The sequence below is a fragment of the Rattus norvegicus genome, chromosome 16, assembly GCF_036323735.1.
Source record: "Rattus norvegicus strain BN/NHsdMcwi chromosome 16, GRCr8, whole genome shotgun sequence".
NCBI lineage: Eukaryota > Metazoa > Chordata > Mammalia > Rodentia > Muridae > Rattus > Rattus norvegicus.
In genome coordinates, this window is record NC_086034.1 from 7858208 (window position 1) to 8001354 (window position 143147).

Genomic DNA, 143147 nt, shown 5'->3' on the forward strand with positions numbered 1-143147 from the left:
AAAAGCAGTCACCTTGGTCTTTAGATAAAGAAAGTACACTTTTAGGTTGTAAATTATCAGAGTGTCCAAGCGGGACAGATCGGCAAATTTGGTTAATTGGGAAATACATTTTACTGCACGAGAATTAAGGAAAAATGAGAGTTTCCTTGCTAACTCCCCCCTCCCCTTTTGGTGAGGGGAGACCATAACGAATATCTATTAGTCACCTTCTTCTCCAGGGCCCCGAGTATCGGAGACAATTGGGGAAAAGGGGGCTTCACGTCATCAAAGTTTTCTGTAGCTTTTCGTTTCTGCGGTTGATTGCTTGGTTGTTTATTCGCTGTTTTGCCATAGGAACGAGCCCAGCCTAGTAGTTATGGGAAAAGGACTTCGGGAGAATTGAGGCTCAGGGTCCCGAGCTGGCTTGGAACCCCTCGGAAGGGCAAGGTGGGTGTTCTCTTATAGCTGAGGTGGTTGTCCAGCCAAGGACCGAGAACGTAGCCAGGTTCGCGTCGAGGGGCGCTGGGAGAGCCGAGGGCCGAAGGCATGGGGACCTTGGGGGTATTTCTCTGCAATAGCCGCCGAGCAGAAGCCATGCATTTGAGACTACAGAGTGGGGAGTTCGCTTCCTGCTCCCAGCGCTAACTGCGCATCCCAAATGACTTTCTCGAAGATTTGGGCCAGGAAAGGATTAGGATCGTCTGAAATCGGTTGTGCCGGCCTGGATGCGGTGCATTGCAGGACCACACAGGGGCCCAAGGGACTGGTGATTTTTTTTGGCCAGCAAAAAGTCTGGTAGGGTGGGGACGCTTGCCGCTGTCCAAGGTTCTGATCAGTCGGCTGATTCGGAGAGGCGTTCAAACACCCGGGACCAGTCTGCTGAAACCTTGGGACAGATCAGGGTTTCACATAAACCCTTACGGCTCGATGTCAGCCACAGGGAGCTGATCGAAGCTTGGATGTTACTGTTTTCTGGGGCCAACCCGGCAGTCGATGGGGCCGAGGCTCCCGCGGATAACGCTAGTGCGCGCTGAGCGGAGCTGGCGGGGAACCCTTCCTCACTTTGCTTCTCCAGCGCTCGACTCCCAGAGAGCACAGGGAGCCCGCGGGAAGCTGCGGCTCAGGGCAGGAGGGCATCGGAGGGGGCTTACGGCAGACTCCGGCGCTCAGGGGGCCCTCGGCTCCTGGAACCGGTTGCAGAGAGCGGGGATACTCCCTGAGCCGGACCTGGAGGGAAGCCGGGACCCGCGAGCTCGCTGTAGCCTGGGACCAGGAAAGAGTCTGCTCCCGGTATCGAAGCTGTGCACTGGCCCGGTGGTCGGGCCATCCACCGGGCGGGCCCGCTCGACTCGCCGACGCTCTCCACCTGGCCCGCCGCCTGGTCTCGCGGAGTCTGTGGCCCTGGAGGAGAGCGGGCGCGGCCGGGTCCGTTCGCTCCGAGTCCAGCAAGCATTTCCAGCCTCTCCTTGCTCCCAGCAGGGCCGATTCCGGCCGGGAGCCGCTGAGCCCAGAAAGGGCGGCTTGAGTGAAAGAGGCCCAGCCCAGCCTTGCGTCGGCCGGAGCGGTGCCGCGTTTCTTCCTGGCTGTTTTCCCAGGGGTGTCCACCGGCTGGCCAAAGCCTCAGCACTCAGTTCTCCAGTTCCACGCTACTTGCCCCGGCCGCTCGTCCACGAGTGGGCCCGCCAGGCCTTTTGTTTCCAAAGCTCTGTGTCTTTAAGATCAAGGCTGGATCCCAGGCCGGTCAGGGACCCGACCCACCGCTTCGCCAAGGCTCTCAAACGCAGCATTAGAATGTTTATAAAATATTCAATTTATGTAGTCTGTCCAAGAAGCCATCGTCCCAAAATAAAATCGGCAGTCTAGACGGAACACAGACACCAGAACTTATCAACAGTTGTCTGATTCGCATCTTCTGATGCATCTTGAGTGGGTCATAATACCAACTTTATTTTCAGTGGTGCATAAATTAATTACACGCATTTAATAACCAAAATATCATTATATTCCCCCTTTAATATCATAAAGGCTTTCCGCCAGGGAAGCACTTAATAGTGCAGGGGGCCGTAACGGGCTATTATCCTGGTGTAATGCTATTACAGAACCAATTATGCGCCATTAGACTTGCTTTTTTTGCAGTTTATGTGATTTGATCCAATCCCGCGCCCCTGACTTGAAAATTTCAACCCGGTACTTTAGAGTTTAATTTTCACCCAGGCAGAGAGAAGGGCGGTCTCTCTCCGCTGAGTGTCTGCCTCGGATGCATTTTAAAAATAATTGCGAAGGGTCCCACTGCATATCATTTGCAGGGAGAAGCGAACATAAATTCAGGGACCCCTTGCTGAGAACAAAATCAAACTTTCCTTTTGTACGATCGCTTGGAAAGGGAAGCCGTGTGCAAAGAGTACCCCCAAAACCCATCCGGCGGCGACAATTAGCAGCGCCTTGGTAATTTTGCAGTCCTGGAGTCGCCAGGCCTCTGACGAGGGCGAGTCCAAACCCAATCTCACTCAGAAAAAGAAGGGTTGAGTCTGAGGGGACCCAGAGGGGTGGGGTTGGGGTGAGTGTTTAGAACATAATCTCTTTTGGGTGGAGGATGATATTGGTAGCTGTTGTTTTTATCTTCTTTTAAAAGAAAAAAAAGGGAAAAAACATTCCTGATGTTTGCTGAGAAGTGACGGATTTTTTTTTTTTACACCACGTGGGCCATTTGTAAGGCCCAATAGACCTATCCAAGTTACTCGCTGTAGACAGCGCTGGAAATAATCAGATTAAGGCCAATTATGCGTGAGATTATAAAGGCGAGTGCTGAGCGGCGGCGCGCGCTGTAGACAGACAGCAAGACATCTGGCCACTTCCCCAGTCACTTCTCTGGTCCTGCGGGCGCCAGCAGCGCCAAGCCCCGCCCGCCGCCAGCCGAGCCCCGCGTGCGGACTAGAGGCGAGCGCACTCCGGCCTTCTCGTCCGCCTCCCGCAGAGGTAGGCAGGGTTCCCGAGCCGCTCTCCCGGCTCCCTGCTCTGGGCCTTGGGGCTCCACCGGCTTCTTGGCCCGAGCTGCTGCGCGTGCAGATGGCCTTGCGCGATCGCCGGACCCCGCTGCGGTGGCCAAGTGCAGGGCTTGTGGCTGGGACCCCTGAGAACCAGGAGCCAGACTGTGCTCAGCTTGGTGAGGGCGCGGTTGTCCAGCAGCAGGACCTACGCGAAAGGCTGACCGTAGGGTCACCACGGCTTGGGACGGGAGGCTCAACCACTTCTCCCACCAACCCCCTCCACCCCCCCCGGGTGGCCCCGGGGGGCCAAAGGCTTCGGGAAGGGCTTTGTAGGAGGGGCACTCCTTGTGATCCTCGGGGTGTGCAGGCAGGAGACTCAGGCTCTATTGCTGTTTGCTTTGCAGCCAGGCCGGAGCCACGCACGGGCACAAGTCTGTCAGGCCGCCATCAGTCCTGGTCCAGCCGTCAGGGCCCATCCGACCGTCGGCGATGTTTTATTTCCACTGCCCGCCACAGCTAGAGGGTGAGTAAGCGCTGCTTTCCGGAGCTGTTTGGCTAGGCCAAGCTATCCAAAAGAGCCGGGGCCGCAACAGGGCTGATGGGTGTTTGGGGTCTTCGCCCCACGAGGTGGCAGCCTCATGGCAGTGCTTAGGTAGCCCCCTCCCTACATCCAGCTCCATCCCTCCGCCCGGGTGCCACCTGCCTCCCACCTCCCTCTCCGCCTGGGTCGCGCTGCCCCGGGCTATGGGTGCCTCAGGGACTCCTGGTCCTCCCAGCACAGATGCTGGTGTCACGCCTCTAATCGGGGCTCCTCCGCCCAGGGGGCCTGCATCAATCTTCCACGGTGTTTTGCTAACATCCCAGAAAACCAAAGCAAGTTGAACTGCCCGCTGAGTCCTGGGCTCCACTACGCCCGGCAGGAAGGGCCTGGTTGCTGGCCGGTTCTCACCCTGGGCGTTGGCAAGAGTGCTCCGGGATCGCACGCGTAATTCTGGACAACTTAAAGTCAGTTTCTAGCGGCAAAACTGTACCCGGAGGCAAACTCCCTGATAGTTACCCGCCCGGAGTGTCTAGGAGTAGTTTCCTCTCAGCGACTTACTGAATTTCTGACCACAAACGCCCAGATCCTCAGCCCCCAGGACCGGGGTCTGGTTGTTTTGGTCTCTAGACCTTAGGGGGAAAATGCCTTTCCCTATTCCTGGTGTGTTCTCTCCTCCCAGTTGTTAAGTGGGGCAGGGGTAGTGAGAAGTGAAAAGCTTGCATCCCTGGGTGTCTCTAACCAAGGCCCGGGGAACCAAAGGGTAAGTTCTTCCCAGCAGTGATTTGGAGCAGTAAGGTGAACATGCTGCCAGTGCACCCCCACCCCCACCCCGAACATGCTGCCCGTGCACACCGCCCCCCCCCCCCCCCCCCCCGCCTCTAACTCTGGCTTGTGCTGCGGTCCAAAGACACTGAAGCTATTCCAATCCTGGGACACTTATCCACCTTGCCGTAGATTGCCTTGAGCAGTCTTCAGGCTTTCTATATACAAGCCCTTAACAGTTCAGCAGAGTTTGCTTAACGAAGCTAGTGGGGAAGCATTTAAGTTCGACATGCTTGCTTTTCAATACCAGGGAAGACCCAGGCAAGGAGGCTTTGGGGCAGTCAGAAAGGAGCAATCTCTTACAACTCTACCCCAGGCCTGGAGGAGACCCCGTTGGTTTGTGGTGGGTAGTTATATGCTGTTCATTCCAAGCTGTTTGCCGGTCCTTAGCCCAGGCTTTTGTCAAGCTGGATACATTCTGGGTGACCTAAGGGGAAGGATGGGTTTATAAGGATGGGTTACAGAAGTGGCTGAAAGACTGCCCTATCCCAGGCTCTTTCTGACTTGCTTACTGCTCTTAGCGGGTAGTGTGTGTGTGTGTGTGTGTGTGTGTGTGTGTGTGTGTGTGTGTGTGGGCTCACATTTGCTACTCATGCTCTGTGTTGTGACCAGGAGAGGCAGGCTTCAAGTACCTTTTGTGCTTTTGTGTGTATATATATATATATATATATATATATATATATATATATATACAGGAGGGGGGTTTCTCAGGAGGGGGTTTAAGTCTAGATCAGTGCTGCTGGAGCAGGATGATGCTCTCTGTAGCTGGGAGCAGCCGGGGATGGCTGAGGACAGACCTTGGTCTCCAGGGCAGTAGAGAGTGGAAAGCAAAGTGTGACTATAATCTTACTTCTCAGATACCTTGCTGTGTGGGTCACAAAGTTTGTTAGAGCAAGGACCCACCCTCAGGCTAGCAGAGCACTCCTCTCCTCCCCAAGCCACCCACTGTGTTTGTTTCTTGTGATCCTGGCATCTGACTGGGGCTTTTGTTCTGTGTCCGTTGTGTCTTATTTGACTGAGATTACACTGTCACATCATCTTGGACTTCGTGTGTGTGTGTGTGTGTGTGTGTGTGTGTGTGTGTGTGTGTGCTCACTTCATAATACATCTTTGAGATTTTCCCGTGCCTGTGCAGATGGATCCACTTATTTCCTTTTAGACTGCTGTGTAGTATTCCAGTATTTGTTTTGCAGAATAATATATCCACCGAGGGTGATTTGTCATATCCTCTTTTATGTAGTTGCATCGTCTTTGAGAATGTCTCTCTTTCAGCAGCATCCTTTATAACTACAGTCATAGGTCAAAAACCCGTGCATTTATACTTTCGATGGCTCCTATTCAACTCTTCTTCAGTTGATACTCACATGAAGCGTGCACAACTTATTACAATTTATCAGTTCTGGGTATCATTGTGCACTTCTTTTGGGGCGAAACAATGAGCATATTATTTCATTTTCCCATTATGTTCTGTTTGAGGAGCTGTGCATAACTTTATCAAGAATCTTTTTTAGCCTACTCTTCTCTCTCTCTCTCTCTCTCTCTCTCCCCCTCTCTCTCTCTCTCCTCTCTCTCTCTCTCTGTCTCTCTCTGTCTCCCCCACCTCGCTTTGGTAGATTGTCAGTTTCTTTTTTTACTAGCGAGGTAAAGCCAGCTTTTGTGGGGTTCATCTGGGAAGCACTGTGAACAGTACACAAGCAAGGTGTAAGTGAGAAAGACGACATGGGGAGGCCGTGAGCAGAAAAGCCGAGAACTTGCTCCACGCTGACCAGCCAAATACTCTACTGCGAGGGGAGATAGCACAGCCTTTTGCAGTGATGGAAACAAGGCTGCTTCGAATCCCTCCCACTTAGTTTGTACTGAGAGGAAGAGACATGTTTGTTGCTAGGGTTTTGAGGAAGCATGCAATTTGGACAGGAAGATGGTGGATGAACGCTCCAGTAGAGACAAGGCATGTGGTCCGTGGGGTTCCCGTCTGTAGCAGGCATGACGTGGAAGGGGCTGAGGTGCCTGCAGAAGGGCACGGTCTGGAGGCTGTGCCTGCGAGCCGCTGCACACTCGATTCTGACAGCAGCGCCCATGGCAGGTGAAGCGCTCACTGGTTAATGGAAACGTACTCATTTGTTTTCCTAAGAAGCCATCGTGGACTATCAAGTAAATAGTGCACATTTGGAAAATGATCCAAATGCACATTTGGGGCCAGACTCTGTTCTGGCTTTACCCTGTGCACTGGAGGCTGCTGGAGAAAACAGCATCTTTCGCTTTCTGGGGAAGTGGGGACAACAGGGTGCTGTGTAAGGCCTGGCTACCTAATGGAATGCCCTTGGAGCACCGCCCAAGGAAGTCGACATGGCTTTCTACTGGTGCAGGCCTTTTGTTAATTGGTGCCTTTATAATAGATCCACTATGGTGCTGATGAGCTGTGACCAGTGGTAATTAATAATCATTTATAAACTTCGTACCTCCTTGAATTCTGCACTTCTAGGAGGAAAGGGGCGTGAGAGGCCCTCTCTCGGTGTTTTCTTTCCTCCTCAGCCTTTAGTCCTTGATGGCTTTCGTAACAAGGGGAAGGGACTGACAGGTGAGCAGAGAGGGTATGCAGTCTTCTGCTGGGGGGTCCACAGTAGAGGGTGAACAGACGAGGGGCGGGGGTCAGGGGTCAGGGGACAGGGGACAGAGGGACAGTCAGGAAGGAAAGTAGACTGGGATCAGAGTTTTCTCAAGCCACTGACCCCTCCTGACTCAGAGGCCACAATTTTGCAGGGGGTAGACTTGGCCATCTTGGGTATTAAGGTCACCATTGTCCTATGAAATAGGGAAACCAAAAGTTTTATGGTGACACAGAGCAAGAGGTAGGAAAAGAAGGGTCTTACTGGGGGAACACAGAGAAGCACTTTGGAAGGCCAGGCTCTCTTGGGAGGGCATGCTTGTGTCCTGCAATGGAGCATGGGAGGGGCTAGTGTGTGTGAGAGGGTCTGAATGAAGACCAGGGTCTCTCCACTCAGTCTGACTCCTCTTATACCCTGCAGGCACAGCGCCTTTTGGTAACCACTCTACGGGGGATTTTGATGATGGGTTTCTTAGAAGAAAACAGCGCAGAAATCGGACAACCTTCACTCTTCAGCAGGTAAGGGCAGATCCCTGTATGTGAGAACCAGTTTCTTCCAAAGTCACAGATGAGTCACTCTCTCCTTGCCTTCTGAAAGGAGACCAACTGTTAGGTTGGTCAGGTCTTTGTTTTCCTGCATAACTTATGCATCTGCCCGGGGAAAGGACAGTTGAGTTTTGTAACTCCAGGTAATCAGTAAAGAAGCAGCTATGAATTTTCCCATGTGTCTTAGACTGATGTTCTAAGTGACATTTTCCCTACCAGAAGGATGCAGGTTGAGCATTATTACTCCAGGAAGACAGGGAAAGCTGGCCAATAAGCCTACCTCATGAGAAGACAGTGTGGCTAGCCACCGATGTGACTTTTCTACTGGGCTTCCCCAAGCTGAGTGTCCCTTTCCTGAGCATCTGTGGGTGACCCCCACACTCTTATAAGGCTTCTGTGGGGCTGACTGATTGAGGGTTTTATAGGTGGCAGCCCTCTCTACTCCCATGGTGGCACTGTGGAAAATACTCATGAGACTACCCTTAGATTTTTTTAGGTCCATTACAGAATTGAAATGTAAACACACGGAAACATCTGTGACTTGTCTATGTCCATGTCTCAGGGAAGGCACACTGTGGCTGTTAGTAGCCTTGGCTACAGAGTCAACCAGGATTTAAAGTGTCATTCTGTTGAAATTTTCTTATCTTTAAAAAATATACATATATATATCTTGGGCTGGAGAGATGGTTCAGTGGTTAAGAACACTGAATGTTCTTCCAGAGGACCAGGGTTCAATTCCCAGCAACCACAGAGTAAAAAAATATATCTTATTTATTTGCTGTGTACTTGTGTGTGGATGCACTTGTGTGTTTATGAAGAGGTCAGAGAGCAACCTGCAGGAGTGAGCTCTCTCCTTCCACCGTGTGTCTCTGGGGTCAGACTGGGTTTTTCATCATCAGGCTTGGGGGCAACTGCTGTTACTAGCTGAGACTTCTCCCAGGCCTCTGTGGAATCTTTTTCAGACAGCTATTTTCTTTATTTCCTTCTGGGATTTGATCTTTGAAACTGCTTCCTTGCCACTCCTCAACTCTGAAATATGCATCCCTCCCCTCTCTTAGTCGCAGCCTCTCACCGTTTTTTTTTTCCCCCTTCTTTCTTTTTACCAGTTGGAAGCTCTGGAGGCAGTCTTTGCCCAAACACACTACCCAGATGTCTTCACCAGAGAAGAGCTAGCCATGAAAATAAACCTCACAGAAGCCAGAGTGCAGGTAAACCTTCTTTTAAATTATTTAACTCTCTGATATTAAAACTGGCAAACTTTTTTTTTTTTGACATCATGACTGCAGAGTGCACATTTGGCCAAAGAAAGCAAATGAAGACTATCTGTCATTTTCATGATGCACTTTAATAACATCAACATAATGTGGAATATTAGATTAGGTTGATTAATCGGTCATTCATAATTAACTAGTGATAATGTTCTACACTAATCTGTCCGCGTCTCTAAGGTACTAAATTACATCAATGCACATCCATTTCCTTGCTTTGGAAAAAAAAAAAAAAAGCTGAGATGCTCCTCGCAAAGCAGCTCTGACCGCTCTGGGGTGAGGCTGGTCAATTGCAGGGAACCGCGTTTTCAGAGGAGAAGCAGGGCGGGATCTGCTTTCCAGAAATTGCATCATGCCCAACCCCCCCCCCCCAACCCCCGCCCCGCGCTCGGACTCTTCGAGCAAAGTGGACCTGAAAAACACGTGCAATTTAAAAATCTTTAAACGGCAGCAGCAAAAGGGCTGAGCAGATAAGGGCCGGCCGGCCAGAGCGGCTGCCACTAAGCTGCATCGCTTTTCTGGAAGCTGCTTTTAAATGCCTAGCCCCGGCAGCCGTGCCCAAGTGAGCACGGGAGGCAGAGGCTCGCAGGGCTGCTTCTCCAGACCAGTTATTCTTTGAGCGCAATTATATATTCATCTTATTTATGGGGTTTCCTCATGCTGTTTCTGCTCTCTTTTTTTATGTAGGAGCTTGGGGTTAAGACTATGCAAAGATCTAATTGTTGGAAATATAATAGTTTGCTTTCTGTTCCCCTGGGTCATGTTAGTATCTCTTAAAAACCAATGGCTGAAGAGAGATAATGGAATTCTGAGCAGTAAATTGGGGGTTGTAAACAAATTATTTCCCCTATAATCAGATTATGTGATCCTGATTATTAAATCTGAACATGAATCATTGGTCATATGCGGGCAAATTAAACTGATTATTATTTGGGAATGAAAATGTTCTTTGGCCCAGACCCTGTCTATAGTCCCTTTTTGTAAGGCCGGCTTGCCAATGGCTGCCTAAAGACTGAACTGCAAATTGAGATAAATGGCACAATTATTGAGCATTCAGAAGTAGGAGATCATAACTTCTCCCTGAAAGGTGCAAGGGTGAGATAGGGGTGGTGACAATTAAAGCGAGAATTGTTGTGGAGGCTGTTGTTGGCTATTATGCAGGCAGACAATGGCGGGCCCGCTAGCGCTCAGCCGGCTTCCGTGTGGGGACAGGAGCCCCAGTGGCGGGAAGGGAGATGTGTTTACATTTATACCCCTTGCTCATTCAAATATGATTAATGTTCTATAAAGCAGGGTCTTAATCGAAGCTGATGTTGTCAAACAATAACTAAATAGGGAAATAAACGACTCCATCACACTCTTTCCTCGGAAGCAGGCGAACTGTCAGTGCAAAGTCATTAAAATATGATAATGAAAAATAGCTCAATTAAATGTTGTTATAGCTGTGACCTTCATTCAATTAAGACACCAGAAAGTGTCTGCATTTTGCTTTGCATTTAACTGCCCTAAATTTAGAATATAGATAAAAATCATCATTCAACGCTTGCTGATATGCGCAATTAAAAGCCAACACAATTAAAAGAAAGAGAAAGAAAGAAACCCAGTTACAGGAGAGAGAAAATGAAGAGATAAGGTGGGCTGGCAGAGGGCTCAGCCTCAGAGACCCAGGCTCTTTTCCTATCAGTGTGCCATGACCGGAGGAGGTGGAAGGTTGCCTCTAGGCGTTGGAGAGAAGCCTGGTCTAGCCTGACTTTTAGACAGAAATTAGAGAAGAAAGAAGAGATGGGGCGAGGAGAGGGGAGGCTTCTCTGGGTGACGTAGAAATCTGCGGACTTTAGTTGTCTTCTGTGAACATCTTGAGCTCCCAGGGTTCTATTGGGCAAATGCAATTATTTTTTTCCTCCCAAGATGTATGCTTTACCCAACACTAGCTTCTAAGGAGGAACCAAGGTCAAGGTCAGACACAGACTTTATTCTGGGAAATAGACGGGACAGTAACCACTCTTCACTGAGTGACCAGTTGCTGTATGCTATCTGGGCACTGTGTCCAATATTTTGCATGTATGTCTTTCTAACAATGCTTATGGGTGGTAGGGTAGCATTGCCCTCTTTCCCTGAAAGTGTGGATCCCGGTCCTGAGAGAAGCCGCTGGGCTTCTGCAGATTAGCGAACCTCCCTGTCTGTGAACTGGGGTTAGCAGGACTGCTTATCCCGTAGGGATACCGTGGCCCCTAAAGCCACATTTGTTGATCAAGATTCAGAATTTCTAAGCCCCAGAGAGAGGGTTTCTCCTGGGTGCTCTAGGCAGCTGACCAGGGATTTGTTCATATATAACAGTTCTTCAGGGCAGAGCACAGGTGTGAGCTCGCTGGAAGGTGGAGCGTGTCTTTTTTGATGAGAACCCCCAGGACAACATTTTGCAAATTGCTTTCACCATGATCCCTGCTGGGAGAGCTTCACTTCAAACTCACATTCTCACAGGCAGCTCAGCACTGCAAACTCCTACAGGATGATACTTTCCCTTCTTGTGGGCAAAGCACTAGACGCTTTCTGCTCTTCACTGGTCCTTGGAGTGCCTGTCAGAAGCAGCTTAGCTTCCTGTGGGCCTGAGCTTGGGTCATGGCTGGTTCCTCTTGTCTGACCCTCTACCTCCCTTGGGTGTGTTTCCTGTGGGATTCAGGTTTGGTTCCAGAACCGAAGAGCCAAGTGGAGGAAGACAGAGAGAGGGGCCTCTGACCAGGAACCAGGGGCTAAGGAACCCATGGCAGAGGTGACACCACCCCCAGTGAGGAACATCAACTCTCCACCCCCAGGGGACCAGGCCCGGGGCAAGAAGGAGGCCCTGGAGGCCCAGCAGAGGTAAGATTAGCTGACTCTGGGATTAGGAGTCTGGGGTAGCTCTGTAGACAGGCTGGACCTCAATGGAACATTCTGTTTTTGACAGCCTGGGACGCACAGTGGGCCCCGCCGGGCCTTTCTTCCCCTCCTGCTTGCCAGGGACCCTCCTGAACACAGCCACTTATGCCCAGGCCCTGTCCCATGTGGCATCTCTGAAAGGTAAGATGGACCAGTGCAGAGGCGGGGTTGGGAGAGAGGGTGGAGACTGTCTGGTCTCTCTGCTGTCTCTGCTGGGCAACCTTCTGCTCTTACCAGTCACAGCAGGATCATAGGCACTGTGCATTTCCACACTTGCTGTCCTGTTTGATTTCAAACGGCCTGAGAGTGTAGGTGGGCGTGACTAAGTTTCATCTCACCTAACCTGGAGCTTCTCTTAGAGGCGGCCCTTTCAGAGGCAACCACTCCACAGCCTCTGTCATCACCCTTGTCACAGTTTGAGGTGCTCATGGGGGAGCTATGGGAGTTGGCTGTCCCTGCTTTAAACCTGTTCCTATGTGCATCTTGCTTATTTATTTATTTATTTATTTATTTATTTATTTATTTATCTATCCATCAATCTACATAATGCTGTCAGCCACAGTGAGCTCTGTCAGCCCCAGTGAGCTCTGTCAGCCCCAGTGAGCTCTGTCAGCCACAGTGAGCTCTGTCAGCCCCAGTGAGCTCTGTCAGCCCCAGTGAGCTCTGTCAGCCACAGTGAGCTCTGTCAGCCCCAGTGAGCTCTGTCAGCCACAGTGAGCTCTGTCAGCCCCAGTGAGCTCTGTCAGCCACAGTGAGCTCTGTCAGCCCCAGTGAGCTCTGTCAGCCCCAGTGAGCTCTGTCAGCCCCAGTGAGCTCTGTCAGCCGCAGTGAGCTCTGTCAGCCCCAGTGAGCTCTGTCAGCCCCAGTGAGCTCTGTCAGCCCCAGTGAGCTCTGTCAGCTTCAGTGAGCTCTGTCAGCCCCAGTGAGCTCTGTCAGCCACAGTGAGCTCTATCAGCTTCAGTGAGCTCTGTCAGTCCCAGTGAGCTCTGTCAGCCACAGTGAGCTCTGTCAGCCACAGTGAGCTCTGTCAGCCCCAGTGAGCTCTGTCAGCCCCAGTGAGCTCTGTCAGCCCCAGTGAGTTCTGTCAGCCCCAGTGAGCTCTGTCAGCTATGCTGCATGTTAGTTCAGCAGCGAACAGCCACTTCTTTTTTTTTTTTTTTTGGTTCTTTTTTTTCGGAGCTGGGGACTGAACCTAGGGCCTTGCGTTTCCTAGGTAAGCGCTCTACCACTGAGCTAAATCCCCAGCCCCGCAAACAGCCACTTCTAATAAACATGTTGCCCACACTGCACTCCAGCCCTGTAAGTGGGAGTGATTTGCACATTTCTCCTTTCTTGTAATTTTCTTTGGTAAATAGAGTTAAACCCTGCAGTGGACCTTTGCTGGTAGTGGGGAGGGTGTGGCAGGCAAAAGCTAAGCTTCAGGAAAGGAAGGGTAGAAGTGTCCAAAAGCAGTGGATGAGCAGAGGGTCAGAGCTGTGCTGTCCATGTCTTAGGGAGCATGTACCTTGGTGATGTCCTAAGGTAATGGGCAGGTCTGGTAGTGGGGCTGCTTCTCAGTTGGACCAGCTGTAAATACACATCTATCCCCTCCCTATTTTCCCCTCCCTGTCTGCCTTCTGCCCCTTCATTAATTCCCTGCAGCTGGGCTGTGCACCCCCCAGAGATTGTCAAGTGCACTTTAGGAACTGAATTCCTTTTATATCCCATTGCTTCAGGGGATCTGGGATGGTCAGAACCCTGCAGAGGTGGCAAGAATCAGTGTGTGCTCACTAGACACAGGCCCATCTCTGTGCTTTGCAGGGGCCTGCCTGGCAGCCTCCCGTGTCCTTGGGTACATAACTCTTCCTGGCAGGGTATGGTTTGGTGGGGAGAGAAGGTGGGAAACAAGACCTGTTGGGCCCACTGCATGCTGGGATACTCCTAGAGCAATGGTTCTCTACCTTAATATAGTTCCTCATGTTGTGACTACAAACCACAAAATTATTTTCGCTGCTACTTCATAAGTATAATTTTGCTATTGTTATGAATCATAATGTAAACAGTCCTGGAGACGTGGGTTTGTCAAAAGGGAGCATGACACACAGGTTGAGAGCCGGTGTTCTAGACAGGCAAACGTGAGAAAACTGAACTATGTAGTCAACGTCTGCCTCGCTATGTACGAGGGAGCTCTTGTCTACTTTTCTGGAAGCATGGGGCCTTTTTTTTCTTGCTGTTTTCTGCTTTGAGGCAGGCATGGGTAAAAGGCAGACTTCTCCATTACCAGAGACAGGAATGATCCCTCAGATTTGGGATGAGCAGAGGTCGGAGTGGGGTGAGAAAGATGAGAAGGCTTCGCCCACAAAGGGCCAGTGGCCTATCAAGCCAGTTGATGGTGGTAAGTGGGAGAGAGGAAAGTTTTGCTAGAATTTCTGAATTTTCTATAGAAGTTGGAAATGTGTTTTTATTTGGAATATTCCTGTCTTACCTGTTTGGGCAACTAGAAAGAAGCACTCGGAAACTGTGATTTATAAACCAGAGGCGTTTGCTTTTTATAGTTCTAGGAGCTTAAGAGTCAGGATGCCAGCAGCCTGGACCTCTACTGAGGGCCCAGCTCTAGACTGCGTACACAGCAGAAAAGGCAAGGGCTAGTTCTCAGGCCTCCATCCAAAGGACCCCTGCTCAGTCCTGCCGGGTTCTTGTGGTGACACAGTGGGTATTGTGCAAGGAGGGGATTCAGATAGATTACTCGTTGGCTGGTGCTGGCATTGCGATGGCTGGAATAATGTAGATTTGGCACTCTCTATGGTGATGGCTCTTCTGGGAAGGAGCTAGAAATCCCTGGGGCTGCATCGTAATCTGCTGTAAATTCAGGTAGGCTCTGAAGCCCCTGGAGGTGTGTTTGGGGTAACTCTGAACCAGGATACAGGGTGAGATGTTTCCTTCTATTGTAAGTTCCGATCACACTTGAGGTTGACAGCTGTTTTGTGAGGCATGTGTTGAATGCTTTGAAGATGGGTCAGATTCCTGACTCCTGAAGACTGACTCCCTTTCTTCCTAGCCTTGCCCCTAGCTATAGAGTGGAGTGAACAGCCACATCCGGACTCAGGGGAGGAGGTGACTTTCTAGGGCTCGGTTGCATTCCAGGAGCCCTGGTCTATGACCCAGTTTCCACCACTTTTCCTGCATCCCCAGATCCTGGGCAGACCTTGCCAGCTCCACTAATCTCCATCTCTTGGGCTTGAACCTGGTAAGGTAGCTATGTCAGCAGCTAGGAAGACCATCGTATATGCATGTACTCAAAATGCATGTGCTCGAAGAATCTGTCTGGCTTTCTATAAATGAGAAAATGAGATTCAGGGTAAGGAAGCCATTCGTTCACATCTGGCAGTGTTGGGGCAGATGTTTGGCTCATAGAGGTGGATGAAGGACATTGTTAGGGCAAAGCCATTACTGAGCACTCCTCCATTGTGAGTAGGAAGCCAGACTGCCCCAGCAGCTTGGTGTCTGTAGTCCTGAGCTGTCCCTTTGGCCCTGTGCAAAATTCCATGGGGCTATCCTCACCTGCTTTTTGAATTAAGGTAGTTGAGGGGAGGTATGATCCAGAAAGTGTGCAGGAGAGGGAATCTTGGCCCTCCTCTGGCCTATGTACAGTCCAAGCAGTCAGTCAGTAGCAGGTAACTCAAGATGGCGACTTCCTTAGGAAATCAGAGGGACCAATTTTCACTTATTAGAATTTCATGTTGAGGGAAGGGCCTGGAACTTGGCTAGACTTAGGCTTAATGTAGGCTGTCACCTTATTTGGTGTGCACAGGTTAGCATGAATTCCAAGCAAGGGCCCTAGCATGGCTTTGCTGGTGTGGCCTGAGTTTTCCCTTTCTCTAGCCTTTTAAGTCTTAAAAGTTAAAAAAGTTTTTGTGCGTGCGTGCGTGCGTGCGTTAGCAGCGTAAGGGGAGTGTGTGCGTTCATGGGATGGAGTGAGGAAGCTGATAGCTCGTGGAGGTGCTCTTTGAACACTGCCTGCCAGCAGTCCTGCAGAGTCCTTTGCTTTAATCAGGTGGCAGTGTTGGTTTCCTCTCATGGCCCAACCGGGAAGATCTACTTCCTGGAGCTTTGTTGCTCCTGGGATGCTCCGCCCACTGACCTTTCCTCTATCTCCTATTTGGCAATGCCGAGAGGCCTTACCAACCCTGTCAGATGTCATGGAGCTTTCTAGATGATGTGCTTTGCTTGTGGAATGCTTAGAGAGAACTCACAGGCTGGCCCGGCTTACACTAGCATGGTTCATGACTGACCGATTCATGCCAGTTATCAACTTAGAAAGTCACAGGACCCTGCTTGGACAGGGAAAGATTACAGAACAGTAACGGGTGTCCGGAGGACAACACTGAGAATCTTTTTGTCTTGTCTTAATGGACAGTTTCCGATCACGTTTCATTAGTATAGAAGATATTATTAATGGCCACAATGGGTGTGTTCTGGAGGCAGAGCGGGCAGTAGGTGAGCAGGCACTGCTTGGGGCAGGAGAGCCTCGGGCAGCAGAGGAAGGAGAATCCTGGAGGACCCAGTTGCTTAGCTCCCTGCCTCCAACTGCAACTCACAGAACCGAATGTGCCAGGAGACAGCGTCCATAGCTCATAGCCTGCTCTGCGCATGCGGAGAGAGCCACAGCAAGCTTGCTCTGGCCTGGGCAGTGGCATCAGCAGACCGTCCACAGGGCATACTTCCTTTGCCTGGCAGGGCTCACGATGGAGGTTCTCTGGGCCGGATGCAGACAGGCTTGAGGTAGCAGCAGAGTAGCACAGTGAGGTCTGACCCCTTCTTTCCTCTTGTTTGCTCTTCCTGGGGAGATGACCTGGGCCTAGCAGCCACAGGTGAGGTCTGGCCATGAAGAAGCAGGGGCGGGTAGGACAGGAGTCATTGTGATCCTGGCTACACATGCCTTGGGTGTGGAGTCTGAAGAGGATGCAGGATCATTACTCTCAAACACACTGGCTCTCAGCAGTCCCGAGCCTGCATGAGGCAAGCATGAGTCGCGCATGAGGATAACAGGAAAGCAGTGCTGTGTGAGGGTCCTGCTATGTCCTTTCTGAAGCCGTCTCCTCAGTGAGCCACCAAGTGCCCTCTTACCTCTCACTTCTAGGCAAAGCCACAACAACCAGTTTCTGAGATGAGTAAGTCTGCGTTAGCCAGTCAGAAATTGCTTGGAGTCTAACCTCAGAGCTGGAAGGGAACTATTTCCTCTCCAGAGCTCTCTCTCTCTCTAAAAAAAACAAAACAAAACAAAACAAAACAAAAAACTCCAGTCCAGTCCATTACTACATTTTTCGTTTTTAAAATGACAGTTCTTAGAGATGAACTTTGAGTCACTAGTGGCAGGCCACGCCTACAGTCCTAGCACCTGAGACATAGAGGCAGGGGGATCTCTAGCTTGATGGCAGTCTGCATTCCACTGTAAGACCGTCTCAGAAACAAACAAATAAAAACACCTACAGACTGTTTACTAGAAATATCCATAAGGCATGTACCGGGGGCTCCTGGAGGGGTTTGAACACAGTGCTGCCACCTTGGTTGTCCCCCAGAAGCCCTGACCACATGAGCCCCATTCTGGTCATGTCGCCTTGCTTCATGCTAAATGAAGTCAGCCTGCTGAGTTCTAGGAACCCTTGAAGTAGGTGTTCTGGAACACTGTAGTCTTGACCGTTTGAACTTTCTCTCTCTCTCTCTCTCTCTCTCTCTCTCTCTCTCTCTCTCTCTCTCTCTCTCTCACACACACACACACACACACACACACACACACACACACATACACACCCCGAATCCCACACGTGCATCCCATGACGTTTTGGCCGAAGCCCACGAATGTCTCATAAGCCTGGTCATGCTGCACCAACATTTTGAGATCTCAGTGCGTTCTGATGCCCCTTCACACCGTGGCAAGACCGTCTCTGTGTTTCTCAGAGGACATTCCCGTCTTCGAGTAACCCATGACTGAAGATTACTGCAGTCCCACTCTCAGGGAATCTGGTGTCTCAGACATAGCATCGTGCTGGCAAGATTTAGCCATGTAGTTAGGTTAAGCTATGGCTGCTCTGTGACGGCTCATGTACTTGAGAAGGTCATCTCCAAGTATAGTTCGTCTCCTTTTTCACAACTGTATACTCTTCCTTGTCTGGTCTGGCTTTGATGGTACAGTGATTTCTTTATTGTTTTATTGTTAGACAGACTCTGGCTGTATCGCCCTCATTACCCTTGAGCTCCTGGGCTCATGCGATCCTTAACACTTAACTATTGGTCATGCTTGAGACTGAGCCCAGCGTCTCACACATTAGTCACAGGATGGACCACAAGGCTGTAGTCTCAGCCTCTCATGTTTCAAGGAAAGAGGTTCGTGTAAGTTCTGGCTCAGGTTGGCCTCAAACTCAAAATCCACCTGCCTCAGCTTTGAAATGCCAGCCATCATGCCTGTCTTGTTTTTCTTTTTCAAGGTGCCCTTTGTCAAGGGGGACGACTCCCTTGCCGTCCTAGCTTTTTATTTAAAAATCAGCACTGTGATTTTTAAACCACACAGAACGCCATCAGATGTTTCTTTTGCAGCTGCAGAAATGGCCCCACGGTCTTTATTTCCCTTTATGTTAATGTGATGACTTATGTTGATTGGATTTTAAAACGTTAAATCAACTGCACATTCCTGAAGGAAACCCAAATTAGATGTGACATGTTTTCCTTCTTAAGGATTGCCAGATTTGATTTTCTAATATTTTCTTCAGGCTTTTTGCATCTATTATCATGAAGAGATTGATCTGTGACTTTCTTTATTTACAATTAGCTTACAAAGTAGCAGGTTTCCCATAGACCAGTGGTTCTCAACCTTCCTAATGGTACGATCAGCCCCTTAATACGTTTAGTACCTCATGTTGTGGTGACCCCCAACCATAAAATTACATTCACTGCTGATTCACAGATGCAATATAGCTACAGTTATGAGTCATAATGTAAATATATGATGTGGAGGATATGTGATATGTGACCCCTGTGAAAAGATTGTTTAACTTCCAAGGGCTTGAGACCCACAGGTTGAGAACCCCTGCCTTAACAGTTTCCTAGACTCTTTTGGTTGACCTTCTCGTATGGTGGTCTACCTTGCAGCTTCCCTTAGAGGTGTCTGTACCCACTTCCACAGTGGCCTCACCAGTCTTCATTCTCACCAGCTGTGAGCATGCGTTCCTCTTTCCCCATCTCTTCACCAGCATTTGTTGATTTTAATTTCAGAGAATCTCTAATCCAGGTTCTGTGGTTACCCTGAATCTTAGCACACTTGTTCATTGGTTTCTGGTGTTTACTGGATTCAGTATCCTTTATGGACACCAAAGTCTGTAGATACTAAATAAAAGGGAGCAGTGTCTGGTATATAGTCTGCACGCCTTCCCGTTCACTTTAAATCTCTGCTAGGTTGCTTATCCTCCTTTATGCGATTGAAATGTCTGGCAAGTTGTTGTTTGGGGAGTGATTACAAGACGCTTGTCTGTATACACCCAACAGAAAGTACGTTCCTTCTGATGTTTGCTGAATCCAGGGGTGAATACCATGGGCCTGTTACATAAGAAACCAGCAACTGTTTTATCCTCTTGTAGTTCTAAGGGCTGGCTGGGCTTTGCTGGGCAGCTCTGCTACTTTTGCTTAGGATCTCCCAGGAGATTGTAAGCCAGATGTGAGCTGGGCCAGATACACATAAGATGGTCTCTCTTATGTAGAGACAGGTTTTGAACAGGAATCCTGGGGAGCAGGGGCACCCCCTCTTTCTCTCTGTTGCTTCTCTAGTTCTAGGCTGGGCTTGAGTTGGTGTTAAGGTTCCAAGAGTGTAAAATCAGGAGATCAGGCCTTCCCGACCATGCCCAGGATGGGTTCCATTTTTGCTACATTGTAGTGATTAAAGCTAATCCCAGACCCAGCCCAGATTTAAGTGAGGCGATTTCTCAGGAGTTCTGGGAGGTATGTTTCATGGAAAGCTTTCTTTGGGACCAGCAACCACAGTCGTAAGGAATCGGATCGGATCTTGTGATCTGAACCGGGATGTTTGTTTTTAAACTCAACCTGCTTTCCAGTTCTTGCTATCCACACTTTCAGGGTGTTAGCCATAGCTGACTAACCTCTAGATCCTAGCAAGACACTCACCTCTGCTGTAGCTTTGTAGAGTGGAAGATAACAAAGCTTGGATGAAGAAGGGGAGAAGGCCATGGCGCTCAGGGGGTGGGGAAAGGGTTCTTCAGGAAGGGTTAGGGATATCAACCCCAGTCCTCACTGTCTGCTGTCTGCATTCCTCGGAAACCTTGAGTTTTCTTGTTCATCATCCAGTATTAGCAGAGCATTGCAGATTACTCTAGGGCAAGGCATCCAGCAGTGGCTTACCCATATCCCCGTGATACGGGGCTGGAAGGTTGGGCGCTAGGATAAGGGATGGAGAGGGAGTCAGTCGTGTTGGCTCTGAATCCTTGAGCCAGGTGACAGAATTAAGCAAGGGCTTGCAGAGAGCAGTGGACTCGTTTGGAAGAGCAGTAAGGGAGCTTTGAAAGAGTAAGGGAGATTCCCAGGGCTGAGGGCTTCTTGGGCAGGAAGTAGGCATGCACAAGACATTTGGACTAGCAGCACAGTTCTTGTTCCCCGGTCATCTGTGGAGGCTCATTGTGGCCACACATAGTGGTGCACATGGTAGGTAGGTATGTCTCCAAGCTGGCACGGTAATTCTAGTAAGTAGTAGGAATTGCCTTTAGGGTCAAAATGACAAGGAAGAGAAGTCGAATTGGGTTTGATAAGGGATTGGGTGTAGACGTCTGGGGCAGGGGGCTTCATACTCCACAGGTATTTGCTCACCCGGGAAGTGGCCTCCAGGGCCAGTGATAGAAGTCCATGGTGCATAGGCAGTGCACAGCGCCCCAGGAAACCAGTGCAGTCCTGTGGATTCCAGAACACAGGTGTTTAGGGGAGCAGGGAATCTGAGGGACAGAACGTGGTCATTCCTCAGGAGGAAAGTAATCGGGTCAGTCCCCGATTCTTCTCCAGGCGGTTGTTTATGATTTAATATCAGTGCAAACCTCGTGGGATCGTGACCAGATATATGAGATATTAAACCTAAAAGGAAGAGAAGTTTATTTCAGCTCACGGTTTCTGAAGTTTCAGTCTTTCTGTTCTATTGACTTTTTGTTCCAGGCCTTTGATTGCGTAGAACTTTCCAGCAGGAGCATGTGGTAAAGAAGTGCTGATAGCAGCTTAGAAGCAAAAGGAAGGTAGAACAGGGGTCAGGTTCCAATGTCCCCTTCCAAGTTATGCCCCCAATGGCCTAAGACTCCACCATCTCAACAGCACCACAGGCTGGGAACTTGCCTCCAATAACTTATGGGCCTTTGAGGTGATGTTCAAACTCCAAATTCTAGAGGGGTGGAGAACCTGGCACTCATGATGTGTAAGGAATATCCTTAAATTTCTCCCTGTAGCAGTGGGAGAAACTGAGGCCAGCAGAGAAAATACTACTTACTGCTCAAGGTCATAGAGTACGTCCGACAGTGGCAAGCCAAGTTAGCTACCCAAGTAAGTGTCCCTCTCTGAGACCCCATGCCAGGCTCCCGGATTGATTCTGTTTCTTTGACAGGCACCTGCTGTCATCTTCTAGCTTAAAACCTACAGTTCATTTTCTGGAAGTCATTTCCTATGGGTGCTGATGGGTTTGCCCTTCCTACTAATCAATGGGGCCCTGGAGTGCAGGGAGCTGAGAGGAAGTGTTCAGCTGGTGCCAGAGGCTGAGAGAGGCAGCCAGAAAAATAGCCTTTATACATGCCTCTGTACTTGCTTTGGCTATGCTGGGGGTTCTCAGATCTGGAAGTTGCTCGCAGATATATTTTTTAAAGCTCTAGGAAAGCATTCAGTCAGAAACAGGACCCCCCCCCCCCACTATCCCTGAGATTGCATCAAAGTCCTGGCGGCAATTGTGAGCAGAATTGGTCCCTGTCTATGAGTCTTTCCTGAGTGCATGAGTGGATGTTGAGACATTGGGTTCATATGTATTAGAGGATGTCAGCACAGGGTATGTGATTCTGGGTTAAGCGTGCTAAAAGATCTTGCTAAAATGGCTTGATGATCTTGGTTTTAATCACAGTGTGTAACTGCCCTGACCATAGTGTTTCCTTCCATGAGGAGGCTTGAAACAGAAATCTTGAGACACTGACATACGCCCAATCTCCAGGAAGGACAGTCTTTCTCTTTCCCCATCCCCCAGATGTTTGCATGGCATTGCATGAAACCAGGAGTGTTTGGTTCTGGGATCAGGAGTTAGAGAAGGGTGCTTACAACAAGCTTGGAGGAACGGTGCACATGGAGCAACTGTCTCATGGTTCAGCACAGAGGAGGAACAGACATCAGTACCTTGTGATAGAAGACAGTGTCTGGGTATGAATTTGGCTTTGCAGTGTACCTGGTTATGATGAGCACACCTAGCCATAACTGCTAACACCAGGAAGGAAATACCATGGGCATCTGCTCAGAGTCTCACATAGATTCTCTTTAAGAATTTAAGGAATAGGCAAGGGCTCTTAGAAATATGGTTCTTCACTTATTCACCTGATTAAGAAGCGAAAGGACTATGGCATTGGTAAGGAATGTCTTGCCATTCTGGATCTCTGTTTTTGTCCAGTTTCTTCACTTAGCTGGAATGTTCAACAAGGAAACAGTGGACCAGAATGCTACCTGCCACCCACCTCGGATCACATGGACCTTTAGGAGGAAATTGTGCTATTGGAGGAGACGAGACAGAGCTAACTTAATTTTTCCTGTCAGTCTCTGCAGTAGATCAATTAAACTGCCAAGGAGATCAAATATTTCAGACTGTATTTATTACATTAAGTATTTATGTCCAGACCAAGGCTTTAAAGCATGATGTCATATAGGGATAGAGGCCGATTAGATCAGTTCAGCAGAATTTGCTGTAACTTAGTGGAAATCTGATTGTAGGTTTTAATTTAGTGTCCGGGAGGTAGTATGTTTCCCAAACGAAACAATCCTCACGCTGAGTTTGAAGATCCCATGGTTTTCAAATGATGGCAGAAGTTGGTGGGCTTGAGGGAGGTAGGCTTTGGAGTATGTTGTAGGCTCGGGTCCCTTGTGACAAGATGTCAACTCTCACTGAGTGGGAGATGAATGGAGTGTTCCTGGGTAAATCTCACTGTGCATCCTCAGCTCCATGTCTGTACTAATGGTCCGGTGCAGCTGAGGGCCGTTAGCCATTCAGAGTCTTCGCTGAGAGCTGAGGATACGGTCTTTGCAGCTTCAGGGGATTTGAGCAACATCTGTCCCATCATCTGCATGGGAGCAGGCAGGAAGGCATAGGACATAAGAAGTACCAGACATGCTGCTGGTGCAAACAATGCCCAGTTAGCTTAGGAAATGGAATACAATGCCCACAGAAGATGATTCATAACCAGCAACCCGAACCACTCTGTGTTGGCGCTGGCACAACCTTTCCCCTTATCTATACATTTAAATTTATTATTAAAATTAAAATTTATTACTTATAATTTCTAAACACTTTTCAGTTACGAATTCATATGTATCTATGGTACAAATCAACATACCATATGTGTGTGCAAATTCTCTATGTGCATGCCACTGGCTTTCTTTAACGGAGGGAGGGTTCTTTTTTTTTTTTTTTGGTTCTTTTTTTCAGAGCTGGGGACCGAACCCAGGGCCTTGCGCCTTGCGCTTCCTAGGCAAGCGCTCTACCACTGAGCTAAATCCCCAACCCCAGAAGGGAGGGTTCTATATCTAAAGAGTCAACCAACCACAGAGGAAAGCATAGAGACATTTTTCCTGTGACTAATTTGGTAAAAATACAGCACAACTGTCCTCAGAGCACTGATATTTTCTTAGGTCTTTATTACAGGCCATTTGGTAATGATTGAAAGGTTAGGGGAGGAGTAAGAAAAACAATGCCATTTTATTTAAAGGACATGAGCATCCATGGGGTTTGGAATCCACAGAAGCCCTGGTACCAATTCCCCACAGATACAGTGGACAGCCGTATATGTTCTTTCCCTTACTTTTTCTTTCTTTCTTCTTTTCTTTCTTTGTCCTATGTTTTATTTTCTATCTATCTATCTATCTATCTATCTATCTATCTATCTATCTATCCATCCATCTATCTTCATCTATCTATCTTCATCTATCTATCTTCATCTATCTATCTATCTATCTATCTATCTATCTATCTATCTATCTATCTATCTATCTATCTATCTATCTTCATCTATCTATCATCTATCTATCTATCTATCTATCTATCTATCTATCTATCTATCTATCTATCATCTATCTATCTATCTATCATCTATCTATCTATCATCTATCTATCTATCTATCTATCATCTATCATCTATCTATCTATCGTCTATCATCTGTCTGTCTGTCATTGTCTATCACACTCCCCTCCCCCATTCATCCCTATCATTTGTCCTTTCAGCCCTTCTGGGCTCCTGTAGAGCACTGTGAAATCTTCCCTTTTGACCTTATCACTTTTTCTTTTTTTTTTTTTTCTCTTTTTTGGAACTGGGAACTGAACCCAGGGCCTTGCACTTGCTAGGCAAGCGCTCTACCACTGAGCTAAATCCCCAACCCCGACCCTATCACTTTTAAAGACTCTGATTCTCCAGACCATCACTGTGGGGATTAAAGTTTCAACATATGAATTTTGGGGGCTCACACATATGTTGAAATTGCATCACACTGACTTCCTGTCCCCAAACCTACTTTTAGTGTACTATTTAGTTCGTGTCTTTTTCATGGCACTATTTGCTCTCCTACAGTGCGATTTCAACACAGTAGTAATGTATTCTGTACATGAGATTGACCAACAGGCCTATTGCCACGTGCCACAGTAGAACATACTTTTGTAGAGAATTTGATTTTTGTCCCAATCATGGTGATAGATTTTCCTAAGTTAAAACAAAGCGAGATGTTAAGAAATGAGTAGATGAAGGCTGGCCCCTCTCCAGTTAACCCCCAACCTCTCAGGTCTAGAAATCGGGAGCCTTGAATGTTTGCTTTATCCTACTTCTTAAACATTCTCCCAACAGAATAAAGACTCTGTTTCTGGGCGAGGTGGGAAATTTGCTGGGGGGATAAACATGGCTGTGAAACAGGGCAGGAATTGTCCCTGTGATAGGGTAGGGAACACACAGTTGTAAGTGTATTGATGCCTGTCTCCTGTTCTCTGGGCCATCCCCCGGGGCACTTGGAACAAATCAGGCTGATTAGAAGAGGACATTAGAGAAGCTCTGAGCTGGGACTTTGACTTGCTCTCTACTTTCCGCATGCAGGATTATGAACGTTACAATTGTTTGAGGGCTTAGAACCAGTGGTTTCTAGACTAGATCTCAGCTGTAGCTTAGGGGGTTGAATTCAGCAGCTTGGGATGACGGAAGGTCTTGGCATCATGATGGCTTTGGGGCTTCGATTTGGACATTACAACAGTTGATTGGAAGGCACACTGCCCTCTCATCTTCCTTCTCACTGCTGTGTTGTACTCACAGAGCTGTCTGAGGGATCAAACACTGCCCTATAGAGTAGGCTGGATGCTGAAGGGTTTTGTCCAGCTATGGACTTAAGTAAGTGTTCTGGATGTGTACAGGTGGTCAGGCTGAGCTTGGATGTTGGGCGTGCTGGCTCTATTTGGTGCATTTCCAATTCGTAATGTTTTCATCTGGCGTTGGGTTCGTCTGGAGTGTGATCCATCACAAACAGAAAACAAAACAAAACAAAACAAAACAAAACAAAACAAAACCATTTGTGGTCCTGCCTGGATCATTGTGCCAGGGTTACACTTCAAAACTTACCTCCTTCCAACTCGCTGGACCGAGAGACAACCTTTCATCCTATGAACCTCTGAACTCAACAACGACTTGATTTTGCTGTCTGCATTTTCCAGACATCGCCATCACCTCCCGAAGTACTACAGAAGAGTGCTGAGCCTCTCTTCTGACCAACTCGATGTCACTGTCACTAATAGTCACAAATGTGTGGTTTCAGGGACTCATACAACCTCGTTTTGCGTGGCTTGCCAGTCTCTGTTGTGATGGCTTCAAGTTATCTTTTACTAAACATTTAAAAATTATATTTGTTTGCACATACACACACATACTAACATATATAATGTTTGTCCATATGTATGTGTACATATGTACTTGTTAAAGCATGTGTGGAAGCCAACAATTGTCTTCCTCCATAACTTTATCTTGTTTTCTGAGACAGGGTCTCCAAGGGGACCCAGAGCTCACCATTTCGGCTAGCGACTAGACACCCAGAATGTGCCTTCTTTGCCCCCCAACACTGACGTTACAGGCATGTACCATCCAACCAAGCTGTTTTGTTGGTTCCTAGCCCTAGCCTCAGATCACCTTTTGCACAGCTTTTCCTAGTATTGAATGGCCTTGGTTACTGTGTGCTTTGAGCTTATTTTTTAAAGGCTGTTTCTGTGCCTTTTGTCTCCTCTATATTACCTACCAACATGTTTGCTGTCAACGGTCACATTTTTTTTTTCTTGTTTGTGACAGCCTTTTAAACCGGACTTTCCAAAGCCAGAAATGCACGTATAAGGACGCCAAAGATGGGTCCTGGGCCTGACTTTTCTTCGCTTTGTTCATCAACCACTCTGGAAGCAGGGAGGAGAGAGGTCACTATTGTTGTCTCAAACTCTCAGAAGTGTTTTGTTCCAGGAAGCTGTTTGGGATGATGGCCTGTGGAGACATCTGGTGGCCTCTCAGTATCGCAAAATTGCCGAGAAATCAAGAGTTAGTTTTACAGGAATTCCACATATGGAAGTCATTGTTTTCCTTATTTAAAAATGGCTGCGAGATTTCAGGGAGATGTTGGCAGGTGGTGATATAAATGAATATATGTGGGCACACAGCAATTAGGAGTGTCAGCCCCTTTCCCTGCAGTAGTGACAGGACTCTTCTGATGGAAACCGTAAGGCACGGTATAGTCACCAGAGAGGAAGATGATTTGTACCCTGTCCCTTCCTCCGTGGTTTGCCTCTATCAAGGCAGTTTATGGCATTATGGTGTCACAACCAATTTCCCATGGAGTCACGCTTGGCAAGATGCTCACTGACAAACCGGGTCTCACTTTGGACAGTTGGATCACAGATTCTACATGTCTCCCTGCTAGATATAGTCCTGTTACCATTGTTTCCTGCTTGCTGTTGATGCTATCACAGAAGTCTCTCTCCTGTGTGTCTCATCTGTCTTTCCATCACGGCTGGTCACATCTACCATGCATTATTCAGGGCAGGGCAGGGCAGGGCAGGGCAGGGCAGGGCAGGGCAGGGCAGGGCAGGAAGGGCAAGGGGAGGCTCTTTTGATGTTCCATCAGACATCCTTCACTCTGTCAAGGCTTCACTCCTCAGCTTTCCTGGATGGGCTGTTCAGGCGTACATGAGTTCACTTAGATGCCTTGACCATTGATGGATGCTTCAGGAGCTCTGTGGTCTGTGTTCAGCTCAGAGTCAATGCCCTGCTTCATGGTCTCTTCTATAGGCCTGCACCAGTATATGTAATGTGGCCTTAGTCAAAGAACCAGCAAGCCAGCAGGGATGAGGGCATCAGCCGCTGGGTATGAGGCTGCATGGATAGGCCAGTGTAGGGTGGCCCCAGTGACTTTGGGGCTTCTCAGTTGCTGTAGGAATTTGAAGACCTCCTTGGGTTCTCATCTCCCTGGACCAGGTGGACCTATCCTTTGACCCTGACTGAAATTTATTTTCAATTATGGTAAAGTGCACTTGAAAAATTTTGTCATCTTAACCATGTTGAAATTTTTATTTTAATGAATTTAGCCGTGTGTGTGTGTGTGTGTGTGTGTGTGTGTGTCGACGTGGAGGGCATATGCATTTGGATGCTCTTGTAGTCCAGAGGGTGTCAGAGCCTCTGGAGTTGGTGGTCCAGGTGATTTTCAGCCTCTTGATGTCGGTTCTGGGAACTGAACTTGGGTCCTTCTGCAAGATTAGTTTGTGCTTTTAGCTGCAGAACCAGCTTTCTAACCCCTTAATTACCTTTAACTGTGTATTTCAACATTGCTAATCCTGAATGTGCATGAGATCCAGCTTCCTCAATTCAACCAGCTACAGACAGGGATTGTTTAGAAAAACATGGATCTATGCTGACCTGGGCAGACAAATTTTTCCTGTGATTATTGCCTAAACAATACAGCAGGGCAGTTACTTGCTCAGAACTTGTATCACTCAGAGACGAGGGAAAGTGGGTGAGAGATGCTCACAGGTTTTGGGCCAACATTTGTTACAAGGGACTTGGGCATCCTTGGGTTTGGTGTTGCGGTAGTCCTACATCAGGGCTGGGGGCAACTGTCCACTTAGCTAGATCATTGAAATCCTTTCCATCTCACAAAATTAAAGCTGTATCAATTAAACATCAACCCCTTGTTCCTGTTGGCCCCAGCCCCCAAGAACTGGCATTCTGCTCTCCCTCCCTATAGACTTGTCTATTGTCTTGAATGTCTCCTTGTGACTTGAACCCTGTAGTCCTGTCTTCCTAATGATTAACTTTACTTATCAAATCCTCGGGGGTCCCCTCTTGTTGTGACGTGAGTCAGTGTTCCCTTTCAAAGAAGAATGCCGCTCCATGGTGTGTTTTTAATCGTAGGATTCCCTAGAGCCTTTGACTTCATTTGGTCCTCAGTTTCCCCTTTGTCTAGAGTGGGGGTGGGGTAAGAACCAGGCCACAAACTGGGTACTGGGGTTCAAGGACCAGGGCTGAAGTTATTGGTGACTTTCTTGGAACCATTGTTGGTGATATCTAGGGAGTGTGGATTGTGGCCTCAGGAGAAGCTTTGTCCCTTTTGTACTCTACAGAAGATGTCACCGGAGTCACGGAGCACCTACCTCACAAAACACATTGGAGCAAGTCCAATGTGGCAAAACTAGCCTCTCTAGGATAGCCCAGCACAGTGACTGCTAAGGCTGAGGCCCTTCCAGGTCCCTAAGCCTCTGAGGGGCTTTCAGCCTGTGTGGGACCCTGGGCTCCTGACACTTGGCCTCCCTCTGGGTTGTGCTTGGCCATCTCCTGTCTTCTTTCTTTTAACCATTCATTAGTAAAGAAGGTTTCTAGGTCTAAATGATGTTTATGGTCATCATAGAAAAGTGTGGACTTTCCAGACTGAGAGAACTCACAGATTCTTTGCCAGCCTTCTCCCCAAAGGGATCACCATTCTTAATGTTCTGTTCTCCTCACATCCTTGGTTTTCTTAAACAAGTGCCTTGCTGGGAAGGGGACTTGGAGAGGATAAGGCTGCCTACGGAAGCTTTAGGTGTCAGTGTGCAGAGTGCACGCACGCACATACACACACACACACACATACACACATACACTCAAGTGCCCACACACCACACATACACACAATGCACATGCATACTCAAGTGCACACATACATGCATGTGTGCATACACACACACTCATATACACAGATACCCACACGTACACATTTCTGTGCACACACATATACACAAGCACACACACACTCACACACACACCCTTTCCAGCAGAACCTGTGGTGTCTCATTATGACTAGTGTCAGCACACCACTTTGTCTCTGTGAAGTCACTGGGAACAGGGAGCACCCAGGACTCGGGGCTTGATCAAATGCACCTCAGGTTCAATGCCAGCCAGGCAGTCAGAGTTGGGAAAACGGTTCTTCGAATTCCCTTGTGCGCTTGACCCTGGTGATATCTCTCTCCCCCTCATCCTGGTGGCTGCTACCAAGGTAGCTGTATCAGGTCCTCATTGGAAAACCACGGCAGGAAACCACGGCTGTGTTTCAGCCATTGTGTTAAGGTGTCAGAGGGGCTGCTCCCACCTCTACAAGGCATGGAACCTCTGACTCCTTAGCTGGAGAGGGAAAGGAAGAATACTAACCCCGCTCAGGGCCATATTGGAGATGAGAGGGGATGGCAAGTTTGGCCGAGGGGAGCTTCCTGTTGCTTTTGAGCAGGAAGGGCAACGAGGGGCAAAATGCTTGAATTTGCTGAAGAGGAGAAGGGGCAGTTGCCTGGCCCTGGCCATGAGAGGCAAAGCTTGTTCCTGGGAAGGGAGGGTAGAGGTCTCCCACTGCATGTAGACACTGATTAGCTCCCCTCAAGACGCTGATCCTGTGTCACACGGGTCTGCAGGGCTTTGAAGGCAAAGTGGGCATGAGTATCCTGTCTGGATTATTGCTCTGAGGTGGTCTGAAGTGGGAGACAGGAGAAAACCATCTTATGGGCATTTATGGGCATGACGAAGACGGCAGGTGAATCAGGGACAGGGGACTCTATACTTTTCATGGTTCTCGGCTCTGGCTTGGGCCCCTTCAGGATGCTCCTGCACTGTGACTCATCTTTGTTCATTGAGAGACAACACTTGAGTAAGAATAAGGATTCAGGTCACAGGTCTGTGCTCGGTGTATTTTTCAACAACCACTTCAGAGCCCGAGGCCTCAGGCCTTTCAGCCCTTGAGCCATAAGCAGCAGCCAACAGTTCTTTCCATAGAATGGCCAGATCCCAATGATCTTCGTGAGCCTTGTATTTTCTCAGCAACGTCGCAGGCATTTGGAAAAGGATTCTTACAGCCGGAGAGATAATCGGTTTAAACGGCCAGCCCTCCTTTGTGACCAGCTGGTGTACATGTTGAGCCTTGCCCAGCTTCTCCCACACGGCAGGCAAAGCACGCCGCCACTCTCATTTTATATTCTATGTGGCCTCCAGCCCGACCCGACCCGCCAGTGTGGTCCCTGCAAGGTCATGAGTCGCAAAGATTTGATAATTTTGAACGGAATGTTTTCTGGTCTCACGGTGAAGTGAGGAGTGGTTTTGAGCTAGCAGATGGTTCGGCGCCTGGCAGAGAGGCTGGGCACCCAGCAGCACCTCACGGTGAGTTTAAGGATGCCTTGGCACACAGTTTGGGGCTGTGGAAGAACGTCATCAGACCCTCATAACAATCTTGTGGTGTATACGTTGGCCGTGACTGACCAGGTCTCCCTGATGCTCTGACTGTCCTTTGGATGACCAACTGGATGCCCTAAGCCATGCATCTTTGGGGACCTGTGACTTTGTCTTCCGTCTAGTATCTGAAACCAAAGGGGATCAATGTCCCTCTTCTGGGGCCCAGCCCCCTCCCCAGCCCTAAGAACCAGGGTATGAACGTTGACAGAGCTTATTGTTTTCCTTCCTCTAGGGGGCCCACTGTGCTCTTGCTGCGTCCCAGACCCTATGGGGCTCTCCTTCCTCCCCACTTACGGTTGCCAGAGTAACCGCACAGCCAGCGTGGCTGCCCTGCGCATGAAGGCCCGCGAGCATTCAGAAGCGGTCCTGCAGTCTGCCAACCTTCTGCCGTCCACCAGCAGCAGCCCCGGCCCTGCCTCCAAGCAGGTGCCTCCAGAAGGCAGCCAGGACAAGCCCTCCCCAACGAAGGAACAGAGCGAGGGAGAGAAGAGCGTATGAGGGTCCGGAGAACCCAGCTGGGAGCCCTGCCCACCCCTGCTTCTCTCAGCCTCAGCCCTGCCAGCCTCTGAACCACAAGGAGTAGCCACCTCCTCATGGATCTGACAGGGCAAACGGGACCTGCAAGCTGGTTGAGACCTGAAGAGTCCCTCTAGAATTCTGCTGGTAGGCTGTGTTGTTCTCGCTTTTCCTTTGGTGACATTTTCCGATGGCTCTTAGTGACTCTGGACACTGCTCTGTGATGAGGTCCCTGTTTTTTGCTTTTTGTTTTGTCTCTTTTTTTTTTTTGTTTTGTTTTGTTTTATTTTCCAGGCCAAGCAGCCTTGGAGCAAAGCAGATTAGTTTATTCCACCATCCTTCTTGAGATATCTGGGAAGGTCTTGTCAATTCCAAGGACTGTGGCAAGGATCATCCGTGAAAGATGCCAAGAAGTGACATCTCATGACAGGAAATGAGACGGGCACTCCCATATTGCTTAAGAACCACAGAACTGGTGGACTATCAGCCAGTTCTCACTCCCTTCAGCCAGGACTGGCATCGGCCTCCTTTGTCTTGTTTAAAGGAATTAGCTGAGGTTTTGGCTAGGAAGTGACAAGATATGGGCTGAAGACATTGTGGTCCTGACCCTAGCAGATCTCCCTGGGCACATCTGACCTGGTCCAGTCAGGCAGGTTGTCAGTTCGGGGATGGGGGCTGCTCTGCTGATTCTGTGTGTGGGTTCCCTGCAATTAGAGTGTTCACTTGCAGGCCCCGCCTCTCTTCAGAAGAGTGATGGGAAGTTCACCAATCAGAATGTAGCTTTGTGGCCCAGGAAAGGACCAGAGTCCTTGAAGCGGTAGGAAATCCCTAGGAAGGTCCCTTAAATACTTATGCCCAGATGAGCTGCCCTTCTTCCTATCCCCGTATGTCGAGAGGTTGACGAGACAGGAAAGCCAGGAAGATGACTCCGTGTGGCAGAAGAGAATGGAGTCCAAAGGGCCAACTTTCACAGAGATTTCTGCCGCAGTCTAGCGTGGCTGTGTTCTTTCACGCGATGGTGACTTCGGAGAGATCAGAGGGAGATGTGCAATAGCATGAGCCCCGCTCCTGGCCCGGGTCCTGGAAAGGTTGTGGTTGTTTGGTGGCTTTGGCTGATAATGTTTCCACGCAAACAGATATTGCTTTCATGATGGCTGTTCTCATTTCAGTTCTGATAATCGAGACGCTGTGCTCCCAGGCGCTCTGCCTCCCCTTAACTCTTCAGGAGCACCCCCTCCCCTGTAATACTCCTAAGTGTATCGTGCCTCACTTACGGTTACTGCAACACATTTGATGGAACACACTGTCTCCTTTAAAAAAGAAAAAAAGAAAAAAAAAAAAGCCAGACCCCCGTTCTTGCTGTATTTTGCTTGTTGAGTACAAAGATGAAGCGATTTGCCAAAAAGCGGCCAAGTTGCTCCCATTTCCCTGTAATTACGAAGGTTTGGTTGGGCGATGTACGCTCCAGCCCTCATGCACACTAACTCTTCAATCTAATTGTTTGATTAAACTCGTATTTCCTCCAGAAAGGTACATAAATAAGTGAACTGTTGGGCAAATTAAGAATACTTAACAGCATTGCATCCGAAAAGTAGTTATGCTGATTAAATTTTGTGTCCTTGAGGACTTTCAGGAAATTACTTTTGATCGTCAATAACACAATTAAGTAAACTACACAGACATTAGCATGAATAATTGATAAGAAATTATGTATTACCACGAAGCACTGATTTAATAATTCATGACGCAACACTCCAGTGACTGTGCAAAACTGGATAACATTGAAAAGTCTGCCTGACGTTCTGGAAAGAAAGGAAAAAAAAAAAAAAAAAAAAGCAAGAGCCAAACCTTTGCAGAGATATCTGAGCACTTAAGTTCTGTTGTACAAAAGGGCAAAAGGTAACCGATGCATGATGTCGTTTCTGTTCGTATAAACACCTGAATAAATTTAGACTTTAAAGACCTCCCTTGACTTCTCTTTCTCCTTCCTGGTCCCTGATCCCTAAGCTTCTGGGCTGGGTGGAGTCTGTGCTCTCTAATACTCCAGTTTGGCCGGCTGGCAAATGGAAATGCTCTTGAAACTTGCAGGCAGACTCGGAAGCCTCTGGCACAAAAACCTTTTAGCAGATGCTGGGGCAAGCTGGAGGTCCCCGTGCAAGCCAGAGCTCACCCTTAGGTCTTCAGGGCCCAGGCCGCCTGCCCCACCTTGTCCTCGTCGGGGCCATCATTGGTGAAGTGCTCTTTGGGGCAGTTATAGTTGGAGCTCCTGTGGGATGTCCAGTCTGCAGAAATTCATAACATGACTATAAAAAGACAGTCAGCTTTGGTCTGGGAAGGAGGTTCAGGCCCGAGGGATTGATTGATGATTGATTAATAACTATTACTAATTTATTAGTTGAAACATTCCAAAGAGTGTGTCTTAATGCACTGCAGGTTATGATAATAGGGCTTAAAAGCCACCACAGCCATCATAGGGACAGTGGCCAGCCAGGTCAGGTGATGGTCCTGGGAAGGGGCGCAACAGTGGGCCATGTGGGATCATGGTGGGTGATCTGGGCAAGGACGCCGGGCCATTCCCAGGAGGCTCCTTCCTCCTTCAGTCTGCATTTTGTTTAGGAATATCCAGTGTAGGAGACGACTCCCGACTCCCTTACACACCATCGTCCCGTTGTCTGTGAATTCCTCAGGGTTAGAGCATCACCACAACAAACACCCCACCCACGAGGTAAGTTCACCTCGAGGACATCCCTATCTGAAAATCCACAGTCCGAAATGTTCCAGAACCCTAAAGCTCTGGAGCGCTGACATTACAGAAGTGGAAAGTTCCATCCCATACGTCACACACAGAATCACATAAACAACTGTGTAAAAGGCTTATGAAACACGAGATCTGTGATTTTTCTTTGGGTCCTTTCCCCAGAGCGTGTCATTATGCTTATAGGAAAAAAAAAATTTCAATGTTCGAAAATGTTGCAAATCTCAAATACTTCTGGCCACAAGCATCTGAGAGAGTCTGTGTGGATTCCCATATGGTGGATATAAAAACTGTGGGCATCAAGGTTAGACAGACTCTCTAACGTGACATTGCCTGGTGACATTCAGTAGGAGGAGCAGGGGCTCACTGCTGGGCAAACGGCAGTGTTTAATGGCCCTCCTCCTAGCACAGGGCACCGGTGGCTTGAGAGAGCAGGTGAGTAGTTTGACAGATAGTAGTCCGACTTTGCCGCTTTGCTTGCTGTCTATGGACTCTGGCCTGAAGGCTTGTGGGAAGGGAGGAGACCTCCTTGGGTTCAGCCTAGCAGAGCAGAGGCCAGCCTTCCCCTCTTGGTCTACCTCTGGGCCAGTATGGTGTGCTCATGTCTGTCTTGGGATAGACACAGCAGGATTTCCAGCCCTGGTGGTGTGAAAGCTCCTAGGCTCCTGGGATGGTTTTTCTAGGGAGTTTACTGCAAAACAGGTTGGAACACCACTGATATACATGGTGAAACCTTTGGGCTCCCCTAGAAAGTGTAAAAGTTTTACTGGTTCAGAGCCTTACTAAGGTACACATTTTAACATGTTTGAAATCCCAGCTCTTTTGGCTGTGTGGTTCTGGCTGTCATCTAACCTCTCTGTGCTTTAGTTCACATGTAACCATGACAGCAGGCTCATGGGGTTCTTTGAAGGCGATGGTTGAATCCATTTCTAAATGGTGCCTGGTATAGAGGAAGTGCAGTGTGATGGCTGGAGCCTTCCAGGGATTGGGGCTGGAAGATGTTTCTTGGTTGGAAACCTCGGTTCCCAAGAAGGACGAGGGCAAAGGGGATCCAAGAGCTCACCAGACTCCTTTTCCGGCAGAACTCATGGGAGGACAGGACTTCCAGAAGGAAGCATGTGACAAAGCTTGTACCTGCCCCTCAGCACAGAGAGGGTGGGAACGGTGTCCAGGAATAATGGGGACACATGAATACAGCCTCTTAGCTTTGAGTTAAGTTGAAACCAGTAAGTCAAAAGGATACCAGATGACTTCAGACTCAGCCTGGACTTCAGGGGGCAGTATCAAGAACTAGGCAGTTGTGTGTGTGTGTGTGTGTGTGTGTGTGTGTGTGTGTGTGTGTGTGTGTGTGTGTGGTCTCTCCTTTCCTCCTTCTGCTCTCTGCTGCTCCCCCACCCACCCCCCGCACAGCAGCACAGCCTTTTGGCCGCCCCTCATCAGACTCATTCACCTGGGCATTGATTGGTTCCTGGTGGTTTTGGAAGTTTACCCAAAACTGGGCAGCAGAACTGATCAGCCCAGCTAGGGGCCCAGCAGATGGGTTGACTCAATGGAATGTGGCCTACCCATCAGGGCTGCCCAGGCTCCACTCTATCTGAAGGGAAGGCAGTTCCTAGGGATGTAGATAGAGAAAACGAGTGTGCCCTTTTAGGGCAGGCGGCGTTAGAGGTCGGGGATGGCACAGATCTGGTGGAACTAACAACCACAAGGATGATACTCACATTCCTTAAAGAGAGACTTCAGAGAACCATGTATAAAATGGCAGTTGGGGGCTCCGGAGGAAGAGCAGAGTGTTTTCTGCGCATGCAGGAGTCTCTGGGTTTGATTCCCAGTACCACATAAATGTAGGCAGCTGTGGTGCTTGTCTGACCAGCTCTCAAGAGTTACCAGCAAAGGATCAGGACTTCGAGGTTGTCTTCTACTGCACAGCCAGTTTAAGGCCAGCCTGGGCTATTTGACCCCTCCCCCATACCCACTTAAAAAAACGAAAGAGCACAGCCTCAGACCAAGCTCTACTCTGTGGGGACACAGGAAATCCATTTCCACAGACTTTAGCTTGGCTACTGCTACAGACCCATGCAGAAGCACGAAATGTGTAAGGTGCCTGCCCAGATCCAGGCGGCTCATGGCCCCCGTGGCAGTGAAACACTCAGCTGCTCCTATGAGCTGTTCTCAGCTGCCCACCCGTGTCCAGATGGCCCTCCCAGTGACAACAAAGCTCTTGCAGGGGAGGGCGGACCTATGGAGCAGCAGCACCACCAACGGCTGTTCAGTAGAAATAGTGGGACATTCTGGACCCGCCTTTTCTCCATCCTGAGCAGTGACCCCTTCCCCCTGCAGAACCAGGCGGTGCAGCTCATTTCGTCTTCCTGACTCAGAGACATGGCCCGAGCTAGCCCTGGACTCTGAAGTCCCCATAGCATTAGCATCCCTGTGGGACTGTGGCAACTTGGAGCTGGGGAAGGACAGGTCTGGGGAGCGGAAGGTTGACATTATTACCTGTGCGACTTTGAGCAACTCAACGTCTCTGCTCCTTTCCTACCCTTGTGGGGTGACCGTTTGAATTCTCGTTTCCAGCATATATGGTTGTTGTGAGGAGTCAAGGAGATGAGGAGGGTACGGGCAGCTTCGGAACAGGTCTCAGGAGGACAAGGTCATTGGCAGCTTACTACACTGTTAGAAGCCGTCTCTGTTGCTTCGGTGTGGCAAGCGCAGTCTAGGACTGGAGTGGAGGCAGAGCCAGGAAGTGAATGGCCCGGACTGTCCCTCGGGTTTTGCCTGGCCTGCCCCCTCCCCCAGGTCGGGAGGGATAGAAAGGGGGGGCTAAGTGGTCTCAGTAATGGCTGCATCTGTCAGCAAGGGCCAAATGGTTCTTTTTTTTTTTTTTTTTCCAGGAGTCAGTGAGCTAATGGCTGCAGTAGGAGAGTGGGTGATCGCTTCTCCTAAGTGGGGCACTTTATCTACAAGAACTCTGTAGCAGCGTGGCCCCAGGCTGCTGTGAACAGCTGCCCTGCCCACAGCCTTGAATTAGTTCCCTGTTCCTATCAGTTTGTCCCACACCTGCTGCCAGGGGCCAGCCTGCAGGTGCAGGCAAGGTGGTTAATGGGGTGGGGGCAGGGCGGAGGGCTAGAGGCAAAGCAGAAGGGCCGGAGCTCTCTCCCCTGGAATGGAGAATTCCACACCATCCCTCCGCCCCATGTCTTTGGCAAGTCCTTTGACCTTTCCAAGCCTCAGTGTTCCCATCTGTGAGATGGACGCACTGAGTGTTCTCCTGGACTGCATCTGGAGCTGTGTGAACCCTGTGCATGGAAACAGCGCGCCTACACACTGTGCAGTGGGCTCTGTCTCCAAGGGTTACGAAAACACTGCCACCTCTCTCTGAAACAAAATAGCTCTGTATTTCATAGTTTTTTTTTTTTTTTTTTTTTTTTTTTTGAACCTCAAGGGTGAGGGCAAAGACAAAGTGCAGGAATTCTGGGGCCTGAACTCAGGTCGACAGGCGTGGCAGCCTTTACCTGCTGAGCTATCTCGGTGGTCCAGCATTTAATAGCTCTTTGGGTGAGCATGTGAAGAAACTGGACTCATTAAGGCATTTTCGTATGTACGCATTGTTATGCTTCCCCTTAGTCATCCCCTCTGTTGGCTCATGCCCCTCCCCCAACTGCTGGTTCCCAGCCCTTTCCTGCCGGTGCCCTTTCCTGCCGGTGCCTCCTTCTGCATTTTTCTTATATGTATTCCACCACCCGCTCAATTTCCCACTCCCCTAAGCACACGGCCTCTCTTCTCATGATCTCTCATTTCTAGCTTTAGGACCTACACACACACACACACACACACACACACACACACACACACACACACACTCGCACACACCACATAATTTTAAATCTAAGTTCTGCATTGAGGAACAATATGCCATCCAGCCTCCTGAGCATGACTTGTCTAACACAATGATTCCCAGCCGCATCCATTTCCCTGCCAATGTCGTGATTTCATTTTTCTTTTTAAAGTCATTTTTTTAGGCTAGCATACAAACAGTTGGGCGCCATCATGGCCCCTCCACGCACAGGTTAGTATACTTTGTTTTCCTCCCTTAGCCTCCTCACTGTCCTCCTCCATGCACCCTCTCTCCGGCTGGCTCCCCTCAGCGCTGTTCCCCCTTTGCTTTTCCCCTTACACATGCGTTCTTGATGCCTTTAAACTCTTCTTCCCCGTCTCATAACACACTTTCTAGTTTCATGGTTTGCACACCTATACACACTCAATTACTCACATTCACACACTCACATAAACTCACGTACTCCCTCAACCACACACACACTAACTCACATACTCGCCCATACACACACACAATCACACACACTCATACACACCCAATCACACACACTCTCTCTCTCTCTCACACACACACACACACACGCACACTCATACACCCACAATTCCTCAGTCACACACGCACACTCAACCACACACATACTACCTTACACAATCAAATACACACTCATGCACACTCACACATTCACATACACCCATACACACTCACACACATTCAATCCCCCAACAAATCCACACACACTCTTTTATTTTATTTTTGATTATGTATATATGTGTGTAGGTATGTGCACGTGCCTGCAGGTACTCCTGGAGGTCAGAAGATTAGATCCCTTGGCACTGGAATTATAATTGGTCATGGGCGCCCAGTGTGGGTGGTGGGAACTGAACTTGGGTCCTCCGTGAGAGCATGCTGTACACACTCTTAACCTCTGTGACATCTTTCCTGTCCAACAATTTAAAATCAAGTTTCTTTCACCAACCAACCAATAAAATGTGATCTCCATCCTTCCATGTCTGGCTTATTTTGTTTGACATAATGCTTTTCAATTGTACCTCTCTTCCTGAGAATATCACAGTTTCCTCCTTCCCTGTGGCCACACTGGGTGCACATGCTACACTTCCCCCATCCGTTCATGTGCTGATGGACATGCAGGCTACCTCCAGTTCTGACTATTCTAAACACGAATGTGCATGGTATCCTGATTTAGAGTCACTTCAGCTACCTACCCAAGAATGGCTGGGTCACCTCTTAGTTTTATTTATTTTCTCTCCTCTTGAGGAATCCCCACGCTGACTTCTGTAGTGGTTACACAAGTTGACACTCACACCAGCAGGGAGTAAGGCGTCCTCTTTCTCACAACCTCATTAGCATTTGTTGTCCTTTTGGTTGTGAACCAAAATTTAACGGCCAAGCCGTCTCTCCAGTCTCATCACTTGTTTCTTGATGGGAGCTATTGGATGGAGGTAAGCAAGAATCTGAGAGCCATTTTCCGTTGCCTTTCCCTGGGAACGAAGGTTGGTGAACACCTTTCCGAATATTTACAGGCCATTTTCATTTCTTATTTCGGAGCCATCTTTTCAGTTCATTAACCCGAATATGAGCGGACGGGCTGCTTTTCCCCTTCTTCTGTGTACGTGTTTAGTTTTTGCAAAACAGCTCATCCTGTCTGCTCTGTATTTGGCAAAGTTATTTTCTCTGTTCTTTAGGCTGTCTCTGCAATGTGGCGAGAGTTCAACTCTCTGTGCAGAAGATTTTAATTTAATAAAATCTTGGGATTATCCACTGTGCTTGGTCTGACTTCATCTAGGCAGAAAGCAGCACATGGTGTGTGTGAGACGGGCTGGTGGCTCTGCATGTGAGTGAGTCAGGGTTGTTTCTTAACAAGCCCACTCTTGTGATAAAGACATCATTCCAACCCATGGGGTTCCCCTCAGCAACTCTTTTTTTTTCTTTTTTTTCGGAGCTGGGGACTGAACCCAGGGCCTTGTGCTTGCTAGGCAAGTGCTCTGCCACTGAGCTAAATCCCCAACCCCCCCTCAGCAACTCTTAAGGCCCCCAACCCCCTTCTCATTTAAAGGGAATCGTGACAGACACCCAGTCCAGAGGGGCATATTTTATTTTATTCTCTTTTCAGTGGAGAGGATGGGCTCACAGGTTTGAGTGACTTACCCAGAGAGTTCAACAGCCAGAATGACCACTTGGGGCATGTAGTATACAAACTCCAAATCCTTACCTTTCTGGCTACTGGCCCCCAGGGAAGACAGGGTCTTGCTAGGAGCCCTCTTTCCCTGGGGATGGAGAGTTTCTGCCATCTGTAGTGTAGATTGGAGTAGAGTTTACTGCCTTTCCCTGCCATGGAGTGCAGGGACCCTCATTCCTGCCCATTCCAAAGGAGGTGGCTGTCACCCTGTGTATCCTGCTTCCCACTTCCCTAGGGTGACTCCTGGACTCACCAACAGCAGGCTGACTGTCCTCTGCATGGAGCTGGGGCAAAACTTCCTGGATTAGAGGCCACAGTGCACTAGTGGTCCATAAATACCTGGCAATCGGTGTGGTAATATGGTCGCCATGGAGATGCAGATGCATATCGGTCAAACATGTAAGAAAACCGTGACTGGCCAGCAGCTCTTTGAGGTAGTTTCCCTATAGAATATTTGATCTTTTGCATGTACAAGCAAGTTGGTTTAAAGAGCAGTTCTGAGGGCACTGTGGCGCCAAGAGTACCCAGCCCAGGCCTGCTGTGGACAGTGAGTGGTTAGGTGGAGCTAGAAGTGAGGTGCGCATCTGTACCGATGCTGCACATCTCACGGGCTGCAGAGTAGTGCTGGGCCTAGAAGGCCAGGTGGGTGCCAGGATGCCATGGTTCATTTGCTAAAGTCTTGGTGCCCATGACAGCGAGATTAGGCCCTTTGAAGTGGGTTGTGGCAAGATGCCGTTAGGTCACTGAAGGCGTTTCTTTAGAGGGGATTATGGTACCCCAGACTCCAGAATTTCTGCCACCCGGCTCCTGATGAACCTGTCATCTGCATCATATTCATGCATCTGCAAAGGTATGTGGCCTTTGCCAGACCAATGAGGATTCTGCATTTCAGACTTGATTCTCCAGGACCATGAGTCAAAAATAAACCTCCTTACTTTATAAGCAGCTGTGCCAGGTAATTTTGCTGTAGTCATGTGAAGTTGGCTAATAACAGGCAGTAAGAGACTCTGGCTTCCTTTTAAGGTGTGGTACCACTTACCCTATCTTATCACCCTGCCTCTCCAGCACGAGCAGCGATGTGTCATCTAAAGCAGCCCCAGCGATCCTGGCCTCTTACACAGTCCCTTCCTTTTAGGTGTACACTGGACTGAGGAGTTCAAAATTCTGGGGTACTGCTTCCAATGTGGGCTGTAAGATGATAGCAACTCCCTATTGGGTGCAGGCTCTTGCTCTCTCTTGGATAGCTCTGTAGGGACAGAGGAAATGCCCCAGGCAGGAACTGAGGGGCCTCAGACCCACAGCCCTAAGAGAATGGAAACCCATTTGGGTGAGGGTACTGGCCCGGCTGGCATGAAGTCGAACGGTCCTCTGAGTGGGGAGTGAGGATGACCATAGGGAAGGTAGAAAGAAGACAAGGTATGGGAGGGCTGCAGTCCTATACCACACCAGCAGCAAGTGTGTTTCTCATAGCCTCCAGCACTGTGGGAAGCAAAGCCACAAGCTAACAGAAACAACTTTGCTAAAATGTACACAAGACACTTGCTCCCTTCCCCCAAAACCTCTCTGTTCCTTCCACCAAAGTGAATAGAATCTTTTGCCCTTTGCCTTGAGCCTCAGGTGCACCTCCTCTTGTCGTCCATGCCCCAGCAGTGGAGAAATCTGCCATCAGGCCCTGACCTGCCTTGACTTTGCCTGGCAGGAGGCTCTCTCTCTCTCTCTCTCTCTCTCTCTCTCTCTCTCTCTCTCTCTCTCTCTCTCTCTCTCTCCACCTGCCTATCTATCTATCTGTCTGCCTCTCTCAAATGTCCCCTTTCTTAGTAGTCTTCAGGTCACACAGCAGCCTAAGTTCTTGAGCTTCAGGTGGGGGGCACTTCCACCATCTCTTAACCCTGGTACAGAGCTAACTGAAAATGGCCACTGGTGATACCCTGCCACGGAGAGGTGCTAGCTCCCATCCAGTGTCTAGAGTCATAGTAGCAGGTCCCCTCCCAGGTCTCTCCAGCATCATCTCCTAACATCAAATTCAAGGGTAGAAGAGCTGACCCTGAGAAGGAGCAAGTGGGATCATCAGGGTCCAGGCACGACGCAGGGGTCTAGGGCCTTTCAGGTACAGCCGTGTGCCAAGGTTAAGAGAGTTCGATGGCTTCCTTGGGGTGGAGAGGCTGGGGCCCTCTTTCCTTTGGTATGGACTTGGGCTCACCGTCTGTTTTATTATTAATACATGCCTGGCTGTGCAGCCTGTGAGCACAGGTTCATCTCTCAAGTCTAATTGTTCTGTCGGCGTGCCTCCTGTAAATGCATCATTTCGTCTCTGTTCTTTATTTAGCGGTTTTATTGCAAGCAATTAGTAATGGCATCAGTCGGAGTCCCTCTTTATGGGAAGATTCATCTCTGTTTGCTCAGTGGGATGCTTTTGGAGTGAGGGAGCTTGCTGGGGTAGACTTGGACCCTCACTAGCTTCCCTCACCCACCAATGCCATGCACCCTCAGTGCTTCCCAAACTAAGGGCTGCCCTTGTCAAGCCTCGGCCCCTCCCTTCTGGCTGGGCACAGATATCCCTTCGGCAGGACTGTGTCTCACGCCCATCAGGAAGTCTCAGTAGCTAGTGGTTATGAGACAGCTTCACTTTTTCTTTCTCTGGTAGCCCCTTAGGAACCGAACATTTGACACCCCGAGTTCCCTTCCTTGCTCTCCCCAGCACTATCTCTTAATGTCAAGCTCCTAGGAGCGTTGATGTGTGGAGATGCTCCTGAAAACAGATCTGGGGCGAGAAGTTTGTCACTGTCACCAAAGCATCTGAGAATACCGACTGCTTGACCCTCCATTGCCGTGGTCATACTTAAGGAACGTTCTCATTGCCAGGGACTACGGTCTTCACATGAATGGTCCTCAGTGATAGTGGTGACTCCAGAAGTCAAACAAAGCCTGCAGGAGCTGAGTCCAGGTGCAAGGTTTACGTCTGCATCCCAACTGACCTACACATGGGACATCTGACCCACTGCTGAGGCGTTCACATTAGGCTAAAGTGTGGAGAGATCCAGAGTGAGGCAGGCTGAGTGTGGGTTTGTGAGGTACGCGGGTGGACTTACTTTGCTTGAGAAGGAAGTTAGCTGACAGCAGTTGGGGGTTTAGCCCACCATGCAGGATGGCAGCCCAGCCAAGTCTGCTCTGAGGCAGTTCTAAATTTCCTTCTTTCAGAACTCTTCCCCCGGTCTTCTCACACTGGCGGAGTCTGCACAGATGGCCTCAAGGATCCTGAGTTTAAGATGCACCTTGGCATTTGTCATTGGATCTGCCTGCGTTTGAGGTTCCCGGTTCCTCTCTGGCTAAATACAATAATTTTGGTGTGTCAGGGATTTTTCTGAACCGTAGATTGCTCTTCGGAACAATGGACACCGTGATTATCCACTGATAAGGGGTTTAATGTACTTCTAGAGCACTGGTTCTCAACCTGTGGGTTGCCATCCCTTGGGGCTTGAATGACCCTTTCACAGGGGTTGCATATCAGATATTCTGAGTGTTAGATATTTACATTAGCATTCATAAAAGTGGCCAGATTACAGTTATAAAGTAGTAAAGAAAATAGTTTTATGCTCAGGGCTTCACCAGACATCAGGAACTATGTTAAAGGCTCGTGGCATTTGGAAGGTTGAGAACCATGGCTCTGGAAAGCGAAGTCAGGCTTGAATGGAAGTCAGTCTGGTTGATTAGAGCTTTTGTAGTAGCATCCACTCCAGTCACCGAGTGCTTTCGAGCTGCTCTCTTACTAACAGGCTGCCTCGTCCAGAACGGCGACCCAGGCGATGAAGGGTGCTTCTCCTTTTAACCCCAGCATAGAGACCCTACCTTTTCCTGACTCCCAGTAGCATGGTATGGAACAGTGGAAATTAATTGGAATGATCTGGTTATCTATTGCTGAGTGACAAGTTACACTATGAATTGGTAGCTTAAGGCAATAGTGTCCAAAGCCAGTCAGGGACAGGGATGGACTCTTGCTTGATCTCATGGGCCTGTGAGCTAGGAATGGTTTGCTTGGTGCTTCTAGCTCTAGGTATTTTTTAATAGAGAATTTCATATTTTCATATATTCATATTGTTGTGATCAAATAATCCATTCTCTCCCCTCCAGCCCTCCTCTACTCTCCATCTCTCCTGCCAAACTTTATGTGCCTTATTTTTTAAAGAAGTGCACTGAATCCATGTCCAACAGTATGTGAACAGGTGTGGGCCATCTACTGGAACAGGGGTTGCCTCTCAGGGACTACATTCTTGAGGAAAACTGACTTTCCCTTTTCCCATCATCCCTCAGTTACCAGTAGCACCTCAGACTGAGGTGAGACGGACTCCAAGCCCCTCCTCCACTCATGCTGGGATTTTGCTGGCTTGATCTTCCGCAAGTGGTCCCAACCTTTGTGAATTTGTGTGTGCAAGTCCATTGCACACTGTTTGACTGTAGACGTACTTCCCCTGTGTCTGTGATGGTCTCTGAGCCTTGGGCAAGGGAGTGCCATGCACATGTTCCATTTAGAGCTGAGGGCTCCAGTCTCTTCTCTGCACATTGAACAGTGGTGGGTCTCTGTGTGAATCTGCTTCTAGATTTCTCCTGTGGTTGTTCTGAAACAGTGGCTGGAGCTAGCCAAGATTGTCCCAGAGTTCACCAGGTTGTAAGGTTATGTGATCTAGTGAGGCTTCCTCACAGCATGGTGGATTCAGGTTTTCTACTTGGCAGCCTTAGGCTGCAAAGACAGACACAGATGAGAGGAAGTTGTAGTAACTGCTTTTGTGACTCAGGCTTACATAGGGTCATTTCCATGGTACTGTACCATATATATGTGTGTGTGTGTGTATATATATATATATATATATATATATATATATATATATATATATATATATATATATCATAGGTATATGTGTGTATGTATATGTATACCCATATGCATATGCATATGTATGTGTAAGTAGGATGGGACATATTTGTAATATTCATCCCTTGATAAAATAGAGTACCTACAAAGAGATTTATGGCTCTGGGAATCATTAGAGCACAAGGCATCATACCTTCCTTCAGCTTGGAGGCCATCATGGCTGCACCTTCGACCCCTTTAATGACCTCTACTACAGGCAGTAGCTCAGTAATTCTCACTGGAGGCTGTCGTGTACACAGTCAAGGCTTGAGGAAGTGAGCTCTGAGAGCCAGGATGGCCTTGTCTTCCTACCTTGGCCTTCCTTTCAGAATCCACTTCTGGTCTAAGGATCCAGCCCTTTCCTCATGACTATTCACCCTATTTTAGGGAGCAAAACTCTAACTGCGGGTTCATTGCCTGGTGGGTTCCATGTGCCAAGCGCTGGGCCCGTTAAGTGCTGGTCCTCTCATCTGTGGCATCTTGTGGCAGAGAAAGAGTGGGGAGAAGAATCTCTCCTCAGTCTGCTGCTCTGGAAGCTTCCTGGTTCCTCTGACACCCTGCGGCGGCCCCATGTCACTGAGCTCAGAATCCTGCAGGGTTGGGGTCCTGAGCGCCTCACCCCACCATCTCTGTGTGAGTTTCTAAGGGTCTTAGAGCTAGCTTTGCAGCTGGAGGTCTTCCCCCTGACACAGACAGCTATGAGCTGGTGAAGGACAGCAAGCATTTTTATTTTATTTTTACTTTTGTTAATTAATTCTTTGAGACTTTCATAGTGTATTTTTTTATCATATTCTTTTATGTCCTCCTCCCTGGCCACTTAATTTCATGGTTCTTTCTTTTTTCTTTTTTTTAAAAGGAAAAAGAAAAGAAGTCATTAGAAACACTGGCCTCCAATTTGTATTGGGCAGCTGCCCCAGAGCACCGGCCCTCCCCTGGAGTGTGGCCAATGTCCCTCATGTCATTCCACTGCAGAAAACCAACTCTTTTCTTTTCTTTCCTAGCGGCTATCATTTGAGAGGGGCTTTTTGGCTCAGGACGAGACGTTGTGCCTGCTTCCCTTCATTCTGTGATGTTTGTCTGTCTTGAGTGTGTGCAGGTTCTATGCAGCTCCCTGAGTTCAGGAGTACCTGTTGTGTCAGGAAAATGCTATTTCCTTAAAATCATCACAACCACTTCCCCTTACCCTCTTCTCGCCCCTCTTCCACATCTGTCCCTGAACCTTGAGGGGAGGGGTGTAGAAAAGACATCCCACTCAGGGCCCTGCACTCCAAAGCCTCTCACTCTGCACACTGTTGACTTGTGGGTCCCTGTGCTAATTGTCATCTACGTCAAGAAGAAGGTTCTTTCCCGGAGGCTTTGCTCTGTGATCATAGTAATGTGTTATTAGGATTCCTTTAATCACTGTGTTCAGTTAGCAGAGCGATGATGGCAGGCTTTTCTCTGGGCTCATGACCTATGTCGTCTTAAATTCCTAGCTCGCATTAATAGTATCAGGGAATTGCTCTGTCTTATAGACTGGACCTTAACTCTGGTTGGTTACATCCTTAACAGTCATGCCATGGTTGCAACAGTGGGCATATCTTGTAGGGATGCTGTCATAGCTCACAAGGTTCATAGCTGGGTGTGATTCTTCTCTGAGAGTGTGTATAGCACCTTCTAGCACTGTGAATGCTAGCCAGTAAGAGTGAAGCTTCCAACTGAGTGCCATCTCGATTTCTCCATGCCCTACACCATAAATACAGGGTGTTTTCAGTAACAGGGTCTTACTGTCAAGTTGTGGAGGGTAACAGATGACCTTTGGAGCAGCCTATAATGTTTGCGTAACAACCCAAAAGATGCAACCAGTTTCTCGTACTGCTGGATTTATTTGGTAGTATATGGTATAGTTGGGATATACTCTCTCCTATTATATGGTGAATCTATTTAAGTATCCTTAACACAGGTTCATATTTTAGGAAGCTTTTTAACAGTGGTATGTTATCATACAGTCTTTCAAAAGGCCTTTAGTGTCAGTTATTCATCCCATGCTCCCCCCTCTGTGCTCCCACTTGCTACCCTTTTAATCCTCTTGTTCTGATTTCCCCTCTTCCCTCTATTACACTGTATTTTAAAGACAAGTGAGGAAGGTTGCAGGAGTTGTTTTGAAACAATTATCCTTGGCTACAAGGTTAATGCAGTGGACGGCATGGTTGAACAGGCATATGCTGGGAAGATATTGCTACAGAAGTATTTTATGCAATGCCATGATTCCGACGTTCTCTTTCGATATTATTATTGGGTAGATCTCACAGCAGGGCTCTGTCTCTATGACTCGTCGCTTTTGTTTTGCTAAGGTTTGGCTGAATAACTGTCTTGATTTTGATAACATTCATGCATTCCTCTCTTGCTCCCATCCTCTTGTCTCTCACAAATCATTACTGAGCAGTGCTATTTTCTGGAAGCTTTGGGTTCAGAGCGGGAACAAACCCAACAGAGAGTCTTGCCTCCATACCTATCCCCTTTCTGGATAGATGAAAGACATTCAGTAGTAGATGTGACCTGATCGTGAACTGTATCATGCTAGGTGAGAAGTACTAGAGTGAAACCGAGGACAAAGGACGGAGAAGGGGACATGGCAGACTGGGATAAAGGGCTTCATGGAAAGAGACAAAACCAGAGTAGGGGAGAGAGAGAGAGAGAGAGAGAGAGAGAGAGAGAGAGAGAGAGAGAGAGAGAGAGAGAGAGAGAGAGAGGTGAGAGGTCTTCTGGGTGGGTAAGGATGCAGATCTCTGGAAGCCTGCATCTCAGGGAAACGTTGTTCAGTACTTAAGCCCTGGGCATTGACTCAGGAGTTGGTCAAGAGCACTGGCCCTGTCACGATAGCTTCGGTCAATGCAGGTCTTGGGGCTGGTACAAGGATGGAAAGAGTCACTCTTCACCAATTGAGCTACATTTGTCTTATCATCTGAGTCCAAGTCCCCACGATTCCCTCATTCTAGGTATTATCCTTTATTAAAGGTGGGCTTTCCCTGTGAATGCCAGGCTCCAGATGTAGCACACCAAGATATCTTAGGTACCTCATGGCTAGAGCTCCTCAAGGTTCCCTTTTGCAGCTGTCACAGGCCGGCTTGGAGGATGTACAGCAGCCCACACTGACCTTGGTCCCAGAGAATAGGAGATCTGTGTGGTCTTGCTTCCGGGGGCCATCTTGTGCTCAGTGAGTGCCAGAATCTGAAGCAGGTTATCCCCAAACCATGATAGCAAGGGGCTGTGGCTGAGGACACCAGAGCAGGATGGTGACGGCCTGACACTTATGAGCACTTAGTAGGTCCAGGTACTGGGCACGCTAACTCACCCAACCGTCATTGCCTTTCTCTGTGACAGGTGCTTGGTCAGTAGCACTTGTGTTGGGGGTTGTGGTGAATCAGACAACCTGATTAGAGGCCTGGACCTCAGCTCTTCTCCTTGGTAATGCCTGAGATAGGCTTCTGAGGTATGCCTGGTTAGTGGTTTGTTATCCTTAATGCTCTGATTTTAGGCATCCAGGTTAGAGGTCTCAGACCCTTTTACCAAGGATAAATTTAGCTTCAGCCAATATATTGACATAAGACCTTAAATCAGAATACATAGATAAGCTATGCCTACATTTCTGAGTAATAATAATGTGAAAAATGAAAATACTTTAAAAGGTTTATTTATTTAGACATTTCTCTTGGTCTTTCCCGGTGTGCGAATGCTCTGTGTAGGTGTGTGTGTGTGTGTGTGTGTGTGTGTGTGTGTGTGTGTGTGTATGTGTGTGTGTGTGTGTTTGTGTCCAGGTGCTCCTAGAGGCTGGAAGAGGGCATTGGATTCTCTGGAGCTCGGATTGTAGGTGACTTTAAGCTACCAGGTATGGTTGCCCGGAACTGAAATCTGGTCTTCTGTAAGAGCAGGAAATGCTCTTAACTGCCAAATCATCACCATAGAACCTTCATTTTCTTACATGCTAATAGATAATAGCCACACTGTGTGGACTAGTTAAATTTTTGACAGACAGTGCATTAGAACGCCGTTGTTATCCAGCACCGACAACACTTGGGATTATCAGAACGTATAATTTTGCTAACCCATCCTTATGTCCTCTGTTTCCTCTCCTCCATTTCCTTCCTCCCTGTTTTGTGCTGGGGATCTAACTCAGGACTAGTGCTCAAACCCTGAACTACACTCTAGCCTAAAAGTACTCCGTTTTGGTGTTCAGAACTTTTCACCTTTGGGTTTCACCTTTGACCTTTAATTAAAAAACATGCACTGTAAAGTGTTCATCTTCCATGATTGTTAAAAATTCCCCTTTTCATTTGTTGGCAAGAGTTCTACTTATGTTTATTTTACGTAGGCTTTGCCAAACTTCTTAGGTCTCTAAATTTACAGTTATTATTAAATTTGGGAAAAAAACTCAGTATCCCATCTCCATTTTTCCTATTCTTTTCTCTCCTTTATTTGTAATTTCAGTCAAATATATATTAAATTACATAACAGGCCACAGCTACTGTTAAATCAGATTTTTTTTCCTGTGTCTCACTGTGTATGATGCCCATTGCCAACTTTCCTGATTTCTAATTCTTGAATAAGCTATTGATTTCACCCCATACAGTTTTCACTTTAGATACATTGTTTCTCGTCTCTTGATGTTACACACCAGGTCTTTTGTTTTTGCTTTTTTTTTTTTTTTTGCATTGACTTTGTCTTCTTGTCATCCTCGTGCTGTCTTCTACATTCTGGAATGTTCAGAGAAGAAGGAGACAAGCTTCTGAAAGCCCTCGCCCGCTGTCTGTCATCTCTTTCATTGATAGATCTGTTTTTATTGCCTGGTTTTTCTCTTGGTTATGAATTTTATTTTCTTGCTTCTTTGTAAGCCTGATAATATACGATTGCATCAGGAATGTTGAGATTTTTGTATTCTTGGTTGCTGGGTTTTGTTGTGTTCCTTTAAATAGACTTTTTTGGGGTCTTCTGAATGGTGAAGTTGTGTGAAGGTAGGTAGATCCTTTAGAATTAACTCTTTAATCATTACTGCATGGGTGTGCAGTGTACATGTGTGGGTGGGTACACTAAGCAAGAGACTGGATGTGGAAGCTAAAGGTCGATGCCTCCCTCAAGTGGTTATCACCTCATTACTTTTGAGATGGAGTCTCCCATCTAATTCGATGCATGCCCTTTTGTTTGGCCAGAACCCCCCACCCGGGGTCTTCTTTCCTCTGGTCCCTGGTCTTGCAATGGATCTGAGGTCAGGCTCTCATGACAACACTGCAGGCAGTTCACTCCCGAGCCATATCCCCGACCCCTTAGAACTGACTTTATAAGAAAAGGTCTATGCTCTGTGTGGTCTCTGTGGTGAGCACTCCTCACACATGCAGTGAGCACGTTTTACTGGGTTAGTTAACCGAAGGACTAACCTTAATTTTATTTAGCTCTAAATGGCTGCGCATGCTTTGTGTCCACTATGTAGGGCACTGTGGCTTAACAGAATATTCCTTTGCAGACTTTTAAGGGAGGAACCAGTGAAACCTTATTCTTCTTGCAGTAGCTCTCTTCCTGGCCTTGGTAGATTCCTCTTATACCTCTGTGTGCACATCACAGCTTAGTTAAGACTGCAGGGAACCACTCTGCAGCTTTCCAGTGCTTTCTTTTGTAAAGTCCACGTCTGCCCAGTACATCACCCTGGCATTGCTCATATTCTCGGCTTCTTTCAACTCTGACCTCTGTGGCCACCGATCCAGATTTCCTGAGTTGTCATCTGGAAACCGCTTCCCCATAATGAGTTGGTTCTTTCTAGGACCTCAGTGCTGCCTGCTGTTCAGGGACTCGAAGCTATAGCTTCATGCTGGTTGTTAAGAGGAAGGCTAGAAGAAGGCTATTTCTATAGCATGCCGTTTAGCTGGCGATGGTAATTCAAACTACTGGCAAACTCAATTAAGAGTTTGTTCAGGGCCACAGGAAAATTATTTCCAAGCACTTTTTCTTTTGATACTGAATTTTCCCTAAAGGTCCAGAAAGCTTTGGTTTACCCAGGATGGAGTGAATGGATGGACTCACAGATGCTGTTTGCATAGTCACGTTTCATCTGCTGTGCTGGAATTCTTACCTCGGTGACAGGGAAAGGAGACCACTCAGCCCCACTGGACCTGATAATTCTTCTCCAGGGGCCATCTGGACAGCACCGGATCTACATAGAAGATGTGCATTTAGCATATCCTGTCAACAGCTTCCAGCAATTGGGTTAGATTAAAATGCAGTGATGCATTTTTGGAGATTCATTTCCTCTTTACCTCCCATTCTCTTTCATTCTTCTTTTACTCCTTTCTTCTCTCCTTCCCTTCCTTGTTTTGCCCTTGGTGGCTTTTTCCTTCTTATGTGAAGAGTACGAGGAGCAAAGGTTTTTCCTGGGGCTATCAGGAAAGATAGGATGCTGTCGGGGGACAGCATAGTCAGGGCCCAACCGTGTCAACCGCTTTCAAGTCGTTGGAACCTTGAGACCAGGCTCTAGGTATTTTGGTGCACACTTGTGACCTAGTCCTTAGCAGGCTAAAGTAGAAAGACGGGAGCCCAAGACCAACCTGGGATACAGAGTGAAGCCCTGATTCAAACAGACAGACGGACAGACAGGCAGACAGACAATAGCAAAGCAGCATGCTCTAAGAAACTTCTGGACCTTTGGGGGCATTCAGATGCTCTCCCTCTGGCTGATTTGAGTCCCTAGCAACCTTCGGAAGCGTGCATTTCAACAACTCTCAAAATGGCCTCCTCTGTGAAGATGTCCAGCACTGTGATGTGTTCTGGGCTCTCCTGAAACTCTGCTCCATGTGTTCAAATACTCCTCCAGATTTAAACAGTTGTGCGGGGAGGGTGTGATTTATCTTTTAGCGTCATTTACATCTGAGATAACCTCCACTCACTCCCTATGGAACTAAAAGTAGACAGACTCATTTAAATGGGGTGAGGGGGATGAGAGGAAAGCTCCACCCATTTCCCTGATTCTGACAGATGGCCCCTGGGATCTTCTGAGTCGACATACAAGTTGAAACTCACCTGCATTAACTCCCCACTTGGCAACTGGGTACGAGAAATGCTTCAGAAGACTGGATTCTGATGCCGAGAGCTCCCGTGGTAATAAACACGAAACGCAGGCACATTTAAAACTTTCACGTAATACAATTTGCCTAATGTCCTCATCAGTTCACCATCACAAAGCCAAATAATTATCGGGTTTTAATTTGGGTTTTGGCTATCATCTGGGCAGGCTTTCTGGCCTCCTCTGGTTGGCAGGTATAGATTTCTCATCAAAGACCATTAGTAACGTGTGGTTGCATACAGGTTACACTGTGGGACATCTGCTCATAGTTTTTGGGTCATGACCCAATTTCTGGAATACAGGATGCATGGTTATCCAACCTAGGGATTAGAGCAGCAGAATGTTTGCTCTGCCATGGGCTTATCTATGATATCCTACAATTGGAAAAGGGCATAGCATGGAGTGCCCATGGCTACTTTTCCAAAAGACTCTTTTACCTAGCTTCAACCCAGCAATTTAAAAGGACTCCACCGTATTCAGTGAGGCTTTCTGTCAGTCCTCCTTGTGGCCCTGTGGAGACACTGGGTGATGCAGACAGTTTCCTCCCTTTAAAACTGACCTCTAAGCAGGCTATGTAAATACATGTTGCGTACATGGTTACAATGCGTGAAGTCCATAGTGCCTGCAGACTTGGGAAATTAGGTATGGCTAGGAATTAGGGCATCTCACAGGCAAAGCCAGGGCATTGTGGGGTACATAGGAAGGAGGTAAGAAAATCTGTGAACTTAGCTCATAAGGGCTCATAAGGAAGAGGTTGTGAAACCAGGGTCTGTAGGAATCTGGCAAGCAAAAACTATAAGGTTAAGATTCATAAGAGATGTGTAAGAAAAGTTTTTACGCCCATTTTGTAGGCAGGAGGAGGCTATGAGGGAAAGACACACAGGAAATAGAAAGGGCAAGGCTTTGAGGACAGGACACACAGAACACAGAGAGGAGGAGGCTGTGTAATCAGGATCTACACAGAGCATATGGGTGTGTCACACTCATGGAACCACAGGAAGCAGACAGGGAAAGGGTGTAGGCTGTGACTCACAGGCAGTAGCAGGAGGATGTGAGGTTTGAACTTACGGGAAGCAGACAAAAGACCGGTAGGGACAGGGTGAAGGTACAAAAAGATGATGGTGTGGAAGACTACGTGCTGTGATGTAACAACATTCCAAAACCCCACAGCTTAAAAAGCACATCACGCAGGGCAGGAGAGAAGGCTTAGCAGCTCAGAGCACTTCCTGCTCTTGCACCAGACCTGGGTTCCGTCCCTGACACCCACACTGGATTGTGATCACCCATAATGTCTATTCTAGGAGATCTGACCCCTCTTCTGGCCTCCTCAAGTGCCTGCAAGCATATGGTGTGCATACATTTATACAGGCCCACACGCATGCACGTTCAGTAAACAAATGAACAAATAAATCCTTCAAAAAATTATTTAAAGCCACAGTATTTTATCATCTCTTGTGGTTTTTTAATGTGGACTTTGAGGAGACCCTCACCACCTATAACTGGAGCTGGACAGGGGGATTTTTCCTCTTCTTCTATATGATCTCAAGGCCTCTCAAGGCCATTGCTCCACAGATGCTGGAGGACTTCTTTATAGATGGGTGACCTTGGACTGTGGACTGTCTTTTCAGCAACTGAGAGGTTACTGAGGCCCGTTGGAGTGGCATGGTATTTTCCCATTTCTAATAGAGGGGCCAAAGAATATGTGGGGACATATTTTAACACTTCAGCAAGAAGAATTCTGCATGTGCAATGTATGGTCAGTCCAGAAAGGCTCAGGAAAGCTGGGGTTTTAGAGAACTGCAGGGACTGATAGGTGTCAAGGACTTCCACTCTTTCTTTAGGTAAGCATCAACACCCGGGCTCTCTGAGGATCAGAGTACTGTGCTAGCTGGGATCTTGAGCTATTCTGCAGAATATTTTAGAAGTGGGAAAATTGCAAATAGGAAGAGGGAGGGGTCCTAGCAGCTGGAGTAATTAATGAGTGATGGTAAAGTGCAGATGAATGAGGGTCTCTACAGGCAGAACTGACAGATTTGTGGCCGGACTGGGTTGAGAGCAGTGGGAAGGGCATCTGGAGGGAGCTGGACTACCAGGAAGTGCAGGTGCTGAACATGGGGGTCAGGAAGAAGACCTGGTGTGGAAGAAGGGCTTCTTCCTGCACATGCTCCGTGGAGTCAGGCCAGTCACCTCTCATCCCCCCGAACCCCCACTGTCATGGTGTGTGTCAGTCAGTGAGCAGAGCCTTATCTTGGCACAGAAACCTGGATCTAGGACTGCTCTGGTAACTTGCACCTTCGTATGGGGGAGAGGTAGAAAAGAACTGAGAAAGGGAGGGTTGTTTCCTTGAGGCTGTAACCTGTGCTGGCATGTTTCCCTTGAGTGAATGGACAGCATCACAGCGGGCAAAAGACTGCACATGTGCATGTGCATATGTGTATATGTGTGTTGTGTTATTGTACTTAAAACTATGTTAACTCTATATGCATCATGAGTTACTATTTTTACCATATTTTGGTGCCAATTAGATGCCCTCAATTATTGCCACCCTCTCCACACCTTTCTCATTTCCCCCACTTAGCCACTGTTATCTACTCTCTCTCCTGGTCCCAGGCAACATCGTTTGCTCCCTCTCTGTGAGTGCCACCGTATTTGATCTCTCATGTAAGTGGAGTCACACACATCTGTCCTCCTGTGGCTGATTTATTTCACAACCACAGGATTCTGAGGTTGGTCTGTACTATAGCATGCATCACAGTTGTTTACATGTTGCAGCTTTAATTCTATTCTACCGGGAGACACTCCTCCATTGTTGATGGGAGACACTCCTCCATTGCTGGTGGGAGTACAAACTTGTTCAACCTCTCTAGTCCCCTCAAGGCCAACACCTATAACAATCTATTTCTTCCAACTAGATCTCCTACCCTAAAGACCTCTCAATGTCACCTCAGGCTAGAAACCAATGGACTTTATCAGTTGGCCTTGAGGGATTCTCTGACTCATACCACAACTTCATTTCACTTTCCCCACAATGGAGTACAAGGGTTCTAAGCCCTCCTCTTCCTGCTGCTGTCTTGGTGGTAGCTTACAACATGGGCAAGAGGTACTATTTGGGCTGGAGAGATGGCTCAGTAGTTAAGAGCAATGACTGCTCTTCCAGAGGTCCTGAGTTCAAATCCCAGCAACCACATGGTGGCTCACAACCATCTGTAATGAGATCTGATGCCCTCTTCTGGTGTGTCGGAAGACAGCTACAGTATACTTCATATAATAAATAAATCTTAAAAAAAAAAAAGAGGTACTATTTTCTTGTGGTTTTGACTTGCATTTCCTGATGTTAGTGATGATGAACACCAGTCAAGAAGAAACTATGCATCCTCTACAAAAGCAGCATGCTAGACGATGCCAATATGGTGACTTCAGGTGAGGTGGAGTTCCACCGAGATCATATTGCTCTGTGAAGCGACTCCTTCCTCGTGAAACTCCACAGTGGGCCAGATGTGGACAAGTGAGGGCAGCCTCGGCTGGAGTCCTGTGGGTTGACTCTTGACTGTCCTGCCGACACTCTCAGTTTTGTTCATGGAGAAAGCTGGTACAGAGATCCAGATTAGAGTCACTCAGAACACTCAGGGGATTAGAAATGAGAAAGAAGAAGTTGGGCTTGAAATGTCCAGATGCAGAGGAGAATGGAGCCGTGAGTGTGTCAGCAGAAAGGCAGGTGGGCAGGGACCAACAGGGCCATTCCACAGACAGTCATCTGAATGGGATAGAAAGGCTGCAGTGACCCAAAGGAGGGATAAATATGAGAGATAGGAATCAGGGCTTAGATCCAAGAAGACTGATGGCTAAAACCAAGGGCCGTGTGGGTAGTGCCACCTAAGCTGAGAAATGTGCTGACGTACTAAAACAAATACAAAGTGAACTAACTTCAGCTCAGCTATAGAGAAACAGTGGTTGATGTGGCTTGTCCACCATTGACTCATGGGCTTGAAGTTTGGCACTCATTATCGTGGCACTGTGAGGATGGGAGCTTTAAGGAATGGACCTAATAGGGGACAGTGAGATCACCAGGGTAATGGCCTGCCTAAGGGCTGAGTGCTGGTCCTGCAGGGTATGCTAGTCTTGTCTAGAAGGATTGCTATAGAAGAGAGGATCTGAGCCTTGCTCTCTTATGTGATGGTTAATCTTGACTGTTGACTTAATGGACTTAAACCACCATGGATACATTCTGAGTGAGGGTGTGTCCAGAAAGGTTTAACCAAAGGCCTACCCCGAATTCAAGCAGCACTTTGGTCCTCGACTGAATAAAAAGGAAAACTGAGAGTTGAGTACCCGCTCACACCTCTCTTTGCTTCATGACTGCAGAGGTAACACTGCCACCTGCCTCACGTTCGTTCTTCTATCATGGCTTCCCTGACACGATGACTTTCAAATTATGAGCCAAAATAAATCTTCCCTTCATTAAGTTGTGTTGATCATAAGAGAAGTAGGTCATACCTCTTGTCTCTTGTGCAATGCCCCTTCTGCCTGTAGCCTGTTTCCAGCCCTTTTCCTGGTTTCTCCACCATGATGTTAGTCAGGGACTCTCACTTCAATGCTGTCTGAAACGTCCTAGCCACCTGAACTCTGAACCAGATAAAATTCTTTCTTTGTAAGTCACACAGCCTTGGGCTTTTCTTAAGGCCCCATGAAAACAGAATAATACACTTGGTCACAAAGGTCAGGAGAATTCTTTCTTTTCCCAGTATCTACTTGTGTGGATCAGAATCCTGGGAAGGGAAGACCTCCTTCCTAACAATGAATGCTTCAAGGCCCCTGGAAGAGCAAAGGGAGGAGCGCTCTACTGTGAGAACCCTGTAGATAAGACACCGAGGACGCCTAAATGGAGTTTAATGATGACGAGCTCTTGTGGTATGGCCCAGAGTTGTCTGCTCAGCTCAGCTTTATACCTACATGTTGTTGAGGACCCATACAATAGTTGTGCCCAACTGCATGGTACTGTCTGGGCTGGAATATGTTTTACACATAATCAATTCAGATTTTCCTTGAGATCTCCTCTTTGTATGCAAAGGATTCCCCGTCATTTGCCTAAGGCCACTCTGTTTAGATTTCAGCTTCTATCGCTTACACATAGCTTGGGTTATAGAAAGCTGTAAGTCAAGTCCCTTGTGATACCTGAATCCACTCTTGTCCTAGGAAAGAGGCTCTTGGCTTCTGTTGTTTATTCCTGCCATAAGGAACCAATAATCCCAACTCTCATGGTAAGTGGATGCAGCCCAGGCTGCTGGAGAGGATGTTCTCCCACTGAGTTGAAACCAGCCTCACTGCCACCCTCCAACCAAGTAGGAGACAGGTAAGCTGCCTTTCTCTGCACCAGAAAATGTAGCGGACTGGAAGGCAGGCCCCTACCTGGACTCTGTCCAGGGTAAGCTTCTCAGAACTCATTGTGCAGATAATTCATTGCCACCTAGGCAAGGGATAATGCACACTAAAACCCTAGGGTTCAAGTCAGAGCTCTGGTGAGGTGGGGCTGGCAAGTATGGGGACTGCATTTACTGCGGTGCCAGTTAGGTGATAAGGATGTCCACCTAGTGATGAGAGAGGTTCAAGCCCTTGGCACAGGCCCTCCCTAAGGCTGTCAGACTGTTTCCATCATAGTAAAGGCCAACAGAGGTACTTGTTAGGGGTCTGAGGTCAGTCTCAGAGGGGAGGACACAGTATGCTGTGTAAGCTCTTGGCCATTCTACTTAACAGTTCCAGAATATTTAGTGGTGCCCTTGAGTGCTCTTTGTTTAGGTCCTCTCTCAGGAATCACAGAAACTCTAGCTCATAGACAAATGGCCAGCCTACTAAACAGGAGACGTAGGTAACATCCGCAGTCTCCACAAACAGCCCCCATTCACATCTCTCACTGCTTTCTTATTGGAGATGGCAGCAAAAGGAGGGATTTTTTTGGGGGGGGCAACCTAATGAGTAAAATATCAGTTCAAAAACTAAAGCACATATCAATAAGCCTCTCTTGTGAGGCTGTAATTTCACTTCTCACTCTGATTAGAAATAATAATAATTAGCTAAGTCAATGTACTTTGGCATGGTATGACAATTCTCTTAGTATTTGATCAATGTCCTCTTTGATAAACAAACCCTGGGAGACACCTTCTGTCTTCATGGGCCAGTGCAAACCTGGGATGTCTTGGCTTGGCTCAGATGCCATCTGCCCAAGGAAGCCCCCTCTCCTTCTGTGCTGACTTAGGTGCTCCTCAGAGCTACTTCTAAATTCCTGAGCATACAGGACGGTAATTGTCTTCCTTGTCTGTTACATTAGAACTCCATCGTGAAGAGACCAAATTCTACCACGGTAATTTCGGTGTCCAATTGAAATGTCTGTCACAGTGCATAGTGCATAGTGCATAGTGCATAGTGCATAGTGCATAGTGCATAGTGCATAGTGCACAGTGCATAGTGCATAGTGCATAGTGCATAGTGCATAGTGCATAGTGCAAAGATTTGAAAAGGGAAGGAGGAAAAGAGGAAAAAAGGAAGGAAAGAAGGCAGGAGGAAAGGGAGGATAAAGGAAGGAAAGAGACAGACAGAAAGGAAGGAAAGAAGGAAGGAAGAAAGGAAGGAAGGAAGGAAGAAGGAAAAAGCAGGGAGTTGAGAAGCATAAGTGAGTGTTGTCATTTCCCTCTGGACAGGGAGAGACTCAAAAAGATGACTGCTAGTGAGTTGGTGGAGACTTTGTTTTATTCTCCAAGCTGTCCTCTGAATGTAGGACCACAGATGCTTTGCTGTGAGTGAGGACTGGCTTGCTGGTCTCCAGGAGTCCATGACATGACCTTCTTCCCAATGTGAGCAGACCCCACCCTCTGCCCAAGCCCTCCTCCTCTACGAAATCCAAGGGCAGTTGACTCTGACCTCCAAACACCCTCCTGATGAGCTTTTCACTTCTGTTTATAGCCCTGCCGATACAGCCTCCAAGATTGCTTTCCCCAAACAATTGCCCCAGACATTTTTTCCTTGTGGGAAGACCTTTTTTTTTTTTTTTTTTAAATAACCATGGTGAGCATTGAGCTTTGGGACTCTTTGATTAGGTACTTCTTTTCTAGGGGACTTGAGACTTTCAAGATGAGATAATTTTTTTTTTTAATATTCTAGCCAGATGAGAATATAGCAGAGAGGACCTTGGAGGTGACTTGGTGGCATCACCCAAGCGTGTCTTCGGTCTCTCGTCAGTGACTTGGAGGAGCCATATTTGTGGGGCAAGTGACTTGAACTTCTGACGAAGAGTTCTGTTCTGACAAGTGTAGCCAAATCCAATGGCATGGAAAGGCGGGAGTGTCTGGGGGCATTTCCACCACGAAATTCAGGTGTGGCTTCACTCGTTAGGAAGATAATTAGATACAAAATCCTGAATTCAAATCCTGACTCAGAATATTGCTTCAAATCCTGTTTTGTTTTGTTTCTTAAAGACATGACGAGCTATGCATGAACCTCCCGTTCCCAGTGTGGGTGGCACCCCGTGAACTGAAGGAGGGTGGTCGATTGCATCTGATTCCTCCCATCCTCCTATTTGAGTGCAGGACACAGGAACCACTCACTAATGTCTGACTTGGTCTCCTCAGCTCATCTCCTGAGAACATCTTTACATCTCCTGCAGGAGGCACAGGCCGGGACGGAGAAAGTACAGGGTTGGGGTGGAAGGAGGAAGAAGGCCATGGCAGCTCTTGGGGAGGGGGCTGCAGGGTTCATGACCCTTTTCACCTTCTAGCTGAGAACTCACACAGAAGAAAGACAAGAGTCCAGGGACAGGGCCACGCAGGCAAACTTGTTTCACATTTTAAATGTTAACTTTTGCTTTATCAGAAGCTCTTCTTTAGAGACAAAGTTCCCACTGTGAGGAAAACCCACTCTGCAAATGATCACTTCCGCAAGATTGCCTTGAGTCTGTTCTTAGCCAGTGCCACCTGAGGGGACCTAAAACTCTGCTGCTATGTGCTATGCTTGACCCCAGGTTGGGTGTGGTGGTGGGGCTTCCCACCAGCTGCAGGGGTCAGCATTTCTGGGAACTTTGCTGAGGAGGCCCACCCTCGAGAAGGAGAATTTGGGGTGCCCTGAGCTAAATTACTCTTAGGATGGCTGCTGTCCCATGCCATGTCCACCCCACTGCGGGTTCAGAGAAGAGCAGCCAGGGGACTGGGAAGAAGGGAATGAATCTTGGCCCTAGGGAGCACACAGAGCATTCTTTTGGATGATAGGGACCTCAAATGTCTAATGATGAATTGAAATGTGTGTGTGTGTGTGTGTGTGTGTGTGTGTGTGATAGATAGATAGATAGATAGATAGATAGATAGATAGATAGATAGACATTGTTAGAGAGTGTCTGTGACTGTAAGCTTTTCTCCTTTTTGAGAGTGGGGGAGGTCAGTCTGGTGCAATTCTCAAGAAACACCCTCTGTGGCAAAGTCCTCTAGGTCATCTGTGGAGATGATACTTAGGCTTGGGGCTTCCGCACCCTCTTCCTCGGGACTAAGGGGAGGCCCACGGGGGCGCTGGGCAGAACTGACATGCTGGGCGGACTCACCCAGCCGTTCAGGGGGAGGCTGCAGTCTAGCACCCTGGGAACTCTGGGGCCTGTGGCTTGAACCCTGCCTAAGAAAGGTGGGAGCTGCAAGCTGGGAAGAGCAGCGCAGAGGCATCAAGGAAGTCACAGGCACTGGCTGGAAGCCAGGGTACAGTAGGTAGGGAGCAGTCAGGGCATCCTGCAGAGGTGGCTCTGAGGGGTCCTCCTCAGAGGATGGGACAGAGACCTTGACATACTTGCCAGTCTCGGGGTCATAGAAAGTCTTGATTTTCACTTGGAGAGGCATATCGAAGACAAAGTATTGTCCTGACTGGGGATCCTGGAGCACCTTCTGGGTGGCGGGGTAAGGGGGGAGAGGTATGAGGGACTGAGATCCCCAAGGCCGCCTCCCTGCAGGCTCCCAGCCACAGGACACTGAATGGCGGTGTGTGGGCGGGGGCAGGGAGCGGACCTCAGGGAACCTGGGTCGAGGCCCCTTTCCAGGAGACACAGGTCTTTGCTCTGTCCCTTGAGCGTCCTCGGTGAAGGACTTGCCCTCCCAGGCCTCGGTATGCTTCTCCGACATCTGATCACTCTTCCTTCTTTTGCTCGCCAGCTTCTTCGCCCTGCGCAGGGCTTTCTCGGTCTTGGGCGGGACTGCAGGGGGCTTGCCTGCCGCCTTCTCTAGCAGCGAAGAGGGCTCAGGTTTCTCAGCAGCACCAGTTAGGAAGATGCCTCTCGGAGAGAGGGTCCTGAAATCTGCCAACCGCTCGAGGTGGGGATCTGAACCTTCAGCCTCCCATGTGAGGCCACGTGTCATGTCCTCCCTCCTAGTGAGCCCTGTAGGACCTGAAGGACCCGGGCTGGCCCAGGGGCCAGGGCCAGGAGGCTCTTGGCGCTGCCAGTGTTCCCCAGCGGCCTGGGAAGCGTCTTCCCAAATACTGCTGGCTGCAGGGGAACACGTGCTGCTCCCTCCTAGAGAGCTGGGGTTAGGGGACGTCGCTGCCTCACTGGGGACCGGTCTTCTTCCTGAAGGTCCTGCTCTGGGTGCAGACAAAAAGTGGCTTTTGAAACCTTGTTCTTCCCAACAGGTATGTTGTGGCAGGGAGGGGGGCGAGTCTTCTAAGTCATCTGAGTGTAAAGCGATGGTTGGGATATGCTGTGGAGCCTCCAGTTTCCCTGAGTCTGCCGATCTGCTCTTCTCGTGTGCTAGCCTTTCGTCTGCTGTATCTGGGGGTGGTTTCGTCTTGCCTCCCTCTTCCACCAGTGGTAGAAAAGAGAAACTCCCTTTCCGGGTTTGCTGAGAAGTCTCATCCTGGGCTGCAGTGTGTACAGGGTCCTCCTCCACTCCCTCATACACTACACATTTCTGCTCTGTGCTCGGTGTGCTATTGGATAGTGGGGTGTTACGCATTTCCTGGCTTTCTGAGGCACCAAGGCCACCAGCATCTTCGCCCCACGGTTGCCTCGGCAATTCATTCTCTTTGTGTCCACCACTAAGTGAGTCCTCTGAGGAGACTGTCCTCAGGAGAGGCAGAATAATAGGCTTTATTACTGGGGTGGCCCTGAGTGTGTTGTCTTTAATTGGGAACAGTCTGTGCTTGTTGGTAGAAGCTGGCAAGGGGGTTGGGTCCTTGGCATGTGAAAGAGCTGTGTCCTTATCAGCCCCCGTCCAAGAGCCTCTAACGCTGACTTCCTCAGCTGATGCTTTCCTGGGTCTTCCTCCCAAAACACCTTGTGCTTTTCTTTGTGTTTCCTTCTGTCTGTGCTCCTCCACACCATTATGTAAGGCACATTGTTGTGGCTCTTCTTTCTCTACCTCGGTCTCCTTCTCGTCCTTCTGATTGTCACCTAAACTCACATGACTCTTCCCATCTTCCCGGGGGCCTTCCGTAAACCACATCTTCTGCTGATCTTCAAAAGAAGCAAAGGATTGATCTGAAGAACTGGTGCTGAATTTAGCCTTTGTTTGGACGCACGGGGTAAAATCCGATTGGCTGTCGCTGTAAAACACATCCTCCTCCTCAGGGGAAAGGGGTCCTGGGGAGAACTTCTGGCTCACGGGTAGATTCTGGAACCCCATTTCTCGCTCAGGCTCTGTCTCTTGGGAGATGGATCTCGAGAGCCTCTTCTCCAGCTGACGGGGCTTCATTTTCTCCGTAGCCTGTCCCGTTTCAGAGTCCCTGTTGCAGAGTTTCAGGGAGAGATGTTTCCGGGGAAGGTTTTCCCTGGAGTCTGGATGCCAGCCACCCTCGGAGAGACCCTGCTCTGACTCTCCATTGGCTTCTTCCTTCTCATGACTGTTCCTTTCTGCAGCTTCCCCATTGATGCTGAAGTGGGTTTTGGAGCTAGCTGAAGGTGAACTGAAGGTCGGGTGGCTGTCTGCAAAGGATTCTCTAGAGTCCATAGCAGGATCCTTCTGGGTACTGCTGTGCAAAACGCTAGGGGCATCATCCAGCGTCTCCTTCACGAGCTCAGCGGTGGGAGGGTTTTCTTCAAGCCCATTGGGAAGGGTGACCCCATTGCTCAGAGGTTCCTGTTTGCCATCAAGCTTACCTCTGGTTTTCTCATCAAAGCCCTTTAGAAGAGGTAAGGGACTGTATGTACTCTTGACACGTTTCCGAACATCCTTGAGGTTGAACAGCAGACTGGGTGCTTTGGATTTGTAACTATCCCGAGACTGAGCCTCACTGGACTCCTTCTCCTGGTATCCATTTAGCTGTCCTGGGGGGGATGGGCTGGTTTCCACTGGTTGGGTGTCTGAAGTTTCCAGGACATGCTTTGTGGATATAATTGGGGTGAGGAGCTTACTGATGTTAAAGGGGGAACTGTAATGGTCACTGGACTCCTCTGGCAGGTCTAGAACACCGTTTTCAGGAAGTTGGCCCTGAGGGTTGAGCTTTGAATACAGAGGTAAACCTTTCCTATTGGGCTGTTTCTTGTCTTCCGAAGCATCATGTGGGCCATCTGTCCCTCCTTTGCCAGTCTTTGGCTTCCTCCATGGGGCCTGATTCCGCTTCACCTGAGGGTCAATCTGGGAAGCATTTCCCTCTACAGGGAATACCTGGGATCCTGAATCCCTGGCACCCCAGGCTCCAGACGTGGACTGGATCCCTGAGGGCGACCTGTTCTCTTCCTGGGCACAGTTAGCTCGGCCCTGGCACGGGGACAGTTTGGACTCTGCAGGGTAGGGCTCCTTTAGCAAGGGCATGTCCTCATAATGTTTGGGGGCCTTGCTTTCTGGGGTAGTTTCAGTAATGTCCTTTCTCTCCCGGAGCTTTGGTTGGTGGGCGTCCCACGACTCGAAGGCGCTGTTCTCACTGTGTAGAAAAGTCCCCCTGGAAATCCACTCCTTCCCTCTTCCGGTCTCAGCTTTGGGTGGCTTGAGAGACGGAGAGGGAAACCTTGGCTCGCAGGAGCCGGCCACACGGTCGGGTGCCCGGAGGAGGCTGTCTGAGCTGTGACAGGCTATTTCTGGGTTCGTGGGAGGCTCTGGTTCTCCAGGAGCCCTGCAGGGCTGGTGGCTGCTCTGATGGGTGCTGGAGACTCCAGCAGGCACCCTCCTGACAGTCAGAAAGGCCGAATCGAAGCAGAAGTTGACACCACTTTCTGGGGGATGTGCAAACTTGGGGGTGTTTTTGAGAGCCGGAGGCTTGCTGGGAGGAGGCCGGCTGTCACAAGGTTGAGCCTCTGTCCTGTCAAAAGATCTGATCAGGGATGAGACTTTGGAGATGGGCTTGCTGCTGCTCCTCAGTCCAGAAATGGGCACCTCCAGTCTCCTCTGGACTGGTGTTGGCAGAGGACTGTTCTTGGGGTATTTTTCCTCCCCCTGAACGTACTTGGGTTGCTGTTGGAAGGTGGCTGCCCAGCCAGAATGCTCTGTGCCTTGGGATGGAAGCTGGCTCCAAATCCCACTTTTCCTGTTGGCATGGCTCACTGTTTCCTGGTGAAAAGTCCCTGACACCTGGCTGGTGATCTCCGGGGACAGAGCCAGGTCAGAGTCATGGAAGGATGTGTCCTCCGAGATGCACAAACTCCGAAATGCCCGGTCTGTGAGGTTGCTCACCTCCCGGTCTGCTTCATCCAGCACGCTGCCGATGCTGGAGGTGTCACTGAACCCATCTGCGCATTTTTTGTTTCCCTGCATAGTCCGTCAGCTTCCGTAGGACCGTCTCCGTCAGCTTCTGTTTGGATGTGTCTGTCAGCTGTTAGGTGCCGTTCGGTGAGATTCGGGCAAGAGTTAACGAGAAACCCACCTGCCACAGGGTAGAGCTTTGAGATGACCAGTTAAAATGGCAACTGAATTTTTTTCCTTTCTCTCTGTAAATGGAAGAAACAAACGGTATGAATAGGACAACCAGCTTAGTTCATCTATACGGTTGTCAGTCCTAAATGGATAAACGTGTCTACGTGTGGTGAACATCATGTGTCAACTTGGCTAACCAGGTGCACGGTTTCTGGTCACTACTCCGCTGCCACGACAGCATTTCTTGGATGTGATTAATATTAAAATAATCAGTCTCCAGGTGAAGCAGATTACCTTGTGCCATGCAGGGAACACCATCTAATCAGCTCAAAGCCTTCGGAGGAAAGGTGACTGAGGTGACAAGCAACCAGTGCCGAAGTGGCTGTGTGTGAACTTGGCTAACCTAAAAGGCTTCTGTGTGGCAAAGGAACTCATCAACGGAGCAAAACGGCAATCTAGTATCTCGTAAAGAATTAGCATCTGAAGCATGTAAGGAGTGCCTATGGCTAGACAGCAAAACCCCCATACCCCAAAACAACGAAACCAATAGAGCACTATAAAAACAAAACCAAAGAACGCAACTAAAAATCTTGGGAAAGGAAGCTGGGCATGGCTGATGCATGCCTTTAATCTCCAGGGCTATGTAGAGAAACTGTGCCCCCAGCCAACCCCAATGGCGGCCAGGTATAGCAACAGGCGCTCAATGGCACTGATTGTCTGGGAAGTACAAGTTTAAATCAGAGTGAGCATCGAGGCTTGTTAGGTTAACTAGTGAAAAACCAGCCATCAATGACCCAAAGAGGCCGGCGGGAAGACGGCTCAGCAGGTAACAGTACCTGCTGGCAGGGCTGGTGACCTGAGCTCAGTCTCCAGGGCCCACATTGTGAAAGAAGAGAACCGACTCTCTCTAGTTAGCCTCTGACCTCCGCACTCGAGCCATGGCACACGCATACCTACACACACACAGAGAACACAAAATAAATAAAATGAAAAAGTAGAGAGCGATGAAGGGAAAGAGAGCCTCTTCCCACTGTTGTTTAACAGTGCAAATTAGGGGCTGAGGCGATGGCTCAGTGGTTAAGAGACTAGGCTGTTCTAACAGGAGAACTGAGATTGGGTTCCCAGCACCCACAGGACAGCTCGCAACTGTCTGTAGCCCCTGTTCTCAGGATCTGATCCCTTCTTTTGGTCTCTGCAGGCACAAGGCACACACGTGATGCACATACAGGCAAAACACTCATGCACGTGAAATACAGTAAGTACGTTAAGGTGTGGATTAGTGGTTACAAGCACTGCTGTAAGACTTCCTCAATACAACCAAGTGTGTGTAGCCAGAGTGATGCAGCCAGGGTCTACAGAGACACTGCTCCCTCTGGGCAACACTACTGCCAACAGAGCAGACAGGGAAGCAGCCTAAATACTCATGGACACATGAATAAGTAGAGAGACATGACACGCACACACATTAGCATACTGCTCATGCTTAAAAAACAAAGGAAAGTCTGATGTTAGCGACCGCGTGGCTGCAGTTAGAGGACATCGTGTTAAGCGCACTAAACCAGGCACAGAAGAACCAACAAGTGGGCTACGATACCGTTTGTGTGAGGAATCTAAAAAAACCAAACTCCTAGAAACAAGACAGAACGGAAAGCAAAGTTTTAATTATTTATTTCCTCGCTTCCTTTTACTTCTTGTGTGTGAGCATGCAGGTGCCACCATGTGTGTGTGGGGACTGGAAGACAAGCTTTGGGACTTTGTTCTCTCCTTCAATCATGAGTGCAGGACATCAGACTCAGGCTTTGTGGCAAGTAGCTTTACCTACTGAGCCATCTTGTCAGCCCCCAAAGCTTTGTTTCTTCTCATGAGAATAAGGCCCATAGCTGTCCTGTAGAGCATGGCGCCTGTAGTTAACAATGCTGAGCTCGGAAGTGTGCTGGGGCTCGTTCCTAGGTGGTGTTTCTGTCATTTGAAATCTTACTGCTTTGGTTCTGCAGAGCCCAACGTTGAGATGGGTTATGTTTGCAGAGTCCTTCTCTGACCTTCCATTGGGCTGTCCCTTCTTAGTGTCATTATTTCCTTGTTCCTTGTGTACATGTTATACACGGTGTGCTTGGGAGCACAGGGAAGTCTGGTCACAGGTTGCCACTGTCTCAGAACACCGCCCAGAAGATGCTCCTCCCTCCTGCCTCATTCCTACAACTGTGGCTGCAACCTTGGCTCCTCCCTGGGCTCCAGAAGCATCGCAGTCTGTCAGAAGACTGGCTTTCTTTTCTTTTTTTTATTGGATAATTTTTATTTACATTTCAAATGTTATCCCCTTTCCCGATTTCCCCTCTGGAAACCCCCTATCCCCTCACCCTTTCCCTGCTTCTATAGGGTTCTCCCCCACCCACCCACCTACTCCCTCCCACCTCCCCTACCCTGACATTCCCCTAACCTGAGGCATCGAGCCTTTACAGGACCAAGGGCCTCTCCTCCCATTGATGCCTGACAATGCCATCCTCTGCTACATATGCAGCTGGAGCCGTGGGTCACTCCATGTGTACCTTTTGGGTAATGGTTTAATCCCTGGGAGCTCTGGGGGGTCTGGTTGGTTGATATTGTTGTTCTTCCTATGGGGTTACAAACCTCTTCAGCTCCTTCAGTCCTTTCTCTAACTTCTCCATTGGTGATCCCATGCTCAGTCCAGTGGTTGACTGTGAGAATCTGCCTTTGTATTTGTCAGGCTCTGGCAAAGCTTCTCAGGAGACATCCATATCAGGCTCTGGTCAGCAAGCACCTCTTGGCGTCCACAATAGTGTCTGGGTTTGGTGACTGTATATGGAATGGATCCTCAGGTAGGGCAGTCTCTGGATGGCCTTTCCTTCAGTTTCTGCTCTACACTTTGTCTCCATATTTCCTCCCGTGAGTATTTTGTTCCCCCTTCTAAGATGGTCTGAAGCACCCACACTTTGGTCTTCCTTCTTCTTGAACTTCATGGGGTCTGTAAATTGTATCTTGGGTATTCCAAACTTTTGGGCTAATATCCACTTATCAGTGAGCGCATACCATGTGTGTTTTCTGTGATTGGGTCACCTCACTCAGGATGATATTTTCTAGTTCCATCCATTTGCCTAAGAATTTGATGAAGTCATTGTTTTTGATAGCTGAGTAGTACTCCATTGTGTAGATGTACCACATTTTCTGTATCCATTCCTCTGTTGAGGGACATCTGGGTTCTTTCCAGCTTCTGGCTATTATAAATAAGGCTGCTATGAACATAGTGAAGCATGTGTCTTTGTTATTTGTTGGAGCATCTTTTGGGTATATGCCCAGGAGTGATATAGCTGGGTCCTCAGGTAGTACTATGTTCGGTTTTCTGAGGAACCTCCAGATTGATTTCCAGAGCGGTTGTACCAGATTGCAATCCCACCAACAATGGAGGAGTGTTCCTCTTTCTCCACATCCTCGCCAGTATCTGTTGTCACCTGAGTTTTTGATCTTAGCCATTCTGACTGGTGTGAGGTGGAATCTCAGGGTTGTTTTGATTTACATTTCCCTGATGTCTAAGGATGTTGAACATTACTTTAGGGGCTTCTCAGTCATTTGATATTCCTCTGTTGAGAATTCTTTGTTTAGCCCTGTACCCCATTTTTAATAGGAATATTTGATTCTCTAGAATCTCATTTCTTGAGTTCTTTGTATATATTAGATATTAGCACTGTATAGGATGTAGGATTGGTAAAGATCTTTTCCCAATCTGTTGTTTGTCATTTTGTCCTGTTGACAATGTGTCCTTTACCTTACAGAAGCTTTGCAATTTTATGAGGTCCCATTTGTTGATTCTTGATCTTAGAGCATAAGCCATTGGTGTTCTGTTTAGGAAAATTTCCCCTGGGCCTAAGTGTTCTAGGCTCTTCCCCACTTTCTCTTCTATTAGTTTCAGTGTATCTGGTTTGATGTGGAGGTCCTCGATCCACTTGGACTTGAGCTTTGTACAAATTGATAAGAATCAATCCATTTGCATTCTTCTACATGCTTAACGCCTGTTGAACCAGCTTCCGTTCTTTCTGAGTGATTCCACCTTCCTTGGCTCTCCATCAACCTGCCTGCTCCTCAACTATACCACTCTTTACGTTCTCTTCTTTAAAAGCTGTGATGGAATGTATGCGGTATAAAGCTTTCCATCTTAACTTGGTCAAGCACACACTTGTGGTACAATCCTATCGCCAGCGTGGTTCAAGCTTATAAAAGCTTCACTCTGTCCATTAAAGCCATCTCTGGTCATCTCTCTCCTATTTCCTACGGTCTCTATTTTACTTGCCTTTTGCTGATTTCTTTCTTTGAGATGAGATGGCTGTGAATGCTTACAACGGGCGATCCTCCCATCATTGCTGCCCAGTGCTGGGATTGTAGGGCTATGCCTTCGTATTTTTATGGTGCTGGGAGTTCAAAGGCAGGATCTTTAATGTGCCAGACAAGCGCTCTACCACCTCCCTACTTTCCCAGCCCTCAGGTCTACTCTGTGATCACACAGTATTTTGTCTGTTTGTTTCTGGATTACCTCGTTTATCATAAGGCCCTTGGGGTTTATGTCAGGGTGACTGCTGAGCTCCTCAGACTGTGTGATTAGGGACAAACGTCCATTGCAGTTTGTCCTGTAGTTGCTCACGAGCTGATGAACTAGGGAGTTAGTTCTCAGCAGGAGAATGCTCAGGGTGCACTCCATGAGCTTCAGCCTTCACTTTGAGCACCGTATTCTTTTTCTTTTTTTTTTTTTGAGACAAGTTCTCACACAGCCCATAACGACCTTGAACCTCCTGTCTCTACCCACCAAGCGCTGGCCTGTGCTAACACAGGTGGCCTGAATCTCCTCCTAACACCAAACCACTTCCATGCATACGTTCAGGCTCTGTTTCTGCTGCTTGCGCGTAACCTTACCTGATCTTGGGTTCAGTGAGGTTCCACGCAGACAGGGAAGATGCTCAGAAGATGACCATGCGACTTCTGCCCAACAGCCACATTCAGATAATTTCTTCAATTCTGTAGGATCCCTGGAGTCAAACGGAATAGTCATTTCACTGGCTGCACTTCCGCCCTCCCCACGAGTACCTATGGCACGTTTGTAAACTACAGAACGTGTTTCCCAAGGCTGACTTTTGGGTTGGTTCCACTAGGCTCTCACTTGAACCTTGAATGTCCCCCGGCATCCTCAGTTTGGAACTACTGGGAGATGTTAAAAACTGAGGAGGCGAGGTCTAGTGGGAAGCCAGTAGGCTGAGAGCCTGTGACCCTCCTCCACACCGCTTGCAGGCTGCCATGAAGGGAGCATCTACCTCCCTCCCCATCTACTTCTTCATGATATACTCTTCTACTGTGCTGAACCCGTGGAACCAACACTCAAAGGAGCCAAGACAGACTTTCTTCTTGAGTTAGTCATCTCAGACGTTTGCTGGGGCAATGGGAAGAGGACTTACACTCCTACCTGTTACAGCAGTGGGGCCCGCAGATGCCTGGCTTTTAGGATCTGTGTTTTTCAAACATGTTTGCATGCTGAAATTTTCTGTCATCACTGACCATCTAGGAGGGAGAGGAAAACGTGTTTTCAGTGAAAGAAGAGATGGAGTCTTCAACAGAAAAACGGTCTCTAAGTGTCAACAGTAAGGCTTATAAGGGAGTTGGCTGACAATCTCTTATATTCATATTTAAATGCATTGAAATTTAAATATAGACTTTTTTTTGTAAAGGCCAATACAAAGTTAACATATATTCTTCCTAATGTTCATGAATTTCTAAGGCATCTCTAGGAACCTCTGGGAAGCCTATGAGGGATTTCTGACAGGAGTGGACCAGCTCCTAACCTCTTCTTTCCTAGTAAAATCTGGGCAAAGACCCCCCCTTCCCAGCTATGTCGGTAACTTAGTTTTTGCAGTAAAGGGGTTCACGACAGTCAATTCAAGTCCACTCAGCAGACAGCTGTGGTGTTTCATTTATTGTTGGCAGGAGGTGCGAGCGTCTATTCTGACAGCTAGAAGAACCCCAAAGCTGCCCAGGAGGGTTTCCAGAGCGCTCAGGATGAAGGTAAAGTAATTAAAATAAAGCCACTATGCAAATCTTAAAGGCAGACCCTTGGGGCTTCCTCCAGACCTTCTCCAGATTGTAGCTCCTGGATATTAATCTAGCCTAAGCTAGTTTATTAATAATATTAATAATCATAATAACTCAAAATTGGGGAGCATATTTCTTTAGAGAATCAGAGAAGCATTTGTGTGTACTGCCATACGGCGAGGCCCATCCTGACTCCCCAGCTGGCTTTGATGGGTCCCCTTCCTGTCCCCACAGCATGCTGCCACTACTTTCCCCAGAGCACATTGCACTGTGACAGATCAGATATCAGGACTCATATGCTTTACAGATTGGTGATGGAGTCTTTCTCTCACAAACTAGAGGGTGCCTTGAACCTGGAACGAGGGTCTTAAGTGTCTGCACGCTGAGCACGCCAACACAGATGTGACGATGCTTTCAACTGAGTATCATGATTTCTACCCCAACCCAAGGCAAACCGAGGCACACACACATGTAAATGGTTGAAGGAGCAAGGTGATAGGATGTTTGGTGACAAAGGGACCTGACTTTAGGCTCCAAGACCATCTGGAAAGATCGGATTGACTAGCTTGCACCTCCAAACAAAATGCAACTCGTGGCCAGCAGCTCTCCTGAGGAGGGAGGGGAGTCCAAGCCACATGTGCACACGGCCTGGGCGAGAATGACATGGTGGCATTTATTGCCAGTATGTTGAGGACCGGCCATTCTGTGATCAGAGCCCCCGCCATACTCATCTGCCTCATAGGTTCATTGTCATAGCTGCTGGGATGCTCTCCATGCCCCACTGGTCACCATGGCAGCACCTTGCTCACTCCTAGGAGCCATAAATAAGCCCACCTAGGGTCCTGAGTCCTCTGGCACATGATTGGGGTGACAGGACACTGGGCAGGGCTAAGTCCTGTTAGAAACCAGGCCTTAGAATCGGAGCTGATGAGTGCATGGGGGACAAAGTGAACGCGGGGTGGGGTGAATTCCTTCACGTGGCTCTAGCCTTCCAAAGCAGTGGTTTCCCTATGCGCCCCTGCACAGCCTCTCCCCCAGGGATACCTTAGCTCACTTCCTTTGCCTTTGCCTTTTGTCTGTTGCTCTTGGATGAATCTTCTAAGGGGTTAAGATTGCTGGTCTGACGGAACCAGCTACAATTAAGATTGTTGGCTTCCAGAAAGTTCCCTGGGCTCCTCCTCACCCTGCTTTGATCAGCTTCTTGCCTTCCCTTCCTCTCTGTGGTGTTTCTTCTGCCTCCAGCTATGGTTTCTCTCCTTTCCATGTAACATGGACACGGGGGTAACCCACCTGTCTGACAGGGAGGAATACATCCTAAAGAGACACCTGCTCCCCGCTTTGGCTGTTACATTATCAAAAGAATGGACCCCAAGTATTGTCAGCAGAAGAAGAAATGGCTGAAGGCCTGGGGTCACCCTGAGGAGGAGCTTGTCTCCTGGAGAAAGGTTTTATGACTTATTTGATGGTCTTGCATTAGGGACTTGGAGCTGAAGTGATGGTGGGCCGGGACCACACCTGGCCACATTGTTCAGTCATACATATCTCTTGCTTTCTGCTGAAACTCTATCCTCATGCCGGGACCCCTTAATATGGAGTTGGGGGAGTTGCTGGGTACTTTTGTCCCCTTTCCCAATGTGCCACATTGAATAAGACTCCCTTTTCTGGTTTTCACTACTAATGTGGTTCCTCTGATTGGCTTACTGAGGATGGATGACTGAACTTGACTCGTTGGGACACAGGGTATGACCCCTGAAATTTGGTAACTGTGACTTTGCTCACACCTGAGCATTTATATACCAGGCTCTATCCAGGCCCAGCTGAGTGTCTGCCCCAGCCCAAAGCTCCAGCCACTTGCCAGCCAGCTCCAAGCCTGTGGCTCTCTCCCTCCAAACTGACATGTTTCAGAAAGCACCCAGGTGCTGCCTCTGGGAACTCCACCGGCCTCAGAAACACAAGCCACTTCCTTCTCTCCTTCTTCCCAAGTTCCCCATTTTCTCCATTTCTTAGCCCCTGAGATTCGTGTGCGTGCGTGTGTGTGTGTGTGTGTGTGTGTGTGTGTGTGTGTGTTAGATTTAAGTGTGTGAGTGTAGGTGTGTGCGTGTAGATTTAAGTGTGTGAGTGCAGGTGTGTGCTTGTCACAGAGTTCATGTGGCGATCAGAGGACAATCCCAGGAGACCCTTCTTACTCGTGTGTCAGACTGACTGGCCTGGGAATTTCTGGAGATTATCAGATCTCTACCTCCCGTCTTTCTGTAGATACACTGGAATTACAGGTAGGTACCCACTTTTTTTTTTTTACATGGGTCCTGGGGACTTGAACTCAGATCCTTCTTACCCACTGTTCTAGATTCTCAACCCCTGAGACTTATTTTAAAAATCTCTTCCTCCCACTGCCACTGTCTCTCTCCATGTTAGTCCCTGGCCCCGGTGCTACCACGGCTCTTGTGGGCTACTGCAGGAGACTGTAGATATTCCTACCCTCCGCCCAGCTTCTAGAAAGAAAGTATGGCATGCCAGCCTCTTGTTCAGAGCCCTCAGTGGCTTTGAGGTTTCCAAGAATACTCATGCTGGACTCTCCACCCCTCATGGTCTTTCCTCAGCTTCAATAAACCATGGGAAGCTCTGCCCCGAGGTCTTCACTTCTAGTGCCTGCTACCCCGTTGGATCACACCCATGCTTCAGAACCCTGGATTATGTGTCCCATCAGAAAGTCAGCTTCTTGAGGCCACTTCATGCCTCCCCTTATATCAGCAGTTCTCAACTTGTGGGTCTCCACCCCTTTGGGGTCCAAGAGCCCTTTCACAGGGGTTTCATACCAGACTATCCTGCATATCAGATATTTAAATTATAATTCATAACAGTAGCAAAATTATAGTTATGAAGTAGCAAGGAAAATAATTTTATGGTTAGGGGTCACCATAGCATGGGGAACTGTGTTAAAGGGTCATAGCATTGGGAGAGTTGAGAGCTCTGCGTTACACACTCCTGTGACAGGCTCTGATTATCTCTGTCACAACGCTGTCCTGCCTGCAACCGTTGGCTCTCATGATGTGATACTTAGCATGTGTCTGTCCTGTTAGTGCTTCACCCCTCCTGCTTCCCAAACTCTCTTCCTCACATCCACAGCACGAGATGTCTGTTACACACATGAGCAAATCTCCCGCTCCTGCCACCGCTCAGTTTATCCAATCATCTTGGATAGATTACTTTCCAAGACTCACCGATAAGCTGAGATTCACACAAGTCTCTTGAGTTCCAAATTAGATTTTTAAATCCAAGTGGGTTTTTTAATTTGTTTTTTGATTCTAAGCTTCCAAGCATACAATGTTTCCTTGTGGTCAGAGGTGGGAGGTTAACTGGGTTAGTCTTAGGGTGGCTGGGTTCCAGGTTTAGTGTCTGGGGATTCCCTCTAAACCCACATGACAGCCACATTGCTGATTGTCATCGAGTGGGTATAATATAATGGTGGGTACCAGAATACACAGTGCCCTACATGCCACAGTCAACCCTGAAGAGCTCCAGGCAGACAATGGCACACTGCTAACACACCCTGCCTGCCACACACCTACACAGGACTGGTGAGTAATGCACTAAGCCACCGGAGAGAAGCACACTCAGGGGGTGTTACGGCTTTTCCTTTTGGAAGGTTGTCCCTTTGAATAAGAACGTATCAAAGAGGCCAAATGAGAGGGTGCACACCGCACCAGCCTTTCCTCTGTCTGAGCACTAAGATGCCTCGTAAATGTGGGATGCTCTCACCTTGTCTCAAGGTGAGCTGTCATTGTACTGCTGCTTCCTGCCAGACCCCTTGCACACTCAAAAGGACCAGTGTGACTTCCCGCTCTGTGCTCTGACTTCCCTGGCCTGCCACCCACTGGCTGAGGGATCTTCAGGCATATCCTAGCAGGGTTTGTCTGAGTGGTGTTTCCTCTGCACAACCTATCGCCATGTCTCCATCTGGCTTACTCCTTGTAGGATCCATTTCTTTTATGTTACACGCTCTGCTGCATCCCGTATTTTCTGTATGAACCTGTCTCTCCAACATTTGGAGATCTTTGGAGGAAGGCCAATTTGCCTACGTTCCCTCCACCCTGGGCCTTGTGCCTGCTTGCCTCGTGCAAAAGCTGTCAGCTGCCGTGGTGGGGAGCATGTCTGTGCTGACAAGCATCCTGGGTGTGTGGTACACAGATAGGGGGCAGGCTGAGAGCTCAGATACCTCATACTCTCCAGATTTCCCTCAGGGATCAGGCCAGCTGCTAACCCAGGCCTGAGAGTGCCACGAAGTCTGACCTCTGCTGGAGTGCTCTGATCTTTCTGCATCCCAGATGGGGAACGAAAGAGGGAACAAAAGAGGTGACCAGGTGTGGAGACTTGTGTGTGTCCACCTTTAGTTCCAGAAGCTCCACCTATAGCCAGTTACTCCTTCACACCCCACAATGACAAGTACAACTGTCCGACCGATCAGAGCCCTGATGGGTGACTCCAGGGTGGGGTCCCAGCTTACACGTCACCACTCATACACACTTCTGAGATGAGACAGCAGCGCCTCAGAGAGGCAGCGCAGACTTTCTGTGTCGTCCAGGTGATGGGTGGTTAAGCTAGGCTGGGCACCCAGGCCGCATGACTCTGGGATCCACACTGAGCAGGGGACACAGTGGGAGGTCTGACAGTCCTAGTCTGACAGAATGGACAGATGAAAGCAAGGAATGACTGGTAACATGGGAATTTCAGACCGCCAGTAAACACCCTTTAAATTACAAGTATGTTCACACGGAAAATGTTTTATACCAGAAGTTATTCTGAAATTCGAATTCCACTGCCCTCTTGGTATTTCAGTCTGGCACTCGGGGTCTTACAGCTCACAGAAGCCAAAGTAGGTTACAGTCAGAGGAAGCCAGCATCGTATCAGTCCTGAGATGACACACCACGGCACGGTCCCACACATCGCTTTCTAGCTCTTGGCTCTCTTTGGCACCCAGTATCTTGCTTGGTTCTCGTGCCTGTGTTGAGGAGGGTTGAGCAGAGCCACACCTCCATTTTACCGGTGGAGAAAAAGAAGGCACAGAGAGGTGCAGACTACTGCCTAGTGTAACACAGCATGCAAAGAAAAGGGAGAATTCAGGCTGCCATTCCACTCCAGTTACTACCAGACTCCTCTGTGTTTTCTACAGCAAGAAGCTCAGATGGGGCTAAGGTTCTGGTGGCTGCATCCCAGGGGCCTCCCTTGCTACTCTCGGCTCCTGGGTGAGACTCGGGCAAGAACGGAAGGTATAGGTGGAGAAAAGGAGGCTGCTTATTTCACTTTCCTGGACATCTCAGCTTTCTTCATGGGAGCCACAAGGGCTGATCTGGCTGGGAACATGGGCCCCTCTGCTTGGAGAAGGCTCTGTGCGATGGGGCCTTGGGACTGACTTCTGTCCAGCTGGGGCTGGGGCTGACTCTGTTGGCTGCCGGGTGTGGTACTGCTGCTGTCTTTTCCTCCCTAGACTTGCTGCTTGCCACAGGAGGCCTCTGGGGTTTGTTCTACCACCGGTTTGACCGCTTGCCTGTGGTGTGGTTTCCAAGTCCAACATCTTTGGGGGGATGTAATCGCCTTAATTGAATGGTATTTTCCGTTCTCAGTGAGGGGAAGCAGGAAGACAGAAGGCATGACAGGTTAACTTTATCACACCCAGAAGGCCCCAGGAAATTGGAATTGATTCCTCTTGCAGGGCTTTTGGGGTGCTATTTGGAGGAGTTGGCTCATGCATACCACAAGGAATCATTTAGAAGAGTGAGTCATGACAGTTCGCTCATTTGTCTCCAGTTTGGAAGTCTCAGTTCGGCCTAAGCACATACAGAGCCTCCGCTAGCCTAGCCCAGCCCCTCACTCTGGGCCATGACTTGCTGCTGCTCATGACTTGCTGGGCCAGGCTCTCCCATTCCCTGTGCAATTCCCAGCAGCCCTGCTGCTTCAGAGACCCTTCTCTATGATCTATGCTTCTGGAGGAGACTGGCCTAGTTGGCTTGGCTATTTGAGCAGAGATACCATATGGGTGGTTTAAGCACCGACACTGAAGCTCTTATGTCTGGGAAGGTCAGGTGCATGTTATCTGGTGAGGCGCTATTCCTGCTTGTGAATGGATATCCTCTTAATTTATCTATCCACGGTGGTGGCGTCTCTCTTGTCTTCTCTTTTAAAGGTACTCATGAGGACTCCGCCCTCCTAAGTACACTATCCCTCACAGGCCTGCCTCTAAACACCAGCCCATAGGGAGTCAGTGTTTCAACTTATACATTTTGGGGGACACAAACATCCAGTCCATACCAGATAATGATGAAACGGCCAAATAGGAGGGCTCCTTCAGGAGTGGGGAGAAGGTGGAGAGAAGCAGGGTGTCCACAGGGTAGGGGGCCTGGGACATCTTTGTATACACCTAATATTGGCTAAGTCACTGATAGATCTCAGTGGATTTCCTCTCCTCCACCTTACACTGGGGAAAGCTTCCAAGGTCATTGCTTAAGGCACCGGAGTCCTGAATCTGAGTAACACCTTAACTTTAGCCTTGAGTCCTTCTCTCTGGTGCTCTGATGATTCTCCTCCACTATCAGCCTGGAGTCTGATGGAGGTGCCCTTGCAATCCCTTTCAACTTTTAAAAATCAGAGATGTAGGCTTGACTGAGAAAAAGCTCTTGTGAGTGGCATCTCAAGCCTTTGCATGAGTTCAGCCAGTTAGTGCTGGTAGAGGACTTACTATATGCTCCCTATCTGGAGCGTATATGCTGGAGATAACAGTCTGGACAGGACTGATCTGAGACCAGCACCTTTTCCCTGTGGAACTGGGAATCTTGGTATGGGTTGCTTTGTACTTTGGACGGCATTAGACCGTCTCTGTCTTTCATTCATTTCTTTCTATCTATCTATCTATCTATCTATCTATCTATCTATCTATCTATCTATCTATCTATCATCTATCTATCTATCATCTATCTATCTATCATCTATCTATCTATCTATCTATCTATCTATCTATCTATCTATCATCTCTGAGGTTGTCAACTCTGAGGTTGTCAAGTATGTGTATAAACACACAACATTAATTTGTAGAAGAGTTTTTGCATCTGACTTCTTTTAACCTGTTCTGGCTGGTGTCTTGTCAACTAGACACAAGTTAGGGTCATCTAGGAAGAGAACCTCAGTTCATCAAATTGGCTTGAATAATGATTTATGTGGGAGGGTGGGCAGCACAACCCCTAGCAGGTGGTCCTGAGTTGTATAAAAAAGTGGGCTGAACCAGCCACAAGGAACAAGCCAGTTAGCAACACCCCCTCCTCACTCCCCCATTGCCTCAGTTCCTGCCTCTAGGTTCCTGAATTCCATGAGATGCAGGGCTGGCATCTTCCAGAATGACCTGAGACCTGTAGGATAACACAAACCCTTTATTCCCCAAGTCACTTTTAATCACGGTGTTTATCCTAACAATAGAAAGCAGACCCAGGATAGTATTCAAGGCCTGGCCTGATCTGAGCAGCCCTCAAGCTAAGAGATAAGTGGTGATAACCAGGAACTCTCAAAACTGACCCAGGGCTCTAGTGAGTATAAGACTCCTTCAGAGTTTTGGTACCCGGTCCCAATGGCTTCAAGTTTGAATCTCTCACTAACCACAATCACACATGAATGGGTCTCTCAGCCCCGCAGCAGGAAAGCACTCAACACACGGTTGGGATCTTGGATGAAGACAGCAGTTGACTAGAACTTGCCAGACACCGGGTACTGGTTATACTCGTGCAGTCTCTATGGCTGCCTCAGGCCTGGAGTTGATGGGGATAACTTGGAGGCAGTCATTCCACCCTACAGCTCAGCCTGCATGAAGTTCATTCTGTCTGGGTTGCCAGGTTACAATGTCTAGAGGGACCGGTTTTCCAGAAACTTATGATCATTGCCTAGACCTGGAGCCGAGTCTGTAGCTAGTGTAACCAGGACTGGAGGACACCGATTCCAGGCATCACAGACCCAAGGAAGGATTCAGCCTCAAGAGGAATGAGTAGTCAGGGGGAAGGGAGAGAGAGCAAGGCTGGGATGGAGGGGTCTCCTTCAATCTGTCTTCTTTCAGCTTCTACTCCGGATCCCTGATAACCATTGCAGGCCAAGCACTGTTTATCGATTTGCTCTCTGGGTTCTATGTGCTGATTTGTTGATTGGCCCATTTCCTGATGGCAGCCCGATGTCCCCAAAGCAGGGTTGGGACCAGATGTGCACAGCGAGCTTTGCAAGGTGCAAGGGAATCTGGAATACTTCTGAGTCCCAGCAGGCTCCAGCTGTGCGCGCTCTTGAGTGGAGTCTCACTTGCACAAGCTTGCCCTCCAGCGAGCAGCTGCACTCTCGCACTGCTCTTGCCTACCTCAGACGGGGCGGCACTAGATGTCAGTCCCCTGAGCGCCTGATAGACTTGGCCAGAGCCCAGTTTCTGTATTCCTGCTGCATTAGGGAGGAGTATATGACTGTCACTGCCATCCTGTTGGCGGTGCTCCCCCCTCCACATCTCTGCAGGTGCAGATGCCAAGCCTCAGGGGCCTCCCCATTCCCTTCAGAGTCAGAGGCGTCCATCTGCCTTTCCAGGAGTGATGGAGTTAGCATCAAAGGCAGAGCCGAAGCCCTCTGGCCCATCTGTGACCCCCTTCCATGCACTTTTGTCAGAATCAGGGGGAGTCCTGATCAACCTACACTTTCCAAAGAAGACCTGATCACCTTGCCATTCACCCAAACTGTGTGCCTGAAGCCAAGTATGTCACCAGAGGAGGGCCACACCACTGGTGAGACACGCAGGGTCTACCAGTATAGGCTTCTACATGGGACCTTGGTGTGAGCCTAGCAGGGCTGCTTAACAATTGTCATGGTTTGAATATGCTTGACCCAGGGAGTAGCACGACTAGGAGGTGTGGCCTTGTTGGAGTAGGTGTGTCACTGTGGACGTGGGCTTAAGACTCTCACCCTAGCTGCCTGGAAGCCAGTCTTCCCCTAGCAGCCTTCAGATGAAGATATAGAACTCTCAGCTCTGTCTGCACCATGCCTGTCTGGATGCTGCCATGCTCTCACCTTGATGATAATGGACTGAACCTCTGAACCTGTAAGCGAGCTCCAATTAAATGTCCTTTATAAAACTTGCATTGATCATGGTGTCTGGTCACAGCAGTAAAACCCTAACCAAGACAACAATATAACCACGACTGAAAAGCATGACTACAAGTCTTAGACCAAGATTCTCAACCTGTGGGTCCAGACCCCTTAGGGGGATGGAATGACCCTATCACAGGGGCTGTCCTAAATCATCAGAAAACATGAATGTTCCTATCACGATTTGTCGTAGTAGCAAAATTACAGTTATGAAGTAGCAACAAAGGTGACTTTATGGTTGGGTGTCACCACAGCATGAGGAGCCTATTAAAGGACTGCAGCGTTGGGAAGGTTGAGAACCACGATCTTAGAGCCTTAGTCTCCTCCTGAGTTGTGGAGCTGATGCTGGATGCCTTGTGGGGGCATTTCTAGCATGGCTTCTTGACTTGGTCGCTGCAGACCAACGTCCCCTGGGGGTGCCGTCTGGCTCTGTCCGTGAATAGACTCCAGATTCATCTACACTTTCCTTCCACCATCTCCATGGGCATCCTGTCCTGGACTCAAAATGGAGGAATCGGTGTTGGAAAGAAGCTTCAGAGGCAGCTCTGGGCACTGGGAAGAACCAGAAGCCTGGTTCTACGACAGTATCCTTCTGCACACGTCTCCTGTCCATCATTGTAAAATAGGGACAGGACAAACTATCTCCATTTATGATGACTTTCATCCGAGTGGGGCCTGGAAGCCTGAGGTCCCAACCCTGTAACTGACATGGTCAGAGAAGCTTCGCCTGATGGAAGTTCTAGTCTACGGGCGGGGCTGTGTGCACGTGTGCTCACAATCCCCACAGAGAATGTGTCTAGCACTGGATAAGACATTTACCTGTCAAAAGAACGAATGAATGGATGAGAGACATTCCTACTCTCTGCACCTAACATAAGGTCAACCCAACACGGCACCAGATCTCATCAATATTTGTTGTCATTTAATACAATGACTTCACGGGGCAGTTTATTTATGGAGAAGGAATGTGGAGCCTAGATATGCTTAGCTAGCTGGTGACGTGGGGTTTGGACCTCTGACCACAGGATGCCTTCTTCCCTGCACCCACCCACCAGGCTCCAAAACATGAGATTCCAAGTCTCTGGAACTCTTTAGCATCTTGTATAGACAGTAACACTACCTTGAGGGATTACAGTTTTAGAACACTTTAGAACAAACTTCTGTTTGTCTAAGCCTCATCTGGTGCTGTTACGCTGGCATGCTGGTACCCAGCACCCTGGCTTCCATGGGGACTACTTTTGATTCTGTACTTTCCGATTCTGTGGCATAGTCATAGATTGATACAGATGGGGATGATTCTTTAGGAGAGGATGTGGTTACGTTGGGAATAGTTTACTATCCGGCAACCATACCTTCTCCAGCTCTAGAAGGCAGCCAGACAAGACCCCTGAAAGAATCCAGAGTCTGCCAGGTTGAATAGAGAAGTTGGCCCAAGAAGTACCTCTTCAGCAAAGCAGAGGGGAAAGCAGAGTCTTCCCTACCCTCTCGGAGGACCATTGCTTCCCTTGGGGGAATGGATGGCACCAGCACTCTAAGGGAGCTCCTGGCCATCTGTCCTTGAACCTGTCTACTTAACTCCAGATCCTCACCACACACATCATATACATGACCTTGTTTGCAGTTCTAATTAGGAGGTTAGGTCAGCTTTGTACTGAAAGTTTTTAGAAAGAGAAATTGAGACTCAGAGAGGCTGAAGAACTAACTCCCTTAGCGTCATGGCTAGGAAGTAGAGATCAAGATTCAGACCTACAGCTCTCCACTGCACAGCTCCGCCTGACCAGTGGTCCCACCTCTCAGCCCTGTGAGCACTTGAGGAGTTACCTGGTCAGTCCACCTCATCACTCCGTGCCTCTGCCCAATTTACTGCAGCAACCCTCAACTCCCTGGGAGGTTGGAACAGGTGGAGAGCAAAGAGCTCCAATAGATTTGTGTGGAGTGAGGATTCAGTACACAAGAATCCTCATCACAAGATACTGTGTGGCCTGGATATATATATATATCTCAAGTTCACGTCTACTCTTAACCCTGACTGTGATGGATCAGGACAGCAGTGACGGAGCACTCCTCCACTGAACTGGAGCTGAGCAAAATGCCAGAGGCCTCTCTCTGGGTTGGATAGGCCTCTTCCATTGGCCTTCTCTGGTCTGATTACTCTACCCCTTGTTAGTTGTGCATCCTTGAGCAAGTTATTTAACCTCTCTAAGACTCAATGTCTGCTTCTATGAAGGGAAGCCCAGGATTTATGTTGCTGGGTGACCTCAACATGAACCTAGACATGCTAAGGCCTTGTCAGTTGGGAACATGTAGCTAGCCACTGAATGGTGGCTATGGTATGGGAAAAACTGAGGACTGGGTATAGCTTCATGTGTTGTAGCTCTGACCTTTGTCTTCTACCTCCTGTGAGAGTCAGACAAAGTCATACCGGTGTGTGAGTGTGTGTGTGTGTGTGTGTGTGTGTGTGTGTGTGTGTGTGTGTGTGCTGTAATGGTTCAGGCAGGAATAAAGGAATTCTAAAGAGAAAGACACTTCTGCCCTTTCTTGGCTATCAAAATATTGAAACGCAGGTTCTTAGGGAATTGAAAATTTCCCAGAAAGTTCCTGCTAGCAGAAGGGAAAGGCTTAAGCCTAGTGTCAGCCAGAGGGAGATCTGGTCTCTCAGGGAGGTTTCACACAGTTATGATAACTTAGATTGCCTTAGAGGACAGAGCTAGACAGTGACCAGTCAATGATTTTAAACCTTATCTTTAAACTTAGGTGCCTCTCATTGGGCTGACAGAGCTAGCTGGATTTGTACATAATGTTTAAACTTCAACTTCATATCAGGACTCACAATATGGCTTTGCATATCACCAGGCCTCTTTGTTTGTCCTTCCAATGTGGCCCCATTGCCTAAATTTCTTTTATTTACCAGAACTTATTTCTTTAGTTGGTCCACTGAGGACAGGTGGCCTGGCCTACCTTGCTAGAGCTGCCAATGTCTAGGTTTTGACCCCCACTCCCCCGAACACAATGCTCCTTGTAGCCTGGTAGTCTCAGGACAGCCAGCTAAGGGGCTGCTCCAATATCACCTGCCCCTCAAAGGTGAGCTTCAGCAGTACCCGGTGTGAGAGCAGCTTCCATTGTGGCAGAGAGGCTGGCGAAAGATCCGAACAGCCTTGGAAACCCTGCTTTTAGATGCATTGACTGAGGCCCAGCACTCCCTCCTTCCTTTGGGCAAAGGCTGTAAGGTGGCTGAGGTGATATCTGTCTCTCCACCTAGCCAAGGAGTTGCAGAAGGGACCTCCCAAAGAAAAACAAAACAAAACAAACAAACCCACAAAACCGAAAAAAAAAAACCAAAACCAAAGACCACCACGACCACCACCATCAACAACGACAGCCACCAACACAACAACCACAACAGTAGAGAACTGCAGTATACTGCCAAGAGCCCAGGGTATAAGCACTGGGAAGGATTTCTGAGAGCCCTTCTGGATGTTGTCCTTTGCACACATCCCGTCTGAGCTGGACCTTGGAGAGCAGGGTGAGAACGCTCTCCCAAGTCCCGGGAGAAGCACTGATACACATTGGGTTCTTCAAACTCTTTTGCTGTCAGATTCCTCTAAGGTCAGCTTACTCAGGCCCCTATCGAATGTGTTTTGCCCCACCTTAGATCCATCCACCACTCGAGGCTGGTCCTCGAGCCAAGAATATCCTCTGCCTTCCCATGACTCCAGGCGGCTGTATATTCCCCATACTGTACTCGTCTCATATGCAGCTAGGTTCACACAGGCACTGCACCTCATTGTGTGATACACCTCAACCCTGGCACGAACTCCACAAGTTCCCTACTGGGTCCTGATCTCTGTCCTCCATTGATCCCTTGGCTTCCCCACCAGCCACTATCATCAACTCCTGTCATGCAAGCCCCTGGGAATCAACCAGAGGCCAAGAGGCCCTTGGAGTTTTCTCAGCTAACTAAATGAAACCCAAGATGGGCAGGGCGTGGCCGCATACTCCTGTATCCTCGGAACTTGGCACTTTGGAGGTTAAAGACAGAGGATTCAGAGTTCAAGGCTGGTTTATGTTTTAAAATCAACAAGCAGGAACAACAGACAAACAAATACATGGAATTATTAGGGCTATAGTCTGGCTGGATTTGGTGAAATGGGGTTAAATTTACCAATAGAAACAAAGCCAAGACACACTCTAGCCTGCTTGGATCTTCGAGGGAACATCAGCCTCATGCACCATCCCCCCAGGGACATTCTCTTAAAGCCCCTCTCTCCTGTGCAGCACCCCTGGGCAGACAGACTAAAGCCCCAAAAGGCAGTAAGGAAGGCAGCCTAACCTTGGTGTCACAGCAGGGCTCAGTTACCAAGACAGGCTGTGACTGGAGGAGTAAGCTATTTCAGAACACGGGGCTTCCCCCTGCTAGTCCGGGTCAAGAGCAGAGAGGCAGGAAGCACAGAGGCTCACTGAGAAAAGGTCCACCGCCAAAGAGATGGGCTCTTCCTCTGAGGCAGGAGGCTGCCTTTCCTGTTGCCTTCTCACAGCTCCAGCTGCCTGGTGTCCTGGTAGACTCTGATGGTTCTGCCTTGGGCCAGCTAGCATTTTATCAGGCCACTTCCTCTTTAATGTGAGCATTTGCTCCGGTCCCTACCAGCCTCTGGTCATCCAAACAAGCAGGCGCTCTTGCTCTCAGCTCAGAGACCTAGAGGCAGACACAGGATGGACTCGGGTCACCCGGCTATTTATAAACTCCGAAATAAGCACAATCTACTCTGGTCGGCTGCTCCACACAACTGGTGCCTCTAAGGCTAAGGTAACCCTCAACCCCACAGGGCAAAACTAAACACTTCCGGTGTGATCTACAAGTGACAAGCAGGCCTAGGGGAGGAGACTTCAGAGTCCGGGTGCTGCTGGCCATGACAGGCCTGTCCCAAGATTTTCCTTTTTTCTTTCTTTCTTAATCTTGTTTTTAAATTTTAATCCTTTGACCATGCATAATATATTTTGATTAGTTCTGCACTCACTACACCAGCTTGCTCCTCTTCCCTCCCTGCTGACCCTTTTCCGACAACATCATGCCTCACATTTCTCACTTTCATGTCCTTTTGCGTGTTCGTTTTGACTTTAATCAGGCCCGCTTGTGCGAACTGTGTTGCTGCTGTGGGTGTATGTGGATTAAAACTCTACCCGGCTCTGAGGGCACGTGCCCCACAAGTAGTCAACAACATTGTTCTGCAAAAGACCACACAGTTGATTTCATTCTTGCACTGTGCATGCTCCGGGCAGGTGTGTAAAAGCAGCCAGCCTGTATGCAAATGAATGTGCTGGGCTGGGTGCCAATGGAGTTTTATTTACAAATCCAGGCTCCCAGTCACAGGGCACCACTGTCCCCAAACACTGGAGAAGCAGACGTGGTTTGACATGCACATCTGATTCCTATATTTATAGAGGTATTTTTAAAGTGCCAAATAATATTTCTCAATTCTATGAAACTTTCATATATTCCTATTCATAAGTGTCCTTATCACTTACCAATCCTTCTCCATCCGGAAAGAAAGGATGGCTTTCCATCGGGCCAGTCTGACTTGTAGGGATCTGGCTAGGCTCCCCGGGGTTCACGAGGACAGGCAGTCTGCTGAGGGCTTTGTGTTGGAGACCCACGTGTTTTCAAAGCCCGTAAGTCAGAATGGCAGAAAGTGTCCCCATGGCCAGCGCCTCTCTCTGTGGTAGCCGAGTGACAAAGGAATCACCCCCCTTCAATTCTGTTGTAAAACCCAGGGACCCTGGTGGTCCCATTTGGCACCGAAAGGGTCAGACACCCACAAACATGTGCTCACTCTGCCCTGTAGGAGCCGAGTACTCTGACAGGTCCGTGGGAGGACAAAGTCACACACGTATGCTCTAAATCTTCTGTTCATGGCCCACAGGACACGCTCGACCTCTAAGACCCCAAGCGTTCAGTGTGCCCTTACCCCGAAGACACCAGGCTGCACACTTTCACACTTAGACCCCTCCCAGAGCTGACACCCTGCTACCGTTGGCTTGAGACTCCCTCAACTGTGTTAACTGTACCTTCTGTTCTTTCCGTGCAAGTGTCCCAGCTGCTGGTTCCACAGGCCTTCCCAGGATCCGGAGGGTGCACAGCTCTGCCCAGTTGCCCAAACTTCTTCCCCCTCAGCCAGGCTGCCCAGAGAGGAGAGGAAAGAGGATTCAGCACTCAGATTGCCCGAGCCTCACCAGGCTACCTACTTGAGTAAAAATCAGTGGCCAAAAGCTGCTAGACATGGAAGTCTCAGAAGCTTACCCAAGCAGAGACTGGCCCGGGGAAACCAAACGGTGCTCTTAGTGGGGAAGAGGCAAACAGTCAGCTAGCTCTGCAGTTAACACCCGCGTGGTGTCAAGTAACAGTCAGATTAAACAAACAGCCCCAGAGGCTATTTTTACATCCAGATCAGCCACGAGTAATAGATAACTTGGGGAGTGAAAATTGTTTGCTGATTAGCTGGACCCTCACCACGATTCGAGCCTCAGTTCAGAGTGATTTCCTAGGCTATCCCAGAACCTAGATTCGAATAAAAATATCTCAAGATGGGAAGGAAAACATTTGTCTTAAGAAACGCTAGGAACATGATAGCATACGCCTTGGAGCCAGTGCTGGAGGCCTGCTGATGTCCCAGAGCAGAAATAGCCTGTTTCATCATCGGCTCTGGACAACCACAGCCTGCATTCCTCGAGTAAGGAGCTATACTGTGCCATGCTTTTGGAGCAAGATAATTTGCCAGCCACAGGCTGGGGAAGGCTGATCTTTTCAAGGAGAGAGGTGCAGAAGGATGTGAAATAATCAGGGAAGATTCGAGGTAAGTGTCCACTCGACAACTTGGCCCTGTTGTTTGCAAAACCTCAGCACCAAATGACAAACCTTTTCTGTCAGCCCAGGGCTTCCCTCTCCTTCTCTGGGAAGGACTTCTGCTTCCTCCCCCAAAGTCCCAAGATAAGTTCACACCTGCCTTCTCTATAGCTGCTTCCTAGGTTGGCCTGGGGGTCATCTTCCCTACCTCTATATGGCCCTCAATCACCTTCTTCTTCTTCTCAGCCTGTGCTGTGCTAGCTCCCAATTGCTCTCCTCACCTTCCTCAAGCTGGTCCCATGAAAGCTCCCTTACTGTCAAGATTCAATGCAAGAATGTCTTCTCTTGTGACTAAAGACCCCCTTTGTGCTCCCTTGGTCTGTGGCTCGAATGATTAAAGTTACCTAGTCCTGTCAGATACAGGGCTCCTCAACGCCCTAGGGATAGCCCTGCAGAGTACTATACTTCTGGGTCTATTTGTGAACTGACTTTGTGGGCACCTCAAGGGCAGCCACCTCTGTCCTATCCTTGAACCTCAGTCTGTGAACATCAGACCTTGAGGTGGGCACAGCTATACTTTCCTGGCTCTGCACACAGAGATGGTTTGAAGAAGACCCAGAATGAATCTTCTAGCATTATCCATCCCAGCCAAGATATCTTGGTACCAACTTGAAATTGGAATGAGAACATTACAGAGGCTCAGGCAACCTTGATTCCATTAGCTAATGACAGCCAAACACTCTTCCTAGCTAAGCTTCAATTTAACCTATGTATAAACTGGAACGAATACCTGTTGCTCTGTGGGGGTTAAAGGTCAAAGGAATTCAGATATATACAAGATTGTATATTGATAAGATCCCCAAGTATCAGCAATGTTTTTACTATTTTTTTGCGATTTTTGTGACATTTGTTAATTCCCTTTATATAAAACTTAGTCCAACTTGCTTTTAAAAAAAAATAGAGCTTTCTATTAAGCAATGCCAAAGACAACCATAGATTTGATATTTTAGTGATCTTTTCCCCCATTACACATACAAGCAAATTCATAGTCCCTTGCCTTCTGTACACGGCCAGCGTCACTCCATCCCAACATTAGACGACACCAATCGCTAAACCTCACATCTGTGGAATTTGCCTTGGTTGAGTGAGCAACGAGAGCTGGAGCATTCGGCGAAGCCTCTGACTTCCCAGCTCTCGTCCCTGCCCTCCTCTGTCAGAGTCGCTCTTAATGCCTCACAGGTGGCCAGCATGACGTCATGTCTGGTCTGGGATCACAGAAACAGTGACCTGCGCTCCGAGGCAAGAGCTGATACTGTTTACTTGACGTGGCTGACTGACAAGAGACCAGGAGAACCTTCAGGGGGGGTGGGCAGGAGCGATGAGCAGCTTTGTCAACAAAGCTGGGAGAGAAAAATGGGGCGTCCATCTAGCAAGAACCTCTGAGCAAGCTAACCAGACCACAGCGACCACCCCAGAATCCACCTGCCCCAGGAAAAGCTTCCACAAGCCATGGATCCCACATCCGTATTAGTTTCCATGGGCACACACACGCTGAACATCCTTAGCAAAGACAACAGTTGGGCTTTGGACCAAGAACACAGGGTCTGCATAGCCCAGAGCTGGCATGGTTCCTGGGGTCTGGCCAAGGAGAAGTGACCACTGCCTTCCAGCCCAGGAGCCATGAGCTTCGTGGAAAGAATGTGAATGAAGACACCATTCTAAATGTAGACTCACGGGTGCTATGTGAGCCACCCTGCTTTGAATGGTCAGGAAAAACAAGGCTCACTTCTCGGTTCAACAGGAACATAAATAAAGTTGTCCTCAGGCAGTGTGTAACCATGTTCCATTCCTGCAGGGACAGCTCACAGCAGGGCCAGAGTATCCGTTTAATGGTGGGAGCAAAAAAAAATGGCCGCACTGTGGCCCCAATGCACGTGATCACTGGCTTCCTCTTACAGTGACTTCAGTCTGCGCTGCGTCTGTGTTAAGGAGACATGGTTTAAAAGCTGAGAGCAAGGGCAGGGCACAATGGCTTCTATAGCTGGTTTCTGGCTCTGGTTCTTTGAAACTCACATCCCTGCAAAGATTATGAGGTAATGCACCTGATTCTTCTACCCTTGTGGCCTGGACATGGGTTTTATTATTATTTTTTCCAGCACCAAGATTTCTTTGGGAATCATTTCTATCAGTGTCTTTGGGAGCCTGGCGCATCTTCCTGGCTTGATAATAAAATGAAAAAGCTAACCAGTACACACTGAACTCTTACACTGTACCTCCTACCAGTCAATGTCCTTACAGTAGTGAGCTACACACTACACACCCTTGATTCTAGCCTTTTGCTCCATCAGAGCTTTAGAAGTCAGAGGGAAGAAAAACACTTCCACTGCCCCTAGTAAACTATTTCTACTAGCTGGGCCATACCCACTAAAGGCTCCATAGCCTTCAGAGTCATTCCACAGCTGGGCTTGCTGGGGTAAGCCTGGAAGGCTTAGGCAATAGGTTCACGAGTTTAAGACCTGCTTCTGTGATGGAATGAGTTCAAGGCTAGCCTGGGCAACTTGGTGAGATACTGTCTCAAAATTAAGACAAAGAATAAATTAAAGGAAGGCTGGTGATTTAGTTTAGTGAACGTGCCTAGCATGTACGAGGCTCAAGGTTCAATCCTTAGCACAGGAGTAGGGGCAGCATTGAGACGTACCAAACAGCTAGGGTAGAATGCTCAAAACATGAGCCTATGTGGCACGTCTCAGATCAAAACCACAATGCCCTTTTGGGAATATGAGATCTGTGTGCACACAGAGGATGCTGACTGCTTATGCTGGTTCAGTGTCTGACACCAAGGGCTGAACTTAAAAGGAGTGTTCTATTAGTAGCTTACAGTCTGGATACAGTTCACAGACCCAGGTGGCTGAGGACACTTCCATGAGGCTGCTGCTCTTCCTGTCTGGATACAGTCGGGACATGTCCTAGCTGATGGAGTGAAATCTTGGCTTAAGGGTGAGATAGCCCCCTGAGGCTTAACCTCCAGGGTTCCTTGGTAAGGGCTTCATCACAATGGAAGAATGTGAAATGTGTGTGTGCGTGCGTGAGAGAGAGAGAGAGAGAGAGAGAGAGAGAGAGAGAGAGAGAGAGAGAGAGAGAGAGAGGCTTAGTAATCCCATGATACACAAACACTTCAATCACGTCCTGTATCGATCACATGTTGGGATGATAGTATAAATAACTTACAATGGTCCTGCTTGAGATTTTCCGCTTTATGTCTCTGATAAAGTGGCATGTGTCTGGTGGTCAGCCTCACAATATGAACCCTAATCGTTCCCAGGCTGGCAGTATCTGGTGGGCAGAGACAAGAAGCTACACCGCTCAGCCACCTCGAAGGGGGCAACTCACCTGACGTGTGCTCTGCCAGGTTGGCTGTTTTGCATCTGATGTTCTTCAACTGAGAATTTCAACTGAGCACGCGCTTGTTGGATCACAATCTCATGGTAAATTGGGGTAACACGATATGTTGGATATTTTGGGTTTAATAAAATGCATCATTAGACTTTGTTTCCATGTAGCCATTGAAAACCTGAGCTTGCAGGCCTATACAAAATTGGTCCTGACAGCTGTCAATCACTCAATCACGGAAATAGGATGGGCGGGTTCACGGGACTCTATTCCTCTCTGCTGAACTCAGGTTACTGATGGAGTCTGGCAGATGGGCAGCCTTGTCTTCAGCTATATACCCACGGCTGAGCCAGGCTCGAGTGGGAAGCTTCAACGTCAGGGCCACGCAGATGGCCCTGCTTGAACTCAAGTGAGTTTAAAGCAGAAAGACATAAAGGGAAAGGGACCCACAGGGTAGAGGAGGTGGACAGTAAGTTGTGGGGGTGGGAGAGCGATGAGAGGGCTCATGGTAACCATAACCAGAATGTGCTGTAGACATGTACAAAACTGTCAAACCACAAATTTAATGACTTATTAAGAAGTTGTGTCCATTTCCTTGCACTTGTCACGCTCTCAGGAGATTTGAACTGACCCATGCGTCTTGACTTTATCTGTGTTGCCTGGTGCTGGACCGGCTCATTTCTGGGTCACAGACTTCCACCTACCCCCATCAGACTGATTCACCCTGGGGTGTGGCATTAAGATATGGTGAATATCTTGGTATCCCAGTCAGCAGTGGTTCTAATCCAAGACTTCAAGCAGGAACCCTGTTTCCCCTGGGGTGCATCCTTCTCATACCCATGAAAAAGCAGGGCCTTCTTAAAATATACACTCTTTCAATGCAGAGGCTGTGTGTGTGTGTGTGTGTGTGTGTGTGTAGGGGGAGAGGAATCAATAGAGAAGCCTGGCTGCAAGAGTTGAGGGTGGAATGCAAAACGCAGGTGAGCACAGGCTACCAGCACAGCAGGTTTGGCCTTAGAGATTTAAGGAATTTCTTCCCAGGCCACCAACGGCTGACAAGCCTAAGCCCATATCCTGATTTTCCTCAACATGGTACCTGCGGAACTTTGCGAGCAAGCTTTGCAAGCACTTACATGGCATAGAATCGTGGCTCGGTGTGTCAGATCATGATTTTATTTTGTCATAAAGAGACTACTTCGGCTATGGTGGCAGGAGATCTGCAGTGATTGGCAGCCTTAGGACTTTGTGCCGAGGAATTGGTGAGAAGCTGCGTGCCTCTTTGCTACTGAACACTACACAGCTATGGGAAGAGGTAAGGACCCCTGGAGCTGGAAACCCTGTGGTAAAGACCTGAGGGTACAGTGTGTTTACTATCTATTCAACGAGGGGCTGCAAAAGAAGGCACTTTATTTTTTTTTGGTTCTAAAAGGAAGTCATAAGTAGACAAGAACCGGAAACTGAGTTACCTATGGGGAAGGAAAGGCACAGGATGTAGGGAGAAGATTGAAGTTGGACTGCTCTGAATCTGTCCTTTCTTGGGCACCTTTGTCTTGAAGCCATGAACATACTTTATGGAATTCTAATCCAACACACACACACACACACACACACACACACACACACACACACACACACACACACCAGATCCTGGAAACTTAAGAACGACTTGTTTCAATAAAGGCAAACCAATGGGAGTGCTCAGAATTTGGCTTAGACCTAGAATGTTTCCCTCACATGAAGAGGTCCCGAGTTCTGTTCCTAATCCCAACAACCTAAGAGCAAACATACCAAAACATGATAAATGAACTCAATGTGTAGGTAATACATTGGAGAAAATACACGGGATGGCTTTAAAATACAGTGATCTGACCTAGCCTCTATCTAGCAAATCAAATATAAAATAAAATCCCAAGCTGTTCTTAGAAATGTGCTTGTACATAAAGGTAAAGCCCACGAAGGCCTGCTGATGCCGTTAGAACGCAAGGTTGCTTTGCTTTTGCAGTTGAGGAAGGAGATGGACATGATAAGAGATGACATCGAGCGAAGCCCTGCCTTCTTGCCCTGGAATATTGGCAATTTCTCTTGATGACCATCTTTAAGAAAGGAAAGCATCGTATAGCTGACAGAATAGCAATGCTCATAATTTATGCTTAGATTTTCGCCTCAACCACCCTTTCTTATTTAAAAAGAAAGAAAGAAAAAAAGCAACTAACAAACAAACCAGAAAACATGTAAGCAGATCCCGGAACACATTGTCACATCAGAAAGCCAGGCAGGTCATGAAAACCCTCCGGGATCATATGCTGAGGACTGGCTGGAAGAGGCTCTCACTGGGGAAAGAGATGATGGCAGGTTAAGAATAAAACCATCAGCAAATAAGAAGCAATTCAAACCTGTTTAAAGCGATCAGTTCATAATGACTCTGGCACGGGGGTGGGGGTGGGGTGTGGGGTTAAGCATACAGCCCTCCAAGTTCTCTTTGGCAAACACAGGGAGTAGCTTACCCTTCTGGAACATGGGACAGGGCAGCAGACATAGCCTGATTTGCACACATGAACTGTTATCAATGGTCCCAGGCAACACAGAATGGGTGAAGGAAAGTTTCCCTAATGAAGGGAGGGAGGAAATAGAGTATTGTCAACTGTCAAGCACAGGTGAAAACTCTTCTCGGGAGGCTGCCTGTGGAAACACACTGAGGTGTTTGATTTTCATTAGAAAAGATCCTCAAAGCTAGTTTAGCACCCCCCCCCCCCATATAAAACAAGGGCACAGGCAGAGAAAACTCCTGAAGCTGAGTGGTGCCAAAGGCCACGGCCAGCACGACGCGCCCAGGAAAGCACCGGTGGGAAGGTCTGTAGATAAAGAGACCGATTTCCTACATGTTTGAAAGCACAGAACCCATGACTTGGATCGATGATAAAAAGTAATAATCAACTCCCCAGAAGAAACGATGGGGTAAGAGAAGGGAGCAGACGTGTATAGCAAAGTTTTAAAGCAAAGCAGACAGGGTGTGTGATGGATTAAAGGCTGCTAGAAAAAGATCGCCGATCACCATGAATAGACCACTCTACCTATGACTCCCAGAAACCTCTCCAAAACAGTAGGGAGACTAATGACTCTATTTGGAGATTTGATGTTAAAGAAAGGCTGCAGATTTTTAGGCATGATAATTGCATAAACTTGCAGGAAGCACGCAGGGGGAACTGCAGAAACCCCTGTGTGTGGAACTGTGTGTGGTATCTGGGACTTCAAAGTTACACAGGGTCTGGGGTCCAGGAAAAGGTCTGAATTTGGTCATTTGTTTGCCCATTTTAAGATATGTATACAGTTGTTTGAAATGCCCTGCATTAGGAAGAAAATGAAAGCCAAGGTGGGGAGGACACAGAATAGGTGGAGGCTGAGGGTTCAGGGAAGGAGAGACAATCAGGCATCCAGAAACACAGGCAGACCACGATGGGGCAGAGCTGAGTCTGTTCCTCTTGCCATGTGGCAGAGACGGTGGCACCTGGGCCAGCCTGGCCCGTCCTGCAGACTCCAGGCTGTCTGGTAACCTCACTTGGGGTTATCTGACACTAAGTGGCTTCAGGGAGGCCAACATCTCTACAAATATTGGCAAGCTCACAAAACATCAGAAACAGTTAAATGTCCAAGTGGAGAGTGTAACTGTCTGAGGCCGTCCTTCCAAATTTGGAAACTGAAATGGGAGAAAATCGTTAGTGTGCATTGTTACATAACCAGGCAAAAATGGACTACATATTCTAATACAAAACTCTACATACGCATGTAAAGAAAGAAAGAAAGGAAGCGAAAAATATGTGTGTGTTACACACACACACACACACAACAACCACCACCGCCTCCAAGTCTGCCTCAAGTACTCTGTGGTCTTGTTTTAAATAAAGAGGTAACTGGCAACCAGAAGCAGTGGATATCGTTCTGTAAGCTGGGCATGTGTGTGTGTGTATGTGTGCATGTATGTATGTGTGTGTGTGCATACACGTGTGTGTTTATTAATGCTGTGTGTGTCACGCGGGCGATGTGAAGCAGGGTAATTAAGACAGGTCCTGCTACTGACAAGAGGTTCTTTACAGTCTTTACCCCATGTGGCTCCCTGGGCTGAAACCACACAGGGCTGGCTAGTGGCTAACTTTGCTGTGAAGAGTGACGGCTTTCAGAATGGAGGTGTAGTGTGATGGGGTGTCATGAGAGAGCAATGCGCTTTCTACTTCTTCTCTAGGACCAGTTAAGGGTCCTTCCGCTGTCGGCTGGCATTTGCACCAGGGGTCCTGGAACTACAGGAGGGCAGTGGGTACTCAGGTCCACAGACAGATGCTCAGAGCGACCACTTTGCTGTCAGAGATGTGGGGCTTCCTTTAGGGACATGGAGGTTGCCAAGGCCGCCCTCCCCACCCTAAAGTCCACTAGAGAAGCTTCCTTCCCATTCTCCTGTCCGGTTTCAGAGCACAGGAGACCAGATCTGGATCAGGCATCATATGAAGCTGTGTAGAGTTAGAATGTGTGTTCTTAGGAGAAATGGCTTTATAGGTCACCCACTCACCCCCCAGAGTCAACATCAGGCATTCAGGTCCAATCTCCTGAAAACTAGCATTGCTTCTGGAAGCTTCCAGATACTTCTATATAACTTTGAAATAAGTTCCTTCTATAATGTGAGGATTTCCCCTGTAGTTGATGCCGGCAGGCATGCTGGTAACTTCATATATGGGGTAAGGGCTGGTGCTATCCCTTCCCTGGCATGGGCGAGCCTTAGGCCAAGATCTTTCCTGCTCTTGTCTGCTCTTGGTGTCCAACAACACTGGCTCTCAGCTCTAGTCTCTGATGTCACCTCTAGCCCAGGGCCAGACCAGGCCCATGACGTCCCAGGTAGTGCTCCATGGAGGAGTACGGTTTGGTGATTAGCATTTACAAGTGAGATTTGTGCTTCGATAGCTGTATGTTACTCAGCTTTTAAATGGGAAATGGAAAAACCTCTAGGTTTTATTCCCTCCTAGGGCAGTGGCTGGTGCTTTATGGGGCCATAGAACCTTCTGGAGGACCGCTGGGTTGGGGCTATCTGCCTGACGAGGTCCTGGCTTAGGCTGCAATGTCACTAGCTCACCTTCGCCCCCTGCAGGTGCTGTAGCACCGCTCTGGTCACCATCCTTGATACTGGCCCTAAGCGCCTCCGACCTATGTTAAGTTGAACGTGAGTGTGGCAAGCCGGCGACCAGGAAGCATTCTGCACATGTTGCTGCTAACTAAGTGTTCACCTGTGGTGAGCAGAGATATCTTCCCGTGAAATATGAAAGCTGCCCGAAGTTATTAAAACCTCCTGTGTAGTGGCGGGAGCTCAGAATGAGCAGTACTCCCCGAAAGGCTCATTAATACGGTGGTATTATTTATTTATATCCCACCCTAGGACAGACATGATGTAATCCAGTAATTAAGATTGTTATGATCGAATATTTATTAAGCACCTTCAATAAGCCAGACACTGATCTCCATCAAATGAGTCTATCCCCTCAAGAGAGCCCACTTCACTAGCATGGGGGTTCCGTGCCTCTCACAGGGGAGCAGGAGACTTTAATGGATTTTGTTTTTCCTGAATGAGCCTGAAAAACGAAGCCGATCAGAAATTGGGCCTGGTTTGGGTTTTGCAGAATGAAAAGGGTTCACAGTGGGCTTAGAGGAGCTGTAAGAACGGGAAGATCCCGTCTTCCAAAGTGGTCTTAGAGGGGGAGCTAGACTTCTCTGGAGGCCATCTGGGCAAACATCTGCATAGCCCCACTGTGGGCTGCTGCAAACCAACTTTTGCTGGAACCCTACTGTGTCTCAGGATGAGGGCCATAGAAGAGAAGCCGTTGCAGCCAGGATCCCCTGAAAGCAGTGCCCAGTGCCAGGACCAAAGAGAGCCTGGTCCTCCTGGCTTCTCCTTCATCGGCAGTGGGGATGTGCGGCCATCCCTGTTCCTAGTTTTCTCTTGCTGGTCTTGCTTCTTCTGTCTCCTGGGCCCTTGCCTGCTCTGCCCCTGCATACCTGAGAGCCTGGCCCTTATAAGGAGAAAACAAATGATAGGCATAGGAGTCAATGAAGGAAGCACCATGCAGGCCATGTCTGGTGGTCAGCAGGAAGTTCCGTGACTCATTTTCTTCAGTTACAATGCTCTCCCGGTGGGTAATGTCTATGTTTGGGAAGATGGTGAGATGCCCCCTGGGTGCTCTGCACCTTCCGTAGATGCTTTGAAAACTGATACACAAAGGCTCCCCATCCCTCTCATTACTGATCCTGGCTTATCAACGTTTGGTTCATAAAAACAAAAGAGAACAACAGAAAAGCCACTGCATTCTTCATGAATCCTGACAAAGTACACACAACATAAAATGTTACCACGGCAGGCACACTCCACTCGCGGGACGGTGTCACACACAAGGCTGTGAAGCCAGTTTCTAGAGTTTTCTCATTTTGTGAAACTGTACTTTGTATCCACTCATACCTTCACTTCCTGCCTCAACACTTGGGAAATTTCCATCCTTCTTCCCACCTGTATGGATTTGACTCCCACATTTTTCTCGTATGTGTGTTGTAACACAGTGTCTTTCCGTGGTTAGTGTAGCTCTCTTACATGTCCTTGGGGTTTGTTCTCTTCGTAGCATGTGTCAGGATTTTCTTCCGCCTACAAGCAGAAGAGTGCTTCATTGCCTGTCCCTACCACACACTTCGTCTCTGCACTTAAGGCTACCCTTAGGCTGCTGGGAATATCTGAATGCCTGATTTCATAACACAGAGAGAGAGGGGGGGAGGGAGAGGGAGAGGGGGAGGGAGAGGGAGAGGGAGAAAGGGAGGGAGAGAGACAGAGAGAGACAGAGAGACAGAGAGAGACAGAGAGAGACCGAGAGACAGAGAGATTATGCTGAAGCTGCTAGACCATGTGACAATTCTGTTGAACTTTCCCAGGTACTGTCACTGTTTCCCACACACACGGCCTCACAGTCCCTCCCTCTAACACTGCACAGGCTTCTGTTCTTCTACCTGATATTTCTCACTTTCTTTTTTATTCATTTGATTGCAGTCATCCTGGTGGGAGGTGAACTCTCACTGTGGTTTTGATTTGCATCTTCCCAGTCATTAGTGGTGTTGAGCATCTTTTCGAAAACAGGCTATACCTCTCCTGGGCATACACCCAAAAGATGCTCCAGCATATAACAAGGACACATGCTCCACTATGCCATAGCAGCCTTATTTATAATAGCCAGAAGCTGGAAAGAACCCAGATGCCCTTCAACAGAGGAATGGATACAGAAAATATGATACATCTACACAATGGAGTACTACTCAGCTATCAAAAACAACGACTTTATGAAATTCGTAGGCAAATGGTTGGGACTGGAAAATATCATCCTGAGTGAGGTAACCCAATCACAGAAAGACACACATGGTATGCACTCACTGATAAGTGGATATTAGCCCAAAAGCTCGAATTACCCAAGATACAATCTACAGACTACATGAAGCTCAAGAAGAAGGACGACCAAAGTGTGGATGTTTCATTCCTTCTTAAAAGGGGGAACAAAAATATTCATAGGAGGGGATACGAAGGCAGAGTTTGGAACAAAGCCTGAGGAACAGCCATTCAGAGTCTGTCCCACATGTGCCCCATATACAGCCACCAAGACTGTAAGATAAGATTGATGAAGCTAAGAAGGGCAGGCTGACAGGAACCGGATATGGATGGGATATAGATGTCTCCTGAGAGACACAGCCAGAGCATGTCAAATACAGGGGCGAATGCTAGCAGCAAACCACTGAACTGAGAACAGGACCCCAGTTGGAGGAATTAGAGAAAGGATTGAAAGAGCTGAAGGGGCTCGAGACCCCATATGAACAACAATGCCAACCAACCAGAGCTCCCAGGGACTAAACCACCATCCAAAGACTATACATGGACTGACCCATGGCTCCAGCTGCATCTGTAGCAGAGGATGGCCTTGTTGGGCACCGGTGGAAGGAGAAGCCCTTGGTCCTGCCAAGGTTGGACCCCCAGTGTAGGGGAATGTCAGGGGGGTGAGAAGAGGGGTGGATGGGGAGGGGAGCTCCCTTATAGAAGAAGGAGAGGGGGATGGGATAGGGGGCTTATGTCTAGGAAACTGGGAAAGGGAATAACATTTGAAATTTAAATTGAAAAAAATCCAATAAAAATTAAGAAAATAAAAAAAAGAAGCAGGTAAACACGACTTAGTCATGAAATCAATAGGGATTTCTTATGGAAATGGGGCTTGTCTTTCTCTGCGCTGTTGGGAGGCATCAGGTGAGCCAGGGTGGGCTTAGGGACCTGGGTGTGAGGCCCGGCTTCTTAGCTAGCGCTGTGCATATTGTGGTATGTGAAGCATTTCAGCCCAGATGTGGCACCCACCCCTTGTGTTTCTGGGTAATGGGTATGGCTTGATGCTCAGCCTTAGGTAGAGGAAGCATGAAGCCTCCCAGGTGAGTTTAATGTATGGCTCCGGTTTCTGTAGTGTGGGATTAGTGTGGATAAACCTTGCTTTGGGCAGATTATCCTGTGCTGACAGTAGGTTCCACCAGGAAGCCCGCCTAAGCCTGCCTGTTTCTTAAATAGTTTCCTGGATGTCACCATAAACATTCCAGAGAAGCCTTGCTCCCAGCTTCAGGAGGTCTGCATTAAAAAGGTTGCAGGGGTCCTTCACATCAGGTAGACCATGCCGTGGCTCCTTGGTCACACTCCTATGTGAAAAGGACGCGGGCCACTTCCTTCCACATGCGGTTGTTGCCAACAGAATATGTTGTGTGCCTGCAGTCTGCCCCTGCGTGGCTGGTGAGCACTCTCTCCCGGAGGCCATCACCAAGAGGATTACCAGTTATCTCCCTCGGGATGTCCAGTTGCCTGAGCCTGGATGGAGGCCTAATCATCTGCTCCAGTTTGTTTTTAAGCCCGGGATGTGGCGCTCATGTCGGGTCAGGAAACACTACCTGGGTGAAGTGGGCATGTTTGTGTGGCTGTCTGCCCACTTTCCTGTATCATAGAATGATGCCGCTCATCCCAGGGCACACCGAGTACACTCAGGCATCACTCTGTAGAAGCTTGGAGATGGCTGGAAATGTGAGTTCTTGGACTCAGTGTGTCGGAGAGCCCCTGTGTCAATTAGCCCCGCAGGGAACTGCTTGTCTTGTAACTGCTGGGCTGAACATAACATTTTCATACCTCATCCATGCTCATGAAACATAGAAGGGGAAACTGAGGTCCTTCCCTCTGTGACATGTCAAAGCTAGGGAGAAAGTGGAGACAGGACTGGAAGTCCAGAAAGACTCCTCCCAGGACCTCCTTTCCACTGAATACAACACTGCAGACAAAGGCTTTGGGTGAGGATGTTCCTCAGAGTCTTGACCCTGGTTCTGACTTGGCTGCAAGAACTGGGAAGGAGAGCAGTGGAATAACCACGCACAACACAGGACGACCTCCACCTAACGACACCCCCTCCACACGCCGGGGTTCCGAGTTTGCAAAGACAGTACAGAGGAAGAAGGGTTGCATAAGGAAACAGGTCAGATATAGATCTGATGTCACCAGCACCAAGGGCAGCAGTGAGAGCGATGTCCACTGGGAAATGGACTGCCAGTGACCATAGTTTTATTTGGAGCAAAATAAAGCCACCGAGGCCAGGGCACACCCCAGGGAACAATTTTAATGGCTATTGCTGCGGAAATGCTGGGTCAGTCCAGAGTAGGGAGGAGACCTTTTGAATACAGCAAGAGACTGGCCTCCGAGAGACACAGGGGTGACTTTGGGAACTGTTAGGTACCTCTTCCATACCCATTCTAACCACTATGACGGTGACACTGACCAGCACCCACCGGGAGGCAGGCAGAGAAGAGCAAAGCCTGTGTCTAGCTTCTAGCTTAGACTCTTCCTGTGGGTATGGTGAAGCCCTTTTTCCACCCTTGGTCTTGGCTTATGTGTACAGTCGGTATCATGATGTCAACAGACTTAGTCCGTGGGAAGTGCTTATTTTCTCTACCAGTATGCCGTGGTTCAGGAGGAAGCAGCCTGCCTTAGAGAGTGGTGTACTACCTGAAACACGGTGTTTCGATTGTTTGTTTGTTTGTCGGATATTGCCTTTGAATGTAGGCAGGTGGTTTTGGCAACAGGAAATGGAGTCTTTTTGCCTCAAGTGAATATACCACCATCATTCAAGCTGCCTAAAACAACAGTGTGTGGTTTGTTTTTGTTTTGTTTTGAAGAAGAGAGTGGCTCGTCTTAAGCTTCCTACATTGCAAAAATGATGTTGAGCTCTTGATCCTCCTGCCCCACAGACCAAGTGTTGTGATTGCATGTGCCACCATACCTGAACCTCTATGATCTATTTTAAACCCCATCTCAGAGCTGGTCGCCCTTTTCCCTAATGCTGTCTCCTATCAGTTCAGACCCAGGCTTTAGGGCTCCCTTTTTAAGCTCTGAAGAGTGATCTCATTCCTGAATACTGCCCATGTGCATCTATAGTGCTGGGGTGGGGGTGGGGGGATGTGTACTGTGTGTGTGTGTGTGTGTGTGTGTGTGTGTGAGAGAGAGAGAGAGAGAGAGAGAATGTGCATGTATGCATTTGAATACATGAGAGATGAAAGTGTATGATTGTGTGTGTGAGTATGTGTGAGTGTGTGTGTGTGTGTGTGTTTGTGTGTGTGTGTGTGAGAGAGAGAGAGAATGTGCATGTATGCATTTGAATACATGAGGGATGAAAGTGTATGATTGTGTGTGTGAGTGTGTGTGTGTGAGTATGTGTGAGTGTGTGTGTGTGTGTGTGTGTGTGTGTGAGAGAGAGAGAGAGAGAGAGAGAGAGAGAGAGAGAGAGAGAGAGAGAGATATAACAGGCTTGTGTGATATAGACATTGTATTATCACACCAAAAAGGGAAGGAATTTTGGTTTTGTGGAGCGACTAGTCCACTAAGAATCTCATTGTGAATTAGTTGTGTGGATTTTATGATGTACAAAGTGAATGCTTGAAGATGCCTTATGTTTTGGAAGCATTTGGCATTGGGGTGGGGGGTCTTATGTATTCAGGTCATAGGAGAGCTGTAGATTGGACTTCTAGACTGACCACCACACCCCATCATTTCTACTCCTTCCTAGGTTGTCTGACATGCATAAGGGAGGCTCTAATCCTGGCATTTCCCCAACAGCCAAGCTGGGTGGGACAGCCCTTCTTGGTATGGACTTAGCTACCAAAGCAGGTAGACAGGAAGTATTCCGCCTACAGGGCGAGCTAGGATTGGAATTGAGAAAGCCTTGAAGTGATCTCTTCTCCATGGTGGTAGATGGACAGGTGAATTAACTTAAACACTTTAATGGGTGAATGTTACTACAGCTGGAGAAACTGGAAAGCACCCTCCGAAGGGTCAAGAGCCTGCCTGGCTTCTTACTCCAGGCCAAGGACCCATTTTTGCCTGTCCTTTCTCCCACCTCTCTCTCTCTCTCTCTCTCTCTCTCTCTCTCTCTCTCTCTCTCTCTCTCTCTCTCTCTCCCTCTCTCTCTCCCTCTCTCTCTTTCTGTTTATTCATTCATCTTTGATGAAGTGTACTTTTCTCATTATAGACAGTTGTAGGGGGAAGCAAAAGAAGGTGAGGAACCTATCACTCTGGGACATAGAAGAAGGAAGATAGTTCATGTGTGGGGTAGGTGTATGCAAGGTAGGTATAAACCTTCTGCTCAGTTTTCCTACAAGCATAAAACTAGTTCATGTGTGGGATAGGTGTATGCAAGGTAGGTATAAACCTTCTGCTCAGTTTTCCTACAAGCATAAAACTACCCTAAAATATGACCTTAGAAAAAGATAAATAAAAATCCTTTGTGTGTGTGCACGTGGGTGAATATGCATGTGTGCATGCACATGGGTGCATATGTATGTGTGTGTGCATGTGGGTGCATATGTATGTGTGTGTACACATGAGCACATTTGTATGTGTGTGTTCACTTGGGTGCATTTGTGTGTGTGTGGGGGCCAGAGGTCAGCACCTATCTTCCTCAGTCATTCTATATCTGTTTTTACTGAACCTGGAGCTCACCGGCCATCTAGCTTAGTTGCCCAGTGAGCTCTAGAGATCCATCCGTTTCTGTCTCCCTGCACAGGGCACACAGATGCACCTCCATATGGCTCTCATGTGCATGCTGGGGAATTGATCTTAGGTCCTCAAACTTGACAGCAAGCACTTTATCAACTAAGCCATCTTCACAGCCTGATAAAGTCTTTACCCATGGGCCCATGGGCCACGTGAATGTCAACTGTCTTGTCCAGGTGACCATGAACTTAATTGTCTGAAATTTTTGGCCAGAAAAAAGGTCCTCCCTTAAGATGCTTTTCTTGGGTATGTAGTCACAGAGAAAAGCTAAGTAATGCAGTAAGGCCCAGAGCCCCAGTGGCAACACTGTTTGTCTCAGGGCAGCTCTAAGTGTCCTTTGATGGCCTAGTCTAGGGTACCCACATTCATGTGAGTGTCCAAGGTGAGCAACCCATAACTCCTTGTCTTGGGATGAGCGCCTGAGATGCAGGCTGGAAGCCTCTTGTTTAATCAGGCGCCAACCGAGCTTTCAGCAGCCTTCTGCAGGGTGCTGACAGGGACAGTCTCGGGTCAATTTCAGGCACTTTAAAGGGCAGAGGCAAGATTGCTTCTGGGAAACAAGGCCCCTACCTCAACCCTGCTTTTCCAGGGTCACCCCCAGAGGTGGGAGATATTAATATGTTTGCAGTCCAAGTACTGCTGAGGCCTTTGGTGAAATTTCTGTAAAATACCTTCTGTCTCTTTGTCTGTGGGATGGGGATGGATCCAGAACCACGCACCCGAAAGGATTGGCAGATCTTAATTTTCTCCCAAAGAACACAGTCAAGGCCAGCTCACCTGGGACCCCTACTACGATCTCCCAGGTGCCAGAGGAAACTGATTTGCTGAACCAGAGCCAGCCCATTGATCAACCTTCTTGTGAGATTTCCCCATCCTGCAAACAGAGCCAGCTGCTTTTAGCTTCCACTCCTAACAAGGTCACTATACTCTTCAATCAGGCCTCCTGGTGAGTCATAAGGCCTCTCTAATGTTGCAAACAAAATTGTGTTTGGAAAGCTGACACTTGCCGGAGTAGCTAATTGAGGTTCCATGGCTGGGGCCCTGTGAGTGTAGGAGGGCCTCTCCCCTACTCCCCTCTGCCCCTTCGTTGTGCTTCTGCTCCTGGTAGATAGCATCTTAGGTCAAGCATGTGCTAAATATAGCTGTCCTCCCAGCTGGGCTGTCATCGGGGCTGTCAGCAGCACTGTCCCCAGGTTTTGGTCTCAGTGTTACGGCAGCCTTTGGCTTAACAGCCAAGTCCAGCCACGAGGTGAGGATTTGTGTTTAAGAGTCATCTCTCTTCAGACCCCACAAAGGCAGGTGAGACTAGGGAGAGAGGAACATCGGGATGAGGGACTGGAACACTGGCTTGGAGCTACAGTGTTGTGGCTGCCTTGAAGAACCGAGCAATTGGCTTTTGTGCCTCAACTCGTCTCAGGCATCAGCCTGGCTGAGTGAGAGCCGCAAGACTTGCCAGGAGGGCCGAGGTTGTTGTCTATTCACCTCTTTACTCCCACACACCAGCAAAGGACTATGGGAATCCACTGACCCCTTGGGCAGGGAAGAATACTGGTGTTTTATGCTTCCCACCATGGTGAGGGAATGGGAGCCAGGACATGCTGCTGTCGGTGAAGAGAAGAGCCTCCTCTAGCCAGAATTCACACACACTCAGTCACCACCACAAGGACCTGCTTAAGGATCTCCCCATCAGCCGCCCGTGCAGGTATCTAGTTGAATTAAGGCCATATGCTCTAGGGTGTCTAGGTGCTAGAAGCTTAAGACTAAAAAGTGGTGGCTCAAGGACACAGAGCTTGTAAACAGCAGTGACAGGGCTCAAAGCTGCACTCGATTCGATGGCACCAAAGTGTCTCCTCTTCCTGTCTGCATTCCAGGTGTCTTCTTCCTCATGTGACAGTCAAGTTATGCTTTCTGGTTATTGATCTGAGCATTCTTTTTTTTTTTTTTCTTTTTTTTCCGGAGCTGGGGACCGAACCCAGGGCCTTGCGCTTCCTAGGCAAGCGCTCTACCACTGAGCTAAATCCCCAGCAGTCTGGAGCCTGTGTGGCTGAGCTCAGTGGTCTTTCCAGGGCCGTTCTGGTTCTTAGAGATGAAGCCTGAGCTTGAACCAAGTACTTCCCCTCCTGATTCCTACTCGCTCACTGGCATGGTGCAGGGATTGCAATAAGGTTAGTTAAACAGACACGTTTTGTTAGCACGTTTTCCTGCTGTTGAGTAGTGCAGAGGGCGCACGTATAGACTGCAGGGATCTGACCATTCATTATTTCTAAAGAGTGCTTGCTTTCTAGCTACCACAGGCAGCCAAGGAGGCAGTCTGAGTCCTTGATTTCACGGAACTTAAACTCGGGGTCTGACATTGGTTTGAGAGGGGAGTCGAGCAGATAGGACTAGATCTCCTGGAGTCTTGAGGGCCAAGGCAGTTTCCCAGGAAGCAGATGGTAGATTCAAGCAAGGGTCTATAAACCTACTGTGCATTAACACACACACACACACACACACACACACACACACACACACACACACAAACTCTAGTCACAGAATCAGAGCTCTAGAGGCTATTAGGAAGCTGGGTGAGAAAGAGGAAGGGACTGAAGGGCACTGGGAGTGGAACTGTCCTCAGCGAGAGTGTGCTTGCCGAAGGCTTGAATGTGAGGGACAAAGAGGTGCAGGTACACACGAGCCTTATGTATTGCTGGACACTCACTTAACGTCGTGGAGCATGGGAGGTTATTCAAGTGCTGGGTAATTCTGCAAGCCACTGTGTAAGGCGTGGGGCTAGCCCACAGCTAACACGTAGCTACTGTGTCTATATGTCAGCTGTGGGTCTAAGACTATGGGAGACTTTGAATGACCACAGCATCCCTACGAGGGAGGTGCTATTGCTAGTTACAGAATTTGCTTAAGTCATTTGGCGAATAACGTGGCACCATGTCTCCTTCAGAAACTCAGTCTTGGCAGCAGTAGCCTTTTCTCGGGCCACTGACTTTGGTCACTAGCAGGAACCATGCTCACGCCTTTCGCTAAAGAACATAACGTGTGTGAAGTTTCAAATCTCTGTGAGTCTCCCAAAAGGGAAATCAACCATTCAAATCACCTGACCCTTGAACAGGACGAGATGGGATTTTCGCTTTGCTTTGGGGCTGAGTTGGAGCGTCTGACCTTGAAGATCCCAGCGGCATCTGCGAGCTCATTCAGGTGGTTGGCAAGAGAGAACGGCAGTCGTTCCAAGTTATCCCGTGGATATGTCCAGAGGTGCCCATGCAGTGGATGCTCCCATTGCTAAGGGGCAGGGGGTTGCGAGGTGAGTTGACATTGGCTCTGGCCACATCGGTCAGGGTTATAAATAAGCAGAAGAGATTGTGTTCCGCATTAGAATAAGGAGACGGCATGAGGGCAGTCTTAGTGGAGACAGAGAAACAACGGTGCCTTGGGCCTGAGGACAGCCAGGTCTATTAGGTGCTGTCACCACTGCCTTTCAGAATGAGAATCTTGGGCTCCAGCCGACCTCAGCATCAATGGCAGGGCGAGAAGGTACCCGGCACCTCTTGCTGTTACCCTGTTCTGCTCCCTCACAGCCATCCATTGCGTTAATTAAGTGCTTCAATAGCGTATGAAGGCTGGGTTTTGTGCTTGAATATATTGCCACATTAATAACTTCAGAACATTTTAGGTAGTGTCAGAATAGTAAATTAGGACACAATGGGCCATATATTCAGTGCAGAGAGCTCAAGTGCCATTTTATTACACATGTCATGGAATTAAAGGCTTAATTTTCTTTTAAAAAATGGTGATGCATCATTTCCTGCAGCCAGGTGAAAACAGTCAGCAGAGATGATTTATCCTCCATTCCATTTAAAAATAGGAAGCCAGATTCCAGGATCCTGCTCTTTGATATTTATCTCTGCCTGGAGGGCACTTGAGACATTTACCCACCATCTGACTGGAAGGACACAGCCAGACGCTGGGCGTGGTCAGGAGAGGAGGGTGGTGGCAGCATCTGCAGGGAAGCCTGTCTGCTGGTTGGAGGACATGGCCTCCTCCTCTGGGCTCCAGGGCGGATAGGCTGTGCTGCATGTCCAGGCCTGTTCTCAGACATGCTGCCTCACAAAGCCCTCTGATTTCACCAATGACACGGGAGAGCAGCCAGATCTCCCCATGGGGGGTACTGGAAGATGGAGGTCTCAGATGGCTTCTACACTTGTGACAGACACAGGAAGATGTTTTTTAAGGACAGCTCTTTTCCCCATCCCTCCTCTGTCCCCATAATAAAAGTAATAGACTCATCGAGAAGAACTTGGAGACAGAAAAAGACAAGGAAGGTGATAAATGTTTGGTTCTCCACTGTTGATGATGTATGAGTCTCTGGTGGCTGCTGTAACAATCACCAAAGCCAGGGGGCTGAAGGCAACAGTGGTTTATACCCACACAGGGCTGGAGGTTGGAAGTCTGAAAACCAAGTTGTAAGCAGGACTGCGCTCCCCATGAAGGCCCTGAGGCAGGGAGCATCCAGATTCCTACCACTTGGATGTCTATCTGCGTGCAGCTTCTTCCTGGTGTTTCCCTCCTTTGTGTGTCTTTCATAAGGTGAATTTAATGTTTACCACAAACCCACATCCCTGACAATTACGTTATTCGTTTCAAGTGTACTCAAGCAAAGACAACTGAACATTCCTTTCCCACATACATGTCCACTCAGAATCCTGGTGAAGGATTAGGGTATATATTTTAGCCATAATTTGGCCCACATTAACCAGAAAAGTAAGCCTTTTGATCAAGTTCAGAAGGACATAGGTGGTGAAGCTCAACACAGCTGGCCTCTAGGTGTCTACTTTGTCCAAAAATATGTTCTAATGTGCATCATCGGTTCATGACTGGCTTCGCTGCACCATTGGAGGGCACTGGCTCCTTCCTGCCTTTTCTTTCAAGCCTGGTCACCATTGGAGGCTGGTCCTGAGTCCTCCCTCTCCACCAGCAGATCCAATTCTAATGGGGTGTTGGTACTTCCAGCCCCTCTGATTCTGCTGCCCCGGCCCATCATCCACCCTCGGGGATGTCTTACTTATACCCAGACCACCACCTTCCTAAGTCTTGCCCTGCTTGCTTCAGGCTTCCCTTTGCTAGAGATGGTTCCTGAGCTCCTAAGGAGGGTTACCTGCCTCCTTTCCCACCATGGTCCATGGAGTGCTACCCTCCTGATTCCTACAGTACATGGTCCCCCACACTGTGACCAGAGCTTCTGACAGGTCTGAAGAGCTCACGAGAGCTGCTGCCTTTCCTGGAGGTGGATGTGGGAAGGTCTGGTTGGCTGCTGTAACCGTAGTTCTGACTGCAGAGCTGAGGGTTTCCCTGGCAATTCCCAGTTATTCCCAGCTCACTGTGGTTCATGGCTGTGGGTGTTTGCATCAAAGTCCAGGTTCCAATCCTGTAATGCTGGCGTCAGGGTCAGGAGTACAGAGGCCAGGTGGGTGACAGTGAGATCTGACTCCAGCTTTTGTCTCCTTGGTGGCAGCACTGCAGGACCCCTTTTTTTCAATGCCTGATGACAGCATGTTGCCTGACGGGGGCAGTCACCTTGAATAACATCGACTGTGAGGAAGAAAGGCTTGTAGACATGGAGTTTCAATTTGTCGGAATTGGTGATAAGGCTGGATTGGAGTAAGTCCCAAGAGTTTGCCTTTCTGTGGAGTCCTCTTATTCTTGGTCCAAAGAGTGGGATGTATGGGCAGGGCTCAGACTGGGTAGACTGGGTAGTCTTCCTTTCTGCCCAGTGCCATGTCTATTCCAAGGCCTCCTTAGTGGTAAAATTCTGTGAGCCTCCGTGGGATGTCTTATCCCAGGATGAGTAGCACTCAGGCAACATTTCGAGGTTAACTTGAGCATCAGACTCTTCACTACATCTTACACTCAGGTGCTGGGTACAACAGTTGAAGATGGAACCATCCCCACAGGCTTCCTTTCTCAGTCTCTCCTAATGTGCACAGGCTATCCCATTCAACCTCTCCCAATGTGCACAGGCTATCCCACTCAGCCTCTCCCAATGTGCAAAGGTTATCCTACTCAGTCCCACACACTGACTGTAGATGATCACACTGAACCCCTCCCATAGGTTGGCAGTCTGGTGGGGTTGAGAGAGAGAGAGAGACTACAGTCAGTCCAGTGGTGAAGAACCCTCAGGCTTGCACATCTGGACTACAGAGGCTCTTCCGTCTGTTTTCATCTCTAATTGCCGTGGAGGTGTGCCTTGTGTGTTAATGTGTATGAGTCCCTTTGGAGGTGTGTCCCTGTGTGTTAGTGTATACGAGCCCCTATGCAGATGTATGTGAGTATATGTGCATCTATATTAATGGGTGAGAGGGGATGTCTTGAGTATATGAGTCTGTACATGTGCCTGTGCTCGTTTGTGTGTCCTCTGGGATGGGAACTGTTGCTGGCTCAGTATTGAATGGGTGTTGTGATGACATGACAGCTCTCAGTCTTATCCATGACTATGTAAGAGGCTAGAAGCAGCACTCTGTATCTCCCTGTGACCGTCCTTTCTAATAGATGACCCTGCCACACACACACTTGGTGCCTACTTCAGCAGGAGCTTCTACAGGGGATATTGTGGCCACCAGCAGATGAAGGTATGATTTTGTTTCATGTCCAGAATTCAGGTCTTTTGACTATGATCAGCTTATGGTGGGTCCAGAGTCATGAGGGGGGGTCTGAATCCCTCTACCAACTTTTTCCACCTACTGAGTTACCTCAGGCATTGCTGAGGGCTCAGGGGGGGTGGATCTTGACAATCCTAGCACACTTTCTCAGCAAGGAAGACTAAACAGATAGTACAGTGTCCAAAGATATCCTCTAATGATATTGGACCTTGCTTACACTTGCAGTTCCCTCTAATGCCCCCACAAGCTCAGTGAAGCAGGCCTGTTAGCCCCACTGTGCAGACAAGGAAACTAAACTCAGAGAGATTAAGTGACTTACTGTGGGAAACACAGCCCAGTGGATCGAATTAGAATTGGAGATTCATTGATTAACCCTATCATACCTGGATCTGTGCAGCTAAGTCTGCACCACAATACTTTCTGCCTGGGCTGCTACAGGGAGAAGTGCTTCCAGGATAGAAGGTTCTGGTTGGAAGCCAATCCAGACTCTTAGCTGCCCAGAGGCTGCTGGTGCTGTGGAAAAAGCTGCAGCTGGCTCTCAGGAACCCTGGAGCCTCAGAGCAGAGCATCTCCCCACCCACATCTACCCAGTGCTAGGCAAAGCCACCCGGCACCCAGTCCTTTGTGCAGTGACCCCAGACTGAACATCACTCCTCTCATCAAATCCCTCCACCCTGAGGACATAATGGTTCACTTACTGTGATGGTGGTCCTCTTAAAATGGCAGAAGCAGGGCAGGCACAAGGGCCCACAGACTGGGCACAGAGGGGCACCCTCCAGGGCACTCTTGCTTCCTTTCCCGGAGAAGCAATGAGATAGCAGGAGAGAATCTGCTCATGCCCAGCCCAGCGGAGCCTGCCTTTTGCCCAACACCAGATATGACTTGGAAGCTGGATGAACATTCTTGTTCAGAAAGGGACCATGGCCCAGCACTTTGGGAGGCACAGGGTACTCTGACTCCGCCCCTGCCTTCCTCTCGGTGTTGACTCTTCACTGCATAGTCCCCTGTCTCCTGGGACCAGGCCTCTGACCTTGGTGAAGCCCTCTCTTGACCCTGTGCCCGCCCTCCAGCTCCATTTGTTTATAAATAGGCCCATTTCTCATCTGCCCCTGCCCTGGGCTCCACACCCTGGCAGATGTAACCTCAGGATTCCCTTCCCCGCCAAGAACAGACAGAGCAGAGTCTAGCCAGCTCCTCTAGGTCCTCCTGCAAAATAGCAGCTCACTCGGTCAGATGCTGCCAGCCACGTGTGACAACCACCCAGTGCTGCCATAAATGACCACACACAGCCAGCTCAAAGGCTATATTTCCTTACATTATGGGGGGTAGCAGCTAGAAATCGAGCAAGGTCATATGACTCCATGCAAGGACATTTCCTTACTGCTCCCCGCGTTGGTGGTCCCACTGTCCCCTTGACCTTGGGTTCCTTGTGAAGGTGCCTCTTTTTTTCTGTCTCCCTCAAATGCCCCCACACTCCTGCTTATGAAAGCACGCATGCCACTGGGGTGAGTGCTGGCTCAGTCACGCAATCATACCTGCACAGATTCTTTTCCCAAATAAGGTCACAGTCCCTGAGTCTGGGCCCTAGGCTCATGGTTTTAGAGGGGAGGGGGTCACCATTCAATTCACTGTAGTGGGTCAAAAATGAAATTTACTACCATGGCCACTGACAGGTGAGTCAAACCAGGAAGGTTGAGAAAACCAGCACAGGACATAGATCCATCCAGAGTGAGAGTGCAGGGTGCCTCTGTCCTGTGTCTCCTCTGCCATGGTGTCTAGGGTGCCCCGGGGTTGCCTAGGTAGTGCAGATTCTGAAGACAGCTCTTTAATGGTGACTAACACCATCTAATCCCAGGGCTAGGGAGAAGGCTGGGTGTCATCTTAGGCTGGACAGTGGTGGAGCTCCTGGGTCAGCTGTCCAGCTATCGGCTGGATTAGTGAATGGTCAATAGATCCGGTTGAGCTAAGACAGCTGGAGTCAGCGGGCCACGTGGAGACGCCTGCTGGTTACTCTGGCTCTCTTGATGATGTGGTATGATTTGTAGCTTGGCACTCTGCCACCTCAATGCTTACAGAGCTGATCAGCTGTCACTGTGCCCTGTTCTTTGCCTAGTGCAGGTGACCTGGGTGTCGTGTTATGGTGCCTGGAGCTTGCAATCTCTGCCCCTCACTGTTGCCTGTGGGAAGGCTCAGTTTCCTTCCAGTTAAATGAGGAGGCACAGACCTACCCAACAGTAGTGTTTGGGGTTCCAGGCTGGATCTCCTAGAGCAGTGGAGTGGGCTGTATCTGCACACAGGAGGCACACAATGGCTGCTCTGGCTTCAGGAGGGGGACAGCATCCTTCTCTCATCATATTGGCTGGCACCTCCTCACTTCCTCATCTCTCCCACCCCCTTTAAGTCATATATGTGTTGGCTTTTCCCCACCTGTGGCTGTATCCAGGTCCTGTAGCAGCTGGAAGCCCTGAGTCTGTCACCTCCTCAGCCTGAATGTTATTTTACACTACCGTTGGGCCCTCCGATTTAGCCCTGCCCCGGTAGCCTGGGTCTCCCTGACATGCTTTCAAGCCATGCACCCAGACCACAGGCTTCAGGCCCTCTCTCCTCTGACCCTGACCCTCCATCTTCTTCCCTTCCCATCCCCCCTCTGTCCCCTGTTTTCCTCTGCTCTGATGCCAGATTGTGGATACGGGCTCTTCCTGATGTACCTTGTACTCATTTGTAAGATGTCTGGCTTCCCAGAATCACATTGCTGAGGCCTAGATGGGCTGATCCTACTCTAGGTTCTGAGATCTTTTCTCCCCACTAAACAGAGCTCCAGCCTGCTCTCCTATTGGACAACAAAGGTCATGATCGAGTGCCTAAGTATTTAGGTTGAGCTTCCTGTGTGACCATGGGTAAATTGACTTACCTCTCTGGGTTTTCTTTTCCCTGTGCTCTCTGTACTTCTTACTTATTCAGGTGGCCATTCACTAATCCATGCAGAGAGTTCCGAGATGGTGCAATGTGTGTTAACTTGTCATGGAGTTTGTAGGTTCCAGAGTAAACAGTTGCAATACTGTTCCATGAGGCAAACGTGGGGTGCGTGGAGAGGGCAAGAGGAGCACTTTACTATGTAGAGATCCTGAGTATGACAGCTCATTCCCTCAGAGGCCATGAGTTATGTGAGGATGAGGATGGGTCGGTCATGGATATCTATGTGGGTCCCTGAAACTCTGCAGAGGCCTGATGAATGAAGGAACGGAAGGAGGGATGGACAGATGGGTAAATGGATGGTGGATGGACTGGATGCATGGGAAGCACTGAAAATGACTACTGAATAAAGGAATGTGTAGATGAATCATAGAAAGAATGGGTAGATGGAAGGATGGATGGATGGGTGGAGGGGTAGATGAGTAGGTGGATGGGTGGATGGATGTTGGGTGGGTGGATGGGTAGATGGATGGATGGGTGGATGGATGGGTGGATGGATGGATGGGTAGATGTTGGGTGGGTGGGTGGATGGATGCATGGAGAGATGGGTGGGTGGATGGATGGATGGGTGAATGTTGCGTGGATAGATGGAGGGAGGGATGGATGGGTAGATGTGGAACTCTGCAAGAGACTGGTGAATGAAGGGATGTGTAAGTGAACAGATGGATAGGTGGGTAGATGGATGGAGGCACGTGTTGATCAGACCTGGGAATGGGCAGATGGAGGACTAGACAGGTGAATAGGTAGATGGAAGGCTGGATGGACTAGTGATCATTGGTCTTTATTCAGACTCTCTGTGTTGCTCATAAAATGTGATTGAAGGTTCCTGTTCTGTTTCATGCCCCTGGGCTAGTGGTTTTTTGTTTTGTTTTGTTTTGTTGTTTGTTTTTTAAGTTTGCTAGCACTTGTGTTTTCTCACAGGATGTTTTACCTTGCTCAACAGTATATATGATGTTTCTAGGAGTTTCTAATGAAATTTTTTTTCTGATGAAAGAAACTAATATGAATTTCCGACCTACTGGATCAGGAAGGCCATGGCCTTACTAAATCCCCTGTTCTTGTGAGGGATCCCTCTGGCTTTGGAGTGACTACCAGGAGCTTAAAGCTTTTGGGCTAGCTCAAATCCTCACTTACAAAACCAGCTATCATGGAAGAGGCTTGTCTTACTCTCAAAGCAAAAATGTCACCTGCCTTCTCAACATCTCACTTCTCATATGAGCTACAGAGCCCCTGGATGCCAGGTGCCAGCCCGTCTAGTGCCAGTCATTTAAGACAAGTGGAGATCCAGGGTGGGCCAGCTTGTTCAGAGACCTTTGATAGAAACCCAGCCATACCCTACCTTCCAGAGCAGTGTTTGAGTAAGTTCCTTGATTCCATTATTTAACCTGCCATGCACATGAGGGTTTGACCTTGACTTGGATGCTGGAAGATCACTTACCATCAAGACTTGGTGCCTCTGATCTCTCACTTGAATTTCATATTCACCTTGGCCAGGCTCAGAGCCCAGACCCCAACTCCCCACCATACCTGCTCCATCATTATCTCCTTCCTCACTTTGGTACCAGCTTCTCCAAGGAGACCAATTCTACAAGGCAACAGGGAACAGGACAACCTTCTTAGCACTTAAGTATTTTGAGTTATCTCATCTTGGGTACCTTCGTCAGAGCCTAAGACAAAGGCCTGAGACAGGTAGTGCATTTGGGACAAATTCCAAGGAGGTAGTGTTTAAGATGGGCTGAGAGATTGTGAAACTCAGTTCAAGGTTGCAGTTGGGGGTTTTCTGTAGCTAATATGTAGGACTACACTCCTATCTGGCACAAATTTCCTAATAGCTTCTTGAACCGGCATAAAAGCCACCTGGGGGTTGCTTAGATGAAGCTCTTTCATCACTCGAAACCCATCTTTCCATAGGTCAAGGGTGACCCTAGATATAAACACCCATGTATTTGAGACTTTGAGGTATGGGTGTCACTAGGGTCCCACAGGTGTGTCCAGCTGCCCTTGAACCAGAAAAATGTCTCAGATGGGAAGTGAGACGCACCTAGGAGGGGGCCAACAGGAGGACTCACAGCCCCTGAAGCAAGTGGAACGTAACTGCCTCAGACTGAGGCAGTAGGGACATGAGCAATAGAAACACACACACACACACACACACACACACACACACACACACACACACACACACACACACTTTGTCAGCGCCTCTTAAAAAGGTGTTTTGGGGTACGGGGCTAGAGGAGTCCAAGAAATGGATATGGCAGGTGTCAAGCTTGAACCCTCCTTGACAGAGCTCTGCAGCTCCCCTCTGCTGTCACTCCCCTTTGGGACTGTTCAGTTTCCACATTACCACACCCTCCCTAAGCCTTGCACCAGGCTTCCTTGTACAGGGTTCTGTATAAAGGTGCTTCTATACAAGTATCCACGGAGGTCTGTTTTTGAAGTTTCAAAGCAACCACCCCACTTCCCATGACCTGTGGCAGCCTGTGAGGGACCCAATTCTCTCCATTACTTTCTACAGACCGCATTGCCTTGGTCTTATAGACGGTGGGCTGTGTCTTCCTTCACATATCCCCTGTGGTTCTGAAATCATATAATCTTCTCATGACCTTCTTTGCAGTTGTATGGGTATGGGTGCACTCTTCTTGGCAAAGCAACCGTGTTCACGTCTGTCCATCTTTGACTGAGTTATTTCCTTCCCCGCTATGTGTAGAAATCTCTTTAATTAGTTTTAAGTTCTTTCTTACACATACAGATGCTTTCCCTAGACCCATTTGTTCTTTTAAGGCTCTGCATGGGCAGCTTCTACTTCTGATAATTGCTTATGGTATCTCCCCCCCCCCCATTTATGGATTGTTCTTTGGGAATCAAGTCAAATATTGTCTGCCTGGGCTTAGACTGGATTGATTTAGTCCCTTTCTAAGGATGTTTATGGCTTAGGTTCATTATGTAAGTCTCTAATCAACTTTGGCTTGTTTTTCCAAGATGTCAAATGTGTTTCTCTTTCCTTGGCTGTCAGTGGTTAAGAGCAATGACCGCTCCTCCAGATGACCTACGTTCAATTCCTAGCATCCACGTGGAGACTCACAGTTATTTGTATCTCTAGTCCCAGAGTCTTCTGGCCTCTGCAGGTACCAGGTATGCACCACATACATACATTAGCAAAACACCCACACACATAAAATGGACGAATAATAGTTTAATAATTTTATCATCAAATAACAATTTAATAAAGTAGGTCTTGTACATTACATGGCATTTTATTAACAAATATTTTATAACACTTTGTACATAGGTTCCTTTTTATGGTCTGTTACTGGGAGCTTACCAGGAGCTATAGGGTTATTTCCAAGACCTGGGAAGTTGGATAAACAGTTCTTATGATGGTTTTTTGGAGCCAGGATGCCCCTACTAGTGGGTCTCTAGAGGTCACAGGAAAGGGTCATGTGTGAGGAATAACCTGGCTTCTGCTCCTCTGAGGATGAGGATGTAGAGACGCTGGGTTGGAGACTTGTCTTTGTTGTAGCCCCTACCCAGATGAGTCATGGAAGCTTTTTACAATGGAGGCCATGTCAATGGTCATCATGTCAATGATCTTGATGGGAGACATCCAAAGCTGTGGGCAATAACCTTTTCTACTACTAGGAGAGTGGGAGAAGCTCTTTTGTTTCTGGCATGGACTCTGGAGATGTCTGCTCCAGAGTGAGCTTCTGTGACCGTCCCTCTCTCCATGCCCTCCTATGTGTGGCCAATTTGCCTTCCTTGCTCTGATCCCCTTTTGGGCACTGTCTGGGACCTACCTACATTGATTACACCTCTGGACTCATACCATCATTGTGAGCTTCTTACTGATGACCCCACAGCATGGCTGCTGTATGCTGATGTCGGCCATGCCAAACCTGAGTTCTCTAAGTTCTTTAGACTTTGAGCTGAGACTGCTGGCCTTTCACTGGAAAGCCCAGTGGGGGTCGTTGTGGTTTTAATATGGTACCTGTGCTGGACCCTTGGTCTCCATGTTGAGTGTTGAGAAGTGGTGGAGGACCTTAAGAGGTGGGTCTGGTGGGAGGTCACTAGGCCGTAGGGCTCCAGCCTTGGAAAGATAGGTTCTAGTTTCAAAGGTCAGCTCTCATTAGAGTTTGTTGTTCCTAGTGAGGTCGCCTGCATTTTTTTTCCCCTTCTGGATACTGTAGCTTCTCTTTCTCTTTCCTGTCATGCTATAATACCAGGGCTCTCACCATAGTCCAGACATGGAGACACTCTATCTTGGACTTTCAGTTTCTAAAATGTGAGCTGAATAAACTCCTTTGCTTTACAAAAAAAAAAACAAAAAAAAAAAAAAAAAAACAAAAAAAACCCAGCCTCGGGCACTGTGTTTCAGCAAGAGCAAATGGACTGATTCAGGGATTAATCCAGCTCTGCCCTATGTCTGGGAGGATGCCACACTGGACACTCGTGAATTCCCATAGAAGTCCAGGTCACTTCTGCTGGCAAGGTTCAGGGGGCCACAGTTCCATTTCGGTTTGTTGCTGTTTTTCTCCCCCAGAGAAGAATAAGGAGCCAGAGAAACCCACCTAGAACACCTCACTGCTCTGCCACACAGCCCAGACATGTTCAACACAGCTGACCTGAGCCGGAGACCAAGTTTAATCATTTTTCATCACCACTAATGAAAGAAACACTGCCTTTGGCTTGGTGGTTCAAACTGCCCAAGAAATGAATCTCGGGTCCCAGATGAGAACTCTAGACCTGGAAGGTCTTGGATCAACTAATGGCACACCTCGTGCACATTTTAAGCCTCCCAATAATGTCCGTGCATGTGGCCTAATGGTACCGTTGAGACTTCAGAGTTGGTACATATATTAGTCACTGTAATTAAAATCCTGGAGTTATATTATATGTTACTTGTATGGCAGTTTGTGATGTGTTTAATGCTCCCAGCTTCAGAATTATTAAAGCTACTGTCCCTGGGCTGGCCGAGGGATACGCAAAGTAAGAGTGTGAGCTTATTCCCCCTCGCTGGGGCAAGCGGAGAGGAGGAGGCGCCTGGGAGTCTCTTATAAAGAGACCAAATGCCAGATGAAGGAATTCCAGCTGTGCACCAGCAAAGTTGAAATGGTTTGTTGGGATCATTAATATTGCAATGAAAACTAATTAAAGCTGGGGCTGAAAGAAGTTCATTAGTGGTTTGGAGTGAAGGGTTCTTCTGCAAAGTCTGTGAGAGCTCAGTGCAACTTGGAACGTTGTCAGATGGGCCTGGGGATCATGAAGCACCCCACATTTGCGCCAGCAACAGACACTGGTACACAGGAGCCTGGGGATCCTTGGAGGATTGAAATTCTCTTACTATTTCTCCCAAAAGGGCCCAAGACCTCTGTCTGGGGTGGGCACCCCTTGCGGAGAATAGACTTCGTGGTTGGGGAAGGACGGGGGCCAGCAGGCTCTTTCCCAAGTAATGCAACTCATTCCACACCACTTGCAGTGGTGGTTACCCAACACTTTGACTGGGCTCTCTTCACCAACATGCTGCTGTGTGTTTAGTCTCATTTGACTTCTCAGTGGTCTTGAAAACACACAAAGTTGGGATGGAATGGTGGTAGTTGGCCTAGGGGAGGGATTGGAAAGGGAATGGGGAGTAGATTTGATCAAAACATATTTATATGCACATATACAATCTCTGATCAATTAAAATTATACTTCAAGAATCCTCTAGCTCTATGGAAAAACTTAAAAATGTTTTATTATCTCTCCCTGGCTCCCACCACTGACGTGGATTTAGAAGACAAAATACTTATTAAGGAAGGTCCTTGGAACCACACTTCCACCCTGTGGCAGGATGTGGCAAGGGGCAGGCGTGGGCAGAGGGAGAAATCCACTATGATCTTAACTGGGGGAGACTCAGTCAACACTCCTGAGAGTTGTGGTTGAGGGGACTGCAGAATGTCTTGGGTTGGGTGAGAGTGGCCAGTGCTTTATCCCTGGGCTTTCATCAATCAGTGGATGGGAGATGCCTTCAAAAGGGCCACTCACCAATAGCATCTTGAATACCTGGTTATCAGGTTCTCCCTCAAAGGGGACTCTCGGTAGCACACCATAGTATCTCTTGATATTTTGGTCATTGTAGTCTTCTTTGACCCTAACAGTGCTTGGACTCTTTGTTCATTTGTCTTTGAGAGAAGTCATTGCTTTAATTCTGGTCGGGATTGAAAGAGCCAAGCAGGTCAGGGCCCTACTACACACTCTGCTGCACCCCTGGCTAGCAGAATACTAGCTGCTCTGGCATGCGTGATAGATGAATATGGGAAATCGGCAATGCTTTTGTGGTTGTAGAGTTGATCTGACAGTGACTAAATATGTCTTAAGCAACTGGAATGGCCCCTAAACTACAGCCTAAGGATTTGGAAGTACTTGTTCTGGCCTCAGATATGACGTGAAAGGCTGTGGAGAGGCTGACACCCTGAGACCTTCCAAGGCTGCCTGAGAGACCCTCACATCTCTGTTCATGCTCTGGATAAGGCAGCTACCTGTAGTCTTTCTTTTTATAGATCTCATAGGCTTGGAGGGCAAACAACTCAGGGCCATGACAAAGAGAACTATCTTAGTACAAACACCTAGGAAATGGAGTCAAGACTGTGAGGACCACTAGATATACTGGCCTTGGGGGATGAGCTGTACAAGTCTGTGACTGGCACCTCAGGGCTCTTTAAGTTCTATGTGTTGACCTAGCAGAGGCATTACCAGCTATAGCTGTTGTCTGTGTTCTACTGTCTGGGGCAAACCCAACCTAGAGGTCCTTGGGCGAGTAGTGCTGTGTAGTATCGGGGCCAGGCTGGAGGGAAGCACTGTCATGGTGCTGGCAGTTGACTCTTTAGTATTGGTTTAAAATATATTTGTTAATGGTGATAGATGCTTGCTAATGGTGATGTCATATTCTCATTTGACACAGGGACATTCATTGAGGCTGGGAATGTGAAAGAAATAGCTCAGTTATAGGTGGAAGGGTATTCCCACCTTCACCCTCACCCTCCTCTCTTTCTTTGTGGTATGAGGAAGCACATCTGGATGACATCCATGCAGTCTCTGCCCCAAACCACATCCAGTCCATTCATACCCACAGAAACCAGCAGGCTGGTTTCTTTCAAATCCTTTCTATGCAGTTGCTATGGTAGATGCAAAGCTCGTCACTAGTGTCAAGAAGGAATACTAGACCTTCCATCAGATTGATCATGCTTGGCCCTGAGTGTGGGAACATCCCAGGTGAAGGATGGCCTGCTGTTCACTCCAGACTTGTGAGTCTTCAGACACCTCAATCTAGGGTCTCAGAACAGTTGCCCTGAGGCCTTTGACATCAAAGGAAAGATAAAACTAGACAAATACTTCTTGTTCTTGTTTTCTTCTTCCTCTTCCTCTTCCTCTTCCTCTTCCTCTTCCTCTTCCTCTTCCTCTTCTTCTTCTTCTTCTTCTTCTTCTTCTTCTTCTTCTTCTTCTTCTTCTTCTTCCTCTTCTTCCTCTTCTTCCTCTTCTTCCTCTTCTTCTCCCTCTCCTGTTCCTCCCTCTCCTCCTCCTCTTTCTTTCTCGGGTTCTCATTATGTAGCCTTGGCTGGCCTAGAACTCACTGTGTAGATCAAGCTGGCCTTGAATTCACAGAGATCCACACTGTCTCCCCATGCTGGGATTAAAGACATGTGCTCCAGTGGTTTGCTATGTATATATCTCTCCTGAGAGATAGCAGAGGACAGCTATAGGTAACTCCTCTGTTTTAGTGGTATGTCATATGTGTGCCATGACCTATGGAAGGTTGGATGGATTGCTTAAGTTTCTGTGCTCTAAGAAGCTGTGATGTTTTATATATGCTTGGCCTTGGGATTGGTCCTCTTAGGAGGTGTGGCCTTGTTGAAGTAGATGTGTTACTGCAGGCGTGGGCTTAAGACCCTCACCCTAGCTGCCTGGAAATCAGTCTTCCACTAGCAGCCTTCAGATGAAGACATAGAATCCTTAGCTCTGCCTTCATCATGCCTGCCTGGATGCTGCTATGCTCCCTCCTTGATGATGATGAACTGAACCTCTGAACCTGTAATTCAGCCCCAATTAAATATTCTCCTTTATAAAAGTTGGCTTGGTCATGGTGTCTGTTCATGGCAGTAAAACCCAACTAAGATAGAAGTCTGTTTGAATGGTGGAAGAAAAGGGTTCCAGGCAGCTCACAAAGGAGACAGGAATCCTCTTGTCCTGAGACAATCATCTCAGCCATTCAAATCAAACCCCATGTCCTAGAAGAAATGGCTTCATTTCTACCAGAAGAGCACTCTAGGATTCAGAAGCTGAGGCTCTGGAGCCTCCCTCAGTTGAGCCCATGCTCAGTTTGAGGATGGAATACTTCCCTGGGTGTTAAACGCTTGGTCTCTAGCTTGTCACTGTGGCGGGTGTCTGAGTGGGAACTCAAAAGATATGGAAGCCAGTTGGGGGTATTTCTAGTCCTTCAAGTATGTCTTACCTCAGACTTAATTCTCTCTCTCTCTCTCTCTCTCTCTCTCTCTCTCTCTCTCCTCCCCTCCCCTCCCTCCCTCCCCCCTCTCTCTGTCTCCTACTCCCCCCATCCTCCCTCCTACCCATTTTACAACAGAATATGATCCCAGCATGAAGTATGAACCTCATATTCTTATTGGAGGCCTGAAAACAATGAATTGTAGTGGAAAGCTGCCGTGACAGTGTCTTCGTTTACTTTCTAAAGACTATGATCAAAAACTTTGAGAGAAAAAGGTTGGCTTTGTGTCCTGGTCACAGCTCATAGTGAAGGGAAATCAGGGAAGGAACTCAAGGTAGGAACCTGGAGGCAGGAACTGAAGTAGAAGCCATGGAAAAGCACTACTTACCGTTTTGCTTCTCATGGCTTGCTCAGCCCGCTTTGGCATACAACCCAGAACCGCCCACCCACAGTAGATTGTGCCCTCCCACATCAACCATCAATCAAGACAATGTTCCACCTACTTGCCTACAGTCCAATCTGATAGAGAAATTTTCTCAAGAGAGGCTCCCTTGCCCCAGATGATCCTGCTTTGTATCAAGGTGACAAAAAACTATATAACACATATGGTTAATACACATTTGCAACTTGAAAAGCTGTGGAAGCACCCAGGAGACAAGCCTGTGGGCATCTGGAAGAGTGTTTTCAGAGAGTTTTAGCTGAGGTGGGAGACCCATCATGACTGTGGGTAGCACCAGCGTGGCTGGGGTCCTGACCTGAATGAAAAGGAGAAAGAATGAAACAGAAGCTCCCATCTCCCTCTGCAGTTAACCTTGCTCAGTATCCCATAAAAGCTTATAAAATGGTAATTATTTAATTGCATATTTGATCTACACAGTATATTTTATGTATTGTATAATTATCACTATCATAATTAATGGTGGCTAATTCTTTTGTAATGGAAAGCAGTAGCATAAGGACTGCATAAAGATCTGTTCTATTTTGCTTCAAGATTAAGTTCAGAGGCTGGGAATGGAGTTCAGTTGGAGAGCACTGGCATTTTACATGTCAGGCACACATAGAGACACAGACACACACACACACACAGACACAGAGACACAGACAGACATACACATACACAGAGACACAGAGACATACACATACACATACACAGAGACACACACACAGACACAGAGACACATACAGACACACATAGACACAGACAGACTCACACAGACACAGAGATACACACACACACAGTCACAGAGACACATACAGATACACACAGACACATACAGATACACACAGACACACATAGACACAGACAGACTCACACAGACACAGATACACAACAACACAGACACACACGCAGACACACTCAGGCACATACACACAAATGCAAACACACAGACACATACCCACACACATGGACACAGACAGACTCACACAGACACACATGCACAGACACACACAACACAGACTCACACAGACACACACAGATACACACGCACAGACAGACACATACAACACAGACACACTCAGGCACACATACACAAATGCAGACACACAGACATAACAGACAGACACACAGATTCACACACTCGCCTAGTAACTCTTTCCTTTTTATTCCCGTGGAAAGCAGATGGAGGGAGGTGAAGAACGGGTTCACGGGGCATCACTAAGTGTTCTCCAACACCAGCCATCATTCTCACCACCTGAGGGAAGACCATATACTCAGGATATTTGGCAGATGGTTTACAGTGCCTGAAGAAGATTCTCCCTACTTGTCAAAACCCCCCAAAGTCACAGGGGAGTAGGAAGTCACACAACTTACCAGTATTTCCTGGGTGACTATCAGGAAGGTCAGATCCTTTGGGGTCAGCCTCCTTTACAACAGAAGAAAGAAATCAAACATTTTACTGAATTAAACACATCTGGGTCAAGCAGCTCGGCAACAGGAAACTGATGGTGGCATCATAGAGAAGCCCCTCCCCCCATTTATTCTTTGCATGCTCAAGGAGCTTTCTTCAAGGTCACACTATATTTCAAGTTGGGTGACAAAGCTCCAACCATCGAGCTTGAGTTCCAGGTTCGGCAGAAGGGAAGTGGAAGGGCCATGAATGCTCTTCTGGGTGGGTTTCTAGTGGTCCCACAAACAGTTCACTTCCATTCAATCTGCCAGACTCAGTTACATGGTTACCATGTAAGTACAAGGGAGAGGGCCCGTGACATTTAACACTGCCTTTTCTCTTGGTTGAACAAACCAAGGCTCTGTGACTAGGGAGAAAGGGAGAATGATAATGGGTGGAGACAACCACTGTTTCCATTGTAGGACAAGCCATGTTTAGTCCTTTTTCAAGGAGCCTTTACTTACAGAGAGCTTACAGTGATGGCTGGAGCTCCAGGAGGGAGTGGGTACCTAGGGGTTTTGTGCTTTCAAAATGTGAAGTTCCTGATGTCCTGGGGTGACTGAGTCTGCTGGTGTTGGTCATCATGAGGAAGTTGGGGTTGGGGATGGGACTTCTAGATGAAGCAAGAAGATATAGTACATATGGGGTAGGTTGGTTGAGTCTTGGTTTCAAGCCCCGAAAGGCCTAAGCTCAGTTCCTCTTCTGCCGAGTGTAGTGACCAGCGTGGCATGCTGAGTTTCTGCTGGTATTGTGATCTCAAGCAGCTGCAGTAGGACTGTCCACTCTGTGAGCGTGGTAGGCTCCTTGGATCAAATTTGCCACAGACTGGGAAAGTGAGGAGTCAGAAAATACTGTCTGTATCATTTCCCTTTCTGCAGAACCTATCTGCCCGGAGCCTTACCAAGAACAGGGAGATGCATGTGATGAAAATGGGTGTGGTTCATCAGTACTTTACACTAGTGCTGAACAAGTTATGTGAGCGTTGCTGTGAACTGAGCTCCTGTGCGGGCCCCAGTGGGTCAGATCAACATGGCGTCCCCCATGCCAAGTACCATATAACTGAGCTTTAAGGAAACTGTCGGTCCCTCCACACACCAGTTTTTCCTGAAAACACAAGGCCCATGGCTATAATTCAGAAAGATCTTGTTCTGTCTACGAAGAAAAGCGCCATCTGTCTTAGCCTTCTCAGCAAGATGCTCTTGGGAACTTGGAAAGAGCCAATCTACTTTTAAAGTTTAAAATTATTTTTATTTTTTGCCTTCACCATTCTTCCTACTCTGACGAGCCAGGTATCTATTGTACTTTAGTAAAGAATCATAAATAAAATTCTCAGACCTTTAAACGGTGGTAATCATGTCTTTAGACACAAAGACTCAATCCTAGAGAAAGTCAGTGGGCGAAAGGAGTCTTCTTGTCTACGTGGATCTCCCAGATCCTACAGGTCAACCAGCACTTCATTTTGCAGTTTGGTTAAAGGGCCTGGATCCTGAGAATGTGAGACTGTGGGTGTGGGGTGAGCCTCTCTCCTATGATGGGGTAGTCTGAATAGCTGCTTTCTGGTGGAGGTGCATGGCCAGGTGAAATGGCCCAAACAGCAATATCTACCAAAATCTGGTATTCCAGTAAACCTCTTGCAGAACAGTTCTAGAAATGTAGAAGTTAACTTTGTCAGTGAGCGAGTCCATCATTTTTGTGAAATGCCTAAACTTCTCCAGGCTTGAAACAGTTTGCTTAACCAGGGGTGTGTGGCTAGGGGTAGGAATTGGGTTAGGGTGTCGTCCCAGGCCCCAAGCAGTGCTTCTGAGTGTGGTCAGGGAATAGCTCCCAGCAGACTTGCCTGGGGCAAAGACATAGGAATCATATCTCCAGAAAGCCATGTCCAGGAATCTTCCCTTTTAAATTATTTTTTAAACACAATATATTTCGATGATGTTTTTCTCTTCCCCTTATTCCTTCAAGATCCCCCCAGTGACCCCCACCTTCCTGTCTTTTTATGTTTAATGTCATTGGGTATATCCAACTGCACCCTGTGCCCAGGAGTCATTGGCCAAAACAAAATGAACTCCATGTTCTGTTATTATTGTTTGTTTGTGGAAGTTTTGTTTTGGAGTCTGCATCCTTACAACTTTCCCGCTGATTCTTCACACATTTCAGATGGCTTCGGATCCTGTCCACCCTGGGTCTGTTATGCCCTTAATGTGAAGACCTACAGTCCTGTTAGCAAGGCAAGGAAGGGAACAGACTGCTCATCTAATGACTTAGGGGGACCTCGCCTGTACAGTAGCTTGCCACACATTGGATGTCTCATCAACCCCATCTCTCTGCTTAGGGAGTTGCCCTGGTGATAAAGCACATCCGCTTTGGGGCAGACGCTCCTCCACTTGGCTTGTAGACTCTAGCTGAAGGAGAGGCTCAGTCCGCTCTCCGGAGGGGAGGGATTCAGGTAAGAAAGCTTCAAAGCATCGTCCTTTGATCTTCAGGAGAGCCACAGGGTTAGAGTCTGTGTCATAGCAGTTGTCTCCCAAAACCTTTCCTCTTTATCTGTCCCATGTCCACTGCCCAATTACTACAGTCATACAACACGATACTCCGGGGGAAGTGAAGTGAAGGATTTCTCTGCAGTATATCTTGTCATTGCATTGACTCTCAATTTTCTAAACATTGAAAACAAACTAACGAAAAACAAGCCTTGGTCCAAAGGACTGAGTCAATGTAGACTTTATTAAGCTGGCCAACGGTAGAGGTATTTATTTGCAGCATAACTGCACTGGGCCGTCTACGGCCAGATTCCCATCTCTGGAGGGTGTACTCACATTTTTAAAGCTTAGATATGAAGAAATGGAATTATGTAGAGAGACATGTTTTGAGGCTCCCAAATGTGTGCATTCATTGGAAGGTTTTTTTTTGTTGTTGTTGTTGTTTGTTTTGTTTGTTTTGCTTTTGGAAAGAGTCTCACTCTGTATCCCGGGCTGGTTTGGAAAGCTCTATGGCCCTAAACACAAAACAATCCATCTGCGTGCTGAGCGCAAGTGCCACCACACCCCACAAGAACCTGCATTATTGAATTGTCACACCCAACCTTAAAACCAAGAAGAATGGAAGCTCCATCCCATGGCCACTGGGGCACAGATAGAACAGCCCAATCTTGCAATCTGCTCACCGTATACTGGACACCGCCTTCAGGTCTTCTACTCGTGTCTAGATTTTCGGTTAGTTTTTAATCTGACTTTTGTGTGTGTTTGTTGAAAATCATCTCTTTCCAACATGTCCTAGCTGGACTTTCATTTTCATTTTTACAGTTTCCTCCCCTTTGTGTGGGTGTTAGAAATAGAACCCAAGGCTGTTTAAATACAAAACACCTGCCTCATCACCAATCCATCCTCTAGAATCCACGTTCTCACCTCTACTTGAAGCGAGGTATTTCTGATACCACACGGACATAAATCTTCATAGGCTCCATGGCTTAGTATGTCCGCGTTTTCCTGTGCGCTGTTTCTGTTGTTGATTTTGCAAGCCGGGCTGCACCCCAGTTGCAGTGACAGTTGACATGTGTTTATTTCCCCCACCCTGAGCTTTCCTCCATAAATAAAAATACCATTTGTTGATTCACCCGCTCCTTCTCCCTTGGGTATGATGTTCCTTCTATCGCCCTCTGAGTCTCACACATTTTTCACATCCCTTCTGTGCACGCTCGGCCTGTTCTATTGATCTGTTTGCACATTCTCCTGCCAGTGGAACACTTAATGGTTGGAGCTTCACGGCACACTTTAGAATTTGGCAAGGCGACTCCCCCTGCCTTTGAAAACTGCTTCCAACCTCTCTCACTTGTTTATTTTTTTTTAAGTTTAGAATTATTTTATAAATACTTGTTTCATTAAACAATTCCACTGGTATTTGGTAGGGATTCTATTCACTGTGTAATAGGAGAGCAGTGAGCACCGGCTCACTCTTTTTTCATCGATTAGTGCCTATTAATGGGACTCTGTGGCAGCTTAGCAATATACTTGCAATATCATTTCTTCATATATTAAAATAGTACTTTATAGATTCTGCTGACTTTTGTCAGTTATTTGTGCTGTTGACACACAGGCACTGCGCTGTTTTTTTTCCTGCTTTAAATGTTTAGTCCGAACCTAGTTATCATGCACAAGTTACTATCTCATCAGGTGGGAGCCTGAGGCAGGAGGATTGGGAGAGAGAGTTCAGGGTCAACCTGGGCAAGGCTTGGAAGTAAAACATCCTCAACCAAACCAAAAACAAAACAAAAAAACAATAAAATCAAACCAACGGAAAGCAGGGATCTATTAGTCTAGCAAGAGGAAGTCGTTTTGATACTATGCTGGTTTTATTGGCTCTGATCCAGCAAGTCTCTGTCATTCATTCCCATGGTGCTTGTCACCAGTGGTGCAGAATGAATGGAGTCACGAAGCTTCTGACACCGACCCCAAACAGACCCTTCCTTCCTTTAAATTGTTTTCCTTATGAATTTTGTCACAGCTATGAAAACTAGTGGACGAGTCTTTTAAATAATTATTGTTTGTATTTATGATATTCTTCATTTGTGTTTATTCTTCTTGTGCCCAGCAATATTACGGGTTCACAGTTCATTGGCCAGTCTTGTTGAGTCTTGGTAGTTTACAGTTCTGTTGATTATAATGACCTAATGCCTAGCTTGTTCTCCGGAAGCATCCTGTTTCTGTCCCCTGGGCCATACTGTGCCAGCCTGGACCACATGCTTGTGCTCTCTCACCGTGGTGGGAAAGACTTCCTTTCACTTTCTTTCCTTTTTTCTTTTTCCCTCTGTCCCTCCCTCCCTCCTTCCCTCCCTCCCTCCCTTCCTTCCTTCCCTCCCCCTCCCTCCCTTCCTTACTTCCTTCTTCCCTTCCTTCCCTCCCTCCCTCCCTCCCTCCTTCCTTCCTTCCTTCCCTCCCCCCTCCCTCCCTTCCCTCCCTCCCTCCCTCCCTTCCTTCCTTCCTTCCTTCTTCCCTTCCTTTTCTGGCTGAGATATTTTAGTTCAGCTGTGTAGATATGCGCATGCCTGCTGGTGAAGGCTGAAGGCTAGCAGCCAGTGTCTGCCCTAATTCGAGTTCCTCTTTTACTTTTGGAGACAGTCTATCACTTAATCTGACATTCACCACTCTGGCTAGATTGGCTGGCCAACGAGCTGTCTCTATCTCCCCCTCCAGCCTTGGGGCTACAGATGCCAGTTTTGTATGTATGTGCAGGGTACCCGAACTTAGGACCTCGGGCTTGTTTGGCAGGATCTTTACCAAGTGAACTATTTTTTCCTTACCCACATTTCATTATTTTTGAGGCTGGATTTTACTATGTTGCTTAAATTGCTTTTTACAGCGTTTAGACTCACATGCTCGCCCTGCTCAGCCTTCCTATAGCCAGGAGCATAGATGTGAGCTTCAATGTGTACCACGGTGCTCCCCTCTCCCACTTTTTTCTATGTTTCATTTAAAATGTAACAAAGCTCTCTACTAAAGATTATTTTGTATCTTCTTGTTGCATTTTATTTAAAAGGTAACAAAGCCGCCTACTAATGAATTATTTTGTAGTAAGGTTCTTTTTTGACCAATCCAGAATGTACTTGGGCCAGCGAGGGTGGCAGGTTCTAGTTAACACAAGAGTTATGCACTTTTTTTTTTGTTGTTGTTGTTTTTGTTCTTTGAGACAGTTCTCTACACAATGGTAGCTGACCTGAACTCACTGTGTAGATCAGGACAGCCTCAAATTCTGCCTCTGCTTCAATGGAATGTTGGGATTAAAGCTTCCCTGCTTGGCCACACCTTGTTTTATGAGGCAGGGTCTTTAGCTGGGATCTGGAGTTCACTAGATCCAGCAAGCTCTAATGACCTGCTTATCTCTGTCTCCACGGAGCTAGGATTCCAAGCATGTGCCACCACAGCCAGTTTTTCATGTGAGTGCAGGCACTAAATCCCAGTCCTCATGCAAAAACGCCGACTTTGTGTTTAGTTTCAACCATGCCTTTTTAGAATGTGCAAATACTCACATTTACTCCAAGTCATTGATAAACTGTTGTATTTAATCTATTTCCTTACCTGCAGTCATTTTTAAGTGAGAGATTATTATATTTTACTATGATATTGATTTTCTAGTACAGAACAGAATTGGCTACATATGTTTCAGGGCCCTATACAAAATCAAAAGATGAGAGCTCAGCTTAAACATTATTAAGGAGTTCAAGGTGGTCACATCAGAGATTAAGCCAAGGACAGAGTCCTTCTGTGTTTCTGTAAAGGGTTAGGAGAAGGATGTTTGTGCCATTTCTTTTTTAAATGTCTATATAACATTGAAGTGATCGTATGTGTGTTATTGGTCAAGTATTAATTTTAAGTTTATATTAACTAAAAAAAAATGAACACAGTGCCTTTGAACCCTTAAGTAGAGTTTACTTGACACAGGGACTAATCATTCCTGGGAAACATGCAAGGAGCATGTAGTCATGGCCATCTAAGGATGACGTTCTTGAAAAATTACTCTGAAAAAAATCTTAAAGCGTTAGACATGAGGGGCTGGGGAGATGGCTCAGCAGTCAAGAGCACCGACTGCTCTTCCAGAGGTCCTGAGTTCAATTCCCAGCACCCACATGGTGGCTCACAACCATCTGTAATGGGATCCGATGCCCTCTTCTGGTGTGTCTGAAAACAGCTACAGTGCATACATATACATTAAAAAAAATAAAAAAATCGACAATGAATATCACTACCACCTGGGGTTCCTAGTTTTCTAAAATGGTTTTAATAATTAGATTAATTATTTGCTGGTTTTATATGCATGGTATTGCTTGCTTGAGTTAGATTGCATATGAAGTTTTACAACTGCAGCGGCTGTCTCTCAAAAGATCTCATTGCAAGCAGCTGATTTAGTGTGCATCTCTTTTCTTCCCCAGCCTTCCCAGAGACTTCTGGAGGCTGGCTTCCCTCTATGCTAGCAGGTTCCCTTATGCTCCTCCGTTTTGCTTGTTGCACTGATGTCTGCTTTTATTCTGACAGCTTCTACTTTTCTCTTTGTATGCTTTTGGTTTGTTAGTCATACTTTGGATTTACATTGGTCTTCGATTTTTAAAACATTGTGTGCGTGCACGCGTGTGTGAGTGTGTGTGTGTGAGTGCAGGTTGCTCCTGGAGGCTCGAAGAGCCAATCCCCTGGAGCTGCAATTACAGGTGTTTGTGAGCCATCTAGGTGTGCCCTGAGAGTTGAACTCAGGTAGTCGCTTAGAGCTTTTAGCCTCTCAGCCTTCTCTCTGCCTCTTAGCTTTCATTTTAAAGTATATAATTAAAGCATTTATATAAAAGGATGGCTGAAAGCCTGTGTAGATGGCTCAGGGATAAAAGTGCTTGCTGGAAAAGCCAGATGACCTGAGATTTCAATCCCTGGAACTTGAGGCAGATGGGAGGCGGAGCCAAGAGAACTGTCTGGAAGCTTGCAGGTGAGCTAGCTACTTTGTCATACATTTGGATTTACATACATTTACAAAGTATGCAGAATGGCTGAAACAACAAGGGTGACTCTGCCTTAGGAGGACCTACTCACAAATCTGTTTTCTGACCTCCATACATGTACCATGGCCCATGCATGTTCTGTATGCTATCTCTCCCTCCCTCCCCCCCCCTCCCCCCCCCCACAAAGCAAAGTTAGAAAAAGGATTAAAGGATTATTGTGGTATTGTGACTTAGATATAACATGTCCCCCATGGACTAAGTGGTTCAACACTTGACACATTCAGCCTCCTGCTCCTGCTCCTGTCATCATTTCTTCCCTGTCTGTCCTCCCCACTGTGATGGAGTGTTCTTCTTTGGAACTGAAGCCAAAACAAACCTTTCTTCCTTAGTTGCCTTTGTCAAGGTATTTTGTCACAGAACATAAAATAAATGTACGTAAGGCTATAAAGAAAGTATGATTTTTTTTCCCGCTTCTAGGTGTGATCTCTGAAATTCCATGGTTTGTTTCTCCCCGAGAATCTGCAGTTATAAATCTATGACTCACTAATCAGTAAGATCTCCTAACTAACTTTTAGACATAATTTCATTCACGGTTTCTCCTTGTACTATATTTTAGAATCTTGAATGAATAGGCTCTGCCTTTTAGGGTTTTGTGTCTGTTGTATAAATGTTGCAAGTTGCTTGGTAAGTCAGAGTATTTTCTGTTTGGCATCGAGCCACCTGACTCGATGAGGGGAGAGGGGAGAGGGGAGAGGGGAGAGGGGAGAGGGGAGAGGGGAGAGGGGAGAGGGGGGAGAGGGAAGTGTTTAGTCAGTGTTTCACAGTGTTTAGTCCTCTTAATTTTGTTTAGTTTATCATTTGCACATGGTTATCAGTTGGAAATTGCTTCTGGGTTAGGGATAGGTGCCTGTCTTCACCCTAAGAGTCCAAACACATGCAGGCCCTCGGTCTCCATGATGCCGTGTCTTCATCGATAATGTTGATTTAGAGGGTCTGATCTCTTGGTGCCCTCCATCCCCTCTGGCGTTCACACTCTTTCTGCTCCTCTTCTACAGGTTTCCCTGAAGCCCAAAGGGAGGAATTAATGGAGACATCCCTTTAGTCTGGGTATTCCAAGGACTCTCACTTTTGGGATAATTTCCCCTGTATTTTTTCCCATCTGCTGCAGGAGGGAGCTTCTCTGATGATGGCTGAGCAAGGCCCTGATCTATGAGTACAGCAGAATGTCACTAGGAGTCATTTATTTCAATGTGATTTTTTTTAAGAACAGTAGTATTTGGTTTTACCTTAGGTCCCTGGGCTGTCTAGTTTCAGGTGCTCGGTCACCTAAGTGGTGTCAGGTATGGGTTCTATCTTCTACAGTAGGTCTTCAGTGGAATCAGACACTGGCTTGTTCTACCCACAGCTTTGTGTACCGCTGCACTAGCCCATTTGAAGGCATGCCGTCATTGCCGATCAAAGGGGTTTTGGTTGTTTTGGTGTTTCTGGTTTTCCTTTAGTAGTATGTAGCGTAACTTCCTGCACCAAACACCAGCACATAGAGGCGAAGACTCTATGTAGACACCAGCTCAACCTCTCCATGCTCAGTGAGTTGTGAAGGTGTTGTCTTCAGCAATGGGGCCTTGCCCTCAGCTTGTGGAGAGCCATTTGTAGTCCTGACGACAGCCTGGGTTGTTTGAGGGTTTCCATGTGGCACCTTTAGCCAACAACACAATTATATGTAACTCAATCCTAGTACTGGAAGCTTTATTCAGTGGCAAAAGATAGCCAGGTGGGGCTCCGTCTCCTTCATTATTTAGCAATTTTATTTAGATTGCCTTTTTTATGTATATGTTTTAGGAAGTTTCTACTATGTTAGGTTTCCACACTACCCTTCAAATGACTTTTAATTTTATCTGTCTCTCCCTATAATCCTCCTCAGTCTTCTTCTTCCCTCTCCCTCTCCACTTGATTTCTTCCATTTCTGTCTCAACCACTGCATCCATCGATACCTTTCTATTTCTCTCTCCTAGGGAGATCTATCTGTGCCCCTGGTCACCTACTCTACCCTACCCTACCCTCAAGTTCTGTGGTTCCATGGATTGTGGTTTGGTTATCATTGACTTGACAGTTAATATCCACATTAGGTGAATACATACCATTTTTGTCTTTCTGAGCTTGAGTAACCTCACTCAGGATGATTTTTTTTCTAGTTCTATCAATTTACCTGTGAATTTTGTTATTTCATTTTTTAACTGGTTAAATAATAGTCCATGTGTACATGTATTATTGTTTCTTTACCTATTCTTCCAATGAGGAACATCTAAGTTGATCTCAATTTCTGGATAAAATGAATAGAACAGCAATGGACACAGTTGATCAAGTGTCTCTATGGTAGAATGAAGCATCCTTTGGGTATTGCCCAACAGTGGTACAGTTGAGTCTTGAGGTAGATCAATTTCCATCTTCCTAAGGAACCGCCACAATGATTTTCATAGTGGCTGCAGAAGTTTGCACCCCCAACAGCAGCGAATGAGTGTTCCTCATGTTCCCCATTCTCGCCGGCCTGAGCAGTCACTTAGTCACTTGTTTTATTGATCTCCATTATTCTGACAAGTGTAAGACAGACTCTCAAAGTAGTTATGATTTGCATTTCCCTGATGGCTAAGGAATTTGAACATTTCTTTAAGTATTTATAAGCCACTTGAGTTTCCTCTTCTGAGAATTCTCTGTTTAGTTCTGTACTAAACTTTTAATTGGGTTGTTTTCTTGATACCTAGCTTTTGAGTTCTTTATATATTTTGGATATCAGTCCTCTCTTGGATGTGTAGTTGGTAAAACTCTTTCCACATTCTGTTGGTGGCTGGTTTGTTGAATGATGGTGTCCTTTCCCTTACAGAAGCTTTTTAGTTTCATGAGGTTCCATTTATTAATTGTTGATTAGTTCCTACGCTAATGGTGTTCTGTTCAGAAAGTCTTTTCCCATGCCATTAGTTCAAGGCTACTCCCCACATTCTCTTCTAACAGGTTCAGTGTATTTAGTTTTATGTTGAGGTCATTGATCCACTTGGAGTTAAGTTTTGTGTGAGGTGATATGATGCATGTGGGTCTAGTTGGATTTTTCTACATGATGCCATCTAGTCTGACAAGCAAGATTTGTTGAAGATGCTGTCTTTTTTTTCAGTGTGTATTTCTGGAACTTTTAAAATAAAAATCGTATGTGTGCAGATTTATGTGTAAACCTTCAGTTCAATTCCACTGATTGATGTGTCTGTTTGCCAATATCATGATTTTTTTTTCTTTTTCATTTCACTATGACTCTGTAATACAACTTGAAATCAGGGGTGGTGATATCACCAATAGGTTTTTTCCCCCCTGGGATTGTTTTAGCTACCCAGGAGTTTCTGTGTTTCTGCATAAAACTGAAGATTGCCTTTTTATGATCTGTGAAGAATTTTGTGGGACTTTTGATGGAGATTGCCTTGAATCCATAAATAGCTTTTGGTAGGAGGGTCATTTTTTTATTATATTAATCCTACCAATTGATGAGCATGGGAGATGGGGGAATCTTTCTATCTTCTGATATCTTGTTCAATTTTTTTCAATGTCTTAAGCTTTTTAATCATACAAGTCTTTCATTTGCTTGGCTAGAATTTCACCTAGATATTTTATATTATTTGAGGTTGTTGTGAAAGACGTTTTTTCACCTTTTCTTTCTCAGTTCATTGGTCATTTGTGTGTAGGAGGGCTACTGATTTCTTTGGCGAATTAATTTTTAATCCAGTTACTTTGCTCAAAGTGTTTATCAGTTGTAGGAGTTTCCCAGTGGGAATTTTAGGGTCACTTATTGTAAACTATCAAACAACTGCAAATAAAGACACTTTGACTTCTTCCTTTTCATTTTGTATCTTCGTGATCACCTTCAGTTGTTTTATTGCTCCAAGACTCCAACTACTATAGGGAGAGTAGGCAACTTTGTTTTGTTTCTGATTTTAGTGGAATTGTTTTGAATTTGTCTCGATTAAAGTTAATGTTGGCCATGAGCCTGTAGACTGCCTTTGTTACATTGAAGTACGTTTCTTGTATCCCTAATCTCTTTGAGACTTTAATTGTGAGGGGCTTTGGATTTTGTAAAAGGCATTTCCTGCCGCTAATGAGATGCGTATGTCTTTTTTTTTCTTTAAGTTTGTTTATAAGGCGAATTACATTTATCAATTTATGTGCGTTGGACCATCCCTGCATCTATGGGGTGTAACCAACTTGATCATGGTGGGTCGTCTTTATCATGCGTTTTTGGGCTCGGTTTGCAAGTATTTTATTGAGAATTTTCGAGTCAGTGTTCATAAGGGAAGTTGAGTCTTTATGTGGTTTGGATACCAGGGTAACTGTGGACTCATAAAATGAGTTGGACTGTGTTACTTCTGTATCCAGTTTGTGACTAATTTGAGAAATATTAACATTAACTCTTCTTTAAAAGTCTGGTAGAGTGTTACACTAAATAGAATTCTGCCTTAATATCTGGGCTTGGGGTTTTTTGTTTTTTTTTTTTTGTTTTTTTTGGAGGGGGAGACTTTTAGTTATTTCTCCTATTTTGCTCGGAGTTATAATTCTGTTTGAATTGCTTATCTGATCTGCTTTAACTTTGGCAAGTGGTGTGTATCGAGAAAATTACCCATTTCTTTTAGATTTTCCAGTTTGGTGGAGTACAGGTTTTTAAAGTACAGTTCTCTGCATCTCCTAGGTATCTGTTGTTGTGTCTCCTTTTTGTTTCTACTTTTGTAAATTGGACCTTCAGTCTTCACCTTTTGGTTCATTTGGCCAAGGGCTTGTCAATCTTACCGATTCTTCAAAGAATCCACTCCTTTATTGATTCTTTGTATTGTTCGTTGGTTTCTGTTTTATTAATTTCAGCCTGGAGTTTGATTACTTCTTGTGGTCTATCCCTTTTGGATATGATTTTTTTCTTTTTCTCCTGGAGCTTTCAGGTGTTCTGTTAAATTACTAGGATGAAATCTCTCAGGTGTTTACATGTAGGCACTTAGTGCTGTGGACTTGCCCGTTAGAGCAGCCCTCATGGTGCCCCTAAGTTTGGGTGAGTTGTATGTTCATTTTAATCCAGTTCTAGAAAATCTTTAATCCCTTTCTTGACCCGTTTTCAATAGTGGGTTGTTCAGCTTCCATGAGTTTGTAAGCTTTGTGTCATTGTTGATATCCAGCATTAATTTCTCATGGCCAGATAGGATGCAGCATTTTATGTAAGTGTTCCTGTATCTGGTGAGATTTGCCTTGTGCCTTTGTGTCTGTTGAGATCTGCTTTAAGCCTGTGGTCAATTTGGAGGAACATTTCATGAAGTCCTGGGAAGAAGGCATAGTTTTTTGCATTTGGGTAAAATCTTCTATAATTATCTGTTATGCCATTTGGGCAACTTATAACATCAGTTACCCCAGCATTTTTTTCTGTTTGGTTTTTGCCTAGATGACCTGTCTCTTGGCAGGAGTTGGGTATCGAAGTCTCTCTGTATCTGTGTGAGGGTCAATTTGTGATTTAAGTTATAGTAATGTTTCTTTTATGAACTTGGGTGCCCTTGTGTTTGGTGCATAGATGTTAAGAATTGCAATGTCCTCTTGGCAGGTTTTTCCTTTGATGAGTAAGTAGTATCCTTCCCCATCTCTTCTGATTAGCTTTGAATTAAAGTTTATTTAATCAGATATTAAAATGGTTGTACCAGCTAACTTCTTAAGTCCATATTCTTGTAATATATTTTTTTATCCCTTTGCCCTGAGGTGATGTCCAGCCTTGATATTAAGGTGTATTTCTTGGATTCAGCAGAAGGATAAATCTTGTTTTCACAACTGATCTCATAGTCTGTGTCTTTTTATTAGGGAATTGAAACCATTGATGTCGAGAGATCTCAATGAACAGTGTCTGTTGGTGCTTGTTATTTTATTATTGTTGTGGTGGTGGTGATGGTGATGGTGGTGGTGGTGGTGATGGTAGTGATGGTGTGTCCTTTTTTGATTTGCTGCTCTGGATATGGTTAACATCTATAGTTTGGAGCTTTCCTTCTAGCATCTTTTGTGGTGCTGGCTTTGTAGATAGATATTGCTTAAATTATTTTTATCATGGAATGTCTTGTTTTCTCCATCTGTGGTGATTGAAAGTTTTGCTGGGTATAGTAATATGGGCTGACATCTATTGTCTCTTAGAGTCAAGCACATCTGTCCAGGCCCTTCTGGCTTTTAGACTTCTCCATTGAATAGTCTGGTATTGTTCTAATTGGTATCCTTTATATATTACTTGGTCTTTTCCTTTGCAGCTTTAAATATTTTTCTTTGTCATGTACATTTAGTATTTTGATTATTGTGTGCCAATGGGAACTTCTTTCCTTGTCCAGTCTATTTGGTGTTCTATGTGCTGTATGTGGTTCCTTTAGATTAGGAAAATTTTCTTCTATGATGTTGTTAAAAATTTTCTGTGCCTTTGAACTGACTTTTTCTCCTTCCTCTATTCCTTTTATTCTTAGATTTCATCTTTTCACAGTGCCTCAGGCTTTCTGGATGCTTTGTGCTCTTGTCTTTGTTGGGTGGATATCACCTGCCTTGTTTGTTGCCCTCAATGGTTCTAAGGAGCGGGTGGTACCTGTAGGAAATTCTTCTGGGATTCTGATGGCTGTGAGCACTGGGGGTTCTGATACCACGTGTTCCTAGCTATTGGGAGCTAATGCCTAGGAATGGGGATGAGCTAGGGGTAGTGTTGGAGCTGAGAGGGTACACAGGAGGGGAAAACAGAGTGTTCCACCAGAATCTGTCTAGTCCCCTGGGAATGGGAGCAGAGAGTGAGGCCACATGACAGGTAGTCTGCTGTAGGCCTGAGGATCAGGCTGGCGGACTGGATGTGGAGGGGAGGAAGAAGAGTGAGGATCCAAAGTTCACCTATCTGCTTTGCTGTCCTACTTACTTCTCTGGCGGGCTTGCCTAGCATGTTCTCAGAGAAAGCCTGCTGCAGTTGAGGGCTGGGATAACAGGGTGAGTGGGGAGGAAGGGTGGAAGAGAAGATCTGTGTGATCTGCTGGACATGAGTGGAGAGGAGGGGGAGGTTGCAGCCAGTGGTTTGCTACAGAGATGGGGCTGGGGGGCGGACACCGGGGGATAAGGCTTGGAAGGAGGGAGGGAGAGGTGAAGATCTGCAGGCAGCCTACCAGGTCTCCTGGCTAGAGTTGTCTCTTCTGATCCAGTTCTTCTGTGTTACTCCTTCTCTGTCTGCTGCAGGGTCTGTTTGTTTGATCGCCATTCTCTCCTGTGAGTCAGCCTGGGGTCCACTCCAGCCTGGACACAGACACAGCACTCACTGAATGGTTAGCATTCTTGGTCAGGCTAAATACATTTCCAACTTCTTTGTCTTGTTTATGCTTTTGAGACAGGAACTTGCTGTGTATTCCGGGCTGGCCCTGAACTCAGGAATGCTGGGATTACAGGCATGTGCCACCCCACCAGGCTTTGGATTTCATTTGATGTATAAAAGCAAAGCAAAGAAAACCAGAGCAAACCAGAGCAAACCAGAGCAAACCAGAGCAAACCAAACCAAACCAAACCAAACCAAACCAAACCAAACCAAACCAAACCAAACCAAAATAAAACAAAACACATGATGATTCTGCCCTTTCTGGCTCCTGACAGAAAAGAGGACCCAAAGAACTCCCATTTTCATCTTGCCTCCTATGCTAGGGGAGGCATTTCACTTTCTGTTGAGCTCACTTCTGGCTGGCCTGTTCTTTTAGTTCTTCTCAGCCCTTGCACTCATAGGGCAGAGCGGAAGCAGCCTTGGTTAGAACGGTGTCTGGTCAGCTGAGCAACTCTGGGGCTAGCAGCTCACTCCTCCACCTGCTTCCTCGTATCTGTGAGGAAGAGTGAGGTCATGCATGTGAGACTCAGCCCTGAGCCTTGTCCCATTCTCTTGGCTGCTTTCCAGTCCTGTCCCATAGGGAAGGACACCAATAAAAACACCACCTGCTAGAAGATTGCTAACAGGCCATGGCTGGGCCCGAGGTCTTAGGACTGTTGGCCATTGGATGTGACAGATGCTGGACTTGGGAAAAGGGATCCGAGTGCTGCCCTAGAACCAGGGCTGACCTGACACCAGGGCGCTGCTACTCACAGCATGTCAGGGCATCTGTCTTCTGCAGGGGTGGCAACACAACAGCAGTGGTGGCCCTTGTGTTATTGTTGGGAGGGAGGCTGAGAAGTTCTCCCAAGCCCACGTGCTGCTGCAGGAAGTTGGCAGGAAAACAGTTATTAATATCTTCAGTTAGCTCAGGGATCTGCCTCAGAGACTCTCGATGTCTTCTGGCCTAAGATCCCTTGTTTGCGTCTTCAGTATCATAGATGGTGGGGATGCAGGGTCACATCTGACCCTGCAGCTACAAGTGGTTTTCTGCTTCTGGGGATGGTGGTGGATGGGTGTCTGGACTCCAAGATTTAGGGAAAAGAATCCAAGCCGTGTTCTTGGCCTTTCTGACCAAAGAGACCTGGATCCTCAAGTTCCTCGGGCCCTCAGATCAAGCTCTAGGATGCCTTTATTCAGCTTTCTGTCCAAGCCACCATTGATCTCAGACTGCTGCTGTTGGGCAGTCTTTTTGTAGCTTGAAATGTTCCCCCTGGTGCCGGGAAGATGACCTTTCCTGTTGCTCCTAGGTCTGTCACTCTAACCAAGGATAGTCATTAGGCCAGGGACATGGTCAGCCTCTGACTAATAGAGAGGAACCCCCCCTCCCCGGCCTCAGATGAGGTAGCTAAAGTCTTTGTATTCTCCCCTTCTCCCCTTGGCAATCTCATTCTTCTGAGCCTTCACCTTGACTGCTAGCTACTGCAAGGCCCTGGATGTTCCCATCAGGCGGCCATTGTGCCTGCTGTTTCCAGGCTATCCTCATTCATCTCTCACGCTTTTCATTCTTCCAAGCCACAACCATTAGCTTCAAGGGCCTGACCAGAGCCCCAGGGAGCATCAGCCCGCCTGCAGGGTTGAGCTTGGCCCTCCTAGCTTGAAGCAGCTGGGCCCAGCCTGGCCTAACCCAGAGGCCACAGAAATCCAAACTTGGCTCAGCAAGGCCTCCTCACTGAACATCCCCAGGAAATATTGGATCTGAACTCCTCTGAAGTAAGAGGAGTACTTTCTCCCTTCCCTGGGGTGCCCTGAGAATGAATTATTCACTGTTTGTAAAGCACTTTATAGGGTTCAGTATCATTACACAGGGACCACGGAGCTCAGAAGCAGCCCTGGACTCCTGACAGGGTGGTTGTTACAATGAAGCATTTATATAGCACTTTACATTCCTGAGTGCTTCCCAATCATTTATTAGTTAATTCTCCCAGCACTCCGGAACTGTCAGCAGACTTCAACTGCCATCTTCTCCCGCCTGGAAATGAGGTTGCTGGGACCAGGGGAGGCCAGTGGTCTATCCCAAGGTGACCCAGTGTTGGTGTTCAGGGCTAGGGCCAGACCTATAGGCCTGAGTTACTGGCTCTGTCTGGATCTGTAAGCTAGCCGCACAGTTCATTTCTTAGAGGCCTGTTGTCAACCTATGCAGTCTTCCGGGAAGGCACCCAATGATGGGCTGCTGCCGCTAGGAGTACATTCCAAGAGCACTCCAGAGTTATTTGCTGCTGCTACATGAAAGGTTGAGCTCGGTTTTCAGAGTCCGAGCGAGCTGTGCAGTTTTCAGGAACTGAGACACTAAGCAGATTTCTTAATGTCCCGGAGCAATGGTCCTCTGCGATCAATTGAGAAGATGGGGTGAGCAAGGCCGCCATGAAGGCTTTGAAAGAAATCAAAAGGAGCCGCTTTGGCTCAATACCCTGAGCTCTGATTACTGCAATAGCTTGAGTCACTTTAGTTTCAAAGACGGCCTGAGCATGCCTGTGGTCAGCAGGATGAAATGCAGAATAAAAGGGATAAACCAGCCGCAAATTTCCCTCAACTGTGTCACAGCTTGAATTTGAAATATACTCCACAATCTCAAGCTTTATGTACTGGTGACACTATTTTGGGAAGATACGGAGCTACCTAGTACAATAGGTCCGGAAGGCTGGACCTTTGCATAGTACAGACTAGAGCCTGGTTGGCTGTTGTCTGATTGGCTGGGTATGATTGACTGTTTTGTGGTTGGCTGGTATCTGATTGGCTGAATCTAACAGGTTAGGTCTGATTTGGTGCCTGATTACTAGTGTCTGATTGGCTGGGTCTGATAGGCTGGGTCTGATTGGCTGATGCCTGGTTGGCTGGTGTCTGATTGGCTGTGATGTAGGTGATGTGAGGCACCTCCCACACTCTCCGTCTCGTGGACTCTGCCATGTCTTGCCCAGCCATCAAATGATGGATCTGTGAGCCAGAGTAAGTAAATCTTTGCTCCCATTAGTGTTTTGTCCGGTTATTTTGGTCACAATGACGCAAAGCAACCAATAATGTGTTAATAAACCAGAGGGTGAGAATCCACTCTGCTCTGTCATTATTTTCACATTTTCCCTTTCATGGTTTTCTTGGTTAACAGGTGTTCCCTGGTAGCTACCGCGTAACGGTCACGGCTTTAGGAGCAATGGATTTGGTAGTGAACAAAAGACATACAAATTTGGGTTGTTATGGGCAGAAACCCAAAGAGTGAAGCCGCCGATCAGACAATAGATGGAGGAGAGCTGGGAAGAAGTGTTAAGTATAAACGGCCGAGGGAGGGACGGCTTTCGAATGCTAGAGGAGTATCGTTGTGGCTGGAGTGCGAGGGAAGAAATGTCAAAATGGTGACCTGGATCGTGATGCCTAGCACAGCTCACAGCAGTCCCTCAATGCCAAGGTGAGGCCGGAGAATTCCATTTCCTATGTTGGTGCTGTTCTGTGGTCTCTCCTGCTGCCCCGTATGTCACCAGGTACCACGGTAGCTGAGTCTGAGCCTTAGCGAGGCCGGCATAGTCTTGGGTCCAGAAAACCAAAAGTGCCTTTCATCAGGGGTATGCGTGTTGTATACAGCGTATAGTACCAGCAAGGAAGCTCTCAGGGAAGTCCTCAGATACACAGCTTCTCACTCAGCCCTTTGCAACTATGCACTAGCCATCTGCTCCTGGGTGACCTGGTCAAAGTGTCACATCTGCCTTTCCTTCTTGGCTATTCTCATAAAATCCAAGCACAATGAAAGGGAGTGCCTGGGAGGGGTTCCATGGCCACGAATCAGTGCTGGGAACCTGCTTTGCCTCTAGAGACTGTGAGGTAGGCAGGACCATGGGCTTCTCCCCATGGAGAGGGTCATTTTTTTTTCTCCTTGTGGAATTTACTCACAGAGTGGTGGTAGATGACTAGGCTACTTTCTCATCTGCCTGATTTCTGAAGAAAGCCTTCATATTGTGTGAGATCAACTTAGAGCTAAGTAAGGCACCCTGAGTCCCTAGACCCCTGTCCTCAGCTCTTAGAAGAGTTCAGATGCTGGCCGTGCACAGGAATCTAGGAGCTCTGTAAGAGAGGCATCCTGGGTGGGAAAGAGTGGCAATCTGGTGGAGTGATAACATTTCAGGGAAGAGCTTATAATATCTCTAGAGTTGCAAAACACCATGGCTGGAAGAACTCTTCCATCTCCAGATTCCCTCTCACTGTGGCTCAAGACAACTGTGCAACCATTGTGCCATATGCAGTTAAACCTGCTGGGCAATGCCACCTTAGCAATGCATAGCTTGGAATCCGTGCCCGGTTCTATGCTTATTCCCCTGAAACCCCCTTGTTGAGAAGCTTTTAAGAAAAATTGGGGTGAAGTTTGAGGCTATACATGAGCCTATAATGCACTTGTTATTTGTAGATTAAAAAAGTCTTCAACATGGTAAAACAGAGACACAATCATTGGCCTCTTATACATTATAAATTTGTGATAGCAGGAGGCATGTAATTAATTTCATTTGCCATCTTGTCTCCTCTGGAAACTTTTGTTATTTCTTTCTCACAGCCTCAGCAAGATGCCTATGAGTTTACTTGGCTTGGATTCAGAGAGTACACTTTAAGAGGATAATATTTTTGAGGTATTTTCATCTCCAGGAACTCTTCATGCCCTGGGCTCCCCACCTGTTTGGATAGACTTTTTACGAGCAGGCGACAGGATCCATACTAGTTAGTCTAATCAGAAAGCAGATTTTAAAATCATATTTGTTTGCTTCCAAGATCTCCTGGGATGCCAGGGAATGAACCTCGGCTGCTACACAGCCAGGAAAATTGCTCAAGCAATGCATAGCTTTTTCTAGCCAAATACCACTGCTGTGACCACCCACTGCTCCACACCCAGGTCCCCAAGGCACCCAGAAGCCACAACAGCTGCCTAGAAGAGTCCATAGGCTTTCTGGACAGTATATGCTGGTGTGTAGCCAGGGACTCTGTGTTCCCTTATTTTCCTTAATCTCGAGGAATTGAGTTACTGAATACTAAGTCACACAGGAAACTTCATCTACAAAGGAGCCTCAGAGATACAGTTTCCAGCCCACAGGACTCTCTAGAATGGGAGATGTGTGAAGAAATACCATCCAGGAGCTTGTTTGCAAGATCAGCTCCAGAGTGCCTTGTAGCAACAGGCTTTAATATTTCATAGCTGAATAATAGTCCATTGTATGGACATACTAGATCATCTCTGTTTATTCATTAGTTGTAGGATATTTGAGTTCCTTCCACTTTGGGTTATTGTGAACAATGTTTCTATGAATGATTGTATACAAGGCTTTTTTTCTTTTTGCAGGAACACAGTCCATCATTGGTAGATAATTCAGGGTGGAATTGCTGATTCACATCACCAATACATGAGTGATCATTTGAGAAAATTCCAGTTTGTCCTCTGAGGTGGTTGTACTACTGAACATTCCTATGAGCACTGTACCAGAGTTCCCCCGTTCTCCATACTCACACCAGCATTTGTCCTGACTAGCAGCCATCCCAGCAGGCTTGACCCAGTGTCTCACTGGGGTCTTGCATGTCCACAATGGTTAGAGATGTCAAACATCCTTTTGGGCATTTTTGAATTCCATCTGGGACAGAATATTTGGCTGAGGTAAACTCTACTTTTCTTTGCTAGAAAGGCCAAGCACATAAGAGTTAGCTTTCCTTTCAGGGTTTCCCTATAGAGATCATGTATTTAGAACCTTTCCTCATGTAGCTGGATGCCTCAGAGTTGCACAGTTACTCACCTCTCAGGTTAATTCTTCTAGTTCTGGGGCTTTTGCTTCTTCTGCACTCCAACTTGGCCTCTTCACATCTATTTCCAAGTGAGGACACCTAGAACCACTCTACTGGTATCAAGAAGGCTGAAGGGAGGGATCCAGAGGTTAAG

At 47.7% G+C, this 143147-nt stretch overlaps 2 protein-coding genes and 1 long non-coding RNA gene across 9 annotated transcripts; 2 read left to right on the top strand and 1 right to left on the bottom strand.

The window, feature by feature from the left end:
* The first annotated feature begins 2816 nt into the window (after positions 1 to 2816).
* Positions 2817 to 33400, top strand: Drgx (dorsal root ganglia homeobox). Of its 2 annotated transcripts, none has more exons than XM_063275063.1 (7): positions 2817 to 2955; positions 3371 to 3489; positions 7356 to 7453; positions 8587 to 8688; positions 11429 to 11607; positions 11693 to 11805; positions 30904 to 33400. In XM_063275063.1, exons 2-7 carry the CDS (start codon positions 3456 to 3458, stop codon positions 31167 to 31169), a joined length of 792 nt encoding a protein of 263 aa, XP_063131133.1. In that variant the 5' UTR covers positions 2817 to 2955; positions 3371 to 3455; the 3' UTR covers positions 31170 to 33400. The 2 variants fall into 2 exon arrangements, with proteins under 2 accessions (XP_063131133.1, NP_665710.2); NM_145767.2 differs by having other exon boundaries at positions 2950 to 3142; positions 30904 to 32502.
* Positions 33401 to 58693: 25293 nt separating this feature from the next.
* On the bottom strand, positions 58694 to 110073 carry C16h10orf71 (similar to human chromosome 10 open reading frame 71). Of its 6 annotated transcripts, XM_017600296.3 has the most exons (7): positions 86310 to 86446; positions 86078 to 86188; positions 70238 to 70332; positions 69694 to 69806; positions 66368 to 66400; positions 65610 to 65726; positions 58694 to 64847 (listed from the first exon to the last, which is right to left on the bottom strand). In XM_017600296.3, the coding sequence occupies exon 7, from the start codon at positions 64672 to 64674 to the stop codon at positions 60406 to 60408; it is 4269 nt and encodes a 1422-aa protein (XP_017455785.1). In that variant the 5' UTR covers positions 64675 to 64847; positions 65610 to 65726; positions 66368 to 66400; positions 69694 to 69806; positions 70238 to 70332; positions 86078 to 86188; positions 86310 to 86446; the 3' UTR covers positions 58694 to 60405. The 6 variants fall into 6 exon arrangements, with proteins under 6 accessions (XP_017455785.1, XP_038950817.1, XP_573855.2 ...); XM_039094889.2 differs by lacking the exons at positions 65610 to 65726; positions 86310 to 86446 and adding an exon at positions 109715 to 110032; XM_573855.8 differs by lacking the exon at positions 65610 to 65726 and having other exon boundaries at positions 86310 to 86574.
* LOC102547142 (uncharacterized) lies at positions 86667 to 102008 on the top strand. Its single transcript, XR_005494704.2, has 4 exons — positions 86667 to 86862; positions 90175 to 90337; positions 91431 to 91554; positions 101843 to 102008. It is a non-coding gene; the product is annotated as an uncharacterized LOC102547142 (long non-coding RNA).
* Positions 110074 to 143147: the final 33074 nt, after the last annotated feature.

Bases quoted from the DNA above. Each gene is read 5' to 3' on its own strand.
- C16h10orf71 (XM_063275629.1), bottom strand. From the start codon at position 64,674: ATGCAGGGAAACAAAAAATGCGCAGATGGGTTCAGTGACACCTCCAGC.
- Drgx (XM_063275063.1), top strand. From the start codon at position 3,456: ATGTTTTATTTCCACTGCCCGCCACAGCTAGAGG. The intron at 7,454-8,586 runs GTAAGGGCAGAT...TCTTTTTACCAG, and splicing joins CAACCTTCACTCTTCAGCAG to TTGGAAGCTCTGGAGGCAGT. The intron at 11,608-11,692 runs GTAAGATTAGCT...TGTTTTTGACAG, and splicing joins GCCCTGGAGGCCCAGCAGAG to CCTGGGACGCACAGTGGGCC.